General features: G+C 48.3%; 1 protein-coding gene across 1 annotated transcript; it reads left to right on the top strand.

Moving 5' to 3' along the window:
- The first annotated feature begins 55261 nt into the window (after positions 1-55261).
- On the top strand, positions 55262-122318 carry LOC146839230 (uncharacterized). The gene is made up of 4 exons (XM_085603255.1): positions 55262-55474; positions 110232-110295; positions 114632-114685; positions 116484-122318. Exon 4 carries the CDS (start codon positions 117700-117702, stop codon positions 119098-119100), a length of 1401 nt encoding a protein of 466 aa, XP_085459381.1. The 5' UTR covers positions 55262-55474; positions 110232-110295; positions 114632-114685; positions 116484-117699; the 3' UTR covers positions 119101-122318.
- Positions 122319-144179: the final 21861 nt, after the last annotated feature.

Raw genomic sequence — 144179 nt, 5'->3', positions numbered from 1 at the left:
TGCAAAAACCTGGTAGGAAGGATAAGGGGTGAATGGGGACAGCTAAAGAGTCAGGTGTAAGCTGAGGTACAGAACTGAAATGTTGTTCCCCTCTGTGCATTAGGTATCCTCCAATAATCTTCACCAGACCGAAGGGGGAGTCTAGGCCAGCACGAGTGTCTCTTCTCTGTCCCAATTCCCCTTTCCCCCCATCTAGAGCAGCTGCTCTCACGCAGTGTGTTCTGGAGGTTGGGCAAGGGAACTTAGCATCGTTCTGCCTCCTTGAAGAGGATTGGTGCAGCACGCTTGACACATTGTCACACAATGCATATTTTATCTGTGGGAATAAGGGGTACTATAATTTGCCTGTTGGTTGGTCTGGGACATGTTTTGTGTCCTATTTGTTACCACCTGTGTTTCTGGCAACTGCATCATATCATAAAGACTATAAGTTATTTAATGACATTTCCAAGAACAGATTTAAGAGGACAACAACTCATGATGAAGTGGATCAGACTGACACTGCACTGCAGCAATACATTGATTTCAATTTGGGGTTGTTCTTCTTTGTCGGTGCTGCCTTAAACAGCAGGAAAATAAGGCGACTGACACGTGTTGTAGAAGCTGTGACTAACCAGACAGCTATGGCACTTGGGAAAATCACTGAAGAGCTGCAAATTGTGAGGATTGTGGCCCTCCAAAATCGTATGGTTCTGGATGTCGTTCTGTCTGATCGTGGTGGTGCATGTCGCATCATCGCAAGTAGTTGTTGTGTCTTCATCCCTGATCATGCCCCTTCAGGTTTTGACGCAATATCTAAGCTACACAAAATAGCTGCTGAGATTCACCCTGATACTGGCACATGGACTTTAGCCGGTTGGCTATGGACACTGTTTAGCACCTGTGGCTGGAAGTTGGTAACGATATTATGTATATTGTTTGCGATTCTGATGACCTGCTGTTTTTGTATTCAATGTGGACTGATGCTTTGCTCCTATTGTAACACTGCTTGTACACCTGCCAGACGTGATGTTAAACAAATGAATGCCCAACATGAACTAGACAAAGAGGTTGATGAAATAATGAGAATAGATGTGCATGATGTATACCTAGACTCTTCCAGATTATAGATGTCTTCAGGAGGAAGAGGTGTGGCGCCGCGGCCAGGGCGACTGATGCCGGAATCTGGGGATCACGGTTCAATCCCCGGGGCCGGCGGCAGATTAGCCCAGCACCATGTGTCTCTGGGCAATAGCTTGCTTAACCTTCCCGACGGCCCCCAGCGCCGAGAGACCCTTACGGGTGATTGTTCGTGCTTTACAAATGTGGATTATAATGTTAAAAGGGTCGTCTGTTGTAAATTGACCGAGATCACTGTTAGCATGAGCTGAAGCCATATTGTTTCTTGGCAGCCATCTTGACTGACCATGTGCTCACCATGTGCTCCTTCCGTCTTCGCTGTTGCCTACCCTTGTGCTTTGCTAAAGAACTGGCTATACTTAGCCCCTGCTATACTGCACATGCTCAGCAGAAATCTGTAGCTGCCCATGGATCTGCTCTAGTCCGTAACTGTCAGGCTGTTTTAACTGATGTCAGCAACTCTTTACTTCTCCTTCTTTGTTGACTGTGCATTCTCTGTATGACCATCAATGTGTGTAACTCTTCCTATGTCTACTTGTACCGCCTCTTTATGAGCCCCTGTGTGGGTATAAAAGATCCACAGTTCTTCTTCTCCTTGTGCTACCTCATACACTGCCGAAGGGGTTTGTATGGATGTAGTTCCACCTCATGAGGTTTAATAAACTATTTCTTTGATAATCCAGCTTCTGTGCCAATCTCTAATTATTGGTCTGAGGACCAGTCCGCAGAAGGCCGCACCCCTAGCACCAGTAGGCCTTGCTGAGGTCTACTTCTACAGGCCCTCGCCCAACAGAGTGCTTTACTGACTCTGCACTGAGGTGGATGAGCTTAGATTGGTCATAAAGGGCATCATTGTTAGACGGACCGGGAGGGTCGGCCGAGGACAAGGGGAGAGGTCTACGGGGAGAGCCGTCTCCAGCGATCGTACAGACGAGTAACTTCCCCCCCACAGATGTACACCACACAAGGATAAGGTTTAACGTTCTTTATAAGCGATCTCTTAGGTACGATAGAACGGTACAAGGAGGTCTGGACTCAGGGGTCCCCTCGATTCTAGTCTCTTGGTTGGGAAAGGGGGTAGCGGGACAGTTCTGGTTACCAATCTGGTCGGTGCGATGATATGATGGGTAGCTCACAATCCTCGAGCTTGGCGTTCTAGCTGGACGGGCCGCGGCAGCGCCAGCAGGTCCCGGTGAAGGTGGTCGTTACACGGTCCGCGGCAGCGCCAGCAGGTCCCGATGAAGGTGGTAGTTACAATGGTCCGCGGCAGCGCCAGCAGGTCCCGACGAGGATGAAGGATGCAGAAGGCCGTGGCAGCGCCAGCAGGCAGGACGATAGTTCACAAGGCAGGGCTACGGCAGCGCCGGTAGTCCGTCAAGGATGAGTTCTTCTCGGTGTCTCTCGACTCCAGGATACAACTCCCTTCCTGCTCTGGAGCTGCCCCAGTTATAGGTCTGGCGCCCTTTGATGTCCGGACCCTCGCACTTGGAGGTCGGGCGGTCCGGGACGAGGGAGTCCAGACACCCAGCAGGGGGGTGGAGCCAGCGCCCGGGGGAGCTGGGGGGCGAGCGGCACCTGGCGGGGGAGAGCCATCGACACCTCTTTCTCCCATTGACCTGCCAAGTGGTCCGTTCACCTCCTGGGTGGATGGTGGTGCCGGGATGTCGGGGCTTGGCCAGGCCCAGGGTTAGGGTCGAGCTGAGGCCACGCGGCCTCGTGGTGTAGTGTCCAAGATGGCGGCCGTGCCGGGCGAGGGAGCCGGTAGTGGTTCGGCCCCATGATACAGAGATGTCCGGGGGCAGGAGTCCCGTCTTGAGACGGGGTGCGGGTTGCTTCTGTGGGTAACACCTGGGGGGCCGGGGCTCGGGCCCTGTCATGCGGGGAGGGAGCAAGCCCTTCATGTGGCCTGTCCAACAATCATGTATAGGACGCACTGGCCCTCGCCCACCAGAGTGTTGCGCTTCACCAACTCCTGAGGCGTATGAGCTTAGACTGGTCATAAAGGGCATCATGTATAGGACTTACTGGCCCACACCCACCAGAGTGCAGTGCTTCACTGACTCTGCATTAAGGTACATGTGCTTAGACGGGTCATAAAGGGCATCATGTGTAGGACGCACTGGCCCTCGCCCACCAGTGTGCCGTGCTTCACCGACTCTGCACTGAGGCGGAAGAGCTTCAACAGGTCATAAAGGGCATCATGTATATAATGCACTTGCCCTCGCCCACCAGAGTGCAGTGCTTAACTGACTCCGCACTGCGGACGATGAGCTTAGTCTGGTCATAAAGGGCCTCATGTAGAGGATGCACCGGCCCTCGCCCACCAGAGTGCCTGGCTTCGCTGACTCTGCACTGAGGCAGATGAGTTTCAATGGGTCATAAAGGGCATCATGTATATAATGCACCAGCCCTCGCCCACCAGAGTGCAATACTTAACCGACTGCACTGCGAAGGCTGAGCTTAGACTGGGCATAAAGGGCATTATGTATATAATGCACCGCCCCTTGCTCACCAGAGTGCTGTGATTCACTGACTCCGCGCTGATGCGGATGAGCTTAGACTGGTCATAAAGGGCATCATGTATAGGATTCACCAGCCCTCACCCAACGGGGTGCTGTGCTTCAGCAACTCCGAACTGCGGCAGATGAGCTTACGCTGGTCATAAGGGGCATCATGTATAGGATGCACCGGCCCTCATCCACCAGAGTGCCGTGCTTCACCAACTCTACACTGAGGTGGATGAGCTTAGACTGGTCATAAAAGGCATCATGTATAGGACGCACCAGCCCTCGCCCACCAGGGAGCCGTGCTTCACCGGGTCTGCACTGAGGCGGATGAGCTTAGACTGGTCACAAAGGGCATCATGTATAGGACGCACTGGCCCTCGCCCACCAGAGTGCTATGCTTCATCGACTCCTGAGGCAGATGAACTTAGACTGGTCATAAAGGGCTTCATGTATAGGACGCACTGGCCCTCACACACCAGAGTGCCATGCTTCACCGACTCTGCACTGAGGCTAATGAGCTTAGACTGGTCATAAAGGGCATCATGTATAGGACACACCAGCCCTCGCCCACCAGAGTGTCGTGCCTCACCGAATTCGCGCTGAGGCGGATGAACTTAGACTAGTCATAAAGGGCATCATGTATAGGATGCACCGGCCCTCGCCCACCAGAGTGCTGTGCTTCACCGACTCTGCACTCAGGTGGATGAGCTTCAACGGGTCATAAAGGGCATCATGTATATAATGCACCAGCCCTCGCCCACCAGAGTGCAGTACTTAACCGACTCTGCACTGCGAAGGCTGAGCTTAGACTGGCATAAAGGGCATTATTTATAGAATGCACCGTCCCTTGCTCACCAGAGTGCCGTGCTTCACTGACTCCGCGCTGATGCGGATGAGCCTAGACTGGTCATAAAGGGCATCATGTATAGGACGCACCGGCCTTCGCCCACCAGAATGCCATGCTTCACTGACTCTGCACTGAGCCAGATGAGCTTAGACTGATCATAAATGGCATCATGTAGAGGATGCACCCGCCTTCGCCCACCAGAGTGCGGTGTTTCACTGACTTCGCAGTGAGGCAGATGAGCTTAGACTGGTCACAAAGGGCAGCATGTATAGGATCCACTGGCTCTCGCCTACCAGAGTTCCGTGCTTCCCAACTCTGCACTTAGGCAGATGCTCTTAGTCTGGTCATAAATGGCATCATCTATGTGATGCACCGGCCCTCGCTCACCAGAGAGCCGTGCTTCACCGACTCTGCGCTGAGGCAGATGAGGTTAGACTGCTTCTAAAGGGCATCATCTATATGATGCACCGGCCCTTGCGCACCAGAGTGCCGTGCTTCACTGACTCCACACTGAGGCGGATGAGCTTAGACTGGTCATAAAGGGCATTATGTATAGGATGCTCTGGCCCTCGCCGACCAGTGTGCCGTGCTTCACCGACTCTGCACTGAGGCGGATGAGCTAAGACTGGTCATAAAGGGCATCATGCAGAGGATGCACTGGCCCTCGCCCACCGGAGTGCCATTGTTAGAAATGGGATCTCTGGTTGGCTAGGGCTTGCACCAAAGCGAGGCAGAAACCACTACTCTAAGTCAGGGCTGGGGAGTTACACGCCAAAGATAACCCCTGCTCACCCCCTTGGTAGCTTGGCACAAGCAGTCAGGCTTATCCCGGAGGCAATGTGTAAAGCGGTTGCGCGCGCACCCAGCAACAACACCCAAGGCCCACCACAAAGGAAACTCCACACAAGGTTATATATAAAAATAGCCTTTGTATTATACCAAAACACATTAGATAATATTCACACAATTTACACTGTGCCAACTGGCACTGGGCAGAATTTACAGGGGACTATTTACACAAGACAGGGCCAATGGACCCCTGTCAGAATCATCACAAATCACCAATTGTAACTGTAGAAATGTAGAACAAATAATAAATGTAGCGCACGACCAGTAACCACTGGTAAAAGGTAAGTACACCCTACGCAATCCTAAACACCTTAGGCATATATCACGCAGGGAACCATGAACTCACTAGCATAACCTATACTAGGAAAACAGTCTCCTATGCATAGACACAGTTAGGAACTAAAAATAGCATAAAGGCAATGCACATTGCGCAAACGTACACAGGTAAAAATAACCATGTACCCTAGGTGAGGGCACAACACAGGAAAACTGTCCCCAGGCCAACTTGGCCTCTTAGGGGCTCAAACGCCCTTTGTCCAAAATGTCAGGGCTGGGCTGCGCAGGCAGCGTAAGTAAAAGCGCACAGGGGCACAACGTAAACGTTGCAGCTGCCCACTAAGTGCTGGGCAGCTGGGAAAATGAGCGTGGGCACTAGCGTGCCTCCTGAGCCCCTCTCTGGGACTCTTAATGACAAATGCCCCCAAGTCCCACTCAGGGACTGCTAAATATCAAATGGCCCCCTCGTTGCAGCTGCCTGCGCTCTCGCTGGGCAGCTGGGGAACATGCACCAAGGAAGCCTGGCACTCCCGGTGCCTGTTGGGCCCCCACTGGGGATGAACTAGTTCTAAACGTTGGAGTCCCGCTCTGGGACTCGGAAAACAAATATGCCACCGTTGGAGCGGGCCGCAGTCTGGTGCGGGGCCGCTCAGTCAGCAAGAAGAGAAGCCCCTAATCACCGGGCTCCTTCGGCCGATTTAGCACGTCGCGGGTTGCTCTCCTCGTGGTTGCGGGGGCTTCTGGCCTGGAACCCGCACTGCTCCAACGTCGGTGTAGCTGCGTGGCTCTCTCTCCGGCACGGGAGCCCCACGCAGTCAGGTGCGGTCCCTTCTCCGCCTCGCCTCTTCACCCGGGCCCCCTCCTGGGACCCGGGACTTCCTCACTCGATCGAGGGGAGGTGGGGTAGGCTCCCGTCCTCCTCCGGACGTCCCAGCATGGGGTAGGCTCCCGCCCGGGTTGTTTACGAACTCCCACTCTCCTGGCCTCTTCCGCTTCCGTCCACCGGCCCCGCCCACATCCAGGCGGGCCATGGATCGTGGCGGCAGGGGGGTCTTTTCTTGGCAGCAACGAGGGGTAGGCTCCCTCAGATTAGATATACAAAAGCGGGGTGGGCACCCGCGTTTTCGCTAGGTATAAAGCCGGGTGGCACCCGCGTACCAAAGTAATTAGATAAGCGGGGTAGGCTCCCGCGTATGGCACAGCACAATCAGCGGGTTGGGCTCCCGCTCGGAAGGCACGAAGCGGGGGAATCCCTACGTCGGGATTCCCTCGGAATTTATCGCAGCTCAGCGCTGCTGCTCCCAACGATGGCGCTCTTCAGCAAATAAAAATAAAGCGCTTCTTGGCCCTGGAAGACAGAGCGCTCCTCCAAGGACGGCAAAGTTCAGGGAAAGACTTTCAGGAGGCAGGGGGGCAAGGGCTGGGCCCAGGGGCCAGCTCACAGGGCCCTCCAGGCAGGGAGGCAGTCCCCAGTGGCGGTCTCTCCTGGCGCCCAGCAGCAGCAGCAGACCCCCCCTCCAGTTAGGATCAGAAGAAGAACATTTTACTTGGGGTCACAGCCCCTTTTTATACACAGGTTTCCTTTGTCTCAGGCTGCCGGGTTAAGGAAAAACCAGATGCAACTGGTTTTGGAGCACTCTGTTGTGCTCAGCCCCTCTCCCCATTCACTGGACAGGCTAGGGACATCAGTCGCACTTCAGGGGGCGGAGCTAGCATTGTGTGGGGAAAGCCCAGCCCTATTCAGGTCCCAGGTGTACTCCCACCCATCAACATGCAGATCTCTCCACTCACCACTGGGGCAGACCCATCCTGACTCCTGGAGCCAGGCACACCAGCCAATCACAAGCCAGACAGTCACTTCACATTTATTGCACAGACATGCCAGCTTCTAGAAGTATTTATAAAAAACAAGAGCCACCCATATGTCCCTGTGAACTGGGTATTACTGTTAAGTAAGAAATTGTTCACAAGGAACTTATTCAAAATAGTACATTTGTAATATGGAGTAGAAATTATACTCACAGCATACAGGTTGCAAGTTACCGACTTGCGCGGCCGGATCGGATGCTTCACTCGTTCGTCTCCTGAAAAATAATATAATTAAATCGGGAACATCATACAAGGTCTATCGGTTTGACTTGGACAGCGATTCCCCAAGACTACGGATACGACGGTCCATTGCGGCTGTCCTACCCTTTATACAGACTATTTAGTCGTCTGCCTCTACCTACATGTATTGTTTGTGATCACAGACACAGCGGAGACACTAGATGCCCCAAGCTGCATCAGACACGATTATACGTTATCAACTACTCACCTCTAATTCGTGTTGTGAATACTATTAGTCCCCAGATAATTGTCCTGAAGAGACCCCTTACCCAGAGTGGGTTGAAACGTCGTCGACACCAACAAAGGGAGAGCAAAAAAGATTCGTTACACTATTACATGTCTCTCATTGTTTTTTAAGACCTCTTAAATATTATGTTCACACTGTAGGCTATGATCACCTCACTGGGTTCTATTATATCTTTTTTCACCTTTTCACCAATTTTCTTATGTGCCTGAAAAATATAAAATGTTTGTGATATAATTGTGATTTATGTAATAAATTATATTTACTTCGGCTGAAGTAAATAAGCTCTCCAGGCTAATTAAGTAATTGTTTTCTTTGGCAAAGTGAAATATTCCTTGGTATACTCTTTTGTCTTTTGATTAAATCAGCTGTGAGTATAATTTCTACTCCATATTACAAATGTACTATTTTGAATAAGTTCCTTGTGAACAATTTCTTACTTAACAGCTTCTAGAAGTGGCACTCCTACACTAGACACAGTAACGCCGGACACATCATCGCACAGCATTCAATCTCACGAGTTCGCAAATACCAAACTCGACCCTGCACTCCCCACGCATCAGGAACTACCATGGACACACACATTCCCCATGCATTCCTATGGGAGGGCAGGTCAGTCTCACTAAAGACATACACAGCGCGCACGCACCCTCCACTGGGACACAGTGTAAAAGCGCCTAGAGACCTAAAACCCCTTACACAACATAGAGACAAAGCTAGGATAATTGCAAAAAGTTTTGGGGGTGAACCTGCCAAAAGGGCCAAGTCCAACAGCCATGCTTCACCAACTCCGCACTGAGGCAGATGAGCTTAGACTGGTCACAAAGGGCATCTTGTATAGGATGCACTGGCCCTCACCCACCTGAGTGCCTTGCTTCACCAACTCTGCAATGAGGCAGATGCTCTTAGTCTGGTCATAAAGTGCATTATGTATGTGATGCATACATACCAGAGTGCCGTGCTTCATCAACTCTGCACTGAGGCAGATGAGCTTAGACTAGTCATAAAGAGCATCATGTAGACAATCCACTGGCCCTCGCCCACCAGAGTGCCATGCTTCACCAACAACGCACCGAGGCAGATGAGTTTAGGCTGCTCATAAAGGCAATCATGTATATGATGCACCGGCCCTCACCCACGAGAGTGCCGTGCTTCACCGACTCCTGAGGCAGATGAGCTTAGACTGGTCATAAAGGGCATCATGTATAGGATGCACTGGCCCTTGCACACCAGAGTGCCATGCTTCACTGACTCCATGCTGAGGTGGATGAGCTTAGACTGGTCATAAAAGGCATCATGTATAGGACGCGCAAACCCTCGCCCACCAGAGAGCCGTGTTTCACCGACTCCGCGCTGAGGCATATGACCTTAGACTGGTCATAAAGGTCATCATGTATAGGACGCACCGACCCTCGTCCACAAGAGTGCCGTGCTTCACCGACTCTGCACTGAGGCGAATGAGCTTAGACTGGTCATAAAGGGCATCAAGTATAGGATGCACCGGCCCTCGTCCACCAGAATGCCGTGCTTCACTGACTCTGCACTGAGGTAGAGGAGCTTAGACTGGTCATAAAGGCAATCATGTATAGGACGCACTGGCCCTCGCACACCAGAGTGCCATGCTTCACCGACTCTGCACTGAGGCGGATGAGCTTAGACTGGTCATAAAGGGCATCATATATAGGACGCACTGGCTCTCGCCCACCAGAATGCTGTGCTTCAATGACTCTGCAATGAGGCGGATGAGCTTAGACTGGTCATAAAGGGCATCATGTATAGGAGGAACCGGCCCTCGCCCACCAGAGTGCTGAGCTTCAATGACTCTGCACTGAGGTAGAGGAGCTTAGACTGGTAATAAAGACCACCATGTATATGATGCACTGGCCCTCACCCACCAGAGTACCGTGCTTCACCAACTCCGCACTGAGGTGGATGAGCTTAGACTGGTCATAAAGGCCATCATGTATAGGACGCACCAGCCCTCGCCCACCAGATTGCCGTGCCTCACCGAATTCGCACTGAGGCGGATGAACTGAGACTAGTCATAAAGGGTGTTAGAAATGGGATTTCTGGTTGGCTAGGGCTTGCGCCAAAGCCAGGCAGAAACCACCACTCTAGTCAGGGCCAGGAAGTTACACCCCAAAGATAACCCCTGCTCACCCCCTTGGTAGCTTGGCACGAGCAGTCAGGCTTATCCCGGAGGCAATGTGTAAAGCGTTTGCGCGCGCACCCAGCAACAACACCCAAGGCCCACCACAAAAGAAACTCCACACAAGGTGTTATATAAAAATAGCCTTTGTATTATACCAAAACACATTAGATAAAAACAAACACTTTACAATGTGCCAACAGGCACGGGCAGAGTTTACAAGGGATTATATGTACAGGGGACAGGGCCACATGGACCACTGTCAGGAATTAGCACTTTTGGAAATTAGCACTTAGAACATAGGAATAATACTGTAGTACAAAATAGCAGATGTAGCACACAACCAGTAATTACTGGTAACCGGTAAGTACCACCTACGCAACCCTAACCACCTTAGGAAAATGTCATGCAGGGAACCAGGACCTCACTAGCACCATCTGTACTAGGAGAAAACAACCACCTAAGTATCACAATACCGGTAGGGGTAAACGCACATTACACATGATGCATCGCATTCAGAGGTGTAGGGAAGGAAAACACATGATGCATAAAATACATTCAGCGGTGTAAAACAAGGCACATGACGCATAAAAACACATTCAGAGGTGCAGGGGAACACAATTGCGCAAGAACTCACATAAGCCACCACCTGTGGCAGTCCCTAGGCCAACTGGCCTGGTAGGGGGCTAGGACGCCCTGTGTCCAGCAGAGTCAGGGCGCGCCTGCGCAGGCTGCGCAAACCAGGGCGCACAAGGCACAACCTACACGTTGCAGCTGCCCACTAAGTGCTGGGCAGCTGGGAAAAATGAGCGTGGGCACCACTGTGCCTTTAAAACCAATCTGTCGCCCTTGGAGCCTCTCTGGGCTCTAAACAAATGAAATGCCCCCTAGAGCCTGTCAGGGCTCTAAACAGCTTTGTGGGGCAAGGGGGGAGCGGCCCGCTGCCATCGGGGGCCGCTCTACCACGGAAGAAATGCCCCCTGAGCCTCGCAGGCTCTAAACAATAATGCGCTCCTTGGTTGGAGCCTCTTGGGCTCTTCCACACTATGCCCCCCAACCGTTGGAGCGACCTCGCGCTCTTGGTAATTGAGAGCAATGTCCTAAGTTGGAGCGCCTCGCGCTCTAAAGACAATTGTTGCCCAAGTCGTTGGAGCCTCACGGGGCTCGTGGAACAATCGGGGGCACCGGTGGAGCAATCCGCTGCCAGGTGCGGGACCGCTCAGTCAGCTTGGGCACCCCAGGCCCGCAGGGCCACTACCACACCATCGGGGGGCAGGCTTGCCTGGGGGAGGTCGCTGCCGGTCAGAGTATCCCGCCCCAGCCCTCACTCACCAACTCGGGCGGCTCTTCTGGTCTCCTGTGTTTCGATGCGACGGCGCTTCTCGTGGAGCCTCCGAGGCTCCAGGCACGCAGGGCTCGTCGGGGTCAGGACGGCCGGCACTAGAGAGCTCCCGCTCCTCGGGGGCTCTCTCTCTCTTACCCAGCAGCCTCCTCTCTCCTTCAGGGTGCCGTCCAGTGCAGGGTGGGCTCCCGCCTGGACTTCCGTTTCAGGCCGAGGCCCCGCCCCCGTCCTACGAGAAATTGCCTGACTTCCTGTTTGAGCCCGGACCGGGCTGCAGCGGTGATTTCTCCTGCCGTAAGAGGGGTGGGCTCCCTCGAGATGATAAAAACAATATCCCGCGGGGTGGGCACCCGCTTACAGCCACAGCAATGTCCCTGGCAGGGTGGGCACCTGCCAGGGGACTTCGGAATCGGCAAGGATGGGGCAAACGCCGGGTGGGCACCGGCTTTGAGAAATAAAGCGCTCCTGAGCGCTAAAGGAAAATAAAAGCGCTTCCAGGCGCTTAGGGATGCCAGAAAGCACAAAGTCCAGCAAAGTTCTCCCCTGCATGCAGCAGGGCAGGGGTGGGAGGCAAGGCTGGACCCAGAGCCAGCTCACTGGGCCTCCAGGTAGGGAGGTAGTCCAAGTGGCGGTCCTCTGGTCCAGCAGCAGCAGCAGCCCCCCTCAGGTTAGGATCACCAAGAGAACAAATTGTAAGGGGACACAGCCCCTTCTTATACTGTAAAACCCTTAGTCTCAAGGTGCAGGGAAGGGGCGAACCAGTTACAACTGGTTCCTGAGCACTTTGTTTTGCTCAGCCCCTCTCCCTATTCACTGGCAGGGCTAGGGTCATCAGTCGCACCAGAGGGGGCGGAGCCAGCATTGTGTAGGGAAAACCCAGCCCTATTCAGGACCCAGGTGTACTCCTCCCACCCATCTAGCTGCTGATCTCCCCATTCACCACTGGGTGACTCATCCTGACTCGGGGGATTCCCTAGCCCGTCACATGACCTCAACCAGCCAATCGCCAGACAAGGCACACATTTCATACTGCACACAGAAGTGCCCACTTCTAGAAGTGGCACTTCCACACTAGGTACATGCACGCCGCACACATCATCGCGCAGCATTTCATCACACGAGTCCGCACATACCAAACTCGAGCCTGCATACCCCACGCATCAGGAACTACCAGGGACACATACATCCCCCATGCATCCCTATGGGAGGGCAGGCCAACCTCACTACACGCACGCACTTTACCCTGGGAAACAGTGGTAAAAGTGCGCAGAGGCCAAAAATCACTAACACAAGTCACAGTTAAAAAGCAAAAAGTTTCAGGGGTGAACCTGCCAGAAGGGCCAAGTCCAACAAAGGGCATCATGTATAGGATGCACCGGCCCTCGCCCACCAGTGTGCCGTGCTTCACCGACTCTGCACTCAGGTGGATGAGCTTCAACGGGTCATAAAGGGCATCATGTATATAATGCACCAGCCCTCGCCCACCAGAGTGCAGTGCTTAACCGACTCTGCACTGCGAAGACTGAGCTTAGACTGGTCATAAAGGGCATTATGTACAGAATGCACCGTCCCTTGCTCACCAGAGTGCCGTGCTTCACTGACTCCGCGTAGATGCAGATAAGCTTAGACTGGTCATAAAGGGCATCGTGTATAGGACGCACCGGCCCTCTCCCACCAGAGTGCTGTGCTTCACTGACTCTACACTGAGCCAGATGAGCTTAGACTGGTGTTCTGCTTGGGTTTTCGGATCGGGTGGAACCCGCTCTACAAAGCCCTTCTGACCCAAACCAGAACGTTACCCCCTCCCTAGGGCCTTTTTACACCTAAATAACCACATATATATGTACCACCTAAGGACAGGGAATTCCTATTATATATATATATATATATCAAGACCTCACAGCCTCGCGATCTCAGCAACCACAGTCTCGCGGTCTCGGGCAGACCCAGAATCTCCTACCAGACGGTAGCAACACACAGTCTCGCGGCCTCAGGCAGACCCAGAATCTCCTACCCAGACGGTAGCAACACACAGTCTCGCGGCCTCAGGCAGACCCAGAATCTCCTACCCAGACGGCAGCAACACACAGTCTCGCGGCCTCAGGCAGACCCAGAATCTCCTACCCAGACGGTAGCAACACACAGTCTCGCGGCCTCAGGCAGACCCAGAATCTCCTACCCAGACGGCAGCAACACACAGTCTCGCAGCCTCAGGCAGACCCAGAATCTCCTACCCAGACGGTAGCAACACACAGTCTCGCGGCCTCAGGCAGACCCAGAATCTCCTACCCAGACGGCAGCAACACACAGTCTCGCGGCCTCAGGCAGACCCAGAATCTCCTACCCAGACGGCAGCAACACACAGTCTCGCGGCCTCAGGCAGACCCAGAATCTCCTACCCAGACGGTAGCAACACACAGTCTCGCGGCCTCAGGCAGGCCCAGAATCTCCTACCCAGACGGCAGCAACACACATAGTCTCGCGGCCTCAGGCAGACCCAGAATCTCCTACCAGACGGCAGCCTTAGCACGAGCTCATCCTATTATTACCGTAGTACACGACAGGGGAATCGGGATTACTATATATCAGATCACACAAAGACTATTAGTTGAGCACAACCTGTTCTCTAGTTCGAGGGGCTCGTTTCCCCCTCATCCAGTTACCACTTACCTGACCAGGATTAATCTCTGTTCATGTCGAGTTAACTCTGACTAAAAGAATAGGCTATCCTCCTATACAAAGATACACAACACATGCTAACTCACGACAAGCTAAATACTTTATTTAAATGCCACATGCACATTCGCAGAATACATCATATATATACAACCTGCAAGGAAAGTAAAAGGTTAAGTTATACACTTCAAAGAAAAAGGGGTCGACATCACCTTAGTCGTATGTAGCCTGTGCTCAATGGTCATCTAGGTTCCCTTCTCGTCTGTGCCTCGGCTTCGCCTGGAAGTCACACCTCCGCAGTCGCGGGTCTACTCCCTTCTCCCTCTCCGAGTCACTGGAACCTCTTCCTCATCAGCTACTCTCTCCTCTTTAGATTTAAGTTTGTCATCTGTCTTCCCTGGAATAAGTAGTAGCTTTTCCGCTAACGGCCAGATGCCGCCTATGGTCTAGAAGCAAGTGCTCATATCTAACTCAGACTTTCACTAATATAGAGGTGCATTCTCTCATGGAAATTTCCAGCTCGAAACCTGCCGCCCACCAAATTCCTGTACCTCCCCGTGCCAAGGACACGTTCCCAGCCGGCCGGCCTGATGTGGTGTCTTCGGCAGGGGAAAAATACACTCCTTCGATAAGGGCCGGCCTGAACCGGTTCTCTCCGAGCGAATAACACCTCATAACTAAAATATCACCCTCCCTCTAGAAATGTCCCAAGCTGCCGGAGCAGAAAGAAAGATGGAGTCTCTCCTGTCTGAGGCCTACCAGGCCTGAATTCAGCACGACTCCATGAAATACCCTCACTATAGGGCAAGTTATCCTCAATGCTAACGAATCTTTCCCCTAGGCTATGTATGTAGGCCCTGATCTATGGGTAGGAGCACGGAATTGTGTCAAAGTGTCTAATAAAGAGGCCCTATTCACTACTCTAGTCCTTAGACTTGGATGGAAAGAGAGTGAAGTCATATTGATCGCTCTACAACACAAGAAGGCCGGGAAAATCGAGCAGTACATTTCACCCTTGACTTCAGTCTATTATACATCCATTAAACGGAACTAACATCGGTGGAAGAATAATATGAAACAAAACTAACCGATCTATGTCTAGTACCAGATGTGCAGAATTGAAGCAGTGAAGGGATACACTGAATAAAACAACAGATAGAAATCAAAACAGCAATAGCAATCAAAATGCCACCTAATGTGTGGCGTAGCATATGCATGTCCGGCAACCAATTAAAGAGCCAGTCAAACCAGCCCTGATCAATGTGTTTTCTAACTTCATCGGTTAAGTCATGCAATTTATCTATGTGTGCACGAATGGATTGTGTATGATCAGATAAGTTAAAACAGCAGAGGCCTTCAAAGTCCGAGCAACCATGTCCATGTTTAAGCAAAAGATAATCAATGGCTGCTCTATTTTGCAAAATGGCCCTACGTTCACCCTGGGCGTCTAATAGCAAGTCAGACAAGACTGTAGAAGTATGATTAATAGATTTCACCATCCAGCAAGCCATTTTCCCAATGGATTTGGCATTGTAAACCGCCAAAGCAGGAACACCAATAATTGAAACAGCTAGGCTAAGGTATTCAGACTTGGAATATAAATGCAAAGATGAGTCACAATCCTCCTGTAACATCACTGTATCTCGAAGCACACGAGAGTTGGCATTTGGATGTGAAGAAAACATAAGTAAACTCAATCTAGTAATGGCACACGGGCCTCCGGAAATGTTTGCAGGGACATATGGCCAGGAAGTATTACCACATGAGAAAAGCCATCCGGCAGGCAGCAACATCGCACGATAGTGACTGGGAGTAACTACCAAACTATTGCAAGTCATATTGTTCTGGACTGAGACACATGTGGTCGGTGTCCTCTGGAAACACAAAGTTCGTTCGTGAGTTGTGAAAGAAGTGGCGCCTCTTAACTTGAGGCGTAGGCATTCAGAAATTGCATTAGGATTACATGTAAGAAAGAAGCATAGGTCACCTTGTGTGATATTATACGTAATTATTTGGGACTGGATGGGAAGTTGGTCATTCGGCAGTTCAATACACAAAGGACAATATACATGGGTAGCAAAATCACCCAAGATAATATTCGGACGAGCCTTCGAAATGTTAAAGATACTGATTAAAGTCTCCAGTGAGGCGGGGACAGCAACTAGGCAAGTCGCAAGAATGTCGTGCACAGATCTCATCGGTGTCAAACAGAAGTGAGGGGCATCAGTCACTTTCTTGGCCAGTAATGTCCAAAAGTTCGATGACGAATCCCACGCATTGAAGGAACGCAACACTCGGGTTCCCAGTTCATCCCGGGTTGATGGGATCCCTTCTCTCTCTCCGAAGCAATCCGAAAGGAGTCCAATACCGACACATCCTGCAGCAACAATCCAAAGAATGATCTGAAAAAGAACCAAATACAGGCATTAATCATTCTCGTAAACAACATTTATCAGCTGGGACAGCTTCCCAGCTATCTTTCCCTGGCCTCATAACCAAAATGGTATTGTCCTGACCAGTAGCAATAACCTCTGCTTGTTCAGGGGGATTCTTAGGCGATTGCACCCAAACCTTGGCCCCAGGGTTATCCGTAGAGCCAAAGCCTTTCTGGCCACGTACAGTTAGCAAAGTTGGGGCAGTGCCTTTCATTATTTCACCACTGAAAACAGGCATAATGAGTAATTGAGCCACTCGGTCGGTGCGGTGTATCAGTAAGTCAATCTCACTGCTATTTAGCAGAAGTACCTTAATCTCTCCCTGATAGTCGCTGTCGATAACCCCTCCAAGTACCTGGATGCCTTTTACAGCCAGCCCCGATCTAGGGGTGATCAATCCAAAATTCCCAGGTGGTATATGAATACCAACACCGGTAGCAATGATGACCCGATTCTTACTTTCCAGAACGGTGTCATCCATGGCATGCAAGTCTAAACCTGCCGACCCTGGGGTCGCTCTGCATGGAGCCAGAGCTCCGGGAGTAATTTCCCAATACATCACAGTTTCATTGATTACATTAGGCATAGTCTCAACATTTGGGGGAAACAAACGCATAAGTGGAGATTCAGCATTTAAAAAAGGACGATTATTCAGGATCAATAGTGCTTGGGGTAAAAAGTCTCGCCAATTTTTATACTTGTCATCTGTTAACTTTCGTAATTGATCCTTTAGCAGGCCATTCAATCTCTCCACCAGGCCTGAGGCCTGCGGGTAGTAGGGTATATGAAATATCCATTCAATATTATTTTCCACACAGAATTCCTGTACCAATCTTCCACGAAAATGGGATGCATTATCAGATTGAATTTGGAATGGCACACCATAATACATCATAATCAATTCTAATGTTTTTATGGTATTCAATTGGGTGGCTTGCTTACATGGAAGAGCTACCAGCAAGCCACTATATGTATCGACAATTGTGCAAACATATTGACAATTTCTACTCATGGGAAGGGGTCCGATGTAATCAATCTGCCAAATTTGAGCGGGCAGTTTCCCGCGATGTAAATGGCCTCTAACAATTTGGGGTACCTTACGCTGTCTGATATGTTGACAGACGGGACAATGTAAAATAACATTTTTGATTAGATCCAGGGGAATATAAATTCCTCTATCAGCAGCCCACCTGCTAGTGGCCTTCTCTCCAAAGTGTCCTGCCTTCTGGTGTGCCCATTTCGCCAATCCCGCAATATCAGGATCTTGTCTGTCCACCACTGCCTCAGCAATTTTAGATTTTTCATCTGCAATGTTATGAAAAAATTTGTCAAGGGAGTCTATTGGGGTGTGAGCATCCACATGGAAGATGGTAACAGTACTCTGTGGGAGCATCTCCCAAATCTCTTGCCATAACTCTTTTCCCCACAATTCTTTGGAGTGTAACCTCCAATTATGGGAATGCCAGGTCGGCAACCAAACAGCCAGTCCATTGGCAGTGGACCAGGAATCGGTGAAAATATGACATGTACCAGGTAACTCTTGTTTCAAAACTTGGTAAACAGCGTAAAGCTCGGCAAATTGGCTACTCTTCCCTTCACCAGTTGTGCTCAACAGTTTCTGTGTGACCGGATTATAAGACACCGCCTTCCAGTGCCGTGTCGTTCCAATAAACTTCGCTGACCCATCTGTGAACCAAACATGGTTTCTGTCCTCAACGGACAAATCATCAAAAGGTCTACCCCACTTGACAGGAGACTCCTGTTCTAAAGGTACGGAACACTCACTCTCAGTCTCAGTCGATGGTGCTTGCGCCACTTGCTCATGTAAAAACGCAACTCCTTTCGGACCCACACGTGCCCTGTCTTGTATATACCATTTCCATTTAATCACACTCGCCTCCTGAGCATGCCCAATTCGATGAGTTTTTGGTGAACCCAAAACCCACTGCATAATAGGAATTTCAGGACGCAAAAATATGTCATGTCCCAAAGTCAATTGCTCGGTATCCACCAAAGCCCAATAACAAGCAAGTAGCTGTTTCTCAAAGGGTGTATAACGCTCACCAGCATCAGGTAGCTTTTTGGTCCAAAACCCTAACGGTACCTTACTCCTGCCTTGTTTCTGCCATAGACTCCAATTTGCATAAGGGCCTTGCACAGACACATTCAAATCCACATCACCATCACGTACAGGCCATAGATCCATAGCATGTTGAATTGCCTCTTTCGCCAGACTAAATGCATCTTGCTGTTGCTTACCCCATTCAAATGCATTCTTTTTACGTGTAATTCGGTACAAAGGGGCCAATATTTGACTCAAATGAGGAATATGCTGGCGCCAAAAACCAAATAAGCCAATGAAGCTCTGGGCTTCCTTCCTATTCCTCGGAACCGAAAAATCAAGAATCTTCTGTTTAACTTGAGGGATCACCTCGCGGTGTCCCTCGTGCCAATTAATACCTAAAAATTTTACAGCTTGAGACGGACCTTGTAATTTATCCGGATTGATCTCCCAACCTTTCCCACGCAGACACTCAATGACTCTATCTAATTGTGTCTGAACATCCTCTTGTGTTTCGCCTTGGATCAAAACATCATCAATATAATGACATATCTGAATTTTGGGATGAACTGGTACTTCAGCCAGATGTTCTGCCACCAGCCGGTGACAAATTGTAGGACTATGCACATAGCCCTGAGGAAGACTTCTGAACGTCATCTGACGCCCGTTCCACGTAAAACTGAACTGTTCCTGACACTCAGGGGCAATTGGAATAGAAAAGAAAGCATTAGCAATATCGATGGACGCATACCATGTACCTGGATGTGTTTGGATTCTTTCAATCAGGGTGATAACATCTGGTACTGCAACAGTCAAAGAGGGTGTGTGTTTGTTCAATTCTCGATAATCAACAGTCATGCGCCAAGAATTATCACTCTTACGCACCGGCCAAACAGGATTATTCCAAGCAGAAGTAACTGGAGTTATAACGCCTGCATCAACCAACTCCTGAATGGTGGTACTAATCTCTTCATGACCACCCGGAATACGATACTGCTTCTGACAAACCACTTTGGTCGCCTGGGGAACTTGTATAGGGGGCATCCTTAAACGACCAACCCGTATAGGTCTGGACGAGATATAATGCGTCGTTCCAAATTGGTAACACCCATCATCAAGATGCAACGTCATTCCCTTCAAAATATCAATTCCAATTATGAATTCTAAGAGTGGCACCACTAATACAGAATATTCCTTTCTAGGGATTCTACCTATTCTCATTTCAAGCAAAGTTTGAACTGCAGGGGTTTCTTTTCCTCCTAATCCGGTAATAGTAAAAGGCTGCCCTGTAAATTTCTTTGATTTTCCATGAATAAGAGTGGCCTCCGCTCCTGTATCAACTAATGCTCGGGCCCTTTGGATATTACGATGTCTCCAATAAATATCAATATCTACATAGGGTCTATTATCTCTGTGAGCCCATCTGTGTACCGGAGCTTGACCTATTTCCTAGTCATTCTTACTGCATTCTGTGTACCAGGACAAATCAGGATAAAGACTCTCACGTTTCTTAGGTATCGGTACCTCCTGTTCATATCCATTCCCCGTACGGAACGGATTCGAGTCTTCAGTATTGTACCGCGGGTTACGATCAACCAAGCTATGACGATCCTCTCTCCTCCTCAACTCAGGAGATTGGTCCCTATCATCTCTACGCCTGCTGTATGCATGATCATTTCTCCCCCTTTCCTTCTCCCCCTCTCTCTCCCTGTCCCGCTCTCGACGGGGGGACAGATCACGTACAGGACGCCGATCATCACGACGATCGGAGCGCCCACGGCGATCGTCATCACCGCTACCATCAGAACAACCACGATCACACTCAGTCGTTCGAACACGCCGGGCACCCTCCTTCCGATCCAAGCCCCGTTTGCGAAACAACTCCCACAAACGAGCAGTAGTCTCACCATCAATGTCCTCCCGACGTACACCATCAGCCAAAAGACCAGTAAAGATATCACGTCTAGTAAATTTATATTCACCAGGAGTACGAGTGTCAGGCCGGGACTGACGTTCAGGTTTAAACCACTCACCCAACTCACCGAGTTGGCGTACCGATTCCAACACCGTAGATAGTACATTACCAGTCTGGTTAATCAACAAAGTCATCATGACCTGCTTGTAGGCAACAGGAGAAGAGCGAATGATACGATTCCGCACAGAAGAAGTCAACATCCCATCAAGCAACCTGTCAGCAGTGCCCAGAAAAATAGCCGTTTTCATCACTTCCTCCTTAAGACGTTGCGCAGCATCACGCAAGGTATACCATGGCTTGTCATTGACAGGCCAGTCAGATTCAGTAGGATACTTCAAATTACAACCCTCAGTCGCCAATTGGAGCAAAGAAATTTGACCACCACCATTATAGTTACGAAAATGATCCTGCACAGTAGAATCCAAACTCAAAGAACAAAATTTCAAACAGTCGCCAGTATCCAACATAATACCAGCAGCGCCTAGTTCATATAGGCGCACCATCCATGTGAGCAAGGCCTCACCAGTCCGCTGCCGAAAGCGCTGCAAAATATCACTAATTTCTTGTTGGGTAAAATCTTCTAAACAGTCTAAAGAAACACCCTGCGGAGCATTGGGAGACTGCTGCAACTTCCGACGAAAAACCGGATGCGCAGAGACCACGGGGCGAGCATCACAAGGAGCCCGAGCAGTACTAGTAGAGGGACAATCAGTGTAAGAAGCATCAATCCCGCCCGAAGAACGAGCGCAATCACGGGGTGCACCATCAGAGGTGCGAGAAGCAGACTTACATTCATGACGGGAACGAGAAAACTCGTGCGTAGCAGACTCCTCACCCGAGGAACAAGACGTAGTCGAGTCCCAGATATTACCATCCCATTCATCAGGGTTCCAATCTAGTCCAGCTTTCGCCACGACCAAACGCACCTTACGCGTCGAAACTCGACCACGCCTGTTCTTGTACTTATAACGAGCAATCCGCACAGCCGCCCTTTCGGCAACCGTTTGGTAAGTGTCAAGTTTGTCAGAAAGCAGCTTATTTTGACACCGCAATAGAGTATTAGAATTCTGAATCTCAACAAAGTGTGCCTCCACATCCTTAAGAGAGATCTGTAATTTCAACAATCTCTCATGCAGAATCCGATACGCTGACAGAATAACCCAACCTCTGCGCCCCAAAGCGGGAACCTCCTCACCCTTCAATACAGGTGCCGTCTGCAAACAAGTAATCACGTCAGCCGGTTCCGCCGACTCCAAAGAAGAGTTCCAATTTTCACTCAGACCAGTAGAGTCAGCCCACTCACGGGCTAAGGCACCATAAGGCGTTGAATCCCATCCGGGAATATCAACGGACAATTTAAGAGTAGATTTAGATTTCTTAGAAAACATCGCGAAAAAAGAAAGAAAAAGAAACGTAGAGAAAAGACAGGAAGAGAGAAAGAGAGAGAGAAAAAACTATACACGCAAATACATAAAAAAGAATGCAAAGAAAACCACGCACACGCCGAAAGCAAACACAAGACAATCACAACGCACACAGGTTTCGTAAACAGTTCGTGACGCCAAATGTTCTGCTTGGGTTTTCGGATCGGGTGGAACCCGCTCTACAAAGCCCTTCTGACCCAAACCAGAACGTTACCCCCTCCCTAGGGCCTTTTTACACCTAAATAACCACATATATATGTACCACCTAAGGACAGGGAATTCCTATTATATATATATATATATATCAAGACCTCACAGCCTCGCGATCTCAGCAACCACAGTCTCGCGGTCTCGGGCAGACCCAGAATCTCCTTCCAGACGGTAGCAACACACAGTCTCGCGGCCTCAGGCAGACCCAGAATCTCCTACCCAGACGGTAGCAACACACAGTCTCGCGGCCTCAGGCAGACCCAGAATCTCCTACCCAGACGGCAGCAACACACAGTCTCGCGGCCTCAGGCAGACCCAGAATCTCCTACCCAGACGGTAGCAACACACAGTCTCGCGGCCTCAGGCAGACCCAGAATCTCCTACCCAGACGGCAGCAACACACAGTCTCGCGGCCTCAGGCAGACCCAGAATCTCCTACCCAGACGGTAGCAACACACAGTCTCGCGGCCTCAGGCAGACCCAGAATCTCCTACCCAGACGGCAGCAACACACAGTCTCGCGGCCTCAGGCAGACCCAGAATCTCCTACCCAGACGGCAGCAACACACAGTCTCGCGGCCTCAGGCAGACCCAGAATCTCCTACCCAGACGGCAGCAACACACAGTCTCGCGGCCTCAGGCAGACCCAGAATCTCCTACCCAGACGGTAGCAACACACAGTCTCGCGGCCTCAGGCAGGCCCAGAATCTCCTACCCAGACGGCAGCAACACACATAGTCTTGCGGCCTTAGGCAGACCCAGAATCTCCTACCAGACGGCAGCCTTAGCACGAGCTCATCCTATTATTACCGTAGTACACGACAGGGGAATCGGGATTACTATATATCAGATCACACAAAGACTATTAGTTGAGCACAACCTGTTCTCTAGTTCGAGGGGCTCGTTTCCCCCTCATCCAGTTACCACTTACCTGACCAGGATTAATCTCTGTTCATGTCGAGTTAACTCTGACTAAAAGAATAGGCTATCCTCCTATACAAAGATACACAACACATGCTAACTCACGACAAGCTAAATACTTTATTTAAATGCCACATGCACATTCGCAGAATACATCATATATATACAACCTGCAAGGAAAGAAAAAGGTTAAGTTATACACTTCAAAGAAAAAGGGGTCGACATCACCTTAGTCGTATGTAGCCTGTGCTCAATGGTCATCTAGGTTCCCTTCTCGTCTGTGCCTCGGCTTCGCCTGGAAGTCACACCTCCGCAGTCGCGGGTCTACTCCCTTCTCCCTCTCCGAGTCACTGGAACCTCTTCCTCATCAGCTACTCTCTCCTCTTTAGATTTAAGTTTGTCATCTGTCTTCCCTGGAATAAGTAGTAGCTTTTCCGCTAACGGCCAGATGCCGCCTATGGTCTAGAAGCAAGTGCTCATATCTAACTCAGACTTTCACTAATATAGAGGTGCATTCTCTCATGGAAATTTCCAGCTCGAAACCTGCCGCCCACCAAATTCCTGTACCTCCCCGTGCCAAGGACACGTTCCCAGCCGGCCGGCCTGATGTAGTGTCTTCGGCAGGGGAAAAATACACTCCTTCGATAAGGGCCGGCCTGAACCGGTTCTCTCCGAGCGAATAACACCTCATAACTAAAATATCACCCTCCCTCTAGAAATGTCCCAAGCTGCCGGAGCAGAAAGAAAGATGGAGTCTCTCCTGTCTGAGGCCTACCAGGCCTGAATTCAGCACGACTCCATGAAATACCCTCACTATAGGGCAAGTTATCCTCAATGCTAACGAATCTTTCCCCTAGGCTATGTATGTAGGCCCTGATCTATGGGTAGGAGCACGGAATTGTGTCAAAGTGTCTAATAAAGAGGCCCTATTCACTACTCTAGTCCTTAGACTTGGATGGAAAGAGACTGAAGTCATATTGATCGCTCTACAACACAAGAAGGCCGGGAAAATCGAGCAGTACAACTGGTCATAAAGGGCATCATGTAGAGGGTACACCGGCCCTCACCCACCAGAGTGCGGTGCTTCACCGACTCCGCAGTGAGGCAGATGAGCTTAGACTGGTCACAAAGGGCATCATCTATATGATGCACCGGCCCTTGCTCACCAGAGTGCTGGGCTTCAATGACTCTGCAATGAGGCAGATGAGCTTAGACTGGTCATAAAGGGCATCATGTATAGGAGGCACCGGCCCTCGCCCACCAGAGTGCTGAGCTTCAATGACTCTGCAATGAGGCGGATGAGCTTAGACTGGTCGTAAAGGGCATCATGTATTCGATGCACAGGCCCTCGCCCACCAGAGTGCCGTGCTTCACCAACTCAGCACTGAGGCGGATGAGCTTAGACTGTTCATAAAGGGCATCATGTATAGGACGCACCAGCCGTCGCCCACCAGAGTGCCGTGCCTCACCTAATTCACACTGAGGCGGATGAACTTAGACTAGTCATAAAGGGCATCATGTATAGGATGCACCAACCCTCGCCCACCAGTGTGCCGTGCTTCACCGACTCTGCACTCAGGTGGATGAGCTTCAACGGGTCATAAAGGGCATCATTTATATAATGCAGCGGCCCTTGCCCACCAGAGTGCAGTGCTTAGCCGACTCTACTGCGAAGACTGAGCTTAGACTGGTCATAAAGGGCATTATGTACAGAATGCACCGTCCCTTGCTCACCAGAGTGCCATGCTTCACTGACTCTACACTGAGCCACATGAGCCTAGACTGGTCATAAAGGGCATCATGTAGAGGGTGCACCGGCCCTCACCCACCAGAGTGCGGTGCTTCACCGACTCTGCAGTGAGGCAGATGAGCTTAGACTGGTCACAAAGGGCATCATGCATAGGATCCACTGGCTCTCGCCCACCAGAGTTCCGTGCTTCCCAACTCTGCACTGAGGCAGATGCTCTTAGTCTGGTCATAAATGGCATCATGTATGTGATGCACCGGCCCTCGCCCACCAGAGAGCCGTGCTTCACCGACTCTGCACTGAGGCAGATGAGCTTAGACTGGTCACAAAGGGCATCATGCATAGGATCCACTGGCTCTCGCCCACCAGAGTTCTGTGCTTCCCAACTCTGCGCTGAGGCAGATGAGCTTAGACTGGTCACAAAGGGCATCATGCATAGGATCCACTGCCTCTCGCCCACCAGAGAGCCGTGCTTCACCGACTCTGCGCTGAGGCAGATGAGCTTTGACTGCTCCTAAAGGGCATCATCTATATGATGCACCGGCCATTGCGCACCAGAGTGCTGTGCTTCAATGACTCTGCAATGAGGCGGATGAGCTTAGACTGGTCATAAAGGGCATCATGTATAGGAGGAACCGGCCCTCGCCCACCAGAGTGCTGTGCTTCAATGACTCTGCACTGAGGTAGAGGAGCTTCGTCTGGTAATAAAGACCACCATGTATATGATGCACTGGCCCTCGCCCACCAGAGTGCTGTGCTTCACCAACTCCGCACTGAGGTGGATGAGCTTAGACTGTTCATAAAGGCCATCATGTATATGATGAACTGGCCTTCGCACACCAGAGTGCCATGCTTCACCGACTCTGCACTGAGGCGGATGAGCTTAGACTGGTCATAAAGGGCATCATGTATAGGACGCACCAGCCCTCGCCCACCAGAGTGCCGTGCCTCACCGAATTCGCGCTGAAGCGGATGAACTTAGACTAGTCATAAAGGGCATCATGGAAAGGATGCACCGGCCCTCGCCCACCAGTGTGCCGTGCTTCACCGACTCTGCACTCAGGTGGATGAGCCTCAACGTGTCATAAAGGGCATCATGTATATAATGCAGCGGCCCTTGCCCACCAGAGTGCAGTGCTTAACCGACTCTGCACTGCGAAGACTGAGCTTAGACTGGTCATAAAGGGCATTATGTACAGAATGCACCGTCCCTTGCTCACCAGAGTGCCGTGCTTCACTGACTCCACGCTGATGCAGATAAGCTTAGACTGGTCATAAAGGGCATCATGTAGAGGGTGCACCGGCCCTCACCCACCAGAGTTCAGTGCTTCACCGACTCCGCAGTGAGGCAGATGAGCTTAGACTGATCACAAAGTGCATCATGTATAGGATCCACTGGCTCTCGCCCACCAGAGTTCCTGCTTCCCAACTCTGCAATGAGGCAGATGCTCTTAGTCTGGTCATAAATGGCATCATGTATGTGATGCACCGGCACTCGCCCACCAGAGTGCCGTGCTTCACCAACTCCGCACTGAGGTGGATGAGCTTAGACTGGTCATAAAGGCCATCATGTATATGATGCACCGGCCCTCGCCCATGAGAGTGCCGTAGTTCAACCGGGAATCATGTATAGGATGCATCAGCCTTCGTCCACCAGAGTGCCGTGCTTCACCAACTCAGAACTGACGCAGATGAGCTTAGACTGGTCATAAGGGGCATCATGTATTGGACGCACCGGCCCTCGCCCACCAGAATGCTGTCCTTCACTGACTCCACGCTGAGGCGGATGAGCTTAGACTGCTCATAAAGTGCATCATGTATAGGATGCACCGGCCCTCACCCATGAGAGTGCCGTAGTTCAACCGGGAATCATGTATAGGATGCATCAGCCTTCGTCCACCAGAGTGCCGTGCTTCACCAACTCAGAACTGAGGCAGATGAGCTTAGACTGGTCATATGGGCATCATGTATTGGATGCACCGGCCCTCGCCCACCAGCGTGCTGTCATTCACCGACTCAGAGCTGAGGTAGATGCGCTTAGACTGGTCATAAAGAGCATCATGTATACGATGCACCGGCCCTCACCCACCAGAGTGCCGTGCTTCACCGACTCCGCACTGAGGCGGATGAGCTTAGACTGGTCATAAAGGGCATCATGTATAGGAAGCACCGGCCCTCGCCCACCAGAGTGCCGTGTTTCATCGACTATGCACTGAGGCGGATGAGCTTAGACTGGTCATAAAGGGCATTATATATCGGGCGCACCGGCCCTCACCCACCAGAATGCCGTGCTTCACTGATTCCGCGCTGAGGCGGATGAACTGAGACTGGTCATAAAGGGCATCATGTATAGGACACACTGGCCCTCGCACACCAGAGTGCCATGCTTCACTGACTCCGCCCTGAGGCGGATGAGCTTAGACTAGTCATAAAGGACATCATGTATAGGACGCACCAGCCCTCGCCCAACAGATTGCCGTGCTTCCCTGACTTTGCGCTAAGGCAGATGACCTTAGACTGGTCATAAAGGGCATCATGTATAGGATGCACCGCCCCTCGCCCACCAGAGTGCCGTGCTTCAACCGGGTATCATGAATAGGAGGCACCGGCTCTCGTCCACTAGAGTGCTGTGCTTCACCAGCTCCGAACTGAGGCGGACGAGCTTAGACTGCTCATAAACGACATCCTGTTTAGAACGCACCGGCCCTCACCCACCAGAGTGCCGTGCTTCACTGTCTCTTCACTGATGCGGAGGAGCTTAGACTGGTCATAAAGGGCATTATGTATAGGAGGGACCGGCCCTCGCCGACCAGAGTGCCGTGCTTTACCGACTCTGCACTGAGGCGGATGACCTTAGACTGGTCATAAAGGACATGATGTATAGGAGGGACCGGCCCTCGCCAACCTGAGTGCTGTGCTTTACCGACTCTGCACTGAGGCGGATGACCTTAGACTGGTCATAAAGGACAAGATATATAGGATGCACCGGCCCTCGCCGACAAGATTGCCATGCTTAACCGACTCTGTAATGAGGTCGATGAGCTTTCACTAGTCATACAGAGCATAGTGTATAGGACTCACCGGCCCTCGCCCACCAGAGTGCCGTGCTTTACCGACACTGCACTGAGGCGGATGAGCTTAGACTGGTCATAAAGGGCAACATGCATAGGACGCACCTGCCCTCGCCCACCAGAATGCCGTGCTTCACTGACTCCGCGCTGAGGCGGATGACCTTAGACTGGTCATTAAGGGCATCATGTATAGCATGTACCGGCTCTCGCCCACCAGAGTGCTGTGCTTCAACTGGGCATCATGTGTAGGATGCACCGGCCCTCGTCCACCAGAGTGCCGTGCTTCACCAACTCTGAACTGAGGCAGATGAGCTGAGACTGGTCATAAGGGGTATCATCTATAGGATGTACCAGCCCTCGCCCAGCAGAGTGCCATGATTCACTGACTCAGAGCTGAGGCGGATGAGCTTAGACTGGTTATAAATGGCATAATGTATAGGACGCACCGGCCCTCGTCCTCCGGAGTGCCATGCTTTACCGACTCTGCACTGAGGCGGATGAGCTTAGACTGGTCATAAAGGGCATCATGTATAGGGCGCACTGGCCCTCGTCCACCAGAGTGCCGTGCTTTACCGACTCAGCACTGAGGCGGATGAGCTTAGACTGGTCATAAAGGGCATCAAGTATAGGATGCACTGGCCCTCGTCCACCAGAATGCCGTGCTTCACTGACTCCGCACTGAGACGGATGAGATTAGACTGGTCATAAATGGCATCATGTATATGACGCACCAGCCCTCGCCCACCAGAATGCCGTAGTTCACTGACTCTGCGCTGAGGCGGATGAGCTTAGACTGGTCATAAGGGGCATCATGTATAGGACGCACCAACCCTCGCCCACCAGAATGCCGTGCTTCACTGACTCCGTGCTGTGGCGGATCACCTTAGACTGGTCATAAAGGGCATCATGTATAGCATGTACTGGCCCTTGCCCACCAGGGTGCCGTGCTTCAACCGGGCATCTTGTATAGGATGCACCGGCCCTCGTCCACCAGAGTGCCGTGCTTCACCAACTGCGAACTGAGGCAGATGAGCTTAGACTGGTCATAAGTGGCATCATGTATAGGATGTACCAGCCCTCACCCACCAGAGTGCCGTGATTCACTGACTCAGATCTGAGGCGGATGAGCTTAGACGGGACATAAAGGGCATAATGTATAGGACGCACCGGGCCTGACCCACCAGGGTGCCATGCTTCACCGACTCTGCACTGAGGCGGATGAGCATAGACTAGTCATAAAGGGCATCATGCCCAGCAGCTCCTACCTCCCCCCTGAGGCTGCAGTGTGCAGGATCCCTCCTGCCCGGCAGCTCCTGCCTGCCCCTTGAGGTGGCAGTGTGTGGCATTCCTCCTGCACGTATGCTCCTGCCTCCTCCTGAGGCTGCAGTGTGCAGGATCCCTCCTGCCCGGCAGCTCCTACTTCCCACCTGAGGCTGCAGTGTGCGGGATCCCTCCTGCCTGGCAGCTCCTGCCTTCCCCCTGAGACTGCAATGTAAGGGATCCCTCCTGCCTGGCAGCTCCTGCATATGCATATGGGAACAAATTTCATTTTCGCAGGCACCCACCCAATTCGAGTATCACTTCACGAACAAAACACCCCGTGAACTACTACCCAAATTTTCATAAACTACAACTACCATTATAATCATATTTTCAAAAACGTCGAGTACGTCAGCACGTAAAACATCACATGCTCCGGAGCCCGGAGACGAGGTACAGATAACTTGAGTTTTTTCATGTTAACATTTTTCCTTACATTTTCAAATTTTATAATCATGAGTGCACACTGGTAGGAACACCACGTCTGCCAGCACCCAAGGAATCAAGTACCAAACCACGAGCACTCCGTACCTTTGAACTACCGTTCAAACCTTTCTGTAAACTACAATCCCCATCAAAGAATAGCGGCTCACGCCGCATACGTCAGGACGCTATACGTCATTTCCCCCTTAGCCCGGGGGCGGTGTCTCAACTAGCTCGAAATTTACCACGCTTACACCATACTTAAACGCAACACCAGCATCTCTGTTTGCTAAAGCCGAGGACCAGAACCAGAATAGGTAGCATGCTGGGTGACTGATCTTATTGTAGTAAGTGCTTAAAGTTGGCGCGTACGCGCAGCGTCCTCTCGCTTAAATATTTCTTCGTTTTTTTAATGATTTATGGACACACACGTGTGACCCTTGGCGCTCTTTTTGATCCCACTATGCGGGATCTCTCTAAGACATAATAGCAGATCAGTACTTTCCGCATTTTAAGCAGACACACTATCTCTTTTCAAAACCACCCCCAGGACCACCCTCATTGTTATTCTGGTCCTGTGTGAAACGGTCAGCCTCCCCGAATTGGGTAAAGTATGACTATAGAGTGTGTGTGGGTGTTTGTTATTTATGCCTGTCTTTATATTTATTTTTATATTTATTATTTTTATTCATACTCACGTTTATTTTCCCAATAAGACTTGATATCTATTTGATGTTTTTACCCTACATGGTGCAATTGCGATTGAATACACATGGTGCACGCTATTTTAGAGATCAGACTTTAACGCTGATAACGCTAGGATGCGATTAAATTCGCCACTACCACAGAATGCCTGTCATATACAAACCAATATTTTACAGTGATTTGGATCTGAGTGGCACATTGAGGGGGAAATCCTCTAAACAGAAGCATGCATATGAATTTAGGCATGTTCACTACAGGGGCAGTGAGCACAGCAGTAGTTCTGCCTGTGATATTTTACATGGTGTTTGTCCCTATTTCTCTTTTCAGATGGAGCCTGGCAGTTGACACACACCTTTCTTTAAACATTTCACGAGGAGCAGCTACTCTGTCCCCACCTTACTGACAGGATAGAGACTTCCCATTCCAGTAATCTCACTCACATAGGGGGGTCATTTTTGCCCTGAAGAAAGTCCTGGACCTTTACGGCCACTTCGGACTGAAACATGTCAGCACTAGGGTCTTAGGACCATAACACTCCAACAAAGACCCATTTTAAATATTTTAATCACCCTGACAGACCCAAGACTAAAGGGAAACCGGGGACCTGCCTGAGGTATTTTATTTAAAACCCCCTCTGCCTTTTGTATATTAAAAGAGCTCCCAATACTGTGGTTGAGCCCACCCTGACTTTTAGGGGTCGGGGTGACCCGATGATGAAGCATGACACCACTAGGGTGTGTGAGGGTAATTTAAAGAAAAACAGTTTTTTCCCACAATCATGGTTGGGTTAGGTACAACCTTTCACTAGAGTGTCTCCATAACTTCCTTTTCCCCTTATTTCCTTTGGCCCCCATTTACGGGTTCACTAGCACCACCAACCACTGAGTGGTCAATTGGAGTATTTTTTGTGAATATAGATCCTGCCTCCCCCTGAGGCTGCGGTGTGTGGGATCCCTCCTGCCCGACAGCTCGTGCCTCCCCTCTGAGGCTGCAGTGTGTGGGATCCCCCCTGTCCGGCAGCTCCTGCCTCAACCCTGAGGCTGCAGTGTGCAGGATCCCTCCTGCCCGGTAGCTCCTGTCTTCACTTTGAGGCTACCGTGTGCGGGATCCCTCCTGCCCGGCAGCTCCCGCCTCCCCCCTGAGGCTGCAGTGTGCGGCGTCCCTCCTGCCCGGTGTCGTACTTTAGAATTTGGGACCGCGTAGGAGGCAGGGCCCTACCCCTGTCTATCCCGGTATTAGCGAACCGCAAATGGTTAATGCGGTATGTACAAGTGCTTTGTGTAACGTTTTAGCTATGAATGCACTGTGTATACGCTATTATACATCACTACGTGGGTTCCATTTTGTATCGGTGGCCATCTTATGGTTGCCCTCACATAGGCTATATAACATGAAGCAAATATGGGCCTTTTAGAGCAAATGTGCCTCCCTTTGACTTCTCTGTGACCTGGGCAGCTTGGCTCCGCTGCCCCAGGTCAGTCCGGTCCCACGAGTTCCCCGTCCTTGGCCACCTGTGATTAGCATCAGGGCTTGACACACCATAAAGTCTTTTCATCCTACACAAGCCTCCAGCTAATCTCTTTCACACCTGACTGTTCCTGCTTTATGGCTTGTTTCCCAAAACAGGAGATGCTCATGTTTATTGGGGCCTATCGATATCTGATGTGGGATCTGAGCCTTGCTGGGTAAATAATTACGGGCTGGCTTAACTGGAATGTGGGATGGTCCTCATGACTCTGCCTTTTCGTTTGTAATGTATACATGTAATAGCCGTACCATAAACCTAGGAATGTATGCCTGAAGCAGGAAACTCTGTATTTAAGGAGAAGCCCGTTTCTGTGATTTTTAGCAGTCTCCTGAGAACATACACGCTGTTGTACTTCTAGGACGCCTGTAATTGGTCTGCAGCCAATAAACTGATCTTTGACTTCACCCAGAAGACTCTGTGTTTCTGTAGGTCTGAAACAGGAAGAACCCCGAAGTCATAGGGTGTGTTCCCCTGCACCGCTGGGCTTAAAATACCCAGTACTTCAGTTGGCGCCCAACTCGGCGCGATTTCAGTGGTACCGGTCCAAGCCAGAGGTTCGTGAGGAGCTTTGTGTAGAAATTCTGGAGGAAGGCCGCCACTTCATCGACCCCTGCATGTCGACGTGGTCCGAAAGTCTTTTCTATGAGGTTCTCCCCGTCCCGACTGCTGCCCTGATTAATCGCCCTGTTTTGGACCCTTGACGATTTTGGTAGAGCGAAACAATCGAGAGAGTCTTCTGGTGACGCCATCGATCATCAATATTCAGTTAAGTATAAGTGGAGCGTCTCCCAGTTTGAATTTGGTATCCTTCGGGATCATTTCGATTTGGTGCTTGCAAGTCCCAAAGCCAGAGGACTCGTGTATTCACGAGACTATCGTCTTCGATAATCCTTTGACGTTTGAAACTAGACTAGTGAGCGAAGATGCCTGGTTCTAGTGTTTTTTGTAGATTGTTTTGTTTGGGTTGTGGAAGGGATTTCCAGTTAGAGGATTCATGTCCGGTTCCTCCAATTGGAACTCCTACTTATGAGCTTTATGTAAAACATGGCGTGGGCCCCATTGCATATAATATGGATCCGATACACCAGAAAGGACAGTGTTTTAAAATGGCCCCAAAATGGTAGTTTCGATACAGATATCTTAGATAATTTGGAAGTAAAATTGTTTAAAAAGAAAGCCCGGCCGGCGATGTTTGATTCTTTCCGCCTATGGCGAAAGGAAGCCAAACAGAAGGAAATTAAGCTAGCGAAAAGAAATAAGAGAGAGAAAGGTATGTCCATGATGCAAGCAGCTGTGCAATTTAAAGATAATGAGGAGGAACAAATGAATGAGCAATTGCACAGACAGCGCAAACTAGGGATTGATAAATGTTACCCTGTTTTGTCACCCCTTGTGCAAGATGAGACAAAAGAGAATGAGAAAGATTCCCTAATGTCCCATTTGTTAAGTTCGCCACCCCCATATGCGCAAAATGCCACCGCACCTCCACAGCTTGTAAATGCGCAGCCTCCAGTAAATATGCCGCAAGCCTTCCCGCAGCCGCCAGCTCCTCCTCAGCCGGCTCCTATCCCTGCAGTGCAGCCCTCTCAAGGGCCGCCAGTTTTGTCACCTGTTACCCCCGCGCTTCCTGCGACTTTGCCTAGCACGCCAGCGGCCTCCTCTGGCGCTCCTTCTTACACTACCCAGGTACCTGTATCTGAATCTGTTTTTCTTCCCTCTGTCTATCCCCCCGTTGTCGCTTCAACTTCTCCTTCAGCAAGACAACGACTAGCTAATGTAGTGACTACTTTGATGTCGCCTCTCTTCGGACCATCTATTTCGACTCCTGGTTTACAGCGTAAGCAATTGCGTAGTCAGCTGCCTGGTCCCGACGAGAAAGAGGTGTTAGATCACCTGGCGCGTAGGTGGATTGGTTTCCCTTCACACTATGATGTGGAATCAGTTGTTAACGTTTTTCACCAATGGGATGCCCCAAAACAGAGGTATGTCTTCGAAAAAATGTGTGAAATCCTCTGTGAAGAATTGGATGATCAGGGTAGAGACCCAAACCCGCAGGAGTTGTGCCGAGTGAGATTCGATTTTGACAAAGGTACGATTGTGGGCCCCGATGTAAATAGAGCAGTTGCGATCTTATTATCCTTGAGGAATGATGATTGTCAACAGTCGTTGTTTGAACAAGATTTCCCTGTGTGGAGAAAGGGAAAAGCGCGACAATACCCTATGAGAGAAGTCCCTCCGGTATGGAAAGAAGCCGTTGCGGCTAATGCCGCTCAAGGTATTGCTGCTGCTCCAGCTCATTTTCAGAGTGTTTGGGTGCATGTCCCTTGGAAACGTTCTGAAGTGTTAGCGCTTAAACAGACATTGCCTGATCCTCGTAAAAACCCTGCAGGATATTATAAGGAGTTGTCACAAACTGCAGAATCGTGTGTAATGAATCTGGCTGACGTAGATATGCTGTTTGGGAATGTGGTTCCACAGCATTTATGGGGATCCATTCGTAATGTAGATCATGCTGCAGAATTGGGTGACACATGGGCTAATATCATTGCTGCAGACGCTGGACAAGTTGGTGGTGCAAAACCTGAGCCCCTCATAGCAGCGCTCCCTGGTAGAATTATTACCTACATGAAAACTATAATGCCTGCGATGCGCGTAAATTGGGATAAACTATCCGCATGTAAGCAGAAGAAAGATGAGACAGTGTCCGATTTCTTTACCAGGTTTGAAGAAACGTTTATCGACCACAGTGGTCAAGACATGAGCACTGAAGGTGGCCAACGGTTATTCGTTGATAAGTTTGTGCAGAATCTACTTCCCGAGTTGTGTAAGGAATTAAAAGACTCAGAAAGTTCCTGGGCTGTTTCCTCTTCAGCGCAAATACTGGCTACTGCACAGTATTATGAGAATAGAGACAAAGATGAGAAAGATAGAACAGATAAGAAAACGAAAGAACTTAAAACAAAGGTCCTCTTGCAGCAGGCTTATCCGCCACGTGGAGGACAGAATAATTATATTTTGGCAGTCTACAGCACCCCGCATACGTACCTGCTCCCTGCTGACGAGAGGCAATTACCTCGAAACACGTGTCCAGGGATGGCATTTTAAACTTTTTACTCGTGGCATAGGTGTACCCGCCGCTGTCACTACATTCTCCAGAATCCTATGGGGCTATTTGCTAGTATGACGAGCGGTGTGCGACCCACTTCGCATTTTGTATTTAAAGCTCCCTGAGCTATGGGTTGACGAGCCCGGATCCCGCACCCGCGCGCCGTGAGAGGTACTATACCTGATAATTTTTGGCAGTCTACAGCACCCCGCATACGTACCTGCTCCCTGCTGACGAGAGGCAATTACCTCGAAACACGTGTCCAGGGATGGCATTTTAAACTTTTTACTCGTGGCATAGGTGTACCCGCCGCTGTCACTACATTCTCCAGAATCCTATGGGGCTATTTGCTAGTATGACGAGCGGTGTGCGACCCACTTCGCATTTTGTATTTAAAGCTCCCTGAGCTATGGGTTGACGAGCCCGGATCCCGCACCCGCGCGCCGTGAGAGGTACTATACCTGATAATTTTTGGCAGTCTACAGCACCCCGCATACGTACCTGCTCCCTGCTGACGAGAGGCAATTACCTCGAAACACGTGTCCAGGGATGGCATTTTAAACTTTTTACTCGTGGCATAGGTGTACCCGCCGCTGTCACTACATTCTCCAGAATCCTATGGGGCTATTTGCTAGTATGACGAGCGGTGTGCGACCCACTTCGCATTTTGTATTTAAAGCTCCCTGAGCTATGGGTTGACGAGCCCGGATCCCGCACCCGCGCGCCGTGAGAGGTACTATACCTGATAATTTTTGGCAGTCTACAGCACCCCGCATACGTACCTGCTCCCTGCTGACGAGAGGCAATTACCTCGAAACACGTGTCCAGGGATGGCATTTTAAACTTTTTACTCGTGGCATAGGTGTACCCGCCGCTGTCACTACATTCTCCAGAATCCTATGGGGCTATTTGCTAGTATGACGAGCGGTGTGCGACCCACTTCGCATTTTGTATTTAAAGCTCCCTGAGCTATGGGTTGACGAGCCCGGATCCCGCACCCGCGCGCCGTGAGAGGTACTATACCTGATAATTTTTGGCAGTCTACAGCACCCCGCATACGTACCTGCTCCCTGCTGACGAGAGGCAATTACCTCGAAACACGTGTCCAGGGATGGCATTTTAAACTTTTTACTCGTGGCATAGGTGTACCCGCCGCTGTCACTACATTCTCCAGAATCCTATGGGGCTATTTGCTAGTATGACGAGCGGTGTGCGACCCACTTCGCATTTTGTATTTAAAGCTCCCTGAGCTATGGGTTGACGAGCCCGGATCCCGCACCCGCGCGCCGTGAGAGGTACTATACCTGATAATTTTTGGCAGTCTACAGCACCCCGCATACGTACCTGCTCCCTGCTGACGAGAGGCAATTACCTCGAAACACGTGTCCAGGGATGGCATTTTAAACTTTTTACTCGTGGCATAGGTGTACCCGCCGCTGTCACTACATTCTCCAGAATCCTATGGGGCTATTTGCTAGTATGACGAGCGGTGTGCGACCCACTTCGCATTTTGTATTTAAAGCTCCCTGAGCTATGGGTTGACGAGCCCGGATCCCGCACCCGCGCGCCGTGAGAGGTACTATACCTGATAATTTTTGGCAGTCTACAGCACCCCGCATACGTACCTGCTCCCTGCTGACGAGAGGCAATTACCTCGAAACACGTGTCCAGGGATGGCATTTTAAACTTTTTACTCGTGGCATAGGTGTACCCGCCGCTGTCACTACATTCTCCAGAATCCTATGGGGCTATTTGCTAGTATGACGAGCGGTGTGCGACCCACTTCGCATTTTGTATTTAAAGCTCCCTGAGCTATGGGTTGACGAGCCCGGATCCCGCACCCGCGCGCCGTGAGAGGTACTATACCTGATAATTTTTGGCAGTCTACAGCACCCCGCATACGTACCTGCTCCCTGCTGACGAGAGGCAATTACCTCGAAACACGTGTCCAGGGATGGCATTTTAAACTTTTTACTCGTGGCATAGGTGTACCCGCCGCTGTCACTACATTCTCCAGAATCCTATGGGGCTATTTGCTAGTATGACGAGCGGTGTGCGACCCACTTCGCATTTTGTATTTAAAGCTCCCTGAGCTATGGGTTGACGAGCCCGGATCCCGCACCCGCGCGCCGTGAGAGGTACTATACCTGATAATTTTTGGCAGTCTACAGCACCCCGCATACGTACCTGCTCCCTGCTGACGAGAGGCAATTACCTCGAAACACGTGTCCAGGGATGGCATTTTAAACTTTTTACTCGTGGCATAGGTGTACCCGCCGCTGTCACTACATTCTCCAGAATCCTATGGGGCTATTTGCTAGTATGACGAGCGGTGTGCGACCCACTTCGCATTTTGTATTTAAAGCTCCCTGAGCTATGGGTTGACGAGCCCGGATCCCGCACCCGCGCGCCGTGAGAGGTACTATACCTGATAATTTTTGGCAGTCTACAGCACCCCGCATACGTACCTGCTCCCTGCTGACGAGAGGCAATTACCTCGAAACACGTGTCCAGGGATGGCATTTTAAACTTTTTACTCGTGGCATAGGTGTACCCGCCGCTGTCACTACATTCTCCAGAATCCTATGGGGCTATTTGCTAGTATGACGAGCGGTGTGCGACCCACTTCGCATTTTGTATTTAAAGCTCCCTGAGCTATGGGTTGACGAGCCCGGATCCCGCACCCGCGCGCCGTGAGAGGTACTATACCTGATAATTTTTGGCAGTCTACAGCACCCCGCATACGTACCTGCTCCCTGCTGACGAGAGGCAATTACCTCGAAACACGTGTCCAGGGATGGCATTTTAAACTTTTTACTCGTGGCATAGGTGTACCCGCCGCTGTCACTACATTCTCCAGAATCCTATGGGGCTATTTGCTAGTATGACGAGCGGTGTGCGACCCACTTCGCATTTTGACAGAATAATTATAGGCAAACCCAAGGTATCTATCAGCAACCCCAACAATTTCAGAATAATCAGCAAATGAACGGGTATTATCAACCACGAATCCCTGTAGGTCCCAACCAATGTTCATATTGCAAAGAGGAAGGTCATTTTAAATATAGTTGCCCTAAATTAATGCAGCGTAACAGTAATGCGTATGGCGCAAGAGGTAGAGGTGGTCAGCAAGCTCCTAGAGGCAGAGGGCGTGGAAATGCTCCCCAGAACGCACGTCCTCTTCCGCCTCAAAATACCATAAACAGCTTTGATCAGCAAGCCAACGCGACTGGCAACACAGCTCAGTACTACAATAATGATTATTATGCAGAAAACGACAATGTAGAAGATAATGATTACTAGGACAGCCGTAGACAGAGAGAGGGAGTTGTTTCAGTGCCAGTGGATCAGAGTGGACCCTATGTTAAAGTAACTACAGCAAACGTAACGGAGCCCTTTCTGCTAGATACTGGTGCTGCAAAGAGTTCAATCATGCATTCAAAACTCCCTGGCGCGCCTTTGTCTGGCGAAATAAATGTCTCAGTAGGTTTTTCTGGCGCCCCAGTTAGGAACCCGATTTCTAGTCCTATGTCTCTTTCTGTTGGACCCTGCGAGCTAAAAGCACCCCTCATCCTAACGACAGGTTGTGGTGAAAATTTGCTAGGCTTGGATTTGCTAAAAAGATTGCATGCAACACTATATTGTTCTCCCTCAGGAGTACAACTTACTTTAGGCAAGAAAGTGATTTCCCCAATGTATTTGTCTAAAAATGCAATGCCGCCTGAATTATCATCCCTTCCGGATGTCCTTTGGGCTACTGGGCCCAATGATGTGGGTCTCTTGGAAATACCGCCATATGTGGTCACTTTAAAGGCCAATGTCAGATTGCCACGTATTCCCCAGTATAAGATCTCCAATGAAGGTCAGAAAGCGTTGTTAGAAATTGTCAGCGATTTGATTAAAAAGGGTGTAATTGAAGAGACAAGAGGCAACGTTTGCAATAGTCCTGTTTTACCTGTCTTAAAACGAACGGACCCTTCACAGCCACCTGTTTACAGATTTGTGATTGATCTTAGAGAGGTTAATAAGATTGTTGTGCCACAGTTTCCAGTTGTCCCTGATATAACTGCCTTGTTAACTATGATTCCAGCCTCCGCTGCATGGTTCTCAGTGATCGATTTAAAGAATGCTTTCTTTAGCATCCCAATTGCAGAGGAGAGCAGAGACATTTTTGGCTTCAGTTTGGGAGGTCGAAGCTTCCGCTTTAAACGCGCTCCCCAGGGCTACTGTGAAAGTCTATCAATATACAGACAAGCTTTGAAAGCGCAGCTTGATGCACTGGTTTTACCTAGTGGCGCTATCCTCATTCAGTACGTTGACGATTTACTGATCGCCGCGGATACTGAAAAGATTTGCAAAGAAGCTACATTGTCATTGTTGCGTCATTTGTCTGCCTTCCATCATAAAGTGTCTCTCTCAAAATTGCAATATTGTCGACAAGAAGTGACCTACTTAGGTCATCTCTTATCGAAGGAGGGAAGGAAACTGACACCGGAAAGAATTCAAGCCATTGCACAGTTGAGTGTGCCAAGAACACAGAGAGAAGTGCGTGCTTTTCTGGACATTACTTCATACTGTAGGCACTGGATATCTAATTTTTCCTTGTTGGCAAAACCTTTGTTAGCATTAACATGCAAAGACACACCGAATCCTATTCCATGGTCTGAAGAGTGTCAGAAAAGTTTTTGGGAATTGCGCAATGCATTGTGTTCAGCTCCTGTGTTGGGTACCCCTGACTACAGCAAGCCTTTTACATTCTATGTTCACGAGAAAGATGGTTGTGCATTATCAGTGTTAACACAGCCTTTTGGCGACAGACCGCGTCCATGCGCATACTTTTCATCAACCTTGGACCCGGTAGCGAGGGCATTGCCAAGCTGTCTGAGAGCGACAGCCGCTGCAGCTATGTCTATTCGACAGTCTGCTGGCCTAGTAATGGATAATACATTGATTGTTATGGTTCCACATGCTGTGGACACATTGTTAAACAGGACCAAGACACAACACTTAACTAGTGCGCGATTATCTGGTTATGAGCTGACACTGTTAGCAAATCATATACACATAAAGAGATGCAACACATTGAATCCAGCTACACTATTACCAATTCCAGCAGACCTAGATGAGATTGAGCAACATGATTGTCTGTTCAGAACAGAAGAAGAGACGAAAGGAAGAGTAGATCTTAAAGATACTCCCCTGACTGAGTGTGATGGTACTTTATGGGTGGATGGTTCGTGCTTTAAGCTTCCGAATGGTGATACGACTGATGCATATGCCATCACGACTTTGCACACGATTGTGGAAACTGCACGTGTGCCACAAAATTCGGCTCAAGCAGCAGAATTGATTGCCCTCTTGAGAGCATGCGTGTTGTCTGAAGGAATGAGAGTGAATATATACACAGACAGCCAGTACGCCTTTGGCGTGGCTCATAGTTTTGGGCGACTGTGGAAAGAACGTGGGTTCCTGACTTCGCATGGAGCTAAGATTCAGAATGGCAAGCTGGTGAATGATCTCCTTGAGTCACTGACCCTACCGTTACAAGTTGCGATCATGAAATGCAGTGCGCACAAGAAGATCACTGATGATGTTGGTCGTGGTAATGCGTTTGCTGATGAAGTCGCGAAAGAAACGGCAAAAGATGTAAAGACTCGAATGTATGTTGCAGGCCCTGCCAGATGGGTTGGTGATGTTGGAATGTGTGAAAACACAATAGAGAGTGTAAAGTCCCTTCAAGCTGAAGCTACAGAGAAAGAGTTAAGCAAGTGGAGAGAAAGTATGGGTAAGTTGGATGAGAATGGTTGTTGGGTTGATTTGTCAGAACATAGGCGATGGTTGTTACCTGATGCATATGTGCTTCCAGTAGTTACTATGGCACATGGAATGGCACATATCAGTACGAAAGGAATCTGTAAGTTGTTGGCTCCAGTATGGCAGAATGCTGGAATTCCTAAGTGTGCAGAGAATGTGGTCAAGAATTGTATGGTATGCTTGAAGTACAACCCTGGTAGGGGAACCCCAACTCCAGCTGGTCATTTTGCGCCTCCATCATATCCATTTGAAGTTTTGCAGCTAGATTTTATCCACATGGAAAGATGCAACAACCTGAAATATGTATTGGTGGTTGTTTGCGCTTTCTCAAAATGGATAGAGGCCTATCCTCTAAAAGATAACACTGCCCTGTCCACAGCCAAAGCCCTTGTGAAGGAATTTTTCCCTAGGTTTGGAATGCCAAGAATGGTGTGGAGTGATAATGGAAGTGAGTTTGTGGGTAAAGTGATGAAGAATGTGTGTGAGGGACTAGGTATAAAGCAGAAGTTCCACGCTGCAAATCACCCCCAATCAGCTGGATTAGTAGAGCGCTACAACTGCGCTCTAAAACTTAAATTGGCCAAAATCAGGCGAGCACCGGTCTTAAATGGCCTGATGCTCTGCCTTTAGCACTCCTATCCACAAGAATGACCGTACACTCACGAGTGGGACTTAGTCCTTACGAGGTCGTTTTTGGCAGCCCGGCTAATGTATGGGGTGTGCCAAGACCTACGAAATTCAGTGAAATCGAACACCCAGTACTGCTTGATTACTTGTATGATTTGACGGTTAAACTGCGTGTTTTACACCAACAGGTGCATAATACTCTTCCCCAAGCCTCTGAAGCTCCTGGACACCCTATCGACCCTGGCACGTGGGTCCTGGTCAAAAATTTTCAGCGCAAAAGCAACGACGAGCCTCGCTGGATCGGCCCTCACCTTGTACTTCTATCAACAAGATCAGCGGTTCGAGTAAAGGGGAAGAAGAACTGGATCCACGGCGCCCACGTGAAGAGGATCCCTTTGCCTCTGCCGTATGACCATTGGGTCCAGGAGGGTATCGCAGACTCTGAAACAGACACTGTACCTCGTTTTGTACCATTCAGTGATGCACGCATAAGAGACACAGCTTCAGGCCAAGAGAGTAACGATATTTTGCAAGAAGCTGTGCCACCGTCAATTCGATTGGACACCACAGAGCCTGAACTCTTGTTCCAAGATCAAACAGTACCTGGCCGTCTCCGCTATAATTTGAGACCAAGGCCTATGGACAAATAAATATTCTTTTTCCTTACCTTTTTGTTTTTTGATAACCAGAGCTCTCCCATCTGAAGGACTTTCTTGATTTTTGTTTTTCGAACCACCATCCGGGTTCAGCCGCAGGGTCGCGGTGTCAAGACTTTGGGGTACAGGCCGAAGACGTTAGGTCGACGGTTCTGGTTGGTCTATGGCGTTCCCTGGACTGACAGGCGTACTCCTTAGCAGAAGAAACTCACCCGCCGCGAGCGGCACGATTAGAGGATGGAGTTTTTCAAGATGGAGAGACCCGTTGAGGAAATGAACTTTAAAGCAAGAATATGTAAAATAATGAAAAGCAAACGTTTTGTGTTTTTATGCCTGTTTGTATTATGTAGTATGGTAGTGTTTACTGTAGGATTTGTATTCTTCTCCTCTCAAGAGCCCATTGCACCCACAGTACAGCCTATACCTATTTCTACTGTCTCCTCACACTCTTTTCACCCTCTGCCTGAACACGAACAAGCCAGACGATCAGAATTTGTAAACAACTCGTTTATTCAGCTCCTGCACCAGCACCAACTAGTCATGAATACAACCAATTGCTGGGTGTGTGGTTTAATGCCACATACCATTAATAAGGGTATTCCTTATCTAGTGCTGCCGTATAGCTACAATGGATCGTCATGGGCGTTCCAGACCATGTTTCTCTGTGCCCTAGATGCCTACTCCCCGCGACAACCGCGTTCCATCAGACCTGGTACCAATAATAAAGCTTTAATGAAAGGAGTTGCCGATATGAGCAGAGATATCGACGCATACTCATCTATCCCCAAAGAAGAATTGAGAGCTTATGTAGGGTGGAACGCAACGGGGTATAGTATTAGTCTGGGCGAAAGACAGCGGAAAATCTCATCCCCAATCTGGGTCGTACCCCACATAGGTCGGTTCTGTTTACAAGGTAATGGTCAGAATCCTAGAGCTCAACTGGGAAGAAGTGACTGTACTGAAACGTACACTTTTCCGTCACAGTTTTCCCCTGCGTTTTTGGCTGCCAAGGGTACATATTTTGTCTGCAACGACCGAGCATATACATGGTTGCCCCCTGATTTCTCGGGCACATGTTATATTGCAAATCTGCTACCGCCGACATTCACTGCTGCCTCTGACTATCACAAGACCAGAGTTGTGAGAGGCGTGATTAGTAAGGAGGATACTGCCGGTCAGGAAGCGGAAGACTTCTTTTTGGGTTTCCTGCCGTTTTGGGGACCTATGGTTAATAGTAGGAACCTGAGACAACTGACTCGTGTGGTTGAATCCACTGTTAATGTTACGGCTGGTGCCCTTGGTAATTTGACAGCTGAGCTCCAAGCGGATCGCCTCATGACTTTGCAGAACCGCATGGTTCTAGACGTTATACTTGCAGACCGCGGTGGGGTATGTAAGGTTATCCAATCCAGTTGTTGCATTTTCATACCAGATAACGCTCCAACAGTTTATCAAGCCATCTCCAAACTCCATAAAATATCTGAATCCATACACATGGATAAAGGAGATTGGTCACTGGTGGGGTGGTTCTGGGAACTGATATCTGCCTGGGGTTGGAAAGTTCTGATGGTCATTGGAATGATCTTAGCCATCCTTTTCCTGTTCTGTCTGTGCATACAGTGTGCTCCTGCGATATGTGGCCTCTGTGCTACATTATGTGTAAGGAAACCTGTATCGAGGGACGAGCTAAGTAATAGGATGATGCTACAGCAACATCTCCATGACTTCGTGAATATTGACCTAGACTCGGATTGAAATTAGTATAGTTATTGCCTATGTAAGGGCAAAAGGAGGGTCTGTCGTACTTTAGAATTTGGGACCGCGTAGGAGGCAGGGCCCTACCCCTGTCTATCCCGGTATTAGCGAACCGCAAATGGTTAATGCGGTATGTACAAGTGCTTTGTGTAACGTTTTAGCTATGAATGCACTGTGTATACGCTATTATACATCACTACGTGGGTTCCATTTTGTATCGGTGGCCATCTTATGGTTGCCCTCACATAGGCTATATAACATGAAGCAAATACGGGCCTTTTAGAGCACATGTGCCTCCCTTTGACTTCTCTGTGACCTGGGCAGCTTGGCTCCGCTGCCCCAGGTCAGTCCGGTCCCACGAGTTCCCCGTCCTTGGCCACCTGTGATTAGCATCAGGGCTTGACACACCATAAAGTCTTTTCATCCTACACAAGCCTCCAGCTAATCTCTTTCACACCTGACTGTTCCTGCTTTATGGCTTGTTTCCCAAAACAGGAGATGCTCATGTTTATTGGGGCCTATCGATATCTGATGTGGGATCTGAGCCTTACTGTGTAAATAATTGCGGGCTGGCTTAACTGGAATGTGGGATGGTCATCATGACTCTGCCTTTTCGTTTGTAATGTATACATGTAATAGCCGTACCATAAACCTAGGAATGTATGCCTGAAGCAGGAAACTCTGTATTTAAGGAGAAGCCCGTTTCTGTGATTTTTAGCAGTCTCCTGAGAACATACACGCTGTTGTACTTCTAGGACGCCTGTAATTGGTCTGCAGCCAATAAACTGATCTTTGACTTCACCCAGAAGACTCTGTGTTTCTGTAGGTCTGAAACAGGAAGAACCCCGAAGTCATAGGGTGTGTTCCCCTGCACCGCTGGGCTTAAAATACCCAGTACTTCACCGGCAGCCCCCACCTCCCCCTGAGGCTGTCGTGTGTGGGATCCCTACTGCCCGGCAGCTCCCACCTCCCCCCTGAGGCTGCAGTGTGCAGCGTCCCTCCTGCCCGACAGCCCCCAACTCCCCCCTGAGGTTGCAGTGTGCAGGATCCCTCCTGCCCGGCAGCTCCCACCTTCCCCCTGAGGCTGCAGTGTGCGGGATCCCTCCTGACTGGCGGATCCAGCCTCTCCCCTTAGGCTGCAGTGTGCAGGATCCCTCCTGCCCAGCAGCTCCTGCCTCCCCCCTGAGGCTGCAGTGTGCAGGATCCCTCCTGCCTGGCAGCTCCTGCCTTCCCCCTGAGGCTGCAGTGAGTGGGATCCCTCCTGCCCGGCAGCTCCTATCTCCCCCTGTGCTGCAGTGTGCAGGATCCCTCCTGCCCGGCAGCTCCTGCCTCCCCCCTGAGGCTTCAGTGGGCAGGAACCATCCTGCCCGGAAGCCCCCGCCTCCCCCCTGAGGCTGCAGTGTGCGGGATCCATCCTGCCCGACAGCCCCCGCTTCTCCCCGAGGTTGCAGTGTGCTCGGCAGCTCCTATCACCCCCCTGTGGCTGCAGTGTGTGGGATCCCTCCTGCCCGGCAGCTCCTGCCTCCCCCCTGAGGCTGCAGTGTGCAGGATCCCTCCTGCCCGGCAGCTCCTGTCTCCCCCTGAGGCTGCAGTGTGCAGGATCCCTCCTGCCCGGTAGTTCCCACCTTCCCCCTGAGGCTGCAGTGTGTGGTATCCCTCCTGCCTGGCAGCCCCCTCTTCCCCCCGAGGCTGCAGTGTGTGGGATCCCTCCTGCCTGGCAGCTCCTGCCTCCCCCCTGAGGCTGCAGTGTGCAGGATCCCTCCTGCCCGGCAGCTCCTGTCTCCCCTTGAGGCTGCAGTGTGCAGGACCCCTCCTGCCCGGCAGCTTCCGCCTCCCCCCTGAGGCCTCAGTGTGTGGGATCCCTCCTGCCCGGCAGCTCCTATCACCCCCTGTGGCTGCAGTGTGTGGTATCCCTCCTGCCTGGCAGCTCCTGCCTCCCCCCTGAGGCTGCAGTGTGCAGGATCCCTCCTGCCCGGCAGCTCCTGTCTCCCCCTGAGGCTGCAGTGTGCAGGATCCCTCCTGCCCGGCAGCTCCCGCCTCCCACCTGAGGCTGCAGTGTGAGAGATCCCTCCTGCCCGGCAGCTCCTGCCTCCCCCCTGAGGCTGCTGTGTGCGGGATCCCTCCTGCCCGGCAGCTCCTACCTCTACCCTGAGGCTGCCGTGTACCGGATCCCTCCTACTGGCAGCTCCCGCCTTCCCTTTGAGGCTGCAGTGTGCGGGATCCCTCCTGCCCAGCAGCTCCCGCCTACCCCCTGAGGCTGCAGTGTGCGGCGTCCTCCAACCCGGCAGTCCCCGCCTCCACCTGAGGCTGCAGTGTGCAGGATACCTCCTGCCCAGCAGCTTACACCTTCCTCCTCAGGCTGCAGTATGCAGGATCCCTCCTGCCCGACAGCTCCTGCCTCCCCCCTGAGGCTATAGTGTGTGGGATCCCTCCTGCCCGGCAGCTCCTATCTCCCCCGGAGGCTAAAGTGTGCGGGATCACTTCTGCCCGGCAGCTCCTGCCTCCACCCTGAGGCTGCAGTGTGCGGGATCCCTCCTGCCTGGCAGTTCCAGACTCTCTCCTGAGGCTGCAGTGTGCAGGATCCCTCCTGCCCTGTGTAGGAGAGTAGGATCTGCTTCACATGGGTACCCACACTTTTTGCTGGTGTTTCACTGTTTTTCTCTTAGTCTGGCTGTGGCCCTGCTAATCAGGACCACAGCCTAGCTGCTTCCTCTCTAAAATGGTTTGCATGTACATTAGGTACATATCTAATTGGATTCCGGAGTGTCTTATAAGCCCCTAGTATATGGTATAGTATGTACCTAGGGCATAGGTACCTCAGAGGCCTACCAGGGACTGAAGCATGTATTATGCCACCCCTGGGAAGCACTCCAAAATGGCACCACAGGTCTGTTACTGCAACCTGGGTTAGGGTGTGCTTGCACCCCTTACTGTGGTATAGGCTACCTATATCACTATCATTGCACACACATAAAACCTTTAAGTCACTACTATGGCAGGCATTAACAATCCTGAAGGCAGAGTGCTTGGTTTTTATGTGAGAGGGTGCCCTTGCATGAGCAGAACCCCTCTGCAGTGTTCGGAGTATCTCCTCTGATGCTGTTTTTGGTGCAGCCTGACCATATACTCTTAAGTGCATTATAACCTTGCGGTAAATACTAACTTTGGGATGGCTGCACGGAAACATGTCATGTTTGGTGTCAAACGCTTTGGAATACAACCCCCCCCCCCACCAGTTCTGGTGCCGGGGATAGCATTCCACCCTTCTGGAGGGAGAGACATGTTCACACAGGTATAACCCGGTAGGACTTTCTTGAGCCCTGGCATCACAAACTGGATGCCTCTGCCACAGACACGGGTCTGGCCTCCTGCTGCTGACCGAAACTCCGTCAGGGGAGGCCTGGACAATAGGTTTCCTGTCCCACTGAGGTGTAACCACCTCCCCAGACTGGCAGATGTGTATTGGGGCTGGGCGGGAGCACTCTCTGGTGCTTTGAAATCCTGCACTGGGGGCCCACTTGGTGTCCTTGTGCATAGTCCAGTTCAAACCGGTTGCAGGGGCTACCTACACCTGAAGAACCAGAACCTTATGAGCCTGGCGGCGCAGGGTACGCCTTAATCTCCTGGGTTCACCTGCTTTAACTAACAGAGACACGGGACACTCTGTCAGGCGTAAAAGATCAGATTTATTAGTTGCAGCTAGTACAGTTGTCCTAGAAGTACACACGGTATGTTCTCAGGAGACTGCCACTTCACTCCATGGCGCACAATCTTATATAGTTCATAGGTAGCATATATATTAACCAAGAACACACCTAAAACATACATGAAGAGCCAGTAAGAAAGGTTGAAAAATAGAACAGAGCCAATAGAAAGAGTTGGAAAACAAAAGTATCGAGTAACCCGGAGAAGTCTCTCCTCCAACTATGTTTGCCACCCCTCCCCACAGGTTAAGGTATTAACGTATTTGTAACTGACTTGCAGGTGGCGAGATACGTTTGTGTATTTTGGAGGATAGTTGTGAAATGAGAGAATACGAGCAAAGGACAGTGAAGGCCAGGAGACAAGTTAAAATCACGAGAGAATACTTTGAACCGACAGATAGTTGAGACAGGGATTAGGAAACCCAGACAGAGATTAGTGTACTCGACCAGACTCTAACACCAGCTTTGTAAAAAAAGGTAGAAGGCTATTTTGACACAATATTGCAGGAAAAGCAGAAAAGACTTTGTTCGCCGTGCTGCCTGAATGAGGGCAATATAAGATGGCGGCGGAGTACAAAATGGCGGGTCAATACGATCGTAATTGAAAATCGAATTTCCTCACACCTGCTCTGGCGTGAAACTGTACAAAGGAAATGGGTGTAACCACCCCTCTTTCCAAACCCTCTCATAGGTGGGTCCCTCGAGTATATTGAACCCCCAAACTTAGTATAAGTATGGGAACCCAGTCCTTGCGACTTTAGATTACCCTGGACGAAACTCTGCAACATATATCCTGGACCTTCAACGTTCTACTTTGCTTAGAAGATTGAAGAAATCTCCCTTGGGGTCAAGGAGTGACTCCCCTGCTTGGCAGGCACCAAAGAAGCAACTGACCGGTCTGCATCACTGAAGCTCCCGCCAGACGCCGAAGTCTTTGCATCACCAGAGGTGACCCCTGGACACCGTGGACTTTTGCAGCAACACTATCTTCCTGGTCGTCCTCGAAGTTGTGCTTTGGGCTATGAGTAGCCCAAGCCTTGAACACCTCCTGCACTGAAGATTGCTGGCCTCCAGTCCACGAGTGACCCGTGGGCCAGTTTCAAGTGCGACTGCTCGAGGCTCCTTCGCGATCACCAGCCCATTGGCTAGCAGGTCCCCACAAAGGCAACTCCTCTTCTGCTTGGGCTTTCTTGGTTGCTCTAGATGTGCCCTGACTTACCCGCGCTGGGTGAGTCCCTCAGACCTTGCTGGTCTGCACTGCAGTCCTTTCTCTGAATTCCAGTGACTTGCCGTTGACAAGGTTTGTAGGGTCCATTCTGATCGCCGACACCGCAGCACTCGACAGACTTTGTGGGACAGCTCGAATCCGGCTTGTGAACTTCGTTGACGCCTCCTGGACCTTGTGGCTGAAGAGTTAAGACACCCATCAACTCACCTGAAGCACCCGACATCTGTGGGCATTGGTCCATCCTCCTCTCGGTTACTGGCTAGTGACCCAGACTCTGTCCCCTCTGCTTTCAGGTTCCTTTCATCCTGGATCCAGGCTTGGATTTCTTCGGACACTTCTCCTCTTCACAGCAGCAACAGTTCTTTGCAGGCTCCCATTGCAATCAACGACGTGACCTGACACCAAAAGACACCTATGCACCCGGCTTCCCTGGGTGAGGTAACTTGAGTCCTCCAGTGCTCCCGTGAGTGCTAGCCCTAGAACTTCTTAAGTCCAAAAGGGTTTGGTACTGACTCGATTCTAAGTGTCCCTAATCTTTAAATTTCCAACCGCGACATTGCCCATAGAAGGTAACGGGAACCCGCGGTTGTCTTAAACACACTGCATACAGTCCCCGTGGGTCCCCTGTGTCACTACCTTGGGTGGTTCCTTGGGGTCCCGGCGATTCTACAGGCTCTAGGCCTTGTGTCTATTGCAGTCGCGGTTCTTCCTCCTGTATTTTTTCTAACCTGTTTTTGTTGGCTTTATGACTCTGGGTACTTTACCACTGCTGATCAGTGCTAAAGTGCATATGCTCTCCCTATGTAAATATGACATGTGAATTGGTATATTCATGATTGGCTTATTTGGTTTACCTGTTAGTCCCTAGTAGCGTGGCCTGTGTGTGCCCAGGGCTGGCAAACCAAATGCTGCTGGTGGGCCTGCAGCGCTGGTTTGCGCCACCCACAGAAGCAGCTTGTAAATTGTGTCTCAGACCTGCCACTGCAGAGTCTGTGTGCAGTCCAGAATCTTGGCTGTGAAGTGCACCCACCTCCCAGCCCCTGAACCTTCCCTTGGCATCATGTGAGTCACCCCTGTGGTAGGTTGCATTGTATGTGTGAGGTAGGACATGCCCTGATGTGTGTAGCATGTCCTGGTAGTGAATTACACCCAATTGTTTCACTACTGTAAGGCTACCTGTTCTTCATAGACCAGAATGGGAGGTTTGGCTATAACATTCTATAGTCCTAACTGACCCAAAGAACATGGTAGAAAAACGAATTTAGTATGCCTGAGCTCAGAATATTAAAATACATCTTTTAGTGAAGTTTATTTTGATATTCTGTGTTAGTAAATACCACTTTTAGAAAGTAGGTATTTTCTTGCCTAAGCCTTCCAGTGTGCTCTGCTGTTATGTGTATTGGCTGTCTGGTTTTGGAGGGACAGGGCAGGCTGAGTCAGACCTGGGTTGAATAGAGAGATCTGCATTGGAGTATGGGGAGGGGTAGCTCCTGGACCTGCACCTCCCACTGTGCGTCTGATGGCAGACCCCCTCTTTCTGAAAGGAAGGATGCAGCCTGGTAAACAAAGTGCTCCAGGGCTGGGCAGAACTGGTTCTGGCTGGGTTCAGTGACTTGTAGCATCTGAGAACAAAGGGGCATATTAACAAGGGCTTTATCTCCGCTATTTTGGCTTTAAAAGCCAAAGAAGCGGAGATAAAAATATCACCCTATCAACAACAGGGTGCTAACATGCAAAATCGCATGTTAGCACCCTTTTTCACTACGCTTCCCTTTGCATCTCTAATGAGATGCAAAGAGGGCGTTCCAGAGCAAAATAATAGGAGGAATGTCGCTAAGCGACATTTCTCCTATTATCAAGCTTCACGCTAACCCTGTTAGAGACAAAAAAAGCAACGCTAACCACGGTTAACGCTGCTTTTTTACGTCTGCTAATTTTCAGACTTAGCCATGTAATCCAATGAGAGGTGGATTACATGGCTAAGTCCACCAGGGGCTACCAACAAGGATATCCCTATCCGTGTAGTTTTATCGCTGCATTACCAGCGATAACCTCCCAAAATGCCGCTATCGCTGGATTTTTTATCACCTAGGCGGTTAGCGTTGTTAATAACACGATAACCAGGCGATATTATCCAGCGATAGCGGGCGTTAAAAAATTAACGCTAAGCGCCCTTATCGTTAATTTTCCCTGTTCCTTGTTAATATGCCCCAAAAACTTTTGGGGTGTAAATATCTGTGCTGAAACCCCTACAATTTGTATTGCCCCTGGATCTCAAGACCAACCTCTGTCCGTGGAACTGAAGGAAGCTGCAGGAGAGGACTGTCCTGGTGTTGTGTGCTGTTCCCTGGACTGGCCTGCAGTAGTTTTCATTGGACTGGAAATAGGAGGGAAAAGGAGCTGTAAGAGAACTTTTTAATCTTGAACCTGCAATCACCCAAAGGCTAGAGAGAGAACTAGCCTCCTGACTGAAGTCTCAGGACCAGTAGACTTCATTTTGTCGCTGAGGCCTGTTAGCGAGCCGCCGCAGCCGAGGAGCGTCAAGAAAATCATCGCACTGCTGCCGCCGAGGGCTCGCTGGCCTGATCATCGCCCCGCACGTTTGCGGGCCTCAAAATTATCGCTAACGCCTGTTAGCGAGCCGCCACAGTCGCGGAGCGTCAGGAAAATCGTCGCCCTGCTGCCGCTGAGGGCTCGCTGACCTGATCATCGCCCTGCACGTTTGCGGGCCTCAAAATTATCGCCACGAAGCGTCAAGAAATTCATCACGCCGCTGCCACTGAGGGCTCGCTGGCCTGATCATCGCCCGCACGTTTGCGGGCCTCAAAATCGTCGCTAACCCCCGTTAGCGAGTGGCTGCGAACAAAAGCGTGAGGAAAAACATCGCTATCCCGCCGTAGCTGCATTTTTGTGGATTATTGTCGACAACACCCCAGAACTGTGAGTAAATGGGTCGCCGAGACCATTGCCCTGAACTGAGCTTTTCATTCCCCATTTGAACTATTTTTGCAGCGTCCAGAGAGAATTATTTTTGCACAGTATTGTGGCTTTCTCGTTATTTGGTCTTGTGATAAGCCTCTATATAAAGATAACTATTTTTTTTTATACCTACCTGTGTTGTGTCCCTTTGTAGTGTTCCTCACTGTATTACTGTGTATGGTCGTAGACGCTTAACACACTGCCTCTGAGATTAGCCTATCTGCTCGTGCTACGTTACCACAGGGTGGAGCAGGGGTTGTCAAAGGGGTGCAGCCCTTCACTCTGACTTAGGAAGAAGGGTCCCTGCTTGGACAGTGGCCATCCACTGCCAACCAGAGACCCCCATTTCTAACAGGGTGAAATACCCCCTCCGTCCTCGGACCCCATCCACTGAGTGAGAGACCCCTGTGTGGGTGAAATACCCCCTCCGTCCTCAGACCCCATCCACTGAGTGAGAGACCCCTGTGTGGGTGAAATACCCCCTCCGTCCTCAGACCCCATCCACTGAGTGAGAGACCCCTGTGTGGGTGAAATACCCCCTCCGTCCTCAGACCCCATCCACTGAGTGAGAGACCCCCGTGTGGGTGAAATACCCCCTCCGTCCTCAGACCCCATCCACTGAGTGAGAGACCCCCGTGTGGGTGAAATACCCCCTCCGTCCTCAGACCCCATCCACTGAGTGAGAGACCCCCGTGTGGGTGAAATACCCCCTCCGTCCTCAGACCCCATCCACTGAGTGAGAGACCCCCGTGTGGGTGAAATACCCCCTCCGTCCTCAGACCCCATCCACTGAGTGAGAGACCCCTGTGTGGGTGAAATACCCCCTCCGTCCTCAGACCCCATCCACTGAGTGATAGACCCCTGTGTGGGTGAAATACCCCCTCCGTCCTCAGACCCCATCCACTGAGTGAGAGACCCCTGTGTGGGTGAAATACCCCCTCCGTCCTCAGACCCCATCCACTGAGTGAGAGACCCCCGTGTGGGTGAAATACCCCCTCCGTCCTCAGACCCCATCCACTGAGTGAGAGACCCCCGTGTGGGTGAAATACCCCCTCCGTCCTCAGACCCCATCCACTGAGTGAGAGACCCCTGTGTGGGTGAAATATCCCCTCCGTCCTCAGACCCCATCCACTGAGTGAGAGACCCCTGTGTGGGTGAAATACCCCCTCCGTCCTCAGACCCCATCCACTGAGTGAGAGACCCCTGTGTGGGTGAAATACCCCCTCCGTCCTCAGACCCCATCCACTGAGTGAGAGACCCCCGTGTGGGTGAAATCCCCCCTCCATCTTCAGACCCCATCCACTGAAAGAGAGACCCCTGTGTGGGTGAAATACCCCCTCCATCCTCAGACCCCATCCACTGAGTGAGAGACCCTGTGTGGGTGAAATATCCCCTCCGTCCTCAGACCCCATCCACTGAGTGAGAGACCCCTGTGTGGGTGAAAGACCCCCTCCGTCCTCAGACCCCATCCACTGAGTGAGAGACCCCTGTGTGGGTGAAATACCCCCTCTGTCCTCAGACCCCATTCACTGAGTGAGAGACCCCTGTGTGGGTGAAATACCCCCTCCGTCCTCAGACCCCCTCCACTGAGTGAGAGACCCCTGTGTGGGTAAAATACCCCCTCCATCCTCAGGCCCCATCCACTGAGTGAGAGACCCCTGTGTGGGTGAAATACCCCCTCCGTCCTCAGACCCCCTCCACTGAGAGAGAGACCCCTGTGTGGGTGAAATACCCCCTCCGTCCTCAGACCCCCTCCACTGAGAGAGAGACCCCTGTGTGGGTGAAATACCCCCTCCATCCTCAGGCCCCATCCACTGAGTGAGAGACCCCTGTGTGGGTGAAATACCCCCTCCGTCCTCAGACCCCTTCCACTGAGAGAGAGACCCCTGTGTGGGTGAAATACCCCCTCCATCCTCAGGCCCCATCCACTGAGTGAGACCTCTGTGTGAGTGAAATACCGCCTCCGTCCTCAGACCCCATTCACTGAGTGAGAGACCCCTGTGTGGGTGGAATACCCCCTCCCTCCTCAGACCCCATCCACTGAGTGAGAGACCCCTGTGTGGGTGAAATACCCCCTCCCTCCTCAGACCCCATCCACTGAGTGAGAGACCCCTGTGTGGGTGAAATACCCCCTCCCTCCTCAGACACCATCCACTGAGTGAGAGACCCCTGTGTGGGTGAAATACCCCCTCCCTCCTCAGACCCCATCCACTGAGTGAGAGACCACTGTGTGGGTGAAATACCCCCTCCGTCCTCAGACCCCCTCCACTGAGAGAGAGACCCCTGTGTGGGTGAAATACCCCCTCCGTCCTCAGACCCCATCCACTGAGTGAGAGACCCCTGTGTGGGTGAAATATCCCCTCCGTCCTCAGACCCCATTCACTGAGTGGGAGACCCCTGTGTGGGTGAAATACCCCCTCCGTCCTCAGACCCCATCCACTGAGTGAGAGACCCCTGTGTGGGTGAAATACCCCCTCCGTCCTCAGACCCCATTCACTGAGTGAGAGACCCCCGTGTGGGTGAAATACCCCCTCCGTCCTCAGACCCCGTCCACTGAGAGAGAGACCCCTGTGTGGGTCACACCTGATGGTCTGTCTCATGAATTTACTGTGACTACAACCTGCTTCTTTCCTTGCTTTGAGAGTGAACCCCTGAAGGGGAGGTGTAGAAGAAATCAGCAGAGAGGTGCAAACCCCGAATTGGTGCAAAGCAACTGGAGAGAGTTGCTTGAGGACTCACAGCCCTGTCAAATATAAAGAATCACCCACAGGAACAGGAACATTAGAAACGCTGCTCAGTCTCATTGCAGCAGCTGTGTCTACATTTCACACATTTAATGAAATACAAGTCGTCATTTAAATTCACTCCTGAATATCATGTCTGTTCCTTTGCAGAAGTTTAAAAAATGAACACATTGCTGGAATTTCACTGAGGGAAGGGGGCAGAGCTAGCATGAGGGGCTGAATCTGAGGCTCCTCAAGAACACACATGCAAGGGTGAGGCCTGTCATGGACTGTGTGTGTCTTAAAAACACCCATGTCTGGGTCTTTACAGGCACCAATGCTTGTTTCACTGCTGGAGCCTGGAGGCGGCGGTTCCGTCCGTGGCCACCAGAGGGCGCTCCTCGCCTGCTGATGAATCAACTGAGCTGCACATGGGATGAAAGGGAGAAGGGTTTCCTCTTCCGGGTCAGCGGCGGCAGAGACAGCTCAGCAGCGGCGGTGACATCACTTCCTGTTCGTTCCTGGTGTGTGCAGCCTGCTGCTGAGGAGGAAGGAACCTCGTCTATCTGTGCAGTTACCTTCATCTACAGACCCCCCCAGATCTGCTTCTCCTCCCCCACGCCTGCCCCTCCAGACCCCAGATCTGCACCAGCCCCCCCCATCAGACCCCAGATCTGCCCCTGCCCCCTCAGACCCCAGATCTGCACAGCCCCCTCACACCCCAGATCTGCACCCCAAGTCCCCAGATCTGCCCCTGCCCCCCCTCAGACCCCAGATCTGCCCCTGCCCCCCTCAGACCCCAGATCTGCCCCCCTCTCCGACCCCAGATCTGCCCCAGTCCCCCCTCAGACCCCAGATCTGCCCCCCCCCCAGCCCCAGATCTGCCCCCCCTCCCCCCAGGAGGAGGAGAGAGCCTGGACATGTCTGCACAGGTCTCTGCTCAGGTAGGAGATTGTCAGCACCTTCTGCTGTGTTTGTAGAAATAGACTGAATAATCCTGGAGGGAATCTCTGCCAGGAGCCGGCTGAGCTGAGCTCTTCTATCCGGGGGGCCTGGGGGGCTTTCCTTCTGGCCCTGGGGGTGTTTGTGGGCATCATGTGTGTTAAAGAGGGAATCTGTGCACTGCACTGCATCTTACTGCACTATGAGGAATCTGTGCACTGCACTGCATCTTACTGCACTATGAAGAATCTGCACTGTACTGCATCTTACTGCACTATGAGGGATCTGTGCACTGCACTGCATCTTACTGCACTATGAGGGATCTGTACACTGCACTGCATCTTACTGCACTGTTAGGGATCTGTGCGCACTATCTTAATTCACTATGAGGAATCTCTGCACTGCATCTTACTGCACTATGAGGGATCTGTGCACTGCATCTTACTGCACTATGAGGAATCGGCGCACTGCAGTGCATCTTACTGCACTGTGAGGGATCTGTGCACTGCACTGCATCTTACTGCACCATGAGGAATCTCTACACTGCATCTTACTGCACTATGAGGGATCTGTGCACTGCATCTTACTGCACTGTGAGGGATCTGTGCACTGCAGTGCATCTTACTGCACTATGAGGAATCTGTGCACTGCACTGCATCTTACTGCACTATGAGGGATCTGTGCACTGCACTGCATCTTACTGCACTATGAGGGATCTGTGCACTGCACTGCATCTTACTGCACTGTGAGGGATCTGTGCGCACTGTATCTTACTTCACTATGAGGAATCTCTGCACTGCATCTTACTGCACTATGAGGAATCGGCGCACTGCAGTGCATCTTACTGCACTATAAAGAATCTATGCACTGCACTGCATCTTACTGCACTATGAGGGATCTCTGCACTGCATCTTACTGCACTATGATGGATCTGTGCACTGCATCTTACTGCACTATGAGGAATCTGTGCACTGCACTGCATCTTACTGCAACATTAAAGAATCTGTGCACTGCACTGCATCTTACTGCACTATGAGGGATCTGTGCACTGCACTGCATCTTACTGCACTGTGAGGGATCTGTGCGCACTGTATCTTACTTCACTATGAGGAATCTCTGCACTGCATCTTACTGCACTATGAGGGATCTGTGCACTGCATCTTACTGCACTATGAGGAATCGGCGCACTGCAGTGCATCTTACTGCACTGTGAGGGATCTGCTCTGCACTGCATCTTGCTGCACTGTGAGGGATATGTGCACTGAATCTGACGGTATTGTGAGGGATCTGTGCACTGTATCTTATTGCACTGTGAGGAATCTGTGCACCATCTGAGTGTATTGTAAGGGATCTATGCACTGCATCTCAGGGCACTATGAGTCTGTGCATGCTGCACTTCATCTTACTTCACTATTAGGAATCAATGCACAGGAGCTGCCCGTGCAGGTAAGGGTGGTGGGCGGGGTGGGGAGGGAGTCAACAGCCGACGACGAGGGAAAATTACATTTTAAAAAAAGAGAACCTCTTACCTTGCGCTTGCTTATTTTTAATGGGTTTCCATTTTGAATATATTACCAGGAGGACAAAGTTCCTGCGGGCAGGTGCAAAAAGTCACCCGAGCCCTTAAAAATAAATAAGGAGTGAAAGAGTTCCTAGTTTGAAGAACCACACAGGTAAGTGGAGGACCACTCTATGTCCTCTGTTGTCCTCACACACCCCGAAAGGTGTCATGCTTCATCATCGGGCGGTTGCTCCTCGTAGGGCCGGCGCTGCAATTCCCTACGGGCCCCCGAAGGGTCACTTTTTCGGAGATCTTTTTTGGAACCGCCGGATGGTGCATGTGGGTATGTGGAAAGTGGGTTCTGTATGGAGGGTAAAAAAGGTGCGTGCAAGTGAGTGAAAAACATGGTGGGTCATTATGCAGCAACTTGTATAGATGTACCCTGAGCAGAATTAAACTGCTAAAAAATTGTGACCCTGAAGGCACAATCTGCCCATGTGTAGGAAGGTGGATATCTGACTATGGTTACCCCCAAATTTTTGCCTAGTGTCTAGCTGGTTTTTCGACTTAGTTGGCCTGAGATCCTGCCATTCAGGACCTCAGCCCATCTGCTCTCTCTTTAAAATGGACTCCATGTACCCTAGGTACATACCCAATTGGTTGGATCACCCTGTCAGCCCCTGTACCAGTGTACACTAGGTACCCAGGGCATTGGTGTACCCAAGGCCTGCCCGGGGCTGAAGCATGTATTATGCCACCCCAGGCTTGGCCTAACAAATCTGACACAACTGGCTGATCACTCAGCTGGGGTAAGTTGGTGTAACCACCTCTTACTTAGGTGTAGTATACCTATACCTAACCTTAAATGGGACACCTGGTAACCTATAAGTCACTCCTATGGCAGGCCTTAACAATCCTGAAGGCAGAGTGCTTGGTTCCATGTGAGATGGTGCTCTGGCATGAGCTGAGCCTGTCTGCAGTGGTCGGAACAACTTCCTTCTACTGTTTCCAGATATCGTCATACCATATACTCTTAAGTGCATTATGAACCTCGCGGTTAAATGCTAACTTTGGTTTGGCTTTATCAAAACATGTCGAGTAAGGTGTCATACGAATTGGAATACTAACCCCTCGCCAATTCTGGCGACGGGGTTAGCATTCCACCCTTCTAGAGGGACACGACATGTACAGTACCTGAAACCCGGGTAAAATCAGACATAGCCTCAGCTCCACAAAATGGATGCTGCCACCACAGACACAAGTCTGCCCTCCTGCTGCTGGGAGTCCTTCCAGCTTGGGAGGTGTGGACAAAGGGTTTCCTGCCAGGGGAGGTGCGTGCACCACCCCAGACAGGATTTTGTGTATTGGTCAGGTAGGGCTTGAAAGAAACCAGACATGCCTGTGGCTCACAAGGAGCCTCGGGGCATATGCCAGTTCAAACCGGTCCTGGGGCACACCAGTCCCGGGCCTGGGGCGAGCTGGACAAAGGATTGGGGGTGTAACCACCCCCCTTCCTGGTCCCACCCTTAGGGAGGGACCTAGCAGGTAGTCCGGCCCCTAGAATCCGCTTAAAGGTAGGAGCTGTGTCCTAAGACTTCAGACATCCTGGAATCAACTTAAAACTAAGAAGAAGACGGGAACTTCGACGCTCTGCCGCACAGAGGACTGAAGCCAATCTCCCCTGTGGTCAGGGAGTGACCACCTTGCTAACGCAAGCACCATCCAGCGAATCAACGTCTGCTTTGCCGCCGCCTCCCGCCGGAGCCCGAGCCCAGAGACTGACAAGACCTGGACCTCCAGACCTCTCACCGCCCGATCCACAGTCCCTGCAAAGAAGAGACCCGTGGAGGCACCGAGACACGTGGAGCCAGCCATCTTGAAACGACCGCGACAAGCTGACCAGTGCAACAACCGAGGCTCCCTCCAAGTTGTGCTTTGGGTCCTGAGAAGCCCAACCCTCGAGCAGCATCTGCACCAAAGGTGAGCCCTCCAGCATCTCCACGATCTGCGTGGGGCCCTTCTGCATTTTGCCACTCGACGCGCCTAACCGGTTGCTGGCCCGCTGGCTAGTGGCCATCTTGGCGACGAAATCTACGAAAAACACCGCTGGTCTGGTTGCTCCAGACTGGCCCTTGCTCCCCTCCAAAGGAGCAGTTCCTCTGACCTTGCTGGTCAGAACTATCAGCTTAAACTCCTTGCCTACAACATTTGCTTTTGCCAAGGCTTGTTTGCTTCGATCAAGTCGCCGACACCGCCGACAGCGAGAGCCTGCGTGGGACAGCTCGTGACTCGACTCCTGGACGTCGTCGACCTTCAGGGACCACGTGGCTGCGGAGACAAGCTACCCCTCATCACCTGTTTGCACCCGACATCGCCTGGTACCCACCTGGTGCCACGCTGGTCACTGGCTAGTGACTGTGAACACTGTCCCCTCTGCTTTCAGGTCTTCAACATCTCCGATCCACTCTGGGATCAACTGCATCTCTTCCCGACCGACCGCCTGCAGCACTTTTGTCTACAGGCCCCACGGAACAGATAGAAGAAACCCGACGCACTTCGAGGCCTATGCACCCGCTTCCTGTGGGTGAGGTAAAGCTGGCACACCTGTGCCCAAGTGTAGTATTACATCTCTAGTGCCTGTGTTCCAAGTCTTAAGTTCCTAGGTCATCCGGAAGATTCCTTTTGCAGTAACTTTGTACTTTTTACGCACCCATTGAAACCTATGGGAGCACGCGTGTGACTATTTGCTCTGCACACGCCACCCGTGGACCTCCTGGTCACTAACTGAAGTTAGCTCCTTGTAGGCCCAGCGATTCTAGAGGCCCTAGGCCTTTTCCCTTTTCTGTTCGTGGTACTTATACCACTATTTTAGTATATGGTTCGAGTGGCCACCCGGGCCTATCCATATAAAGTGCAACTTCTGTGTATTCTACTGTAATCTTGTTTGACGATTTGTGCTCCTGTGCTCATAAAGAGACTAGGGGTTACTTTGAGAAATAAATACATATATATTTTGAATATATATCTGTGTGGTGTCCTTTCATTGGTATAAAAGGGGGTTACTATTGGTAAAACAGCTTGCTTAACACGCATCACGAGTTTAGCCTCAAAGACTGCTTAGCCTACGCTACCACTAGGGCAGCTAGTCCAAAAAGGTTGACTTACAACCACACCATAAGGGTTGCTTGGCATGGTACAAGGTGGTCACTAGAACTAGTGAACAGCATATACCAGGCCAACTTCTCACATTGGTGAGCAGCGGTTGGATTTGAGCTTGCTGTGTTTTACCATTGTAATCTCTTGGTTACCAATTGAAAGATCACATAGGTACCTGTAGGTACATATAAAACAAGATTAGATATACTTAAGTTCTACTGAACTTAGTTGTTGTAGAGCAAAGGGAGTAGCACACCCTGACTACAACTACTAGATAGGTTTAGTAGGTAAACCCAAGTGTAGGTAGATTGCAACACATCCACCCACACTTAAGAGCAATGGCTGGGGCAGAGGGGTCCACTGTACCCATCTCTGTTGAGAGTGACCCCCCGAGGGCACCATCCATCTATGCTAGCCTTAATCAGAATGAGCTCAGGCATTTGGCAACTCTTAGAGGCCTTAAACAGCCCAAGAACCCAAACTCTGCTGAGCTCAGAGAGCTCTTACAGAATGATGAGAATCAGAGAGCACTCAAGAAAGCTTCCCAGTTAGCCCCCTTAGGGACAGGAACAGGAGGCCCCCTTTCTGAAGATGCCACTGAGACACCCCTTTCCAATAGTCACCCCTTAGATGGGATGCCTACCACAGAGGAAGAAAGTGAGGGGGACACAGAAAGTGGAGAGGATGAAGGGAGAACTAGCCCAGTGCCAAGTGTTATACTTGGCCCAGCTAAACCAAGGCTATTGGGGACTGACAGTGGGTTCAACCCATTGGATCTCCCCAGTGGACTTAACCCAGGGCTTGGGAGGAGAAGGAATCACTCAGGTGAATCCAATGCTTCCCATGGCTCTAGAGGCTCTCAAGGTCACTCCAGGAGAAGGATGACCACCCCTCAGAGGAGGGAACATGAGGCCAAGATGCAAGAAGCCCAGCTGAGGATCAGGAAGCAGGAGCTAGAGGTAGCCCTGATGGAAGAGAAACTGAGCAAGGCTAGGCAGCATAGAGAGAGTGGGTCTATACCCACTGGTGGCAGCAATGTCCCTAGGGACAAAGATAGGGTCTTTGACAATAGGAACCTGTCCAAGATTGTGCCCCCCTACAAAAGTGGGGATGACATCCACAAGTGGATAACTGCTCTTGAGAGAGCCTGCAAAGTACAGCAGGTTCCTGAGGACCAGTGGGCAGCAATCTTATGGCTCTCCTTTGAAGGTAGAGGCAGAGATAGACTCCTCACTGTTAGAGAGGAGGATGTCAGAAACTACAGAGTCCTGAAGAGTGTCCTAGTTGATGGGTTAGGCTTAACCACTGAACAGTACAGGTTAATGTTCAGAGACACCCAGAAGACACAGACCCAGGACTGGTCTGAATATGTGGAATGTGCCACTAAGGCTTTGGAGGGTTGGTTGCTGGGAAGTAAGGTGTCTGATTATACAGGATTGTACAATTTGATGATGAGAGAGCAGATTTTAAGTAATTGTCAAAACCAGCTTCTCCATCAACACCTGGTAGACTCAGATTTGACCTCTCCCCAAGAATTGGGAAAGAGGGCAGATAAATGGGTCAGGACCAGGATCAGGCCTAAAAACCAGGGTGGTGACCAAAAGAAAGATACCACCAAGCCTCAAGAGAAGGGTGGGGATAAAGAAAAAGAGAAACCTTCCCCAGGGCCCCAAAACTCCACACAGGGTGGTGGGTCCCAAGCTCCCTCCTCTACCACAGCTAAAAAGCCCTACTGCCATGAGTGTAAAACTCCTGGGCATTGGAAAACTGACAGCGGTTGCCCAAGGGCTAAAAACAAAACTGTTCCTCCAATTACTCCTGTCACACCACCTATTACTGTCAGCAGTAATCCCCCAGGTGGTGGGAGTGCCCCCAGAAATCTGGGTGGGTTTACTTGGGGAACACAGGGGGACCCTGGCTTAGCCAATTCCCCTACAGCAACTACTCTTGTCTGTGATGGTGGCATGGGGTTTGCCAACTTCACTGCCTGTCCCAACACTTTGGGTAGGTACAGACAGGAGCCCTACATCAATGGTACCAAAGCTGAGGCCTACAGAGACACTGGAGCTAGCATCACAATGGTGGCCCATTGGCTAGTTCCCTCTGAGCAGCTTTTGCCTGGTTTCTCCTACCAGGTGACTAACATTGATGGCAAACAGAACAGTCATCCCATGGCAGAGGTATGTCTCAGCTGGGGAGGGGTCACTGGCCCTAAAAGGGTAGCAGTGTCCCCAACCTTGCCTGTAGACTGCTTACTGGGGAATGACTTAGAACTCTCAGCTTGGGCTGGAGTTGAACAAGACACCCATTCTAAAATGGTAGGCCTGTCACAAAAGGGTAGGGGGGTTGTGCCATTCACAACCCCTGTCCAAATAGATTTCCTCCCTGAAAAGGTTGGAAGGGCAGTGGTAGCCACAGCCCAGGCACAGACAGACTTCCCTGTAGAGACTGGCAGAGCTGTGACAGTCACAGCTCAAACACAAACTGAGGGCCCCCCTGAAAAGGTTGGCAAGGCTGTAATGGTCTCAGCCTATACTCAGACTGACATAGGTGTAGTGAAGCCTGAAACAATGGATCACTCCACACAAACTGAGAGTAGTGGGGAGGAAGAAAAGTCTCCCTCTCCCCAGACATTAGGAAAAGGTCAGCCTCCTCAGGGATCTGACCTCACCCCTTGTGAAGGAACTGCCCCAGAGGTAGCCAGGCCTGGCCTGGCAGAGCCTCTGATGTCAGTGGCCCCTTCCAAGGTGGGACCCAGTCTGGTGCAGGTAGCCTGCCTCTCTCTACCCTGCCTCAGTCAGCCCAGGGCTGCAGAGGTCAGGGAGGCCAGTGGACCCCCAGAGGGCCCCTGTCCACAAGAACCCCCCCATCAAAAGAATGAGGATTGCCTGGCTAGTAGCCCTAGTCAGGTGATGGGTAAAAACATTCCTGAGGGATCTCCTTTACAGGTAGTTAGGGACCTCCCCCAGAGGGATTCTGTTGGGCACAGGCAAACCTGGGACCTTAGGGCCCCAAACCTGACCTGTCCCTCCAGTAAGCCCACAAAAGGGACCCAGCCTCCAGCTTTTGGTAGCCAGAGGCTGACCCTGAGAGCACAGTGCAACTCAGTTAAGGAAAGAAAGGCATCCATGGTGAAGGATGATTGGAGGAAGCTGAGGCCTCACTTTGAGGACACTCACTTCAGTACTCCATCTCAACACCAGCCTTTTACTTTGCCAAGACACGCCAAAGGTAGAGATTCCCTATGGTGGAGACCCTCTGATACCCTTAGGGTGAGGGATTGCTTAGTGGACCATGAGACAGGGGGTAACCATGCCAGTGCTGGTTCCTCCTTATATGGCCACTTGGGCAATATAGGCTTACCTGGTCAAGGTCAGCCTTATCTCCCTTCGTTTGGGGGGGGGTTGTGTAGGAAGGTGGATATCTGACTATGGTTACCCCCAAATTTTTGCCTAGTGTCTAGCTGGTTTTTCGACTTAGTTGGCCTGAGATCCTGCCATTCAGGACCTCAGCCCATCTGCTCTCTCTTTAAAATGGACTCCATGTACCCTAGGTACATACCCAATTGGTTGGATCACCCTGTCAGCCCCTGTACCAGTGTACACTAGGTACCCAGGGCATTGGTGTACCCAAGGCCTGCCCGGGGCTGAAGCATGTATTATGCCACCCCAGGCTTGGCCTAACAAATCTGACACAACTGGCTGATCACTCAGCTGGGGTAAGTTGGTGTAACCACCTCTTACTTAGGTGTAGTATACCTATACCTAACCTTAAATGGGACACCTGGTAACCTATAAGTCACTCCTATGGCAGGCCTTAACAATCCTGAAGGCAGAGTGCTTGGTTCCATGTGAGATGGTGCTCTGGCATGAGCTGAGCCTGTCTGCAGTGGTCGGAACAACTTCCTTCTACTGTTTCCAGATATCGTCATACCATATACTCTTAAGTGCATTATGAACCTCGCGGTTAAATGCTAACTTTGGTTTGGCTTTATCAAAACATGTCGAGTAAGGTGTCATACGAATTGGAATACTAACCCCTCGCCAATTCTGGCGACGGGGTTAGCATTCCACCCTTCTAGAGGGACACGACATGTACAGTACCTGAAACCCGGGTAAAATCAGACATAGCCTCAGCTCCACAAAATGGATGCTGCCACCACAGACACAAGTCTGCCCTCCTGCTGCTGGGAGTCCTTCCAGCTTGGGAGGTGTGGACAAAGGGTTTCCTGCCAGGGGAGGTGCGTGCACCACCCCAGACAGGATTTTGTGTATTGGTCAGGTAGGGCTTGAAAGAAACCAGACATGCCTGTGGCTCACAAGGAGCCTCGGGGCATATGCCAGTTCAAACCGGTCCTGGGGCACACCAGTCCCGGGCCTGGGGCGAGCTGGACAAAGGATTGGGGGTGTAACCACCCCCCTTCCTGGTCCCACCCTTAGGGAGGGACCTAGCAGGTAGTCCGGCCCCTAGAATCCGCTTAAAGGTAGGAGCTGTGTCCTAAGACTTCAGACATCCTGGAATCAACTTAAAACTAAGAAGAAGACGGGAACTTCGACGCTCTGCCGCACAGAGGACTGAAGCCAATCTCCCCTGTGGTCAGGGAGTGACCACCTTGCTAACGCAAGCACCATCCAGCGAATCAACGTCTGCTTTGCCGCCGCCTCCCGCCGGAGCCCGAGCCCAGAGACTGACAAGACCTGGACCTCCAGACCTCTCACCGCCCGATCCACAGTCCCTGCAAAGAAGAGACCCGTGGAGGCACCGAGACACGTGGAGCCAGCCATCTTGAAACGACCGCGACAAGCTGACCAGTGCAACAACCGAGGCTCCCTCCAAGTTGTGCTTTGGGTCCTGAGAAGCCCAACCCTCGAGCAGCATCTGCACCAAAGGTGAGCCCTCCAGCATCTCCACGATCTGCGTGGGGCCCTTCTGCATTTTGCCACTCGACGCGCCTAACCGGTTGCTGGCCCGCTGGCTAGTGGCCATCTTGGCGACGAAATCTACGAAAAACACCGCTGGTCTGGTTGCTCCAGACTGGCCCTTGCTCCCCTCCAAAGGAGCAGTTCCTCTGACCTTGCTGGTCAGAACTATCAGCTTAAACTCCTTGCCTACAACATTTGCTTTTGCCAAGGCTTGTTTGCTTCGATCAAGTCGCCGACACCGCCGACAGCGAGAGCCTGCGTGGGACAGCTCGTGACTCGACTCCTGGACGTCGTCGACCTTCAGGGACCACGTGGCTGCGGAGACAAGCTACCCCTCATCACCTGTTTGCACCCGACATCGCCTGGTACCCACCTGGTGCCACGCTGGTCACTGGCTAGTGACTGTGAACACTGTCCCCTCTGCTTTCAGGTCTTCAACATCTCCGATCCACTCTGGGATCAACTGCATCTCTTCCCGACCGACCGCCTGCAGCACTTTTGTCTACAGGCCCCACGGAACAGATAGAAGAAACCCGACGCACTTCGAGGCCTATGCACCCGCTTCCTGTGGGTGAGGTAAAGCTGGCACACCTGTGCCCAAGTGTAGTATTACATCTCTAGTGCCTGTGTTCCAAGTCTTAAGTTCCTAGGTCATCCGGAAGATTCCTTTTGCAGTAACTTTGTACTTTTTACGCACCCATTGAAACCTATGGGAGCACGCGTGTGACTATTTGCTCTGCACACGCCACCCGTGGACCTCCTGGTCACTAACTGAAGTTAGCTCCTTGTAGGCCCAGCGATTCTAGAGGCCCTAGGCCTTTTCCCTTTTCTGTTCGTGGTACTTATACCACTATTTTAGTATATGGTTCGAGTGGCCACCCGGGCCTATCCATATAAAGTGCAACTTCTGTGTATTCTACTGTAATCTTGTTTGACGATTTGTGCTCCTGTGCTCATAAAGAGACTAGGGGTTACTTTGAGAAATAAATACATATATATTTTGAATATATATCTGTGTGGTGTCCTTTCATTGGTATAAAAGGGGGTTACTATTGGTAAAACAGCTTGCTTAACACGCATCACGAGTTTAGCCTCAAAGACTGCTTAGCCTATGCTACCACTAGGGCAGCTAGTCCAAAAAGGTTGACTTACAACCACACCATAAGGGTTGCTTGGCATGGTACAAGGTGGTCACTAGAACTAGTGAACAGCATATACCAGGCCAACTTCTCACACCATGGATCAGGGATCAAAGGCCAACATGTTTCGCGCCTCTATCGCCTAAGAGGTCGGTGGCGCTTCGTCAGGACCAAATTCTTAACAATAAGTGCACGTGAAAAATAAGTAAATCGAGTTAAAATACCCTCAATATCGGTCTGGGCAAACGCCTGTACACCCTCAGTGTGGTAACAGGTCAGCGATGAAGAAATCGCTCCAGGTCAATATCTAGGAAAGGAGAAGAGAAGAAAAAGACCACAGGGATTTGTATCAGAAAAACTTAATACAACATAAGTGTGCCACAGTCGTGTGCACATCAACCCCAAGCCAACGCCAGGACACAAGGCCTGGATATATAGAAGGGCACCAGCACCAAACACGGCATCTAACAGAATTACCCACCCAACAGTGGTCGTATCATGGCATGTCAAAAATGTAAACCGGTCATCCATATGTGGGGCCAAGGAAACATAATCTCACCAAATATGACACATTCCTTATCCCAAAAGGGGAAAAGCTCGCCCCTCGTGACAGAAATAGAAGCTATATTGACAGGGTTAAGACCTTACCTAACTGGTTCATTACACAAAAACCAACAGCTAGGCGTGTGGAATTCCTGCAAATTATTGGGAATTCAGCTCGGGTCATTACACCGCTGTACCGCCTCCATCCATACGGCCGCCAGTAAAGAGGGGTACACAATCCCTCACAACCACAACCTTTATTTGGGTAATGCACGAGTTGTCCCTTGACAAGGGTTAGGCACTACTTGTTCTACTCACACCCTACTGTGTTTCATATGGCAGCAATCTTGTTGGGGTTGGTCCTCTAGGGGCATTCACAATGTTAACAAATCTCATTCCTTATTACTCGCCCCCCTTTCCATTGGTTAGAAGCTATAGTGCATTCTAACCTTTCATGTGGTGTGCTGGCTGTTAATCACCAATATACATTGTTAATATAAGGTACATGCACGGGGGCAATTTTGCAACATACCATCTTCAACCATGGTTGCACATGATATCTTCATTACGCTAATTTCTGACATTGCGTTTGAGTGACATATTTTAAATAACGATGGTATGCCCGTACCGGGGCACAGGGGATTAGTTTCCCTCTCACACGCACGCGCACTATCAAGAATGCTATACGCATGCGCAGCTGTGCTTTGTTGCAAGCCCGGGACCCGGATATAGAATTGACCCGGTGAAAGGAATCACCTTTTGACGAGTTCCCGTGACCTATTTAAGAGGCAAGTGCTGCCGTGGGCAGATCTTTACTGGCAGCCGCATGGATGGGGGCGGTACAGCGGTGTAATGACCCGAGCTGAATTCCCAATAATTTGCAGGAATTCCACACGCCTAGCTGTTGGTTTTTGTGTAATGAACCAGTTAGGTAAGGTCTTAACCCTGTCAATATAGCTTCTATTTCTGTCACGAGGGGCGAGCTTTTCCCCTTTTGGGATAAGGAATGTGTCATATTTGGTGAGATTATGTTTCCTTGGCCCCACATATGGATGACCGGTTTAAATTTTTGACATGCCATGATACGACCACTGTTGGGTGGGTAATTCTGTTAGATGCCGTGTTTGGTGCTGGTGCCCTTCTATATATCCAGGCCTTGTGTCCTGGCGTTGGCTTGGGGTCGGCAGCTGATAAATGCGGGCAGAATATTGCTTTAAATTTGTGTGTATATCGCCCTCAATTAGTATTTTTACTATCTGAATACTATCTGGAGGATTTACATGTCCATCGGAGTTTCAGACTGTATATATTCTTCGGTCTGATTCACCAACAGAAGTTCTTGAAGAGTCTGGCGCACCATTTACACTTCAGCTGGGCTGGGCTGTCCACCAGCACCGTCACCCAAGTCCTGTTCCGCAGAAGTATCCGTAGTTTGCAGGGCATTTTCTTTAGTTAATCATGTCCCTTTCTTTCTTTTTAAAGTGAGTAATGGATTCCAACCTTTCTCTTCCTTCTTTACACTAACCTCAGCGTCTTGTCCTGATTCGCCTTTCTGATCAGTACACTCACTTTTTCTGTGGTATTCGGTCCGTCCAGTCCACTTGGCCCAAAAAGAATGAGAAGTAATGCTATTAGAATACAGATGCCAGTCTGGCTTTTATATTTTTGTACGGTCCGTCAAATTGTAGCCACATTGGCTGGACTTCTGAGTTGATGGAAATCCAGTCCTTTTTTTTTTGTGTTACTGTCTTTTTCGTCTTTTTAAACCCTTTCTATTCTCTGGTGTAGATTTACCTCACCAGAACCATCAGTCTCATTTTTTGTTGTGAGGTGCGGTTTGATGGCTCGTGACCCCAAAGTGTCACGCCCACAGAAGTATATGTTTCAAAATCATTTTAGGTGGCTCCTGTTCACACTCTTGAACAGGGACTGCTGAGAGCCTCTGGTGCATAGCCAAAGCCGCTGCTTCTCGGCTCAGCATGATTGAGGAAACTGTTTTAAGATTTCCCATTCCTTTCATTCCTAGATCTAGGGCTGGTGGAGCCTTGTACTCATTTGTACTCGCCTTAGTACATCAGGTAGTACCGCCGATGAGGGCGTGCCATGGGTAGTACGGTTGATACTTCATCTCATTCCGAGATCTAGGGCTGGTGCAGCCTTGTACTCATTTGTACTTTCCTTAGTTCATCCGGTAGTACCGCCCAATGACAGCATGCCATGGGTAGTACGATTGATACTTCATCTCATTCCGAGATCTAGGGAGGGTGCAGCCTTGTACTCATTTGTTCTTGCCTTAGTACATCAGGTAGTACCTCCGATGAGGGTGTGCCATGGGTAGTACGGTTGATACTTCATCTCGTTCCTAAATCTAGGGCTGGTGCAGCCTTGTACTCATTTGTCCTTACCTTAGTACATCGTGTAGTACTGCCCATGACGGCGTGCCTTGGGTAGTATGGTTGATACTTCATCTCATTCCTAGATCTAGGGAGGGTGGAGCCGTGTGCTCATTTGTACTTTCCTTAGTTCATCAGGTAGTACCGCCAATGAGGGCGTGCCTTGCGTAGCAGTGTAGATACTTTCCGAGGTGTTGTACGCCTCTGAAGGTGGCACCATTCCAAGGTGACGTCTCATCGCCACAGTGCTGCTCCTCTGGTTGGTGTTGCAAGCGATCCAGAAGGCAGTTTTGTTGCTTTTTATGGGCACTTTGGCCATAGTGGCGCTTATTGTCCGTGGACTGATTGCCTGTATGGAACCCGGTGCCTGTGGTACAGGTCCTACTCGACCCGCTCTGCCTGCCGTGTTCTGCAGCACATACTGTCTGAGTCGTCTACACAGGATACTGTGTGTACCGAGCCAGTACGGGATCAGGTGCCCTCCGCTTTAGGGAACTCAGTCTGACACTCTTAGGTATGTGGGGGTAAGTGACCAACAAACAATCTTGTGAACTGGAAGGGTGAAAGGGTCCACCGGGTCGCGATATGCTTGGGGCTGAGTAGGAACGGCTGCATCTTTGTAGGAGTGGAAAGCAGAGTACCGGCATCTACAGGATCAAAGTTCACCCATGAATAAAGGCACACACTGCTTGTGCATGTACAACAAATGTTACTGCACCCCTGTTCTCAGGGTTGCCTCTGTCTTCACAATGTTGTGTAACTTCTGCCCTGTAATTGACTCCGATCAAACCAGGAGCTCCGTGTTTAAAGAACCATTTTAACTAACGAAAGATCCAATGTGCAAATACAACAGATTTGTTTGGATTAGTAGTTTTGTGCTGAAAAAATATCCTAATGGTCCGCTCTGAAAAAAAAATCTACCTGAAATGTTTGTTAACTTCTCACATTGACCCCATAAATGCTGGCCCTTCTCTCTCCCATCCCACACTTGCTGAGCATTTTCTTTTACGTATTTTGGGTAGTTTGTGCTTAGGGTACATAACTTTTTTCCACGAAAGGTACCCATGGCAAATTTGGCACCCTCATATTTCTATCATCCTGGGGATTGTAAAGGTACCCAGGGTTTTTGGAGGTGACCCAGAAAATAGGCAAAATATAGCAACATTTCACATTTTTTGAAAAAATAGGGAAAAAGTGCTCCAGAGAAAACTGTTTTTTTCCCCTATAAATGTCATCATCGAACATTTGCTGTTCTAAGGTCACCATCTTCCCAGCTTGTAGGGTCAAAACACATTTATTACCACAGTTTTACCCCATTTTGCCTATTTTTTGTGCTCTCAACTTTCTTCCAGTTTTTGGTGGAATCCACTGTGAAACCCAGGGGGGATCCAGGAAAGCTGCAGATTTCTGAAAGTAGACAAAACTCAGAATTCAGAAAGGGGTCATATGTGTAGCTCCCTCAAGATTTCCCAAAGATGCTGACTGTTCAAATAACAAAATATTGAAAATGAGCAGGACAAAAATGCCATATGTGACAACATTTTCATCTGTGAATTTCTGTCAGAATGGCCAATTTACAAAACTGTTATTTGTACATCTCTAAATTTGAGGGTGCCCATACTAGAATATGATTCAGAGGACGAGTCTGGCTGAGGTGTTCTGGTCGGTCTGGAGGTTTTGTTGATTCCGGCGTAGAGGGCGTTGCCTTCGTCCAGTCTGCTCGTTACGAGTGCGCGGGTGACGGTCTTTCTGCTTTCGGTGAGGATCCACTTGAAGGTCTTGCAGGGGATGTGGAGGGAGTTGAAGCAGGTGGAGGCGACGGCGAAGATCTGGCGGGTCAAGGTTTGCTGTCTATGACGATCCTGCGATTCTTGGCATGGGTGGTGAGGGTATCGTCCTATCTTTAGTAGCCACCAGGTGGAGTCCCACGCTGAAGTGCGTTTCCTGAAGATCACGGTTTAAGTCCGTCAGTGTTCAGTTTTAGACGGTTGATCTTCATCCAGTGGGCGATTCCAGTCACACAGGAATAAAACCTCATCCGGGTAGTGGGCGTCTTGACCATGAGAGACAGTTGTGTGTCAGTGCAGGAGAGGACGTTGATTTTATGAGAGTGGATGAAGGGTTTGAGGGGGTTTCTTCAGCAGTGGGAGGGCAGTGGTGTGTTTCTCAAGTCGGTACTTCTTCCAGGTCTGTACGAAGATCGAGAGATCCACCGCCCAGGCACCGCCAACTCTGAATGCTGTATTAGCGCAGAGTATTGGAGTGGCCAGGCAAGGGAAAAGGGTTTAGGGGATAGGAGCTGCGAGGAGCGAGATTTCCAGAGGAGAGCATACATAATATTCAGATGGAACCTAAGTTTTGAGTTCCCCATAAAACTTCCCCCGCTTTTGAAGGATTCGTTTTTTTTACCCTGTTTGGTGAACTTAGAACTCTCTCTCTCTATTCTGCTTTTTTGAGGGTTTCTGTTTCTATACTGGCTCTCTTAAAATTAGGCTGGAAGGTAAAGGGGATCAGGTGAAGTCACTTGTTCAACGCTAACCTGTTAACACCTTAGACACTGCCCGACGGATACATTCCGTAAAGAGTTTCATTAAACATTTCCCTCCCTCTTCTTCAATAGTTCACTGCCCCAGGTTAAGTCATCTGGCTGCGAGAGATAGTTTTAAGAACTGAACATTAATATTCAAGAATCATGTTCTTTACTCTGCAGTCAAACGGGGTTGTCTCTGTGGAGCTGCCTTCCCTGGAATTGTTTCAACTAATAATGGTCTTTAGTGGTAGCGCAAGAAATTAGGTTACATTTGGTCTCTTACTTCGAGTTAGAACCAAAACTATGACGCCAAGGAATTCAGCTCTCTCTGCCTCTCTCGGCCCTCACCAGGGGGCATCCGCTCTGTCCCAAGTGAAGGCTGGATTACTCACAGCGTGAGCGAACTCACCACCAAAGCGCTCAGCTGAAGAAACGTTGGCCAACAAACTCCATCAACAAAACTGAGAGATCCAGTTTAGCGCGGGAGCTCAGGAAAGAAGGGGTTACTCCGATCATTTCCTGGAATAGTAATCACGCGGTTCTGAACAGGCACCCTTTTATACACTAACAACACCCAGCATGGCCAGCAATCGCTGCTTTTGGGGATTGCAGTGCAGATGCGCGATCGTTCTCTGGAACTTAATAGTTGGCAATATTAGTCCCATATTAAATCACAGAATCATCACGGGCAATACTGATTGCATATTGCAGTACATGTAGAGCCCATTTCAGGCAGTGATTACCTAACACAGTGGAGTTTGCAACAGGACTGCCATTTGGTGGTCTTTGCAAGCTAGTGGGCTTTTCCACAAGATAGTTGTCCTTCGCCTGAGTACGGGTCCTAGAGTGCTCACAACCAGGATTCTGAAGGTTGCGGAAAAGGTGGAATGATTGTGAGCGCTGATGTGTTGTGGTGCTCTGGAGTATGCTTGCTCGGGGCAGGGGTCCGATGGGCCCCCTGAGAGGATGAGCGTCATGGTGGTGGCAGACCATTGGATTGGCATTGGTTCTGTGGATAAGATCGGGAAGTGTTTGACTGGCCTGACCGGTCCGGTAGCAGGTTAAAGCTGCTGTAAATGGCAGTAATCTTGTGGCTGAAGAATTGAGAGCGGTCCTGCGAGAGGGTGATCAAGTTGGAGGCGGCTGATGGTGAGGTGAAATCCTTCACAATTGTGAAGATTTCTTTACGTCTGTTGGTGCTGCCATCAATATAGTCTGCCAGAGTGGCCCGTTTTGTGGTCTGGATCATTTGGTGAGAGGGTCTCAGGTCGTATTTGAACATGCTCCTCTGTTTATTTTCCTGGCTAATTCTTCATTTACGCTCTAGTTGTTTGCAGTGACGTTTCATCCGTCTGGTTCCCCTGTGTACTAACTAGCTTGCAGTCTAGATCTTGTTATATTGCAGTTGTGGAGGGAGCAAGGGAGTTGGCGCAGGAGGTGATCCAATTGTTGAAATTCTTCATGGCTTTGGAGAGGCTGGTTGCTGTGTTCAGGCCAGAGGGTGTTGAGAGCTGTGTTCCAGTCCTTGTCAGTGAGGCTGTTCTTGTTTTTGCGGGCTGGTCTGGTTGTGGTGTGTGTGTTGGACCAGGATGCTGAACTTGATGAGGGCTTGGTCTGTCCAGGAGACTGGTGAGGGCTCCTCGAATCTGATGTTGTCAAAGGTGGTGAAAATAGGATTCAGGAGGTGTCCAGCGACTTGGTTTGGTCCCTTTACTCTTTGGGTTAGACCCATGTTTGCAAAGGTTTATTTTTAGTTGGAGTTGGTGTGGCCTTCCAGATAGAACGTCACGTCTCCGAGTTGGATGTAATTACTAGTGTCCAGGGCTACTGGTGTGATCATGTCCGGTATGGAGCCAGTGAAGTTTGTTTGCGGTCCTGGTGGTCTGCAGATGAAAATGCCGCTTAGGGTGAAGTTGGCTGTGATGTTGTGTCTTTGGAGGTGGTGCCGCTAGTGGAGATCTTGTTGATGATGGTGATTCCGCCTCTGAGCTTGTGAAGTCTGTCTTGCCTGGTGATCTTACCTGGTGGGGGGAGGTGGCTGTCGTGATGCCAGGTGCTGATGCAGGGTTCAGCCAGGTTTCCGTGAGGAAAAGTAGGCCAGGGTGTTGTTGTGCAGTACGTCCCAGATCTCTGTGGTTTGGTTGGTGAGTGAGCGGATGTTGATAATCATGCATTTGAGTGTGGAGTGTTGTGTGACTAGTTGCGAGACTGTGTGTGCGAGAGAGTGGGGTGTTGGGTGCTGCTGGTGCGGATGCGGTGAGGGTTAGTGCATGAAAACTTGCAGGAAGCACAAGAAAACGCTCCCTCGATGTTGTGTGGGGCAGTGAGGCACCAGCATGTGGAAGGGTGGCTGGGGTTGAGGGCACGGAGGGTCGCAGTAGGTAGTAGTGGGAGTGGAGAGGACCAGGGTTCCTGTCACTGGGCATCGTCCATGCATGGATGGGCACAGACTGGCTTGCCTTTGGCATGCCTTCAGGGCATATGGCCATGTCTGAACTGAAGTGGCGGAGTGAGCTAAAGAATGATGATGGATTAAACCCAGATCAGTTGACTGGGGGTAAATGCATGCAATGTTCAACACTTCGTCCTTCATCCCCCTTGGTTTTGCTTTGTTCACCCTTAGTTGGCAGGGTATGCCCAGACGTGGGTCCCTTGCTCACTTTGCCACTGGATTCAAGCTAGCCTGGCTTATGACGGCTGTTTAGCCAGAAACCGGTCCAAGGATGCTTGTTTCCGGTCCAGGGAAGACATGGCTTGGCAGTTGGGGCTGGACTGTTCCCATGAGTTGCAGGGTCAAGACTGATTTACATATGGCCATGTGTGCACTGGGGTGGAAGAGTGAGTTAAAGAATGATGATGGACGATGGGCAGATGGATAAGATCCCCTCCCCCTTTGAACTTATATTAGGGAAAGAAACCAGTGACTGTCTGTGGCATCAGTTGCATGACAGCTACTACAAGAACGTCTGGTTCAAGTCCCTTTTTAGTGTTTTGAAAGAATGGAGTGCCATACGGAGAGCATGTGGAATTGGTAGATTATCATTCCACACACCCTTAGATAATCATTTTACAGTCCCATAAGTATTTAGAGACACTTGTATGGGAAAATGGAAGAGAGCGGGAATAAATAGAATTGGCTGTTTCTTTTCCACCACTGGTCTTCGATCCTTCGAAGAACTGAAAGAAGATTTTACATTGAATTGGCGAGAGTTTTTAAGATTTCTTAAAATTAGAGATCTTCTTGAACGGAAAGGAGAGGGACAGGCTAAATTTGGGAAAGTTTAAATTATTGAAAGGATAACCCAAACTAAAGTAAGCAGCCCTCCCAGATGATATGGACAAATGCTCCAAAAAATGGCAGGTGAAGGTAGGAGTGTCAGCCGAGACATTTTTTTATGCTCATGAGTTATTGCAGTCGGTTTTGACATCTACTAGGCTACAGGCAGAGTTTTATAAAATGGGATTCTTTTTGTATTATACACCTGACAATATCTCGAAATGGGGTTGAGGGAAGGGAACATCTTGTCCTCGCTATGCACTCTGTAAGGCAGATAGTGTTCATATTTTTGCATCATGTCAGGTTTTGCAGAAATTTAATAAAGATATCACAAAGTTTTTATCAGAAGTGTTAAAAACTGAAATAACACTGTCTGAGGATGTAATCCTGCTTGGGACTTTTGAGACTAATCGGCTAAGGGCAGGGCATGAACTGATTTTTATTTCTATGGCGGTTTTACGAATGTGTATTGCGGCTGCCTGGATGGATCCTAATGCACCGACTTTTCAACAATGGCTTGGCAGGTAGATAGCAATGTCTAGAAACAGCCATATATAGGCAAAAAGGGAGTAATCAGTATTAAAAAGGTATGCAAATTTGGGACCCTCTACGTGTCTGGATTCAAACTCAAAGTGGAGAATGAAGATGAAGTACGAATTTGCACTTCATTGTATCTGCACAAATCACCTTAGGATAAATCTTTTTTACAGGATTATTTTTGTCTTTTGTAGTAAATGAAGTAAATTCTATTGTAATTCGAAATTTGAGATGGAAGCAGTTTATTGCCTTACATGAAATAATGTAAAGAACTTTGGGAAGTAGGTGATGTATTAACTCCTACTCCTGTCTGCGTGGGGGAGTGGTGGGGTGGGTGGGACATGGGTGGGGTGAAAAATGCAAAATGATTATAGATTATAGGTTCACCTTGTCAAGTGACGCTATTCCATACATTAAAGGGGCTGAAAGATGCAAAATGGATCAGGACATTTGCGTCATTTACCTTATTCTGAGGGATGAACACGTGCCTGGTGTGTAGCGCCTCGTGTCTGGTGTGTGGTATTAAAGCGCCTCGGTCTGAGCCACAGCCCTGCATCCGACGCCTCTGGGCAGGTCCAGGGGAGCAGTGTCCCTCTTCGGGGCCTGTGCATAGCGCCCCGAGGCTCAGGGCGGAGTCAGAGGCGCTGTATGGGGTGGAATGAACTCTGGGCTCCTCTGTCCTTAATGAGAATCCTTCACCGAGAGGTCCTGTGAGAAGCACCGAGAGGCCTGTCCAGGGGTGCCGAGGAGGAGAGGCCTGTCCAGGGGTGCAGAGGAGGAGAGGTCTGTCCAGGGGGCAGAGGAGGAGAGGCCTGTCCAGGGGAGCAAAGGAGGAGAGGCCTGTCCAGGGGTAGAAGAGGAGGTGAGGCCTGTCCAGGGGTAGGAGAGGAGGTGAGGCCTGTCCAGGGGTAGGAGAGGAGGTGAGGCCTGTCCAGGGGGCAGAGGAGGAGAGGCCTGTCCAGGGGTGCAGAGGAGGTGAGGCCTGTCCAGGGGTGCAGACGAGGTGAGGCATGTCCAGGGGTGCAGAGGAGGAGATGCCTGTCCAGGGGGTGCATGGGAGGTGAGGCCTGTCCAGGGGAGCAGTGTCTCTCTTCGGGGCCTGTGCATATCGCCCCGAGTCTGAGGCTGGAGTTAGAGGTGCTGTATGGGGTGGAATAAAGTCTGGGCTTGGTTTTTGTGTGAGGTTGTTGGGGATCTGTAGTGATGTCATGGATACATGCACAAGATGAGCGCAGCGCATGGAGCATTTACCGAGGCTCTTGCGTGCGATCATCTTGTGTGTCAACATGTTAGTAATTAAAATGTGTTCCACGCTCCGCGCCGTGCACTGCTTAGCGGTTCTTTAAGCAACTGTAGTTTTAAGCTTGAATCCGTGGCAGCGGGACGTCGTGGGTGAACCTTGTACAGGAATAAACCATCTTTATTCTATACCTGCTTCCTGGATATCTGATTTAACATCTTGGCGACGATTAGATATTTCACCCACCTACCACTTTCTTCAATTCATTGGATTTACTTTCCACCCCGCTTTTCTTCAAGAAATCCAAGGACGCGCGTCGGAGTCTGGCTTCTTCATGTGCCTCTTTGTGAAGGCTGGACGAGACGCATTTGTCCTTGCTTCAATTTGAATCGCATTGCGGACCCTCGATTTTTAGCCTTTGTTCGCATTGAACATGTTTTTAAACTAGAGGGTTCACCAAAGTCCATAGTTACTGACAATGGTACGCACTTTTCATCACAACGTATGTGTAGATTTCTAGAATGTCACGACATACAACATTTGAAGGTCGCACTTTATTCCCCATCTTCAAATGGCCTAGTTAAAAGAGGTAACAGACTAATCAAGGAAGGTATTCAAACTGCTATTGCATCAAATCTAGATGTTGATGAGTATTTGAAAGATAAGGTTTGATCCTACAACACCACTCCCCATTCCACCACTGGGGTTGCACCTTTCACACTGTTGAGAGGTAGAATGGTACATTCAAATGTATTTCCCACATAGTTGTCTAACAAATCAGAACAGAAAATGGATTCAGTAGATGTGATTAGAGACAGGGTGAAGAACATCCAAGAAAACATGAAAAGTCAATTTGACTCAAACAAACGTTTTAGTGGAGATTCCTTAAAACCCGGCGATTGGGTGTTAATTAAAAAGCCCAAGAAAGTGGTGAAAGGTTCTTCTAGATTTTCCTCTCCAGTTCAAGTTAGCAAAGTATCTAAGGGTTCAGCCTTTTTACTCAACAAAGGGTGGTGGAACAAAATACATTTTGTTTTAATTTCCAATTCTCAAGCTGACATTATTTCTAACCATCATGGGTTAAATGCAGGTTATTCACAATCCTACAAATGGTTACAAGACGTGGTTCCTACAAAAATTCAAAACGTAGAAACTTTAGCTACACCTGCTCCTTCTCCTAAGCGTCAAGCACACTCTTCAGTTAGCCCTACAACTACACATTTGAGTGACAAAGAGGAAGCAATGTGCGGGAAAAACGTTATTCGCACAAGAAGGTTACCAGAGAAATACAAAGATTATATTCTGGAATAATGTAGTGTTCTTGTTACTTCTTCTGATTATGTAAAAATTGCTTTGCATATTATAATCTTACTTCCACTTATGATAGATTGTTACTTTAATAGATATGTATTTCTTATTTTCAATTGTTAAGGGGAAAGATGTTGTAGTGATGTCATGGTTACATGCACGAGATGAGCGCAGCGCATGGAGCCTTTAACGAGGCTCTTGCGTGCGATCATCTTGTGTGTCAACATGTTAGTTATTAAAATGTGTTCCACGCTCCGCGCCGTTCACTGCTTAGCGGTTCTTCAAGCAACTGTAGTTTTGTGCTTGAATCCGTGGCAGCGGGACGTCGTGGTCGTGGGTGAACCTTGTACAGGAATAAACCATCTTTATTTTATACCTGCTTCCTGGATATTTGATTTAACAGGATCCACCCCCTGTACTTTCACTCCGAGGTTCAGCTATTTAAAAAACTCTTTTAATTATATTAAAAAAAAACAAATTACTCACACCTCTTGTTTGGGGCCGGGCCGGGACTGTTGTTGCTGTGATCATAACGACAAGCCTCTCGTGTTAGTGGTAGTGGTGCTAGGACATTTCATTTTCAACGGGCGGGCCCCATGTGCACAGTATTTGCCAGGCTGAGGAGCTCACAGCCCCAAAGACACAGCCTCGAGGACCAGTCTCCACCCCTGATGACGTGGGGGTGAAGTTCGCCGCGGGCGCTTCAGGCTGAAGCCCTCTAGTGCAGGGGCTCCACGTCAGTCAGGGAGTGGAGAGGATGGTCGCCCCTCCCGTTCCCAACTCGTCATAGGGGGTGTGTCCATCCCTGTGACGAGTTGTGAAAGGGTGAGGTAGAGGCTGCAGGCAAACAGAAAGCTGGGAACTTGAGTCTGCGCAGTTTGTGTTCCGGACTTTGAAGACACACTGCGCAGACTCGAGGCGTCGGCTTCCCGCGCTTCTAATGATGACTGGAGCGTGTGGGAGCAGGGTGCCATCATTCATTTGCAGCTCCGGTGCCTGTGTTTCACTGGCAGCCAGGAGGTGAGGAGCAGACACGGTGGTCGCACTGCAGCTGCATGTCCACATCACCTGCAAGCTGCCCTTCCTTGCCCTGGCCTGATCCGAAGGTGACTCCTGTACAAAGGATGCATCGTCTGCACCGGTTCTCCTCTGCTCCTCAGGATGATAGCAGCTGCTTGTAGGTTTATTCTTGTCTTCATTTAGAGGTGCAGTCCATCCTGCAGGGTACCCTGCTCTCTCTCTGCCTTCTCTGCAAAGCTTGGGGAATATTTAAAGTTAGAGGGGTCCTTTGTGCGAGGCCGCAGTGGTCTCTTCCATGCCTGTGTGTGTTCACATTCGCATAAACATGTTTGTAGGAAACTTATCAATGTAGTGAGTAGCGACCTTTTACTCATGACTGCTGACCGGTGCAAATGTTCACCGCTAATGTTAAATGAAAGCACGGCAGAGAGTCCTAAAGACGGAGCAGCAGGAGCCTTAGCGTCTAGATTATTGCTCTCTTTCGACACCTGCTGGGAAAATTCATATTTAACTCACAATCACATAGTGCTTTAAATTAGATAAATACACTTCCAGAACATGTAAGGGGCTACCAAGTTGTACATAGATATCATCACGCATTACACCAAAGTATTTTTTTTGGTCTCACGTACGCAGCGCGCATAGGAGGAAACCTTTAGTAATCGATTCCCTTTTTCTGCAAAAAACGTGCACGCTTTGCATAGCTTTCAATGGCAACGTGTGCACGTTTGGCGATTCCCTTGTGGGAGCGAGCTTTGAAACCATCTGTTTGTAATTAACAGATGGTTCCTGCTCGATCCCGCAAGGGAAACAGGTGCTGGCCCCCTCCTCTCTCCCCTCCCCCTGCTGCCTCCTCCTGTCCTCGTGATTTTCTTTTTTACTTTTAGTTTGAGGCGTGCGTGCTTGTTTTTAAATGCAGTAAAAACGGAAAATAGTTAACTTTTAATAGTTGATGTTCTACCCTTCCCTAAGGACACAAACTGAGTGAGCAAGTGTGTGAACCAAATTACCTTGTGTTCCCTATGGCATCTACAGCACACAGTGTGTGTTACCCAGGTTTGATGAACGTGAGGGCAGGCTAGTTGTGTGGGATGGAGGCTTAAGGATGGGTTGGGAGGGGTCTAGTAAGTTATTAGTTTCAATAAAAGTGGTAAGTTGTCTATTGACCAATCTCTCCAGGGCCTTGGACAAGTATGGTAATTGAGAGATTGGCCGGTAGTTTGGTGGAGCGTATATTTCAGATTCTTTATCCCACCCTTCTTGGCTAGTTGTGTGGGATGGAGGATTGAGGATGGGTTGGGAGGGTCTGGGCTTGCCACATGAGTCGTGTTTGAACTGGTTGTGGTGTCGTGGAGTTCCTAAATCCTGGCTGTGTTCTTGGAAGCTGTGGTGAGGGGGTTTGCCAGGCCTGTGATCCCAGGCCTGGCCCCCAGGGTGCTGGCCGAGTCGGTGTTAAAGGGGCTGCTGCTGTGAAAGTCTTGAAAGTGACCAGCTGTTTCAGTTCTCGCACATGGGATGGATGCATCCGGTTTTCTGCTGGCAGTTTTAGGCACCAGAATATGCCTTTCAGACTCACAAGACCTAATGGATCATCATTTCCTTGGATATAGCATGCTCTCGCCCTACAGCGGGTGAGCTGTAAATCCAGAATTGAGTAAGAAGACACAACGGTCGGGGCCTGCAGCAGTTATCATTATATCTCATCGTTCCATGCATATCATGGTAGAAATGCAAGTAAGGTGATGTGAAGGAACCGTCACCATGGCTCTGCCCGCGTGTTTACCCAGCAGGCTGTGGGCAGGGGAGTGCCAAGGCGCTCTTTTCGTGTGTGTGTAACGTGAACCCCTAAAGATATATGGGCAGATTTACAAGCCCCTTGCTGCAAGGGCCTTGTAAATAAGCCCCATAGGGCCAACACTAAAACATGGTGGTTATTGGCAAAACACAGAAACAATCGACATGGGGGGGTTAATGGTCCCTAGACTGGGCCAATGGATGCAATGTGGGCCCTGTGAATGTTTGTGTGTCCACGCAGCTGGTGGCAATAGTAACGGGTGAGGTGTCTATCCCGCTGTGCTATATCCAGGCCGCTGCTCACTGCCCCCTATGTCCACGCAGCTGGTGGCAATACTAACGGGTGAGGTGTCTATCCCGCTGTGCTATATCCAGGCCGCTGTGCACTGCCCCCTATGTCCACGCAGCTGGTGGCAATAGTAACGGGTGAGGTGTCTATCCCGCTGTGCTATATCCAGGCCGCTGCGCACTGCCCCCTATGTCCACGCAGCTGGCGGCAATAGTAATGGGTGAGGTGTCTATCCCGCTGTGATATATCCAGGCCGCTGCGCACTGCCCGCCAATGTCCACGCAGCTGGTGGCAATAGTAATGGGTGAGGTGTCTATCCCGCTGTGATATATCCAGGCTGCTGCGCACTGCCCCCTATGTCCACGCAGCTGGTGGCAATAGTAACGGGTGAGGTGTCTATCCCGCTGTGATATATCCAGGCTGCTGCGCACTGCCCCTATGTCCACGCAGCTGGTGGCAATGGTAACGGGTGAGGTGTCTATCCCGCTGTGCTATATCCAGGCCGCTGCGCACTGCCCCCTATGTCCACGCAGCTGGTGGCAATAGTAATGGGTGAGGTGTCTATCCCGCTGTGATATATCCAGGCCGCTGCGCACTGCCCCTATGTCCACGCAGCTGGTGGCAGTAGTAATGGGTGAGGTGTCTATCCCACTGTGATATATCCAGGCCGCTGCGCACTGCCCCCTATGTCCACGCAGCTGGTGCCAATAGTAACGGGTGAGTTGTCTGTCCCGCTGTGCTATATCCAGGCTGCTGCGCACTGCCCCCTATGTCCACGCAGCTGGTGGCAAGAGTAATGGGTGAGGTGTCTATCTCGCTGTGCTATATCCAGGCCGCTGCGCACTGCCCCTATGTCCACGCAGCTGGTGGCAATAGTAACGGGTGAGGTGTCTATCCCGCTGTGCTATATCCAGGCCGCTGCGCACTGCCCCCTATGTCCACGCACCTGGTGGCAATAGTAACGGGTGAGGTGTCTATCCCGCTGTGCTATATCCAGGCCGCTGCGCACTGCCCCCTATGTCCACGCAGCATGTCAGTTAGTGGGTCATACAGATCTTCAGAATACTTTGTCATCCAGCCCTTGGCCTCTCTGCAATTATAATTCTGTACAACTGTGTGTCAAGGAGGTACACAGTTGCCAAAATAGTGGGAAGGCAAAAGTAAATGAAAATACAGTGCGTACAAGTGAGTCAGTGCGTTGTGTGTTTGGGGGTTGTGAAGTGGAGGAGATGGAAAGTGAATTCAGGGGTTAGTGAAAGGAGACTTCAGAAGGCAATAAATGCAGATAGACGAGTTTGGAGAGAAAAGGGTGCAGAGGTCTAATGTGGAATAAGCGTAACAGGCATGATTGAGACACTATGAAAACCGCTCCTCCTTACCCAGGCCACAGCAATGTTTCATTCAGATACATTGCATTGTTATCTTAAAATTTGTTATGAAGTTCTCGGATTATACTGAATAAGCAGCTTGCTACGTCAATATCATATGAAATCTGTTTATTGATGTCATAGCTACAATTTCATAATGGATTTATTAACCTTCATGCATTCTCAAATTTCCTTGAAAATGCACCATTTGCCCACTCTTTTTTTCAAAATTTTCCTAGGGGGAGAAATCTCCCCAGCCCCTGAACTCCCTATGAAGGTCGGGATCGCTCGCAATGCTCACTCGCCACAGACCACTCAGCCGGAAGTTTTACGCCTCGCCACTTTCAAATATCACCATCCGCCACTGGAAGCAAGTTCGATGTTCTGGCTTGTTTCCTTGGTTTAATCGTGTAAGCTCCTCGCAGTGCGTTGGTGGGTGCAGCGAGACAGAATGAGAGAAGAAAACCAGTGGCGTAGCCAGGGCGTCTTGAGCCTCAGTGCAAGTAGCGGAAATGAATACCCTTCTTCATGTAAAGTCACCGAAACAAACAGCATGACAAGCTTTGCTCTGGACATTATTTTTTATAAATCTAAAATCATTTTAGACACGGTCCATATTTACGAATTACGCAATTCATTTTTTTAAATAAAACTGGCTTTACCCAATATTTCACTGGCTGAGATGGCCCACATATCCCTGGTTTAAAGTGCAATGCTGTTCGTTAGCATGTACTTTTAAGCACCAGTTTTTTCTGGGAACAATTTGTTTTATATTTGAGTAGCTAACATTCCACCCTGAAAGAATGATAAATGCACGAAATGGACCTAGAATTGCTTTATTAACCTACCTAATTTCTCAAATTTGCTTGAAAAAGTACCATTTGCCCACTCTTTTTTCAAAATCTTCTCAGGGGGAGAACCCCCCGTAGGTGGTTCAGGCTCGCCACAGTGCAGTACGGGAATTGTTTTACGCCTCACCACTTTCAAATGTCACCAGCCGCCAGTCTGTCCCTAATGAGAATCCTTCACCGAGAGTTCCTGTGTCAAGCTGCTGCAGCCCCCGAGAGGCCTGTCCAGGGGTGCAGAGGAGGTGAGGCCTTCCCAGGGGTGCAGAGGAGGTGCGGGGTGCAGAGGAGGTGAGGCCTGTCCAGGGGTGCAGAGAAGGTAAGGCCTATCCGGGGGTGCAGCGGAGCTGAGGCCTGTCCAGGGGTGCAGAGGAGGTGAGGTTTGTCCAACTGTACAGAGGAGGAGAGGCATGTCCAGGGGTGCAGAGGAGGTGAGGCCTTCCCAGGGGTGCAGAGGAGGTGAGGGGTGCAGAGGAGGTGAGGCCTGTCCAGGGGTGCAGAGAAGGTAAGGCCTATCCGGGGGGGCAGCGGAGCTGAGGCCTGTCCAGGGGTGCAGAGGAGGTGAGGTCTGACCAACTGTACGGAGGAGGAGAGGCATGTCCAGGGGTGCAGAGGAGGTGAGGCCTGTCCACAGGGGGTGCAGAGTGAGGCCTGTCCAGGGGATGCAGAGGAGGTGAGGCCTGTCCACAGGGGGTGCAGAGGAGGTGAGTCCTGTCCAGGGGATGCAGAGGAGGTGAGGCTTGTCAAAGGGGTGCAGAGGAGGTGAGGCCTGTCCAGGGGTGCAGAGGAGGTGAGGCCTGTCCGGGGGGGGGGCGAGTGCAGAGGAGGTGAGGCCTGTCCGGGGGTGCAGAGGAGGTCAGGCCTGTCCAGAGGGGGTGCAGAGGAGGTGAGGCCTGTCCACAGGGGGTGCAAAGGAGGTGAGGCCTGTCCAGGGGATGCAGAGAAGGTGAGGCTTGTCAAAGGGGGTGCAGAGGAGGTGAGGCCTGTCCAGGGGATGCAGAGGAGATGAGGGCTGTCCAGGGATGCAGAGGAGGTGAGGCCTGTCCAGGGGTGTAGAGAAGGTGAGGCCTGTCCAGGGAGAGCAGAGGAGGTGATGCCTGTCCAGGGGGGTGCAGGGGAGGTGAGGGGTGCAGAGGAGGTGAGGCCTGTCAAGGGGTGCAGAGGAGGTGAGCCCTGTCCAGGGGGTGAAGAGGAGGTGTGGCCTGTCCGGGGGGGGAGCGGGTGCAGAGGAGGTGAGGCCTGTCCGGGGGGTGCAGAGGAGGTGAGGCCTGTCCACAGGGGGTGCATGGGAGGTGAGGCCTGTCCAGGGGATGCAGAGAAGGTGAGGCTTGTCAAAGGGGTTGCAGAGGAGGTGAGGCCTGTCCAGGGGTGCAGAGGAGGTGAGGCCTGTCCAGGGGTTGCAGATGAAGTGAAGCCTGTCTAGGGTGTGGGTTGCCTGGGTGGGGGGTGCAGAGGAGGTGAAGTCTGTCCAAGGGTAGATAGATTATTTTATTGTTTGATTAGTAAAAATCAGTTCAATAATGACGTACAGATACTAAAGCATATATTCATTGATGGTTAAGATGTTTACACACAATAAAAAGAATAAAAAAGATTCACGTATTTCTGAATTCATGCTACATAGTTTCCTCACAATCTATAAAATCCCAAATACGGCCCTGGTACCAATAAAGGTGTGATGTGTGATTGCAGTTAGTAGAAACTTATGATATTCAACAAAAATATTTGCATAAAACCTATTCCAATCTCGTGGGCTCTCTAAGTTCATTCTACTTCACGTGGGCTGCGTCACAGGGTGAGTTCTGAACCAAAGACCACTTCAATTATTTATTTTTGATCAGTGGGAGCATCTCCTTATTGCATATAGTGTAGTCTATAGAATAAATGCGGCCATTTGTTCTTGTCCAGTTTGGAGGGTTGCCCAGGGGGAAACGACCATTCAAAGTTATATAGCCCAGAATGTTGAACTGTGGTACCACGTATTCACCAAGTTTACTGTATTTGTTGCTGGTAGGCTTTGTTTGTTCCATAATGGGAGGACTTATTGCTTCGTGCTCGTCTGGGGAGTCTCGAAAGAGGTTTGTGTTGTAATCACCACTCATCAGACTTTCATAGGTTACACATGATCCGGAGCAGGTGATCAAACTTGGGCCTTTTCTCCCTGGTGCTTGGTGAAATATACACGTTGATCAAGAGCATTTGTTTGGAAGATTTGGAGCTTCTGATTCTAATACCGGTAATCCAATCTGCTTCCAATTGTAGCTGGCCGATGTTCACGTTTAACTTTCCAGTGCCTGGTGCAGAGGAGGTGAGGCCTGTCCAGGGGTGCTGAGGAGGTGAGGCCTGTCCAGGGGTGCTTAGGGGGTGAGGCCTGTCCGGGGGTGCTGAGGAGGGGAGGCCTGTCCAGGGTTGCAGAGGAGGTGAGGCCTGTCCAGGGGTGCTGAGGAGGTGAGGCCTGTCCAGGGGGAGCAGAGGAGGTGAGGCCTGTCCAGGGGTGCAGAGGAGGTGAGGCCTGTCCAGGGGTGCTGAGGAGGGGAGGCCTGTCCAGGGTTGCAGAGGAGGTGAGGCCTGTCCAGGGGTGCTGAGGAGGTGAGGCCTGTCCAGGGGTGCTGAGGAGGTGAGGCCTGTCCAGGGGTGCAGAGGAGGAGAGGCCTGTCCAGGGTTGCAGAGGAGGTGAGGCCTGTCCAGGGGTGCAGAGGAGGTGAGGCCTGTCCTGTGTTTGGCGTGAGTTGGAGGTGAGGGCTGCCCTGTGCTTGGAGGGTGCAGAGGAGGTGAGGGCTGTCCAGAGGGGATGCCCAGGAGGTGAGGCCAGGACAGAGGGGGTGCAGAGGAAGGGAGGTCTGTCCACGGTGTGCAGAGGAGGTGAGGCCTGTTCTGTGTTTGGCGTGAGTTGGAGGTGAGGGCTGTCCTGTGCTTGGACAATGCAGAGGAGCTTAGGCCTATCCTGTGCTTGGGGGTGTAGAGGAGATGGGGCCTGTCCCGGGGGCTGCAGAAGAGGTGAGGCCTACCCAGCTGGTACATAGCAGAGGTGAGGCCTGTCCTGTGTTTGGTGTGAGTTGGAGGTGAGGGCTGTCCAGTGCTTGGAGGGTGCAGAGGAGATGAGGCCTTCCTGTGCTTGGGGGTGTAGAGGAGATAGGGCCTGTCCCGGGGGCTGTAGAAGAGCTGAGGCCTGTCCAGCTGGTACAGAGCAGAGGTGAGGCCTGTCCTGTGTTTGGCGTGAGTTAGAGGTGAGTGCTGTCCTGTGCTGGGGTGAAACCTGGCCTGTAGGGGTAGACAGTGAGGCCTGTCCTGACTCTGCATGATTTACTATATGGTAATACTTCCTTGAAATGTTGCTCATTTTGCCCCTCCTTCAGTCCATATGAAACCAGAGTGCCCCCCCCCCCCCCTGATGAATACAGGCCCCAGCTAGGCCCGCAGGATACAAGGGTTCGCTCTCCTGTTGTGGAAATGTGGATTTTCCTGATCAGTTATGTCCCCTATCTTGGACCCCAACGGTTCTATATGCATGTTACAAACACGTGTATGTTCCCTCCAGTTCCAGTTTCGAAGACGCAAACACATGTGCGTCCACCATCAACATGTTCTCTGTCAGATCCGCCATTAATGGGCTGGATATTCGATTCTTAAGTATGAAAGGCCACCGACTTTATATGGCTCAGTTACTCCATTTTTACAGTTCAGGCGAAGTAGGCCCGATTCTGTCCTCAAAGCCTTTCCCTGCTCTCTGTCTCTGACAAGCGTCAGCTTGAGCTCGCATCTGTATCCATGAACTTTGTCCTATTTCTTGTGCAGCTAACGGTGCCTGCCTCGGCCAGTTTTGCCTGCCTGCCAAGAAGCTGTATTTCACCTTCGAATTATCTACTTTGCTCTTCAGCCGATGCATTCCTGTCTAGTGATTTAGGTAAACATTTCCTTTAGCTCTCGAGCAAAGGGCTTTGCCTCCCTGTCCTCATGCAAGTAATTCATAGCCCAGTTGCCATGGAAAGTTTTCTGCCTCTCGCATCTCATATAGACACTTAGACGTTTGTGCACGCACACAGTCAGTATAGAATAGATTCTGTCCGAGAGTCCTTCCTTGTGGATAACATAGTTCTTTAAACATAGGATGTTAGATATGATTTGGGATTAGGTTGACTTGACCCCCCAGACTTTTCGTCTCCACATGTAGAGTTAAATGTCAAGTCCCCTTCACCCCCTAGTTGCACGTCAATTACACGTCATGCTGCTGCGCGCGCATCTATGCCAAGTATTATCTTATAGATCCACCTATGTATGATAATCCTAACCAATCCTGTTTCTTTTTATTCCTTATTACGCCTAGTTTCGATTACGTATTTACTATGTCATTTTTCTTATCAATTGTTACGCCTTCTACATTCGTTTCATTGTAATGCATGTTCTATAAAAGCAATTTCCTGTCAATAAAATATCGTACTTCACTTCCTGAACCTTCTTGGTGACGGAACCTGAAGGCCGCCACTCGAGTCGGCCATTTTGGAATAAAGCCCATTCAGAAACCTCTTATACCACGGATTCTGCCTCTTATTATTCTGAGCTATTTTGTTTAAAGATCCAGTATGAAATTCAGTCCGGTAAAGAATTTATTTACCACATAATGGCGCCCGAATAGGGACACTTTCTCATCTCACGCGCCGGCGGTGCGTTGCAGGCCCAGTCTCCTGCCACAGCTGGACGGACCATAACGCGTACCAGCAGGATTTCCTGTAGCTCCCTCCGGTCAAGCGGGGGCGACTGAGGCTGCGATCAACCCAGACGAGGCGGTGAGAAGCGCGAAGTATCCCGACCAGAGCCTAGCTGAGAGAGCAAGATCCGAGGTATACAGAGGCCCACCAGGTTTTCGAAGTCCCGATGTCCAGAGGGTCCGATGTCCGAAATCGAGTCCAGTCCATTCTCCGAGGCCTTTTCGTTGTGAGCTACTCGGTGAGTACCATCGCCGGGGAGGCGTGTTGACGCGCACATAGGTTGTGCCGGTCAAGACGGATTTGGGTACACAAATCCGGTCTGCACTGTTTAGCAGTGTATATGTACGGTTTAGCCGTATATCAAGTATTCCGAAGTATCTAGTTATTGTCAAGAATTCTGCTTGGTGATTAGTTATGCAGACTATCATCATTGTTGGTCAATTTTAAGGGGTAAAATGTTTAGTGTTTAATTTCTAACGTGTTAAAAAATGTCCTGCATATTGTGGTATGAATGATTGTCCATTGTGCATTGTTCATTATTGTGTTTTTTTTGTATTAATTGTATTCAAGAGTAAGTACCAGATTAGTTGTCAATATGCCGCTCTTTTCGAAGTTAAGACAGATCACTACTAGAAAAGGAGTGCTTGAAGAGGCAGTTCCTATTCCTCCTAGGGACACTCCAGGGCACTTCATGTATCACAAGCATGGCTTAGACGCCATATTATTCCTAGATCTATGGGTGGACTACACCAAAGAGTTACCAGAAAATCAGAGATGGCCCGTCGCTGGGACCTGGGACGCAGAATGTATCATGAAAGTAGAAGAAGAGTTGTGGAAGAGGAAAGCTAGACAGTCACAGAAAGACGCTGTTGAGTTATGGCGTAAAGAATCGCATAGGCGCACCGAAAAAGCGCTAAGACAGGAAGAGAGAAGTAAAGAAAGTGCAAATAAGGTTCGAGAGAAGCAGTTGATTGAAGAAGGTACACGAGTACAAGCAGAACAAACAGAGAGACAAAGAAATGCCCTTATAAAAGGAATGTATCCCCTCCTGGCCGAAGGATTGCCTAAAGCCACTGCGGCCATACCAAAAGACTTGCCACCCCCATTGTTCCCAATAAAGGTACATCCTAAAGGACATCCTAGAACCGCCGAAGATATTTTTCTTTCCTCATATTTAGATGATGCAGTTCCCGAATATGCTAACCCCGCACCGCATAGACCGTCTGCTGGGGGGGTTCAACGTCAAGATCAAGATTCTGTCTCTGTGCCACAGCAAGCTCCGACACAAGTCACGACACAAGCTTCGGCAAGCGCATCTGCTTCCGCGTCTGTCCCCGCAACTGATTCTACAGCCGTGTCTACACCTGTAGTGGCTGTAGCACGTTCAACGAATCCTTTCACGTCTGACACCTCAGAGGGGGCTACTGGAGGTGCTACTAGCCTTCATTTCACGCCACCCAGAGGGAGTAAATTTTCTTTCCAAGAATCAGTACATGCACGTACGCCCAAACTTATAAATACCCGTATGCTTAAGGATCTTATGATAGATTGTAGATATGATCCGGTGCCCGGTAAAGAGGACGAAATGGTCCTGGCATCATTACGTGTTAGACGAGCTGCATCGTTTTTAGGGAGGCTACCAGGAATGGCTATGCATTTAGATAGCATATATCATTTTGTCCAAACAGGAAAAGATCCTGAATGCATTAACAGAGCTATGGAATATCAGAAAGTAGAGATACAGGGAGAATTGTTACGTTTTTTTGTAAATTGTGTGATCAGAAATCAAGACCGACCGGGGGTAGACCCGGAAATAATGCAAACTCTTACTAAATGGAGTCAGAATATCTCAGATGGAAAACATGATAAACAGGGAAGTATAGTAGCCATGTGCCGAAAAATCAGGAAAGAAGTAGAACACATACATGCAGAGAGATTGGAAACAGACGAGTTCGAGCAGGATGAAGAGTCCGAATCAGGAGATTCAGGGAGACAGCCAGACACCATAGCCTATGTAGGCAGAGGAAGGTCCTGTAATAATACCAGATGTTTTTCTGATCCAATACATTCTGTATGTCCAAACAATAGCAGAACCTATCCGACACCTATAATAAATATGAAATCTCCCGAACGTTTGTTTCAAGCCGCAGATAAAATACTCCGGGAACGAAGGGGTTACCACCTCCTCGATTCTATGGACGAACAAGAATTAGCAAGGTCAGCTGTTCATTGGATGGACAGTCCCGGTAAATATGGTGATGTGACAGTCGCACACACGTTTTTGAACCTCAGTCCAGATGAACAACGTCTAGCTGGGATCTATATGATTCAGCAACTTCTTATATTATATAAGAGCCAACATGCTGATCCTGGTCCCTTACCTGATATATTAACTGAACTACTTGCGGATAGATGGAGAGGTTCTAGTAACAAGTTAATTAAAGAAATACTAATGTCACGTAAACAGTACGTTCTTTTTGTAAGTCCAGATCCTTTCTCGATCCCCAACAAAGAAGGAACACCGTACTACATGGATAGACAGAATCCCTTGCGAGAAGTGCACCCAATAAAGGGTGAAGACAATAATTTTCACCGTGTATTTGTATACACACCCATAACAAAAATCGAATTGTTAGAAATGAAGAAAGTAGTACCAAGTCATGACAAAGACCCAGCGGGTTTCCACCGAGAAATTAAAGACATGTTACTAATGGGAGAATACACCTACCCTGATATTATGACGATATTAAAGGTGCTAATGCCTGCTGGCATTTATGAGAAACTGAAAGAAAAAGAGTGGGAAGTGGGAGACCAAAAGATAGATTGGACAGCATTAGAAACAGAAGAGAAAGCCCGAACTGCAGGTTCAGGACTCGGGGATAAAGTTAAAGCATTACCAGGTTTACTAGTACAGGTACTGCCACGTTTATTAACTACGAAAAAGGAAGATTGGGGTGCAATCACAGCCTGCAAACAAAAGCATGATGAAGACACAAGTGATTATTATGCACGATTTGAAAAATGTTTTGGTATAAACAGTGGTATAAAAGCAAGTAGTGACTCATATCCACATTTATTTGTGACAAAACTAGTAGAAAATGCATTGCCTCCAGTGAAGAATAGAATATTGAAATTCGAGAGTACCTGGCAAAGTAACACTCCGTCACAAATGCTACAAATGTTACAGTATCATCACAATAGAATTAGGGATGAACAAGAACACGAGCATAGACGCATGAAGGATACTAAAATGAAAATGCTAGTTTCTCAGACAGTACCAGCGGATGGTCACAAAAAGGGTGTGACACATTCTGGAGATTCTGCAGTTCCTGTAAAAGGAACCTGCAATTACTGTAAACAACTAGGCCATTATGTACACGATTGTCAAGTCCTGAAACGTAATATAGCCACAGGTATTGCAAAGGAGAGACCACGATTAGTTAGACAGGATCAGAATGAACAAGGAGCTATGCAGCATGGACAGTCCATGCCAGTTCAGCAACAGTCCATGCCAGCTCAGCAACAGTCTATGCCAGCCTCACAGCAGCCCATACAGTTTGTGCCAGCTGCACCACCGTTGCCTACTGCTGCCACACAAATAACTTCACGACAATTGTACCAGACCGCACAGTATGAATACCCTGAGTACCAACGTTATGCATGAACCAGCCTAGAGAGGGAAGTTGACTTACCCCTTATTGAGATTCCAGTAGATCAAGAAGGACCTTATGTACATAGTGAATTATTAGGTCAAGACAGAAAATTTTTACTCGATACAGGGGCAAGTCGAACAACCATAAAACGTAGTGAAGTTCCAGGGGCACCCCTCTCAGGCTCTCAAAATGTTTCCCTTGGTTTTTCAGGAAAGCCTATTGTTAATGAAGTATCACAGCCACTTCCGCTTACGATTGGTCCCTTGACACGAACTACTGATTTATTGCTTACCAAATCATGTCCAGAAAACTTGTTAGGAATAAAGACATTGAAAGCCCTAGGGGCTATTATCTGTTGTTCTCCGGAAGGAGTAAGATTGTTTTTACGTGATTTTAAAGGTCATTATGTATCCAGAGACATGGATCCCCGACTACAGACTTTACCAGCGCATCTATGGGCACAAGGCCCTACTGATGTTGGTTGCATGAACATTACACCATATCGAGTCACATTAAAGGCAGGAGTGGTATTGCCACGAATGCGACAATACAAGTTACCACAAGATGCTGTAGCGGCTTTACTGAAAATCATTGACGAGCTAGTTGCCCAAGGAGTGGTTGTGGAAACCGACTCCAATATATGTAATTCACCGATAATGCCGATTCTTAAACGAACTGATCCTATGGCCCCGCCAGTATATCGATTAGTTATTGATTTGCGCGAATTAAACAAGTGCATTGTGCCACAATTTCCTGTGGTCCCCGATATCTCATCATTGTTGACAGCTATTGATTCTCAAGCCACATTCTTTACTGTAATTGATCTCAAGAATGCTTTTTTCAGCGTTCCAATAGATCCGGAAAGCCAATATCTATTCGGATTTAGTTTGAATGGACGAAGCTTTAAATTCACACGCGCTCCTCAAGGATTTACAGAAAGTCCCAGCATCTATAGCCAAGCACTGAAACGAGAACTTGACAGCATCCACATGCCAGTTAACACGGCACTGCTTCAATACGTCGATGATCTGCTGATCACCGCACGAAGCGAACCCGAATGTGAAAAAGCATCACTGACAGTTTTACATTTTCTAGCCGACAAGGGGCACAAGGTGTCTCCTTCTAAGCTGCAATTCTGTGTCCAGCGAGTTATCTATCTTGGTCACTCGTTGTCCAAGGAGGGAAGGCAGCTTACACCTGACCGTATCCAGTTAATTGCAAACATGCCAATACCCAAGACACAAAAGGAAGTACGGGCTTTCATAGGCCTCACTTCATACTGTAGGCAGTGGATCCCTCAATATGCATTTCTAGCGAAACCACTCATTCAGTTGACAACACAGGAGGCAGCCACGTCGACTGTCCTCCCTTGGACTCAGGAACACACACTAGCTTTTGAGAGCTTAAAGAAAGCTCTATGTCAAGCACCTGTTCTAGCGACACCATGTTACAGCAAACATTTTACACTCTTTGTTACAGAACGTGCAGGTACTGCCTTGTCAGTGCTCACTCAGGAACAAGCAGGATCATGTAAGCCATGTGCTTATTTCTCCAGTACATTAGATCCCGTAGCTCAGGCTTTGCCTGCGTGCCTGAAATCAGTAGCGGCAACAGCTTTAGCAATCAGACAAAGCGATGCCATAGTATTAGGACATCCATTGACAGTACAAGTACCACATGCAGTAGAGGTTCTTGTGAATCGAACGCAAACACAACATTTGACCATAGCAAGACTTACTGGTTATGAACTGACATTGTTTCAGCCACACATAGAAATCAGACGTTGTAATACATTGAATCCTGCTACACTTTTACCCGTAATTGGAACAGACCCACTAGCTCACGATTGTGTTGAAGTTATTGAGATAAAGACGAAACCCAGACAAGACTTAACAGACGTTCCATTGTTAGATCCAGACCTGACATTGTATGTAGATGGTTCGTGTATGAGAACAAGTACAGGAAATTTAGTTGCCGCGTATGCAGTCACAACAGACACTGAAGTTATTGAAACAAACTGCATAGATACTTTGTCAGCCCAAGCAGCGGAGCTTATTGCTCTAACACAAGCCTGTATTCAAGCCACAGACAAGAAAGTCAACATATATACTGATTCACGTTATGCATTCGGAGTCGTACATGACTTCGGGGTGCTTTGGCGAGAGAGGGGTTATTTAACTTCTCATGGAACCCATATTCAGCACGGGTCCCTCATTCATGCTCTGTTAGATGCAATTCATTTACCGACTGCAATATCGATTATGAAATGTAAAGCACACACGAAGGTTTCTGATATCATTTCTCAAGGCAATGATTTAGCTGACAGAACAGCTAAACAGACTGCTCAGACTCGTACATCCGACATGACAAAGCCAATAGTTCAGACACCAACACAGTGTATGACGATTAAGGATCCCACACTTGACGTAATTGACATACAGACACATGCCACAGCAGAAGAAATAAAGAAGTGGACTGAACTAGGAGGGATCCAGACAGATCAAGGATGGATGACGAAGGAGAAATCTGTGTGGTTTCTTCCTGATTCCATGGTCCAAGCAGTTATAGCTACAGTTCACAGTCCAGCACATTTAGGAGAGAAAGCTATGTTAGACAGCATTCAGCACATTTGGTTTAACAAACATTTACGAGCAGCAGCTAAACAAAAAGTTCGTACCTGTATGATATGTTGTCAGTTTAATCCAGGAAAGAGTGTTCCTGTAGAGCAGGGTGGATTTCAGCCTCCTGACCATCCTTTTGAAGTCCTCCAGATGGATTATATTCAGATGGAACGATGTCGAGGATTCAAATATGTTCTCGTAGTTGTCTGTGCTCTCTCCCGTTGGACAGAGGCGTACCCCGTATCAGATTACACTGCCCCGACTACTGCCAAGCAGCTAGTTCGAGAATTCTTCCCACAGTACGGTTTACCACGTGTTGTATATTCAGATAACGGTCAGCCTTTCTCATCCGAATTAATGAAACATGTTTCACTCTTGCTAGGATATCAGTGGAAATTCCATTGTGTCCGACACCCCGAGGCAGCAGGACTCGTGGAACGACATAATCAACTTTTGAAAATCAGATTGTCTAAAATATGTCAGGAAAAAGGTGTGGACTGGATAGTAGCCTTACCAGTTGCGCTATTTTACATGAGGATGGTAGCACACTCTCGAACAGGGCTATCCCCTTATGAGGTGATCTTTGGTAGACCACCGAATATGTGGGGGACGCCTATACCCCGTAAAATAACTGATGTTGACTGTAATATGCTGACAGATTACCTGGCTTCCTTGATGTCTGCACTACAATCTTGTCGTTCACAGGTAGTCGCAGCTTTTCCCGACAACACTGAGGTGAAACCCCATGACGTAATTCCCGGCGATTTCGTTCTCGTCAGGAATTTTGATCGGAAGACTCAACTGGAGCCCAGGTGGAAGATTCCTAAGTTGGTCCTGCTGACAACCAGAACAGCTGTGAAGATCGAAGGGAGAAAAGGCTGGGTCCACTCCAGTCATATCAAGAAATTTCATGGACTTCCTCCTGACATAAACAGTCCTCCCCGTGTGTCTTCCCCCATTGACTCAAAGCTACCTTTGGCTGAGGCCAGTAGCACCGAACTCTATAAACTGAAACTCAGGTCCAGACCCAAACCGTCGGACGATTTGATTGTTTAAGTCCTCTCCAAGGTGAAGCGGTTGAATCTGTCCCGACATGTATCCCTTAGGTCTGAATCATGTACAGTCCAGAACCATATTGAAACGACATGCATACTGTAAATTACTGCGTAGCCACTGTATTGTGACTTTATTAATTTTGTTTTTCTTGAGTTTTTTAATAGTTACTGCAAGTATATTGTTGCATATGTACTATCCTGTTTCTAAACGTGCTTTCAATATAACTGATGAACATTCTTTTAGTGACCTACCCCCACATGAGTTGTCCTATAGACTTGCGCTGCGTAATAACACTTTCATTAGTATGTTACATCATTCTCATCAGACTAGTAATGCCACTAATTGTTGGGTGTGTGGTCGACTCCCTCCCTATCAGAACAACAAAGGAGTTCTGCCTTTCTTTCCACATCCGTTCACATATAATGGCACCTGTGGAGCATGGTTTAGTTTATTGAATTCCATAGATTCAGACACAGCAGTTTATCAACACCATTGGATATGGGGAAATCTGAATATAGTGTTATACAAAGTCTGTCACCCTGACAAGGAGGGTCACCCTAGTAGAACAGGGACGGATCTAGAAAACGAAGTATACAGATTAGGTAATTTTACACCTAATCTCATGATTCTGAATGTCGAATCCGAAGTTGAGCTAATTTTACCCACCATGTCAGTATTTCCAGTTAAAGGTGAATTATGTATACGAAAAGCTGGTTCCATACATATGGGCCATAGCAAATGCACCATTACAGTAGAATTTAGTGATGAAGGCAAATCTTCATTTAGAGCTTCACGCCACTCCTACTTCATATGTGGTCAGACTGCCTATATGGGTCTACCACCAGACTGGGATAGTACCTGTTACATAGCATTCCTTCTGCCACCTGTTTTCCTAGCTCCTCCTGATTATTATCGAAATGCTCATTTAGTACACAATAGAGAGCGAAGAGATCTCCCAGTTGTCGATTATACTGAGACGGCATGGGACAAGTATGTAGATTTCAATAAAGGTATTTTTCCATATATAGGTACAATTTCCAATAGTAAGCTGATACGTAGACTAACTAAGACTCTTGAAGCCGTAGTGAATGAGACTATAGCCGCCCTAGGCAATCTGACAGAGGAACAATCAGTGATGAGGATTGTTGTCCTTCAAAATCGGCTTGTCCTTGACGTCATCTTGGCCGATAGGGGCGGAGCTTGTAGGGTCATCGGATCCAGCTGCTGCGTATTCATACCAGAAAATTCGCCATCTGTATATAAAGCTATAACCCGCCTTCATAAGATTGTGAGCCAGATACACGAGAATCCAGGCACTTGGACTTGGTCCGGGTGGTTTTGGAGTGTGATATCAGCCTGGGGATGGAGAGTTCTATCCTTCCTAGGTATTGGCCTTCTTATACTCTTCAGTTGCTGTTTATGCCTGCAATGTGGACCAGCGATTTGTGGTTTGTGTGCCACATCGTGTATTCCACATCAAGGTTTCCGTTCAAAATCCCGGAAGAAGAAAGAAGAAGAAATGATGCTCCATGAGCAAATCGATGGATTAATGAAGATTGATGTTTCTTGACGGGCAAGTAGGGGACAAGGAGGGAATGTGGAAATGTGGATTTTCCTGATCAGTTATGTCCCCTATCTTGGACCCCAACGGTTCTATATGCATGTTACAAACACGTGTATGTTCCCTCCAGTTCCAGTTTCGAAGACGCAAACACATGTGCGTCCACCATCAACATGTTCTCTGTCAGATCCGCCATTAATGGGCTGGATATTCGATTCTTAAGTATGAAAGGCCACCGACTTTATATGGCTCAGTTACTCCATTTTTACAGTTCAGGCGAAGTAGGCCCGATTCTGTCCTCAAAGCCTTTCCCTGCTCTCTGTCTCTGACAAGCGTCAGCTTGAGCTCGCATCTGTATCCATGAACTTTGTCCTATTTCTTGTGCAGCTAACGGTGCCTGCCTCGGCCAGTTTTGCCTGCCTGCCAAGAAGCTGTATTTCACCTTCGAATTATCTACTTTGCTCTTCAGCCGATGCATTCCTGTCTAGTGATTTAGGTAAACATTTCCTTTAGCTCTCGAGCAAAGGGCTTTGCCTCCCTGTCCTCATGCAAGTAATTCATAGCCCAGTTGCCATGGAAAGTTTTCTGCCTCTCGCATCTCATATAGACACTTAGACGTTTGTGCACGCACACAGTCAGTATAGAATAGATTCTGTCCGAGAGTCCTTCCTTGTGGATAACATAGTTCTTTAAACATAGGATGTTAGATATGATTTGGGATTAGGTTGACTTGACCCCCCAGACTTTTCGTCTCCACATGTAGAGTTAAATGTCAAGTCCCCTTCACCCCCTAGTTGCACGTCAATTACACGTCATGCTGCTGCGCGCGCATCTATGCCAAGTATTATCTTATAGATCCACCTATGTATGATAATCCTAACCAATCATGTTTCTTTTTATTCCTTATTACGCCTAGTTTCGATTACGTATTTACTATGTCATTTTTCTTATCAATTGTTACGCCTTCTACATTCGTTTCATTGTAATGCATGTTCTATAAAAGCAATTTCCTGTCAATAAAATATCGTACTTCACTTCCTGAACCTTCTTGGTGACGGAACCTGAAGGCCGCCACTCGAGTCGGCCATTTTGGAATAAAGCCCATTCAGAAACCTCTTATACCACGGATTCTGCCTCTTATTATTCTGAGCTATTTTGTTTAAAGATCCAGTATGAAATTCAGTCCGGTAAAGAATTTATTTACCACACTGTAATGGAAGCTACAAGGAAGTTGGCACGGAAACTGCAAAGTACAAAGACAAAGTTTATTAACCCTTAAGGGTGGTCCTACAACCTATACAACACTCTTCAGTATTGCATAGAGTAGCACAAAGAACTTGCGTACACGGTCCCCTTTTATACACAACAGAGGGGCTCATAAGTGGGTGGATACAACATGAAGCAACATTCATTACCTTTTATGGTCATTTTCGATACAGAATCAATATTTGGGCGGAGTTAACACACCCCTTGAGCCCGCGAAAACATGGTCAAGCAAGGACTAACTGATAACAGATGTGGTCAAGTCTGGGCATGCGCCAGACGGACAAAGGAGCTATTTATAGACTGTTACTAGGCAGATAACGAGAGCAACTGACACGAAGATAGGACTCTTCTCGTGCTGAACACGTGGAGACATGACAACACAAAATGGAGTCCAAACATTAGTCAACATAAGGGAAGAAACTCGGTCCTAAAGGGGAATTCATGTCTTTAGTGAATGCTTAATCACATCGCTGTTTCAATTTTCAACAGACGACCCTTTCAGCATTTACTGAAGACATCCGGTTTATTAGAATAATCATCATATATGTCAATTTTCATCATTTCTTCTATTTCTCTAGTTAAATGTTTCTGATAGGTGACATTGGCAATAGCTTTCTTATTAGGAATACAGAATGACACACATAGGGAACAGAGTAAAGGACCACATTGGATACAAATACAACAAGAGAACAGAATTGCTACGATAATACAGAGACCAGTTAAAACCTTCCATCCCCATGCAGTGATCAATGCCCAAAACCATCCAGAAAAGGTCCAAGTGCCATTTTCTGTATGGATTTCAGCTGCAATTTTATGTAGTTTGTTGATAGCATTATAAACAGATGGCGAGTGGTCAGGAATAAACACACAACAACTACTTCCGATAATTTTACATGCTCCACCTCGGTCAGCTAATATAACATCTAACACCATACGATTCTGTAATGCAACAATCCTAGTAATTTGTAATTCTTCCGTAAGATTCCCAAGAGCAGCAGCGGTTTGATTTGTCACAGCCTCTACAACTCTTGTTAATCTTCGAACTTTCCTACTGTTTAGGGCAGCTCCGACAAAGAAAAACAATCCTAGGTTAAAATCAATATACTGTTGCAAACTAGTATCAGTTTGGTCAACATCATCAATAGATAGAGTACGTTTATACCTATTCACAGTCACATTATTCAACAACTTCAAATCTTTATGATAAGATGCAGGTGCCAAAAATACAGGAGGTAATAGGAATGCTACATAACATACTCCGGACCAGCCGGCTGGCAAACGATAATAACCCTTATTCCCACATACAAAATATGTATTATGGGATGCTAAAAAGGTACTATTATTCAACCCGTCAATGTTCAAGATAGTGATACAGTCACTAACACCAACAGGAATATAACCTACACTCTGAAGACACAGGTCCGCTTGAGCTTGTGCCACTTGAATCACAAATCGGTCTCTCCCCACAGTGTCTCTAGTGTTCGTGAAAATGTAGGGGATCGATTCATTGTCTGGTCGATACTCTTCCCATTCCCATATTGTCCCATTCGCTTGTGGATAACCATCTTTATCTTGGTGACATTCCCTATTAAGTCTAAAGAGTAATCGTCCCACTGTAGGTTTCCGTGTAGCAAAAAGCAAAGTGTACCATGCTCTACAGGAGCCATTATGAGAAAAAGGAAGAGGTATGAATGGCGTCCCTCCTTTCTTCTGATGAGCTGGCATCATACCACATATCCAACAGTTCGTAGCATTTGTAGCAACATGGGTATGATGCAACATCTGGATGAAAGTGTTATTCAAATAAGACTGACAATGCTTCAATTCTTGATACGGAAGGATATAAAAGTAGTGCTCCTCAGGCACTGGGGTGGTCAAAACAAGCAACTCACGGGCAGGAGTCACATCCTCAACAAACCATGTGGTTATCCCAACAATAGCTACTGTAATAATAAAACCTGTTGCGCAAAGAATCTTCCTCTTCTCCATTTTAGAATGAAAAGTCAATACCTTCCTGAAACTAAAAGGTTGTCAGAACTCTTCCCCTTAGGCAGCGGTTGATTTCTTCACCAGCGGGCCAAGACGGGTGTCGCTACACTAATGCAGGGCTGATCCCCCCCCCTTGCCACATTGGCTCTCCGTTTCACTAACCTAAGGGCCGTTCTGACAACTTTGGATACAGCAGTCACTTCCTCGGTCTGAGGTGATATCTTCTTCCTCCAGGAATCGCTTGGTCCGGAAAGAGCTCCTCAGTGTTGTTCGCTTCCACAGCACGGCCTTTCTCTGCAGTCAGAATTTCTCGATGGTCGGTCAATACAGCAGGCTCCACCAATCCGGGCGGCACTTTACGACAGTGCAGGGAGTGGATCCAGTTCTTTCGATTGGAAACCCGCACAGCCGTCCTCGTTGCAAGTAAGACTTGCTCAGGACCAACCCATCTCGGCTCCAAGCTGTTTGTCCTTTCAAAAATCTTCAGCATAACATAGTCTCCAGGCCGGAGATTATGACCTTCACCTGTGGACCGATCAGGGAGCGCCTCTCGGACCTGTTGATGAATAGAAACCAAATTATCCGTTAACTGCGCCAGATAATCATTCATCATTACACAAGGTACATCATACACAAACTTAGGTTTTGGTGGACCCCAAATATTCATTGGGCGACAAAGACGATCTCATAAGGTGTGAGACCGGTTCAAGAATGCGGTATCGATCTAATTGACAATAATGCCAGCGGTAAAGCATCTGGCCAAGTCAAAGAAGTCGAAGCTTGGATCTTAGCGATCTTGAGCTTCAGCGTACCATTATAATTCTCAACCAGTCCTGCAGACTGAGGGTGAAATACTGCATGGAACTTCTGGGTAATGCCTAGACCCTTCAGGACATACTTTATAACGTCCGCTATAAAGTGAGGACCGTTATCACTCCACAACAATCTGCAAACCCCGTATCAAGGGAAGAACTCCTTCAATAACATCTTGGCTGTAGTCATTGCAGTATTGTCTTTCGTAGGGTATGCCTCAACCCATTTACTGAAGGCACAAACCACCACTAGAACATACTTCAGGTTGTTACAGCGTTCAAGCTGGATGTAATCCATCTGCAAAACCTCAAAGGGTGCAGTAGGTGTCGCAAATCCTCCTGCTGGAGTTCGGGTACCCTTTCCTGGGTTATACCTCAGGCAAATCATGCAGGTCTGCACTACCCTCTTTGCCGTGCTAGCAATCTCTGGATGCTCCCAGACTTGAGTAAGCAATTTTACAATTGCGGAAGCTCCAACATGTGCTAGCCCATGTGCCATCTGAACCATAGGTTGTACAAAAGCTGTGGGTAACTTCCATCTATCCATCTGCTTATTTCTCCAACAACCTTCATCATCCAATTCTCCATCATTAGACCATTGTTCCCGTTCCTTATCGGAAGCGGTCCTCTGTATTTCCAGCACTTCTCTCCTTGCATCGTGCCATCTTTCTACCTGCGACTTCACAACGTACATTGCAGTAGCACCAGGCTGCATCGCAGTCTCTCGTGCCACCCGGTCTGCCAAAGCATTCCCTTCTCCAACTTTATCAACCACTTTCTTATGGGCACTGCATTTAATTATAGCAATCTTCTTTGGATATGTTAACGCAGTCAAAAGGTTGTGAACTAACTCGCCATGCATTATCTGTGCTCCATGTGACGTTAGAAACCCTCTCTCCTTCCAGAGTAGGCCGAAGTCATGCGCTACTCCGAAGGCATAGCGGCTATCTGTATAGACATTCACACACAATCCTGCACTGAGCTCACATGCTCGTGTTAATGCTATCAGTTCCGCTGCTTGAGCTGATTTCTGCGGTATGCTTGCTGTCTCCACTATTGTTCGCAGTGTGGTAATTGCATACGCTGCTGAAGTCGTACCATCTGGTAGCTTCAGGCATGATCCGTCCACCCACAGTTCTCCATCCACATCTGAAAAGGGCGTATCCTGGAGATCAATACGACCCTTTGTCTGTTCCTCAGTCACAAGAATACAATTGTGTGCTTTTTGTGCTTCAGACTGAGTTTCCGGGAACGGCAACAATGTGGCCGGATTTAACGTTACACACCTCTTTAACGTAATATGAGGAGCCAAAAGTGTCAACTCATATCCCGTTAAACGGGCACTGGTCAAATGCTGCGTCTTTGTCTGATTAAGCAGGGCATCAACAGCATGGGGGACTAATACCAACAGCTTGTGAGATAACACAATTCCCTCACTTTGACGTATTGACACAGCTGTCGCCGCAACCGAGCGAAAACAACCAGGCAATGCTCGGGCAACAGGATCAAGTACAGCCGAAAAATATGCACAAGGGCGCTGCTTGTCGCAGTGCATCTGCACTAAAACTGATAATGCACATCCATCTTTCTCATGCACATACAGGGAAAAGGGCTTCGTATAATCAGGGGTACCTAACACTGGTGCTGAACAAAGGGCCTGTCGCAATTGCTGAAAGGCAATTTCACACTCATTTGACCAGGGAAGAGGAATCGGTGTGTCCTTTGTCAAAAGGGCTAACAATGGTTTAGCTATGTGTGAAAATCCCAATATCCATTGCCTACAAAAAGAAACAAGACCCAAAAATGCACGCACGTCCTTCTGTGTGGAAGGCACTGGCGTGTCCAAAATTGCTTGAATACGATCTGGTGTGAGTGCACGCCCCTCCTTAGACAAAAGGTGACCCAAATAAGTCACCCTTGGTCTACAGAATTGCAATTTCTTCCTCGACACTTTGTGATTGTGAGATGCCAAAAAGGAAAGCAAGGATAACGTACTCATCTCACACAGCTCAGGAGTGTCAGCCGCCAACAAGATATCATCGACATATTGTATAAGGGCGACACCCTCGGGCAGAACAAAGGAATCCAATTGCCTTTTCAATGCTTGACTGTAAATGCTAGGGCTTTCTGTGTAGCCCTGAGGAACTCTACAAAATCGATAAGACCTATTATTCAAAGTAAAACCAAAAAGGTATCGGCTATCAGGATGAATAGGGATTGAAAAGAAGGCATTTTTCAAATCAATAACTGAAAACGTGGTCGCCGTTGGCGGGACCAGAGTAAGTAACGTCGTGATATCAGAAACCACCGGATACTGAGGTATCACGATCTTGTTCACTTCCCTTAAATCAATGATAAACCGATAAACTTTGGCATCCGCATCTTTCTTCAAGATGGGTAAGATGGGACTGTTGCAAACATTATAGGGAACTTCTTCCACTACTCCCACCTTAATCAAATCCTGGACAATCAGTATAAGTGCCTCCTCCCCCTCCTGGGAAATACGATACTGAGGGAGGCGCGGTAACACCGCACCCTCCTGGACACTAATGTGGACAGGCGGAATCACCATCTGTCCCACATCAGTATCCGAAGTAGCCCACAAAGTACGAGGGAGGGAAGCCAAGACAGCATCCTCTGCAACCACACACATACGTTCAGGCATAGGGTGATTATCGTTCAAGATCACACGCACTCCAGCAGGGGAGCAGCGGATCGTAGCCCTGAAGTGCTTGAGCATATCAAGACCCATAATGTTGTCAGGCGTATTCGGGGCAAGCAGAAACGGACAGGGTGCAGAAAAGGGATCAACATGGAATGCAAGGGGTCGGGAAAGAGGGCTTTGAGAGAGTGTACCATCAAACCCTACCGATGTAACCATTAAGCCAGATGGGGGAGCCCTCGGAACCAATTGTTTAGACAGCGCACTGCGAGTGGCTCCTGTATCAACTAGGAACCGATCAGTAGAACCCAAAACCTTTGATGAAACATAAGGACCCTTCTGATCAACCGGCACTTCAACGGATTCCAACCCCCATCCAACGCAATCCTACGCATGCTGCGAATCATGGTACCCAGAGCGGTCAGTCCCAGACATCTGATACTGGTGTTGCCGATCAAATACGTTAGGTCTATCTCGTTGCTGTGCGTTAGGGTCAAAACGAGCACGATCATTAGAATTTCCTCTGAAATTCGAAAAACCCCCTCTACTTCTCGGTGGTCCCTGACCTCGTCCCTGGCGAGATGCATACAACGCCGGACAATCTCTGGCCCAATGACCCGACTGTTTACAATACGCACATTGATTTCGATTAACATCTGACCGACCCGAAGGGGGACCATAGAATCCTCCCCTACCTCTATCAACACCCCGACGAGGCGGACCATACACTTGCGCTAACATCCCCTTTGTTTTTAAATCTTTCGATTTCTTCTCCTCCTGCCCCTTCGCTTCTTGCTCCTGACGCTCATAATACTGAGCTATAGTCAGGAGGGATGTCGGAGACGAGGTGGACCAAGAACTTTCACTCGCTTTTAAACGAGCTGCTATTTCCGGTAATAAATTTGCCACATATTTATCAACAAAAAGGTGTCGACCCGTATCATCCGTAAGTGACTGACCACTAAAATCATGAAATGTCTCCTCAAAGCACGTAAAGAAATCTGCAACTGATTCATCAACCTTCTCTTTACACGAGGCTAACATATTCCAGTCAATCTTTTTAGGGGGAATAATTGTTTTCAACTTGGTCAAAATAGCAGCGGGGAGATCTAAGATAATCTGAGGCGGTTTTTTGCGCGGGTTTCCTCTCCCTATCCTCATCCTCAATCTCAGACCACTTAGCCTTAAAAACGGCTTGATCATCTACCTTCCGCACAGATCGCCACATATCCGGTGGTAAGATAAGCCCAAAGAACAGATCTATATCTGCTAAGGTCATAGTACAAGAATTCAAGGCCCCTTCGACTTCTTCGTAAAAGGCCGCTGGATTCTTGCGGGGGTCAGGCAATGCATTCTTTAATGCCATAACATCAGCCCTATGCCAGGGAGTATAAACCCAATTATACACAAAATATCCCTTAGCATCGGCGGAAGTAATATCCGAACTAGTTCCCGCTCCTTTAGGAGGAACATACAAAGGTGCCGCCTCTCGCATTGGTTTAGCATGCACTAGTTCGTTCTTATCTGAATGAGAGGTAGATGAGTGGTCATCGCCGATACGTGAATCTGACTGCTTTTCCTCCTCTGCTTTTAGGCGCGCTCTCTCTTTAAGGTCACTCGCCGCGTCCCGTAATGCAAACAGCCGTCGAGCCGCATCAGGCGCCTTAGAGGGAGAAAAAACACCGTTACGTAATGCTTTAGCATCTAATACCACATCATCAGGCTCAAAAACATCTGAATATTTCCGAAAAACAGTAATCACTTCCTCAGAAAAGTGTCCCAAAAAATACAACTTCTCTCTATCCTGCCACTTTTCCCAAGAGTCCAACAATTCAGTGAGGGATAATCTGCCCTTAAGTGCACGAAAAGAAACTTTCCGAAGCTCACCCATTCGGTCAACCGATAACATGGACCGCGTGTCTACCTTATCCGAAGCCGATCCAGAATCCTGTGACCTCGGGGCAGACGCACCAACATAAGGGGGCGGAGAGCGATCTAATAAATTAAAATCATCTTCAAGATTAGTAAGGACAGGATAAAGTGGCTGACGAACAGCATATTGACCCGAGACTTGCAACCTACGCTCTTTCTCTTGTCTCTCCGTCAGTTCTCTTTCCTCCCGACGCTTCGCTTCCTGTGCTCGCACATGATCATTCTTCCGTTGCTCTTTTTCAAACAGCGCTTTCTCACGCTTTTCTCGCTCACGCACTTCCTTCACCCATAACCGCACACACTCAAACATATCTTGACGAGCACGCCGTTTACACATACACTGTTCCACATACTCAATCTTACGCATATCAAATGATCCATACAAAGGCCAGCGCAACTCAGGATCCTTTTTGGTGTATTTCCTCCATACTGTGCTGTACATTATAGAAGAAAGACCATGTTTCACATACATATCCCTATTAGGAGTCCCCTCTGGGGGAGCCGGAGCAGATTCCTCGAGGTTTAACCGGTTTCCAAAGCAGCAGCACCACTTACGGAGTGCGCTAAAAGCAGGCATGCTCAAAAATAATGCAAAATATGCAGTATTATCAAAAAAATGGCACTTAAACTTTGCGCCGTTCAAATTTACACAGCTCCGGAGAAATATCTCCACATTACCTGCCTATATGTGTTGCAACGCATATATTCTCACAGTAATCAATACAAGATATGACCGGTCATCACAAATCAAACTCAAATGGCCAACCCAGGCGTCAAAAACTCGGAGCAAGTACCGTACAACGGTTCTTACCAATCAAGAGTGTCCAGATTCCAACTGCCAAGCTCCAAAATTCGCCCAAACTGCTGTCACGGCAAAACCGACAGAAGAGGTCTCAGTCGAGGACCGGCGCCACCCAGATGGTCAGTTCGGAAGGGAAGGAAGAAAACCTCGGGATGCCAGGACTAAAATGCCTCTGGCAGTGATCACATCCCCGGCCAAATTCCTCACCTTCGTCACGACCAGTCCTTCGAGCATCCGAGTCGCCGATGAGCCCCACGTGACGGGCACCAATTGATGAATACAGGCCCCAGCTAGGCCCGCAGGATACAAGGGTTCGCTCTCCTGTAATGGAAGCTACAAGGAAGTTGGCACGGAAACTGCAAAGTACAAAGACAAAGTTTATTAACCCTTAAGGGTGGTCCTACAACCTATACAACACTCTTCAGTATTGCATAGAGTAGCACAAAGAACTTGCGTACACGGTCCCCTTTTATACACAACAGAGGGGCTCATAAGTGGGTGGATACAACATGAAGCAACATTCATTACCTTTTATGGTCATTTTCGATACAGAATCAATATATGGGCGGAGTTAACACACCCCTTGAGCCCGCGAAAACATGGTCAAGCAAGGACTAACTGATAACAGATGTGGTCAAGTCTGGGCATGCGCCAGACGGACAAAGGAGCTATTTATAGACTGTTACTAGGCAGATAACGAGAGCAACTGACACGAAGATAGGACTCTTCTCGTGCTGAACACGTGGAGACATGACAACACAAAATGCAGTCCAAACATTAGTCAACATAAGGGAAGAAACTCGGTCCTAAAGGGGAATTCATGTCTTTAGTGAATGCTTGATCACATCGCTGTTTCAATTTTCAACACCCCCCCACCCTCTTGACCAGAGAGTTCCCCGGATCCAGTTATTACATGCTCACCTGTCAAGAGAACTGACAGACAGAATAGGACCTTTCCTGCTGGTGGACACTGAACGCTTCCCGTCAGTCTCTCCATCGAGTGCAGTCCCATCGGTGCTGCGGCTGCACAGAAGCAAAGCACTCAGGTACATTCTATGACTTCACCTGTCAGAATGCCAGGAGTGCCCCAATATCTTATCCCACATGGCTGCCCTAGAGTGCTCTAATCGGCCCCAAATCAGTGAGATCGCCCTCCACACAAACATCTCTCCATCAAAAATATGTTCCATCTCAAAAGATTTCACCAGGTTCATCTAATGGATGAGCCGTGAGCAGTGCACATTCGAACAACCTCCTCGTATCCGTCAGGACGCACCAGAGCTGCTCCAATCTATGAAAAAGTTGAAGATGCATCTCGTTAAAGAACCCTACATCACTAGTGCATTAACCGTCCACCAACCAGATACGTCTCCTATCAAGCCTTAACTTTATGCTTGTCTTTGACCATATACAGTGCTCCATTGCCTCTCGGCTGGGTTTGTGCTATAGTAATACCATATACATACATACATACATTCATCCATATTGGCATGACTGGTGAACCCAAGTACAGCTTCCGTGTCTGCTCATATACCTGTGTTAAATTTTTTGAGGTTATTAATTTTTTTTAAGTAAATTTTGTGTTTTAGTTCCGTAGCGGGTTGTGGATTTATAGGGGAATAGGGTAGGAAGTAATCTAATTATAATAAATTTGATAATAATTTTTAGAAGTTTATAATTTATTTTTAAGTACATTTTGCGTTTTTTCCCATAGCGGGTTGTAGGTTTATAGGGGAATAGGGTGGGAAGTAATTTAATTATAATTAATTAATAAATAATTTTGATCAATTAATATTTACGTATTTAATATTTTATATTGTTAATTGTGGTACTTAATTCATTATTAATGAGTTATTAATTGGTTGTTAAATAATAATTATTTGCTAAATATCTTTATTGTGTTCTTTGTTTAGGAGCCGGTTGTGGGTTTATAGGGGAATAGAGTGGGAAGTACTTTAATTGTAAGTAATTAAACAAATGTTTTAATTAATTAATATCTATGTATTTAACATTTTATATTGTTAATTATTAATTAGTTATTAATTGGTTGTTAATAATTGGTAAATATCATAATTGTGTTATTTCTTTAGGAGCGGGTTGTGGGTTTATAGGGGAATAGGGTGGGAAGTAATTTAATTATAATTAATTAATAAATAATTTTGATCAGGTAATATTTATGTATTTAATATTTTATATTGTTAATTATTCATTAGTTATTAATTGGTTGTTAATTATTAATAATTATTTATTAAATATCTTAATTGTGTTCTTTTTTTAGGAGCGGATTGTGGGTTTATAGGGGAATAGGATGGGAAGTACTTTAGTTAAAATTAATTAATTACATTTTTTAATTAATTAAAATCTATGTATTTAATATTTTATATTGTTAATTGTACTAATTAATTTATTATTAATTAGTTATTTATTGGTTGTTAATTATTCATAGTTAATTGGTAAATATCTTATTTGTGTTCTTTTTTTCGGAGTGGGTTGTGGGTTCATAGGGGAGTAGGGTGGGAAGTAATTTAATATATATCAATTAATTTATAGTTTTAATTATTTGATATTTATGTATTTAAAATGTTATACTGTTAATTATGATAAATGATGTATTGTTAATTATTTATTAATTGGTCCATAAACATTATTAATTAATTATTCATTATGTTATTTGTGTCACTGTTTTAAGAGTGGGTTGTGGGTTGATAAGGGAGTAGGCTGGGAAGTAATTTAATTTTAATATATTATTTTTTATAATATTTATTTTAAGTTGTTTTATAGTGTGAATTAATGCATTGATTGTTTTTAAATTGCTTGTTCATTTTAATTAATTAATTATAAATTAATTATGTTAATAGTGTTATGTTTTACAATATTGGTGGTGTCATTTATAGGCCAATATGGTGGGAGGTAATTTTTTTTTAATTAATTAATTGTTTTTTAATTAATTTGAAATATTTAGCTTGATTGGGAATAGTAAATTATTCTCCTATGCAATCCAACACTTTCCCTACTGTTGCACTCGCTGGAGTGGAAATAGTAATTGTATTCCCTCCGCTATCCAACATTTTCCCTACTGTTGCTGCTATTGTAGTGTCAAATGTTATTGTAAAATATTAAAAATATTTAATATTTTAAATTAATATATATATATTTTATTTTTATTTTATTGGTGTGTCTATATATATATATATGTATATATGTATGTATATATATGTATTTATTATTTGTATTATGTTTCTAACATGTTATAATTTATTATAATAATTATTTATAAATATTAAGTACATTTATATATTATATTTTGTATATTTGTATGTTTACGTTTTTTTAACATATTTATTGTTCATAATTTTAAACATTTTCTAATCATTGTAACTTTTTTTATTATATATAGTATTTACTCTACTTTACATTATTTTCACACATTTAAAAAAAAACGATATTTTTAACAACAATATTTTCCCCCCGCTATTTTTGTACTTACCGTTATGTAGATAGGACTCCAATATTTTGGGCAATTATATTTTTGTCACGATATCTTTGTACTTTGATATTTTCTTTGTCGATATTCTGTCAGTGATCCATTGTAGTGCAAGGTTTGGATTTGGAGGGTGTTGAGTCTTGTGGGTTTGGTCGTAGATACCAGACGAATAAAAAGGTTTTGAAAAACATACTATTATACACCGACCGAAGGTGCTTTACAATGGTTTTGTAGAGAACAAGAGTTTGTTTTCCTTTGTCAGTTAAGGCAGTTGTTTTGGAAGATGAGATGGAGTGTGATTCATGTTTGATTCATTAAGCTCTTGGGTGAAGAGTCTCTTTTCTTCCTTTCAAGGTATTCTGGGACCGGCCAGGTGGTGCGCTGCCTCCCTCAGAGGAATAAACAAGATAACCATTAGGTAACGTTTCCTAGTGCCTTCTGTTTCCTTTTCTTTTATTTCTTCTCAAGTCTCTCTCTGAGTCTCTCTCTGTGTCTCTGTTTTTTATCTCTCTTCAGCTTCAAGAATTTGACTCCCTCTCCAGACCATTCTCAAGCTATATAGCTTATGATCTTAAAAAAAAAATGACATGGCTTTTACGTAGTCCTCTTCCTTATTTGTTTTTATGCTAGCTGTTTTAAGCGTGTTTCCTTACAAATGTTGGTATACTCCAGGGTCAGGCTAATTATCTCCAGTTTCATAAATTGTGTGATGTTTTTGTTATAATTAACCTATTTGGTGCAACCCTCCTTTCCCCCTTTGTCCTGCCATGTTTGGAATGATCTATTATCTGTTGGCCTGAAGGTATGGATGCTCAATCGATCAGTCAGTCAGGGGCTTGTAAAGCATGCTACTCACCTGTGACGGTCTCAAGGAGCGGGAGGGGGCAGCCTCGGGTCAGCCGAAAAGCATGGTCTTGAGGCTCTTCCTGAAGGTGTGGAGGGTAGGGGAGCATGTGATGTTGACTGGGAGCTCGTTCCAGGCCTTGGCTGTGATGTAGGAGAAGACTCTTCCACCTGCTCTGGTTCTGAGGACGCGCAGGGTCTCTGCTAGGGCGAGGTCAGCGGAGAAGAGGTTTCTTTTGGGTACATGGAAAGAAATTCTTTTGGTGAGGAATTTGGGTCCGATATTCTGGAGGGATTTGTAGGTGTGGGTGTGTAGCTTGAAGGTAACTCTCTTCTCGACCGGGAGCCAGTGGAGGTCTTGCAGGTGTTGGGTGGTGCCGAGGATGAGTCTGGCTGCGGTGTCCTGGATGGTCTGGAGTTTGTGTAGCAGGGATTTGTTGATTCCAGCTTAGAGGACATTTATGTAGTCCAGTCTGCTCGTTATGAGTGCGTTGGTGACGATCTTTCTGGCTTTGTGGGGGATCTATTTGAAGGTCTTGAAGGATGCGGAGGGAGTTGAAACAGGTGGAGGCGACAGCGTTGATCTGGCGAGTCATAGTGAGGGAGGAGTCTAGAATGATGCTTAGGTTTCGGGCGTGGTCCGTCGGGGTGGGTGGGTTTTCGAGGGCAGAGGGCCACCAGGTGTTGTCCCAAGTGGAGGGGGATTGTCCAAGGATGAGTACCTCAGTCTTCTCCGAGTTGAGCTTTAGGCAGCTGTTGCTCATCCAGGCTGCGACGTCTTTCATTACTTCCTGGAAGCTGAGTCTGATGTCTTCGGGGATCTCCATGAGGGAGAGGATGAGCTGGGTGTCGTCAGCGTAGGTTACTATGCTGAGTCCGTGCTGTCTGATGATGGTGGCAAGGGGGGACATGTAGATGTTGAAGAGCGTGGGGCTGAGCGATGATCCTTGAAGTACCTCGCAGTTGATCTCTGTGGGTTCGGAGAGGAAGGGGTTGGAGTCTGATCCTTTGGGTTTTGCCTGCAAGAAAGGAGTGGATCCAGTCGAGGGCGGTTCCCCGTATGCCGGCGTCATGGAGTCTGGCTGCAAGAGTGCAGTGGGAGACGGCTGCTGGGAGGTCTAGCAGGATGAGGGCCGCGGTGTTGCCCTGGTCGAGCAGCCTGCGGATTTCGTCGGTGGCGGCGAGGAGGGGTCTAGGTGCTGTGGTTGCTGTGGAATCTGGACTGGGAGGAGTCTAGGATGGCGTTCTCGTTGATGAAGGAGGTCAGCTAGGCGTTGACGAATTTCTCTGTGACTTTGGCTGCGAAGGGAAGGAGAGAGATGGGCCGGTAGTTTTTTCAGGTCAGTCTGGTCCACCGAGGGTTTCTTGAGGAGGGGCATGACCTCAGCCCGCTTCCAGCCATTGGGGAAGATGCCGAATTCGAAAGTGGCGTTTGATTGTGCGGCGTAGTTCAGGTGCAATGGCGGTGGCAACTCTGTGGGAGGTATGCGGCGGGCAGTGGTCCTTGGGGGCTCCTGAATGGGTGCTCTTCATGGTCTTTGTGGTGTCTTCGGTGGTGAACGGTGTCCAGGCAGTGATGGTGGGCTCGATGTCGTTGCTGGAGGGGAGGGTGGTTTCTGGAGTCCATTCGCTGAAATTGTCATAGAGGGTCTTAATTTTCAGGTGAAAGTAAGAGCTGAGCTTGTTCCAGAGGCCCTGGGACAGTGTGATGTCTGTGGCTTCGTTGGGGGGTTTGGTGAACTGCTGGATGATGTTGAAGAGTTCCTTTGGGTTGCTGGCATTGGTGAGGATATTGTTCCGCATGAAGGTCCTCTTGGTGGCTCTCATGAATTGGTGGTATTCTGTCATGGCTTGCTTGTCGGTGGTCAGGCCTTCGGTGTTTTTGCTGTTTCTCCAACGTTTCTCGAGACGTCTGCAGGCACGTCTGGCTTCTTGGAGGTTGGTGGTGAACCAGGCAGCCTTCAGGGGGCGTTGTCTGTCGGTATGGCGGCGGGGTGCGAGTTTGTCTGCGCAGCTGGTGATCCAATGGTGTAGTTCCGTGGCTGCAGAGTTGGCGTCTGTCGTGGCGGCAGGGGGGGTTGAGGATGAGTGTGGAGTTGAGGTGCTCCTCTGTGATCTTGCTCCAGTTCTTTCGAGCTGGGCGCGGGGCGGGCTTGTGTGCAGTGGTGGTGCTGAAAGAGAAGTGTATGCTGTGGTGATCTGTCCAGAGAGGGTGCAAGGTGTGGCTGAAGTGGAAGTTGGTCCCTCCTGTGAAGATGGGGTCAAGGGTGTGTCCAGCCTTTTGGGTGGGGGTGGTGATGAGCTGCTTCAGTCCGAAGTTGGCGAGGTTGTCCAGGAGGGCGGTGGAGTCGGGGTCGCTGCGGTTGTCGAGGTGGAAGTTCAGTTCATGGCGTGGGGTGCCATAAGGTCAGCAATGGCGGTGGTGAAAGGAGCGCGAGGCCCAGGGGGTCTGTAAGCGAGGGTGCCACGTAGCGTAGTACTGGGGCTGGTCAGGATCTGGAATCGGAGGTGTTTGGTGTTGGAGAAGGAGTCGTTCGTCCTTGAGGTGGAGAGTCGGAGGGAGCTCTTCTGTGCAAGGGCAAGTTCTCCTCCAGGGCGGTGGGGGCGGTCCTTCCTCTGGATCGTGTAGCGTTTGGGAATGGCGGTGGAGATGTCAGGGCAGAGGTGGTGTTTGTCCAGGTTTCTGTGAAGAAGACAACATCTGGCGAGAGGGTGTTGAGGAGGTCCCAGATCTCTACGGCGTGTCTGTGCAGGGCGCGTCCGTTGAGGAGGATGCACTTCAGGGCTTTGGTGGAGCGGGCGTCCGGCGTGGGTGCGGCGGCCGTGAGTGTGATGTGGATGGTGAAGGAATGTCGGCAGTGTCAGCAGGAGAATTGGCTGTGGGTGGTGTTCGGTGGCGACAGCTGGCAGCTGTTGTTCCTTCTGGGATTGAGTGCGAGGAGGGCATCTGGCTCATAGCGGTGGAATGTGGGAGATTCAGGGTCCCTGGCGCTGGTCGCGGTAGGGACGCAGACGGGTGCAGATGGGCTTGCCTTTGGCACACCAGCAGCACGCCCGCTGTGCGCAACAGCCATTAAACAGGGGAACGGATGGAGCGAAGTGCAGCTGGGAGGCGGGAGCGGGAAAAGAGGCAGGGGGGCTGCGGGGGCAGCAGCGGGGAAGAACGGGCGTGAACAGGAACGGAGGCGGGGAAGATCAGGGGCCAGAAAGCGTAGAGGCAGCAGAAGGCTATGAGCAAGAAATAAGGAAACTCGAAATGAAGCAGAATAAGAAGTAAGGCAAAAAAGGGGAGTAGAAGCTAATAAAAGAACTGTTGAACTCTGCCAGTGTATTCTCTTCATAACAGTTTTCTTCTTTCTGCCTCTTACTTTAGGGCTCTTATAAATACTAAGGTTTATGTGGCAAAGTGTGCCGCCACATATGGTCGTTGTAGCAGTGGCCAGCCACCCCATGTTCCCGCAAACCTCCCTCATCAATTTTTGAGATCCCACTAACCCTGGCACCCACCTGATGTAGCCACATTCCTCAAGGAATACGAATGTGGTGGAATCCTACCGCAGGTCTAGTCCCTTCTTGGGTTGGGAGGCACTGGGCCATGAGTACGCTTCAGTCCCGTGTTCGCCAGCAGTCCCTTGACTGTCTACATAGTTGTTTCCTCTATACCATGTGATTCTATCCTCCCCTCAGTCTGTTCATTCTTCGTCCTTCCTCTCTGGATCTGACTTCCACCTCTTTGCTTCCTCCCAGCCTGCCCTGTCCTGTTTGTCACCTCCAGGGCCACACTGGGTCTCTTTAAAGAAGGGTGGAAGATAGCCTATTTTTCCTTATTCCTCTGGTTTCTATAGTATTTGTCTTTTCTTATCCCATTTTAGTTTCCTTTCCCGTTATGCTGCTTTTTTTTCCTATTTCAGGTGTGGCAGTGTCTGGGTCCAGTCAAAGGAGTGTGACAAGTTCCGGGCCACCAGGTAAGTCCTTATCTTCCACATAATTTGAAATGGTAAATTCCACTGAGCTAAGTGGACACAGCCTCAGTCTACGGTGGTGATCCAGGGGAACAGGTGTAATCGGTGTAGAATCGGTTGTAGATTTATCAGAACCAGGACAAAAGATGGACCCAGTAGAAAGCTAGAGCACAGCGTGCAATAGTCGGAGTCATACATTCTTCAGCTGAAAGGTTTGACCTGCTCAATTTCACCAGCCCGTAAAGTGCGGAGGTAATCAGGAGATCTCAGTTCAGGGAAAAATCAGAGTTCAGACCGACAGCATGTCAGGCCCAGGATTTGCAAGGGAAAATAGCAGCGTGCCGTCCTTTTCCCACAGGGCAATTATACCTCCAAACGTTTTCAGTTCTTGCCAACAAAATAACTTGTACCCAGTTTGCATGATTTCCATTGGTCAAAATCCATGGTGCAACCGTGGTGTGATCGTTCTCTAACCCAATTCGTCCGGAACCCATACGCAATACCTTTGTTCAGTGTTCACTGTTCTTAACCCCTTCTGTGCTCATGACGGCCGGAGGCCGTCATGAGTAACGGCGGGCGTGTGCGCACGACGGCCAGGGGCCGTCGTAGCCACGTCCGCGATTGGAATGTCCAGCACTGCGGCGGAATTCGTGCCGCAGCCAAGGTGTTAAGAATGTGCAATATCACTTCCCTTCGGAAATAGGAAATACATTTGCAACTCAACGTGTCCACTCCACACGCTCTCTTCTGAGCTTGCAACAAAGTCAATACAATTTTATTCTAACAGAAAGGACGTCCATTTTTCAAACTGTAGGACAGAAACTTCAGCGATAATACTCGTAGCTACAGTGCAATCAGGACAACATTTTTAGTCTATTCGAAGGAAATGATGAAAGACAAAATACGTTTTAGAGGCCTACATGGAAAACCACTAAATCACTATTTTCTAAAGGAAAAACGTGCTAATATTGAAAACAGTAAAGAAATAGAGATGCATAAGAAATAATATGAAAACACCATTTCATTATACTTCTAAGCATAGCCTAATTACGTTTCATTAACAAACAAGCAATCACTTCCTCTCGGATTTAAATCTCAAAGAAAACATAAGCAGGACTCATTTTACTTGAGCATTTTCATAATCACATCTTGTTTTGAAACTACAGACGGCATTATTTCCTTCTACATTATTCCCATAGCACATTAGTAGGCTTCTCTCTCTGTCAGGAATGACTTAATCTCAAACCAGTTTGTGACCCTTCTGCATGCTTTTACGATGCAGTTTAAAACTCTCACGTGTTTCACGAGGCACACTGTTAGTCATGTTTCTTAAGTATGTATTATGTATTAGTATCACACCCAATGAGTAGGAATTGATTGAGCAAAACACTCTTAATAAAATAATCACGCTCCACCAGTGGCTCTTGAAGCAGTGATTACAACAAGGCAGATTCCTTTGTTCAATGAAATGTCCCTTCATGGATCCCTGAAATAAGGAATAGAAGAGTCCTTTAAATGGGCGGGTGAGTACACAACATCTGATAATTCATTAAAGGAGGTACAAATACCTTACTGTGATGCCAGTCGTCATCACAGAAAGAGTAAATTGTTGGTGTTGGATGCTTCTGAGAATCTGTGTCATGATGCATGTGTAACTTGTGTCTCTCTACAGTATTCACTACTTTTGTTCTCACGACATTGAGTTTCAGTGGTCCCATGTTCCCTGTCTATGCAGTATCCATGAACTGTTTCACCCCCTTGGAGTGCAACTCATTTATAATTTCTAACTCTATTTTTACAGGTCACTGAAGCAACAAAAGAAAAAGAAATGTTGCAATGTTGGAAACATTTTTAAAAAGGGTTATTTTGAGGGAAGTAGTAACATTCTAGATCTCTAAAGAAGAAACCAGTTCTGTGCGCCAGGAGTGGTGAGGAATTTGGTGCGGAAGAAACTGCTGAATGTGAAAGTGATTTATCGACTTTCTTGCAATCATTATTTGTTGTCAAACCCTCGAAGTACAATGACCAGGAACTTTTACCAAGTGTCAGTTATTGGGATTGAATAACCTCTGAAATAATAACTGTGCCCGCAAGTAAATTGAAAATCTACTGCAACTACTAATTATAAGAATATTTTCACTAAAAGGAAACATTTCACGATTGGTCGAGCAAAGAACATTGGCAACAACTGATCCTCACACAGAGCACTTGGGAATAATCAGTGTTGGATGGTTTATGAGAAATGCCCTGGAGACCTAAGCCTCTCCCAGCAAATCAGTCTCCGTAGACGTGACGTGATGTGACAGAACTGCCAGGAAGGCTAATAACCTCGTTTACAAGAGCGAGCTTTTGTCTCCGTCGCCTGTGATTCAGAGAGAAAGCATTGTATTTAAAAAATAACTGAAAATGTTCTTCTCAGATGTCATTACATCAAACACACTGGATTAATATCTACAATATAGAAAGCTTTCCCCCCCCAACTCTGTCTCTTGGGTTGATCTTTGTTGTTTCCAAGTGTGCCGGACCTCCAAAGTTAATGGTGTACCTTTTTGGGCCTCACCGGAATAGGAAGCTTAAAAAGGGCCAGTGTTACACTATTGATAATTCGGAAACTACCCGAGCATGTTTTAATCCCTGTTCATTACTTGTATAAAAAATTTACCTCACTTGTAAGTACTAATCCCCAAAGACCCTATCAGTGCTTTTAAAACTCCTAAATTAAATGCTATAAACTGCAGTCAGAATGAGCTTAATTCTACTTGAGAGAATCCTTGTGGGCATAACTTGGAGAAAATGAATCTATGAGGGCATCTTAATAGAAACAAGGGGCCCCTTAGTGAAAGTTTGTAAGACAAGTTAGATAGGGTGGCTTCAAAGGTAAGAACATTGATCTCCAAATAAAAGCTATAATTAGTTAAATTCAAATGTGAAGAAGAGCTTTGGCAGCGTAGTTTAGAAGTTAATGCTGAGTTTTAACATAAACAAGTACAGACTCCGGAATCAGATTCAGTCTTAAGATGGCCTGTGTCCAGGAACAAACCCAACTTGGAGATACAAACAACTTGAATAAGAGCAATGAATGTGAGAACAGCTTTAGTTATCAATCCCACCTCACTGGACATGAGAAAACTAGCGCTGGACGAAATCCTGAATGCCAGAAAGGCTTCAGTCGGAAAAGCGATCTCATTCAACATGTGAGAATCCACACTGGGCGCAAACCTTATCAGTGCAATGAATGCCAAAGAAGCTTTAGTTTTTTAAGCAGTCTCACTCAACACAAGAGAATCCACACCGGGCAAAAACCTTATCAGTGCACTAAGTGCCTGAAGTGCTTTCGTCAGAAAGACCATCTCATTCAACACGAGAGAACTCATACTGGGCTCAAACCGTATCAGTGTTCTGAATGCTGGAAAAGCTTCAGTCAGAAATCTACTCTCTCACAACATGCGGTAACTCATACTGGGCAAAAACCTTATCAGTGCTCTGAATGCTGTAAAAGCTTCAGTCGGAAATTCAGTATTACTTTACATGAAAGGACCCACACAGGGCAAAAACCTTTTCAGTGCTCTGAATGCAGGGAAAGCTTCAGTCAGAAATCTGGTCTCGCTCGTCATGAGAGAACTCACACTGGACTAAAACCGTATCAGTGCTCTGAATGCTGCAAAAGCTTCAGTCAGAAATCTGGCCTCGCTCGTCATGAAAGAACTCACACTGGACTAAAACCGTATCAGTGCTCTGAATGCTGGAAAAAGTTCAGTCAGAAATGTGATCTCGCTCGCCATGAGAAAACTCACACTGGACTAAAACCGTACCAGTGCTCTGAATGCTTGAAAAGCTTCAGTCAGAAATCTGGTCTCACTCAACATGAGAAAACTCACACTGGACTAAAAACATATGAGTGCTCAGAGTGCCAACAAAGCTTCAGTTGTAAGGCCAGTCTCATTCAACACGAGCGCATACACACTGGGCAAAAACCTTATCAGTGCTCTGAATGCTGGAAAAGCTTCAGTCATAAATATGGTCTCACTCAACATGAAAGAACTCACACTGGACTAAAACCGTATCAGTGCTCTGAATGCTGGAAAAGCTTCAGTCACAAACATGGTCTCATTCAACATGAAAGAACTCACACTGGACTAAAACCGTATAAGTGCTCTGAATGCCAGAAAAGCTTCAGACAGAAAATAGCTCTCACTCTCCATGAGAGAACTCACACAGGGCACAGACCTTATCAGTGCTTTGAATGCTGGAAAAGCTTCAGTCAGAAATCTGGTCTCGCTCTTCATGAGATAACTCACACTGGACTAAAACCGTATCAATGCTCTAAATGCCAGAAAAGGTTCAACTTGAAAAAAAGTCTCACTAGACATGAAAGAACTCACACTGGGCAAAGACCTTATCAGTGCTCTGGATGCTAGAAAAGCTTCAGTCAGAAGTCTGGTCTCACACAACATGAGAAAACTCACACTGGGCAAAACCTTGTCATTGGTCTAAGTGCCAGTGAAGCATGTGCGGGAGACTGTTTGATTCAACATGAGAAAATCCACAGGGAAAAAAATTATCAGTGCTCTCAGTGTGACAAAAATTTCAGTTATAAAAGCAACCTCTCTACATGACAGAGACAATGTGGGAGAGTAAAGGGTGCTCTGAGGAGGAGTTTTCAGCATTGCAAAACCTTCACATGAAGCAGTCACAAAGACATCAATCAATTTATCGTCCAACAAACTGTTTACTGAGAAAAGCGCACAGCTAGGGATTGAAATTTGTGAATTAACCTCATTCCTTAGTGACTATTTGTGGCCTCATTCCATTCAGTGTATTTTGCTCCCTAAGTGTTAATAAACCATGGCTCTGACCCACCAAGTCCATTTGATCCTGAACTTTGAGGCCACGCCTCCAAGGATCTGGAATCCAAGTAACCTCAAACTGCAGCCTTCATGAACCTCACCAGGGAGCTAATCTTTAATATGTTCAACTAGGGTGGAGCGCCCCCTGTATAAAAATATATGGAATATTTCGAATGTTTTTTAAACTTAAAAAAAGAAATCTTTTTAAGTTAAATATTATTGTAAATTAATTGTATGTACTTTAAATGTAGAACAAAATGCTTCAACACTATTAACTTGTATTTTAATTAAATATTTAATTGATTTTAAATGTGTTAAAAATGTTTTTTAAAGATTTGTTTAAAAAATCCCACTAAAAGTAAAATCACTGTATTTTCTTACTATGTACTAAATTGCCTTACGTACCTCTGTTCAGATGGGACACAGCCTTACAAAAAGTTTTGTATAGAATTAATTGTTTTTTTTTTAAAAAGACAAAGGGCCATATGTAGGTAGCTAAATACCGGTCGGTAACGGCCGAAATTCGGTAAATATCCCGTTACCGACCGGTATTTAGGCATGTGAGATGTAGGAGGCATGAATTAAGGATTCGGTAATTTACCGAATCGGTAATGGATCAGTAAAATACTTTCAAAAAGCTATATTTGGCTGATTTAAAAGTGCCATGTGGCAGACATACATGCCCACATGTGCACACATGCACGAATCAGGGGTGCAACAGGGTGTCAATGTGACACCCTGCCACCCAAGGATATGCTTCCCCTATTACCGATTCGTTATTTACCGAATCGGTAATAGTAAATGGCTTCCCATTCATTCCTCCAGGCCCATAGGAATGAATGGGAAGGGATGCATTATTACCGATTCGGTAAATACCTATTCATAAATACCGATATTTACCGAATCGGTAATAATTACCGATTGTTTACCTACATACTATTTACCGATTCATAAATACCGAATCGGTAAAATTCGGTATTTATGAATCGGTAAATAGCATGTTACCTACATATGGCCCAAAATAATTTAAAATAATGCATCTTTATTCCTTATGAGGTTCTATTTTTAGGTCTCGGCTAGACAGTGCTTGCGCTGTCTCAAAGAGACATGTTTATTTCCTTTATGGGCTTCAGACCACCCACAGACTTACCATTTGCTGGCTCCACCATCGACCTGATATAACTTATCCCCAATTCTCCATGGCATGCATTCGTCATGTCTCTACCTGCGTTTAGCCCTCCCCGAGAGCATGGACCAATTACTACTATCCATACCCAGCTGCCATTTTAGCATTTGTTATCAGTGCTACTTTTTCCTTTAATTTAGAGCACTTGAGACGAGCGCTCATGTTTATGGAGCACCGCTGTAAACAGGGATGAAAATCTTGTTCTTATCTCATAACGTTTGCTGTCCATTCAAACACCGAGATCAAATGTTAGACGCTGTCTCATCTGCTGACTGCTCTCATATACAATGGCTCTGCCCTGTGTTCTGCCTCTGTGCCTCTCGTCCCTTACATTGTTTTCTGCACCCCCCACCCCATACAGTTCATTTGCGCCTCACAATGCGCATGAAAGATGAACACCGAGATCAAATGTCAGACGCTGTCTCATCTGCTGACTGCTCTCATACACAATGGCTCTACCCTGTGTTCCGCCCGTCTGTTTCGCCCCATTCACGTTACCTGCACCCCAACACCACCACCACCATACAGCACGTTTGTGCCTCACAATGTGCATGAAAACTGAAGACCGAAATCAAATGTCAGACGCCGTCTCATCTGCTGACTGCTCTCATATACAATGGCGTCGCCCTGTGTTCTGCCTCTCTCGTCCCTTACACCGTTTTATGTGCCACCCCCCCCCACACCATACAGTGCATTTTCTTCACAATATGCATGAAAATTGAAGACTGAGATCAATTGTCAGATGCTGTCTCATCTGCTGACTGCTTTACCCTAAAAGAAGTGCAGCACGAGGCCGCTTAAAAAAAGGAAAACAAAGGAACAAATCTTGCGCAGCTCTCCCCAGCACAGCAAGAGAGCCCCTGCTACTGTATTTACTGCTTTCTCAGAAAATCACCCCATAATACCTTCGGGGCCTTGCTGTTTAAACACTTTTTGGCCCATTTCTCTGCTTGTGGTTGTCCCAGGATGACGGGACCACCACCAAAAAGTCAACACAACGCATCCTTTCTATTAAAGGTACTGTCATAGTCCTCACCCTAAGTTGGGGGACTCCAAAATGATCACCTCCCCTGGATTTCCGTGTCTTTTTGAGCTCTCCCATGGCTGTAGCTTTTACTCTACAGCCGGTAGTGTTTCAACCTCTGGGGGCCACATGCATGGTAATTTAATGGCATTTAATTAGACCTGGAAGGCCTGGAAATCCACAAATGTGATGTTGATCTTATACCCTCAAGGGCCTGACTATATGGTTGCAATGCAATGCTTTTTCAATGTGATGCCCTCTATGGGTTGTTTTTACCATTGCAGCTTTGATATCAAACCCATGAAAGAATACACAAAGACAAGGTTCATTACTGATTCATTCTTAATGGGGTTACCATGATAATTGCAAATGTTTTATTGATTACCACAGTAACTAACGATTTTTGCAAAAGGTATGTGTTTATTGCAAAACAATTGATATAACTAACTAGAGATGTTTGGGTGACCCCTCTAAGGGGTCCCCAGTGAGTCCGCAAGGCATCTATGGTATGTTCCATCTTCCAATGTACATATTTGTAAATTATTGTGCAGTATTTAGTAGTGTGTGTAATAAATGTACTTCTCATTTTTCTAAAGAAAATGTACTGACTGGACAATCCGTTATTGGGTGTTATAATTGCGTGACAGTGATTGGTGATTACTAGCCCACACCACCTCCCTTGAGTAGGCCTTGGACTGCTCTGCCAGCTAACCTGTGAGAGTCAAGCACTACAATAGCGTGTTTGGTTCCCAGTGAAGACAATTGTGGACAAATCTTTATGTAAGCCTGACTGCTCAGTGCCAAACTACCAGAAGTTGAGCACAGGTTTTGCAGCGTGATTCTTTCTGTATTCACTATGCTGTGCATTATTCCACCATCTAGTGGTTGGGTCCGGAATTGTAGTCTTTTTTCTCGCTTTTTTTTTTTTCTCTCTCTCCTTGGCACAGGTGGGTGTCGACGACCCACCATTTGGTGTCCTTTGTGACGTCGGCGCGCTTTCTGCGGTAAGCTCCCACCATTGAAAAAGGAGATATTCAACGAAAAATCAAGTTTTTCAACTACACCGGACCACAGGTCAGGTACCCGGAGCAACGAGGGAGAAGTTTTATTAACAAAATCTCGATGTTCGATGGAGAATGCGTTTGCAGGGGGCTCAGTGAGCGCGGGTATGGACAAAACACCGTTCAACTTTTGCACCAATTGCCACCACAAGTACGCACAGAAGGACCAGCATCCAGTCTGCAACCTTTGCCTGCCGCTCGACCACAGAAGCGAAGACTGCAACGCCTGCTCGGCGTTTACACCCAAGACCCTCAGGATAAGAGAGAGGCAGAGAAGAGCGAACCACAACATGCTGGGGCAGGGGCCACCTCCATCGCTACGAGACCTGGGCCTCTCCAGTGGAGAAGAGGACAACATTGCCGAAGGACCCGACGACTGCGCGGTCGTCGTGGTCCATAAAACGTCAAAGGAGGTATGGGAGTCGTCGATCTCTAAACACCCAAGCGACGCTCGAAAGAGTGAAGCAAAAGCCCTGAGCGACACTCGTAAGGGTGAAGCAAAATCCTCGAAAGGAGCTCTGCCGTCGAAACATTCGACGAAAGCAACAGCCTCCAGAGAAAGTCAGCCAAGCGGATCCTTCGAAAAGGACTCCCAATTGGCAAAAAACATAGAAAAGATGTCGAAGGTTGCCCTCGAGAAGGACACCTCGGCACCGAGGAAAGAGGGACCGACGTCGACGTCCTCGAAGAGAAGCGCTCCAACTCTCGACGCGGAACATGCCGCTGAGATGGAGAAGAAGAAGAGGACGCTCGAGGCCGAAATGGTGAGCATCCTACAACGGAAGAAGGACTTCGACCAGAAGATGAGCCAATACACCATCCTGCCGAAACCCGCGGTCAAGGTCGAAAGGTACGACGAAGACGCGGAACCGCCGAAAACACTCAAACCAGTCGAGGAACTGGGGCAGGAGGACTACTATTTCGAGGGAAAGGGCGACGAAGATCTGCAATCCTACCGGGACTCGACGTCCTCAGAGACACAAGACGTGGATTGGCAAGATCTCGACACCAAATCGCCGGAACGCCCTGCTCAACAGGCACACATACCAACACTGGGATGAAGTGGGGCAGCTCCTAAAGCACCTACCAGATCACCACCAACAGAGAGCTGCTCACCTGGTAGAGGAAGGAAAGAACTTGGCGAACACATGCCTAAAATCGACGCTGGATGCTGCAGAAACATCAAGCAGACTAATGATGATAGGGGTGACTTGGAGAAGACACGCATGGCTGAGAATTTCAGGATTCAAGCCTGAGGTACAAAGCAACATCTTAAATACACCCCTTAATTGAGAATAGCTGTTCGGCACACCAGTGGACGACAAGTTGACAGCTCAAAATGGACAACGAAACAGCAAGATCCATGGGAGCGCTGCATTTCAGGAGGACGAGAAGAGGCACACCCGCAAGGAGACCGGGTGGTAGAAGTGGAGGCAACGTGCCGACCACATCGCACTAAACGTTCCAGCAAGGCTACCAAGGGAACAACCAAGGCCAGCAGCAGCAGGGTCAGCAGCAGCAGAACTGGCAATACCATCTCCGGGGACAGTCCTTTCGAGGGCGCGGAAACGGACGAGGTCAGACACGGAGGGGAGGACAACAGCCCTCAACCAAGTGACTCCGCCATGCATCAGGCCCCCACCCCAGTAACACCTCAGGGTGGCGGGAGAAACAAAAGGAGAAGATGCAACAAAACGTTCAGCAACAAGCAGTTCCTCAAACACTCAACACCGGTACGGGGACGAATAAGAGACTTCATCCAGGAATGGAGGAAGTTCACATCAGACAAATGGATCCTAAACATCATACAATACGGATACTGTATAGAGTTAGAAAGACAACCTCCAAATAGAAAACCAAGAAGAAAGGCACACTCAGCAAAGGAGCTCTCGCTCTTGTGGGAGGCACAGGAATTGCTCAGCAAGGAGGCAATAGAAGTGGTACTGCAAAACCAAAGGAACAATGGAGTTTACTCAACTTACTTCCTGGTACCAAAGGTAGACGAAACACTAAGACCTATCCTAGATCTGAGGTTCCTCAACAATTTCATAAGGACACAAAAATTCAAGATGACCGCCCTACAAGAGGTAATACCACAAATACAGCAAGGAGACTTCATGGCTACTATAGACTTGAAGGACGCATACCTTCACATTCCCATCAACCACAAACACAAACGCCTGCTAAGGTTTGTGATCAACCAAAGCCACTACCAGTTCACAGTACTGGCATTAGGACTAAAATCCGCACCAAAGGTGTTTACAAAATGCCTAGCAGCCGTCGCAGCACACATTCGAAGGCAGAGGATACATGTATACCACTATCTCGATGACAGGCTCGTAAAGGCAAGTTCATACGATCAATGTAAACTACACATCCAGCAGGTCACACTGACAGAACTGGGTTTCTCGATTCATTGGGAGAAATCGTCAACAGAGCCAGAGCAAGTCAAGATATTCTTAGGGGCAGAGATCGACACCATACAGGCCTAAGTGTTCCCCAGCAGAAAGAGAACTTTGGCGGTACTGAAGGAAACACGTCACTATCGCAGGGGGCAAGTTCTGACAGTGAGGAAGGTGAGCAAGCTGATGGGAATGATGGCGTCTTGCATTCACCTAGTCCAAGATATTCGGCTACACATGAGACCATTCCAGGAATGGATACAGCAGCAATTGTCAAAGGCAACCGGGAGTTGGGAAGATCTAGTGGTTGTCACACATGCAGTGCATCAGGAAATAGCATGGTGGAACAAACAAAACATATCACAGGGGAAACCATTCACTCAACCAACTCCAACAGTGACCATCACAACGGACGCCTCCCAGCTGGGGTGGGGTGCGCACACGAACAGACTGAAGGTGAGGGGGCTATGGTCGCAGCAGGATGCGGTCAAGCACATCAACTACCTGGAACTAATGTTACTAGCCCTGAAAGCCTTTCAGAAGCAGCTGTACGGAAACAGGGTGTTGATCCAAACAGACAACACCACGACCATGTTCTACATCGACAAGCAGGGTGGGACACAGTCAGTAGCGCTATCAAGCCTGGCACAGGAGATATGGTCCTGGGCCATCCCACTAAGGATAGACCTACTAGCAATACATCTCCCAGGGAAGGACAAAGTGGAGGCAGACAGACACAGCAGGCAGACGTCAGCATCACACGAATGGTAGATCAACCAACAGGAATAACGGAAGGTATTCCGAAAGTGGGGTACAACGCAAATAGACCTATTTGCAACACACCAGAATGCAAAATGCCAACACTTCACATCCAGACGACCAGGCCATCGGTCACATGGGAATGTGCTATGGATAAGTTGGTCAAAGACATTTGCATACGCTTTCCCCCCCGATCCCACTGATACACAGGGTACTCAGCAAATGCAGGATCAGCAACATGACGCTAATACTGATTGCACCTCAGTGGGCCAGACACTCATGGTTCTCGCAAGTTGTGGGGATGGCGCAGGCGCCAGCGCACAAATTCCCAAACAGAAGGGACCTGTTAACATTGCAGAACTGGAGGGTGCTACACCCAGAGCCAGAAAGCCTCAGCCTGGCAGCTTGGCTCCTGAAGACTGAGAGTTTGCACACCTCAAGCTACCAGCGAGCACAATGGCAGTGCTCATGGAAGAAAGAAGGCCTACCACAAGGAAATGCTATGTAGCAAAGTGGAAGAGAATCTCAGAATGGTGCATTAGGGAGAATTTGCAAAGAGAAATCACAAGGGAATCAACAGTGCTAAAATACTTAACACATCTGCTGCAAAGCAAACTAAGCTACACATCCCTAAGGATACACTTAGCTGTGATTGTGGCTTATACTAGAGTAGAAACGGGGAAGAGCTTCTTCACCTCCCAAGTCGTAAAGAGATTTCTGGAAGGGGCGAAGAGGATCGCACCTCCAAACAGAATGCCAGCACCAGCCTGGAACCTCAACGTAGTACTGACACAATTGATGAAGGCACCATTCGAGCCCATGCACAAGGTTACACTGCACATGCTCACACTAAAGACGGCCTCATTAGTAGCTATCACATCACTACGGAGAGTAAGTGAGTTGCAGGCGCTAACACCTCAAGAACCATACCTGCAGATACACAATGATAGGATTGTAATGAGAACAGACCCACACTTCATGCCAAAGGTGGTGTCCCGGTTCCACATCAGCCAAACAATCCAAATACCTAATTTTTTCCAAAAACCAACCACAAGCACAGAGAGAGCGCTGCATTCACTGGACGCCAGAAGGGCAGTGATGCACTACATAGAAAGAACAAAGGAGCGTAGAAAGACAAAGCAGCTCTTTGTTTCCTTCGCAAACAGTTTCTTGGGACGGCCTGTTACCAAGAATATCATTGCACGATGGATTGCGCAAACCATACAACTATGCCACAAACAAGCTGGGCAACAGTTAGAAGGAGCAGCTCATGCTCACTCATCGAGGAAGAAAGGAGCAACAATTGCATTTCTAGCTAACACACCAATTCAAGACATTTGCCAAGCTGCAACATGGTCTTCAGTGCACACGTTTATGAAGCACTACTGTGTGGATATTCAAATGAAAAAGGAAGCGCAAGTGGGACAGAAGGTCATACAGCACATTTTTAGTAACCAGTGCTCATCTTCCACCCAGCCACCACAATAAGGACAAACCGCTACAAAGTCTATGCACAGCATAGTGAATCCAGAAAGATTCACGCTGCAAAACATATACTTTCTTACCTGTCGGTGTAGTTTTGCAGCTTGAAGACTTTCTGGATTCTCTAGCGAACCCACCCTCCTCCACCAGAAAGATGAGAAAGGAGGAAGGGGGTTGAAAATGGACAAAAAATTAAGAAATTAGAGAAAAAACAATAATAAAACAAGAAAAGAAAAAAAAATCTGAAGATGGCTACCAAAGGTGGGAGCTTCCGCAGGATGCGCCAACGTCACGAAGGACACCAAATGGTGGGGCATTGACGCCCACCTGGCCCATGAAAAATAAAGAGAGAAAAAGACTACAATTCCGGACCCAACCCCTAGATGGTGGAATAATGCACAACATAGTGAATCCAGAAAGTCATCAAGCTGCAAAACTACACCGACAGGTAAGAAACTATACGTTATCTTTTAGTGTGTATCTAGCTTACCCTGTAGAGAGCAGTGGTTCCTGCCTGGGTGCATACCTCAGACAAACAGGAATCCCATTTCTAACATTCTATCAACCATCTTAAATCAGCTATTTAGGGTCAACGAGCCTCCTACAGCTCATTTCATATAACATGAATATCAACATTTCAGAGCAGGTTGAAGCCACACCAGCAGATCTTTCAGCAACATCATAGCAAGTGAACATTACACGGTCTTTGAGTCAGTGACCTCACATAACCTTTGACCAAGTGACATTGCAGGAATTCACATCATATGGTGTTTCTTATACATTTCAGTCCCTTATTGCATGTGGTCTGTAATTGGTGAGCTATTTATAGCACCAAATAAAATACAACTCTACTGAGTCAGAAGGTGTAAAGTGTGATAAATACCACCCAGTGCACAGATTTGTTCATACCGTGTTTGTTACACACATTTTCAAACCAGGAGCCAGTGAAGAATCCTGAGCCAAAAGATACTCACATTGAAACGCCTGTAGCTGTCGAATTGCAGAGACCTATTGGATTTGTCAATGCTTGTTAGGTCTCTGCCTCCATTATTTTCTAAGGGAGGGCGTAGCATTACCAGTGGTTGGCCATGCGTGGTGCTGCATTTTCTATTGCTCCACTTTGGCTGCAGTAAGGTACATTTGTACATTTGACTCCACCTCTTTTTAAGCGTGTGCAGACGTGCAAGTCCACACTTTTGAGTAACTTTATACTCGTAATGGTGAATAGTGAATAGCTAAATGTAGCAAAGTCACTCTAAGGGCATCCTTGTACAAATAGATTACTCATAGATGTAAGGTACCATTGTGAATAGCCCTCGAGGGGTCCAACTCGAGTGTTTCATTTTTGTGGTAACGCTAAAGTGGGCGCAGGCACTTGAGCTGTTATTAGAGTGAATGGGATGATCCTCTGCGAACACCAGAGCACTCGTCCAATGTGTCTGTTTGGCTGAGGAGCGGCAACGAATATCTTGAAGTAATTTCCTGGACCTGCTACGTTATTGAACCTCCTGAGGGACTCTTGTTGCAGCTATTTGATATTACCGTAGTAGGATCAGGTAATTTTTCCATGTTTTTAACCATGTTATCATGATTTGGTTTAAATTTTCCATTCTCCTCTTCCTTTTACCTGATTAAACTGTGTTTACCACCACATTGGCGCTGAAATATCCTTTCCAGTTAACTGGTTCTGAGGCACTCTGATCCTTTTTTATGTGATAAACAGTTTTTACCCTCGCTGTATTGCTACATCATAAGCACCGAGAGCCCAAAACCTGAGATTCCCGCTCCTTGATTTGCCTTTATTGGTATTCTACCTTTCCACTTGGATACCTCAAATCTGGGTCACTGGTTGTCCCTTGCACCTACTGTGTTGCAATTTGACTGTTACAAGTTTCATGTTTGAGCCGCCAGCGTGAGCTCCAGTACACTGCTTGTCTCACACCGCGTTCCATGCTTTGGCTTGTATCATCGACCTTGGACCATCTCCATAACCTGAAAGCTCTGAATACTTCGCAGCTGTTGTAACGGTCTGAAGTTTCACACATTTCGATGGCCATAGATTCTGGTTTGACTTGATGACCCAGTTCTACTTAAAGGGCATTTTGTACTTCAAGCCACTTCTGTGCAGCTCGGCACCTTCTGTGATTGGTTCAGCCCAAGCCCTTGCATCAAATTCCAGTGTTAATCATTACCGGAGACTAGACTTACCTTTCTCCCTTCAGCATGGCTAGCGAGGACAACCACTATTTTGTATGTGGCTTCAACATTGCATCAGTGGATTGCCATTTAAATTTTAATTTTATTAGCATTTGTTTTTGGTTTAGAATACATGACTAATAGTATCCTTTATTTCCTTTAGGACAGTTGTTTTTGCTAATTAATAATCCCTAACTCACAATTATCCCTTTAATTTTGCTTCTGAATAATTATTACACCCGCGGCCCCATACAAAGACAGCACAATCGCCAATAGGCCGCAATACACTGACATGCATACCCCCTCCCAGGACGTCCCTGTCCAAGCCACCCCCACCCACCTTGATAAACATGGAGCATCGTCTCGCCCTTCTTGAAAGCCACTTAGAAACGATCACCCTGGGCCTGAGGGAAATCTTAACCAACCTCGACAGGGCACGACAGCCAAGGCTAACTCCTCCCCAGACTTCCACTCTGACCAGCTCCACCCAACTAAGACTTGACAACATGCCACGTCCAAGTGAGTTCCCTACCACCCCGTGACCCTGACACAGAGACCCATAGAAAGCGATACGGAGAACCGAGCTCAAAGACCCAGAAGAACTAAAGTCACTATGTTCGCAAACGAAGCGGCGAACCTATCTTTAACATACAACTCTCCTCCCACAGCCTCTCCTAAATCCAAGATCCAAGTGATCACCAGTTTCGGAAGGGATCTCCGCCCCCTGAATTCCCCAAGACCATCGGCCCTCCTCACTACCTTACCGAGGGCCCCCCTCGTAAAGAAACACAACAACGTGGGGTCCTCTACCAACTGCATGCTCATCAATTGCAGATCAGCCTCCAAATATGCAACAGAATTAGCAGAAACCATCCTCTCCCATGACATTGAGATCGCGTTCATCACTGAGACTTGGCTTAATGAGCTCACCGCTCCAATCCTAGATGTGTTGGTGCCCCGGGCTACACTATCATCAGCAAGGACAGAAAAGATCAAAGGAGTGGAGGTATAGCAATCATACATAAGAACAACATTGCCATTATGGAAGTGAACAACTTCAATTACAGCACCATTGAACAGACCCCCCAGGATATAGCGGCATGGATTCGCAAATTTAGCGGCACAAATATGGAAATTTAGCGGCACAATTATGGAAATTTAGCGGCATTTTTGCGGCACTTTATTTTACTCATAATCATTCATTTTCAGCCGTAAGTCAATGGAAACTCTTTTAGCAGAGTATTCCACTTTGAATAGGGAACCTGGAATATGGAACAGATGAAGCAGCCCACAGGTGAAGGCTGTTATCCTTTGGAAATGCAATTCTCCATTTGCTTTAGTATAGGTTGGTAGCAGTTATCACACCTTTTGACACATTGCGGGACCGGTGTTTGGCACATCCCTAACCCTTTTCTCGCCTGAAAGTCTGAGGGCGGCTGGACACATGCTAGACCTAAATAAATATGGCACTTAAAAGTCACCCACAGGTCTGCACCACACAGAGTTGCTCTTTGCCCTTGTGCTTTACATGCCTTCAAGGCCGCTTGGATCAGGTCCTTTACTTATATTGGATCAGGATCCTGCAGAGTAGAAAACGCTCCCGGTTTGCTGGGCCATCAGATGTCTTGAGTATATCAGATGCTGCCTCCACCTCACAGAAGTGTATGGACAGCAGGTGGTCTGATTGAGGGGAGAAGAGTTTAATGGGGAGTTGTTTTCGATACCCCTGTGGGCAGGTGCGCAACACCCATTGGACGCAAAGGGCTTCAGCCCCCCCCGTCATGTGCGGCAGCCCAGACAGCTTCCCGGACACACACACAGCCGCACCCGAGCACTTCACAGGTCTTTTAAAGACCATTTGCATGTTAATGCGGCCTCACTGCTGTTTCACCCCTTCTAAGAGCCCCTGCAGCTCCACTCTGCATTTGTCAGTGCGTTTCTGTTTGTGCACCTCTGTCTGTGCGTCTCTGTCTGTACCTCAGTGTCTGTACGTCTCTGTCTGTACGTCTCCAACTGGGCATCTGTTTCTGTGTGTGTCTCTGTGTGTTCATTTCTGTCTCTGCATCTCTGTATGTACGACTTAGTGTGTGGGTCTTTGGTTGGATGTGTTTCTTGGTCTGTGTGTGTTTCTGTCTCATTGTGTGCACTCTGTCTTAATGTATGCGCTCTGTCTCCGTATGTGCCTTTGTGTGTTGTATGTGTGTCTGTGTGTATTTCATTGGTATCTCTGTCTATGTGTGTGTCTCTGTATGTGCGTCTTTGTATGTCTGTCTCTGTGTGTGTGTCTCTGTCTTTGGGTGTCTCTCTTCGTGTGTGTTCCTGTCTATGTCTATCTATCATTGTGTGTCTGTTTTAGTGTGTCCCTGTATCTCTTTCTCTGTGTGTGGGTCTGTTTGTGTTTGCCTATGTGTGGCTCTTGTGTGTTTGTGACTCTATCTATGTGTGTCTATCTGTGCCTGTGTGTGTGTCTCTGTGTTTGTGCGCCTCTGTTTGTCTGTGTGTCTGTCTCAGTGTGTAGTGTAACGGCCGCGGTGGAAAAGGACGTAGAAGAAGACTTCAGTGGCAAGACAGAAAAGGAAGCTTACTAAATTGCCCTTTAATAGTCAACTGTGAAAACACTTCCAGCTGACTTTTAAAGGACCGTTTAGGAAGCGTTTTCACTCTGCCATGGGTGAGTTTGCCGAGGCCAGCAGTAAACAGAGAAGATGGCTGCAGAAGCATTCATAGTGAATACATTTTAATACGTCTTCACTATGTATGCTGCAGCAGTCATTTTCTGTGTTGGCTGTTGGCCTCACTGTGCTGTCGTTACCGTTACAAGTTACAAAAATACACTGTAGGGGTCCACGGAACATTGCATGTTTGTAAAATACTCCTCACACAACAAATGTTAATTTACGTCATACTTCATTATTGGGGTCTTGCTGTTATTGCTACCTGACAGGGGTTGTACATTGCCGATTTCGCAGGCACTTTTGTAAAAATTGCGGCATTTTTACAAAAGTGCCGATTTCGCGGGCACTTTTGTAAAAATCGCGGCATTTTTACAAAAGTGCCGATTTCGCGGCAAGCCGCGAAATCGCGAAATCCTGGAGGGTCTGATTGAATGTCTTCCCGCCAACATCAAGACAAATGACAATAGAGCAATACTCTGCCATCTTCCATACCAACCCCCAGGCAACACATCCGCATTCACGGAACACCTCTACGACCTGATTGCTCACTGCTCACTCAGTGATTCAAACAACCTTCGGTGGAATGATGCTAACAACCTGCTAATTCAAACCCTAATCAATCTCTTCCAGGACAATAATCTTTCCCAACTCTCTTCAGTAGAAACGCACAATAAAGGAGCAACCTTAGATGCCATTATCGCTCATCATGACGCAGTTACGATCGACCACATCCTCCCCGTGGACTGGTCCGACCACCACAACATCCTATTCCACATCTCCCAAAAGGTTCTTTTCCAGCCCCCCCTCGCAAGACCCCCCCAAATGGTCTGGAAATCTAACCCAGATTCCCCTAGCCGGCCTAGAGGAAAGGATATGCCCGATCCTCCCCATCGCCTCTGATCTCCTCACCACAACTGAACTCACCTCGCACGACAACTCGAATATGATGTCCATTCTTGATCAAATAGCCCCCCGGACATTTTTACAAAAAACAGGAATATCCCATCAAGATCATGGTTTAACACTGACAACAACTCAGAAAGGAGAGAACTAAGAGCCACAGAGAGACTCTGGAAAAACAACCCTTCCGCTATCCTCCGGGAGCAACTCAAAGCAGCCCGCAGGAAGTATAACAAACACATCCAGAACGAAATAACCTCGTTTTTCTGCACCGCGCTAGACAACGCAAAAAACAGGCCCAGGGAGCTCTTTAACATCATCAGACAGCAACCCTCCAAGCCCACTACCTCCTCAATGCAGGCTTCCAAAGAGCTCTGCCACAACTTTGCCAACTTCTTTGAGAACAAGATTGAGCTCTCAATGAACGTCACCATCACCTCCTCCCGCAAGAGCATCTCGCCTGGGACAATTGACAACGCATCCAAGCCCCCTACAAAGCCCTGGAAAACTTTCACCCTGATACATGAAGCAGAGATAGTCAAACTAATCACCACATCCAATCCCTCCTCCCACGCTGTAGATGCTCTACCCTCACAACTGACCAAAAAGCTGAAATTCTCCCTCGCTCCACAGTAGATAGTTATAGTTAGGACCGTGTTTCCATAGGAAATCCGCAACATTCTATTTGGAATAACTTTGGCGCCGATTGACGAATCAAATAGGTGGGGCGCTCCGCTCCTACCCTGAAAGTCTCGGGGGGATTCGTCAAGCGGGGGCTGAGAAAAAAGGGGGGTCCCAAAACGCGTTTTCCCCATGCATTTTTCCATAGGGACCTTTAGTCCAAGGTACAGCCCGAACGGCTGAACAGAATTACTTGAAATTTGGCAGAGAGGTAGTACTCAGCTCAGGGAAGTGCCTTTTGCAGGTCTGGTGTCAATCTGTTCAGTAGTTCCTGAGAAAATCAAAAGTAAAATCATATATATATGTGGGCGGAGCCTAACCACACATCTCATCCTGAGATCTGATTGGCTGTCAGCAATTCATCCAAGAAGTGTTGGCAGCCATCTTGGGACCAATATACATGATAGCACCTCATTAAAAAGCATTGCAGTTAATAGAAGGTTTTAAGACTTTAGTTCATTATAAATCATTTGTTGATGGTACCATACTCATTTTAGGAATTGTGGTATGTTCTAAGGTGATTTCACCAGGTGAAAAAGCCTTCTGCTGGGATATCATGATTGAGAGAAAAATATTTTCTCATGCTTTTCCCACAGAGGTTTGGAAGGTGATCTATAAGCTAAACTGAGAGCTTATTTTCTGTAAATTCACATTATCTTTCTCAGTCATGTGAGAATGAAGTCTGACATTCTCAGTAAAACATGTACATCCAACAAGGGCAGAGACTGTCAGTTGATTCCTTTGTGTTCTACTGCAGCTTCCCAGAGTGTTCCAAAGAACAACTAGAGCGCTAACAGTCCTACTTATGATAAACGTATGGCACACCTGAAGCCATCTTGCTTGGATTAAAGTGGTAACTCTTAAAACATTTAATTTAAAAAGGAACAAAATGAGGGGGTTCATTTTTCCATAAAAAGTATGATTAGTGCTGCAGAAAGAAAAATTAGGGCACATTTTGAGTGACTTCTCAAATCCTCTTCTGTTTCAAAAATTCTGACATGCAGACTGAAACATGCACTTTCAATACCAGCAACAGTTTTCCCTGGTGAGCAGTAGCTTTACAGTAGCTTTACTACAGTGATCTAATGAGCAAAAAGAGTGCTAACATTCTGAATTTATGGCAAATGTGTGACACATCTGAATGCCTTCTTGATGGAATCAAAGTAAAAAACTGAAAGTATTTCCTACTGAGGAGACTGCAGTAAATGAAGAAATTAGGAAACTTCATAACAAATAAGTCTCCCAAGATGGCCACCGGAGACAAAAGAGCCCAAATGTAGCCCAAAATCACCCAGATGTAGCCCAAATATAGCCCAATAACAGAAGTGTGCAAAACACTTATTATTTTGTGTTTTTGCAGTGTTATATAGTGCAGACTTGTCAGGTATTGGAGTGCTTTACATGAGCATTGGTTACATCACACAAGAACAAATTCATTTTGGTTGTAGACATGGGGAGACTAAGTGATTTGACCAGAATCACAGAATGTCGAGCTGAAGCAGAAACTCCAACCTGGTTCCCCAGTTGCAAAGTATGCAGTTCTGGAAGTAACACCACATCCTCTCCCCTAAGTGCAGCATTTAATCAAGTGGTCAACTGGATAAAAAAACATAAAGATAACAAATAATTTAAAAGTGCTTTGTCGCTATTTGAAAACTCAGAAAATATGTCCTTATTTTAGTCTTTTAGAGCACTAACCATAATTTTGATGCCAATAAGACCCTCTCATATATGTAATTTCTAAAGGAAATGCTCTAGGTATTACAGTTTTGATTACATCAAGATGACGTCAGGCATTCCACACTTTTGTAATAAATATAGAATGTTAGCAATCTAGTTGTTCATTAGGATACTGTTGAGAGACAGAGGCCAGGGGCACGGACTCTGAAAATTGAAGGCAGGTAGGAGGGTGCAAATGCAACAATTTAACCACACTGAGCAGGCAGGAAGGGCCGTGGCAGCACAACAGACTATGGAGGGCAGTGGAAAGGGGGGCAGGGGCAACAAACCAACAATACAGGACTTGCAAGAGAGGCTGTGGCAATGTAATAGACCATTGTGGGCAGAAGGAAGAGGCAATGGTAGTACAACCATACATGCCAACAGACCCGATTCAGCCAGGAAACGTCCAATGTTTTTAAGCTCAAATGGGCTTTATTTAATCTGTCTCCTGTCTACAATCTCCTCTTTTTCAATGTAACTCAAAGGGGAAAATCAATACCCCAGTTTTTTTTCAAAATCTCCCTCTTACCAAGTTCAAAATGTTCGCAAGTATGGTACATTGTTGGACCCGGCCTCGTGGCGTGGTCCTGACTTCCCTGGGGTTGGGCCCGTTCCCCGCCCTGGCTTCCACGGGCTACCCGTTCGAGCCGCACGAGGTCACATACACCTCGGGGCTCCACCATTTTGTTGCCTGCCTGCATCTCTCCTGGGCCGGGCGCCTCTCCTGCTGGGCGTCTGGCCGCTCCCAACCCGGCCTCTCTGCCCCCCGGGCGCAAGGGTCCGGACATCAAAGGGCTCCAGGTCTATATCTGGGGCGACCCCGCAACAGACCAGCAGTTGTATCCCGGAGTCGAGAGCCCTGCTGATCGAATCGCGGCCGACCCTACGGAGAAGAACTCTTGCTTGAAACCACCACGAGCCCTGCAGACTGCGTCGCGGCTCCTTCTTGCTGAAACCTTGAAGCCCCCCCCCCCCCGGAACATCGGGGCCCTGCTGACGCTGTCGCGGCCCAACCTCGCTGAAACCTCCCTCGGAGCCCTGCGGACGACGTCGCGGCTCGAGCTGAGCAGAAACCATCTTGAGAGCCCCGCTGACCTGGTCGCGGCTCCCCACGAACTGAACGCCAGAGCCCTGCTGACGCCGTCACGGCTCGACCCCTCCGAGATCCAGAGGTCCTCCAGCTTGAGGATAAGAACTGGGCCCCAGGTACCCTCTTACCAAGCTCCTGCCAAAGACTGTCCCGCTACCCCTTCCCTTCTAAAAGAGACACTGAGACTTTTTGTGGATCCCTTGATCCCTTTTGTGTAAATATTGAACCCGTAACCTTTAAGTGCTGATAAAAAATTGCTCGTCTTGAGACAACCTCCTTGAGTCCGGTGTGGTGGTGTTACTGTGCTAGTACAGGATAGGAGAAGGACCTCCCCGGAGGCTTCTCAGCAGCGCTCGGCTACTTCGTACAGTGTGGGGGCCCCTCTGGGTGGTCTCGCCGACTCCCCGAGGTCCGCCTTCCAACATACATTGGATCATGGAAGGAAATGGGGTAGGGACATGGACTTGGATAACAGAGGACAGGAGGGACATGGAGAGGTGCACCAAACTGACCCTGTAGGGCAGGCATCAGGGTTTGCAGCAGCACAATACACCACACAGGGCATGCGGGACGGGAGTGCAGCACAACAATCCATAGAAAGCAAGAGGGAGGGGACAGGACCATGTACATGGACAACAGAGAACAGAGGGGCAAGAGGCAATGGTAGCTAGCTGACCATAATGGACAGACAGGAGAGAAAGCTGCAGCATAACAGACCATAAAGGGCAGGAGGGACGGATCAGGGGCATTACAATGGAACAGACAAGCCAGGAGGGAGGGAGTAGGGGTCTGCACATGTAAACAGAGGGCTGGGGGCAAGGGGGCAGGGCAGGAGCAGCAAGATAGCCATGGAGGTCAGGCAGGATGGGCACTAGAAGCAAGACACACCATGAAGAGCAACAGTGAGATTGTGATGGCATACACACAGACCATGGAAGGAAGGTGGGAGGGGGTCAGGGGCAGCTAACTGACCACACAGGGAAGGTGGGAGGGGCCATGGCAGCACAGAAGACCATGCATGGCAAGTGGGAGGGTTAGTGGCAGCACAATGGCTATGATGGGCAAGAAGGAGGGTGCAGGGGCATGCGCAAAGGACGATGGAGGATAGAAGGGAGGGTTAGGACCTGTGCACAGACAAGAAAGTTCAGGGGAAGGGGCCTCACAACAGACCGCATGGGGCAGGCAGGAAGAGCAGTTGCAGCACAACAGACCAGGGAGGGCAGAAGGGTGTGGCAGTACAATGGACCATGTAGGACAGGAGGAAGAGGATAGGGGCATGGCTTGTGGACAGGCAGGGTGGAGGTGGCAGGGACACGTTACAGTCATCTGACAATGCTAGGCAGGTGGGAGGGGAGTGGCAGCTCAACAGAACACTCAGAGTAGATAGGAGTGGCAGGTCCATGGAACATGGTGGGCAAAAAGGATGGAGCAGGGGCATGCACAAAGACATCGGAGGGAAGGGGGAAGGAGAATAGGGGCAGCAAGCTAAGCACAGAGTTTAAGCAGGAGGTCAATGATGGGGCATAGAATTGGGCAATGGAGGGCAGGAGGAGTGGACTGGTACATCATACTAAATTGAGGGCAGTGGCAGCACATCAGACCATGTATGGCAGGAGGGAGGAGGCTAGTCCATGGATTCACACAACAGAGGATAGGGAGGAGGGGGATGGGGCAGCAAGCTAACTATTCAGAGAAGGCGGGTATTAGGAACTTTATTGTTTTTAAAACGTGTGTCTGTGCGAACTACTTAAAATATGAACAAGTATGCAGCATAATCTCACTTTTATTCAGGAAGAAGAGGACGTTTGTGACTGTGACTCCGGGCTCACTTGGCAGAAACACCCCCTGACCCTCCACCCCCTATCGCAAAATGTAATGCCTGTGAAAAGGGTAGGTGAACACAGTGTTATATAGAACATAGTCCTGAGAGCACGATTGAAAATGAAAACTAGATATAGTGTATGGTATAAACTATGCACCAAAAAGTGTGATATAAGATGAACCGGGCGTGAAATATAATATGCAATACATTGTGCGCAATGACAGATTCATTGGAGAGCGCGAGATAGCACAGGCACTAGCGCGTGCTATGCGATATGCGCCTTGGAGTGTAATATGCACAGGGCAGTGTTGTGTAACCTAACTAGTCTCTAAAGTTGTAATATAAAATATGTGCTGGGGAGTGTAATGTTGCATATGCACTGTGACAAAGATATGGATCCCAGATTGTAATATGTATGGCATAGCACTGTGCGTTATAACATAGGCATCGAGGAAGGCACGTTAGATGGGGCAATATAACCCGTGCGAAGACAAGTGTGGCATGACATATTCACGGGGTGGTGTTACAGTGCACATGGGCTAGAGAGTGTCATAGCATACGCACTAGCTAGTGGAATACAACACAGAGGTGTGTGGCACTCAGCAGGCAATGGTGGGTGTAACACAGCATTGGGCTCTGCCAGGAGCGCGCTGTGACTCTCAAGTGATGTTCGTCCCCTTTCCAGAGAGTAAAATAAAAAGTATTACACATCCGGCAGTGGATGTGTGTTTTATTAACCGTGAGGGGGGTTTCTTGCATAGTTTTGGTCGTGTTAGACCCGGCCTCGTGGCATGGCCATCCCTGTCCCCGCACCACATATCCTGACCCATGCACCTCATGCAGCCCCCGAGCACACGGCCTAGCCGATCCTTCCCACCAGAACACACACACACCCGACCTGGACTTCCCCGTCCGTGGCCTTCCTCCTTTCGGCCACACCGGGCCCGCGCGCCCACTTCATGCACCAAGATGGCCGCCCGGCCCCCAGCGCGACCCTGGCCTAGAGGCGCCACTCCGGCTGGAAGACATCGCGCTCCCATTGGGATGAGAGAGGGAGGAGCAGTTTCCATCGCACCTCTGAGCTCCCCTGGGAAGGTGGGTTTCGATCGGCCCTCCGGCCTCCCCGAGGGCTGGCTCCACGCCTGCTGGGTGTCTGGGACTCCTCCCAACCCGGCCCTGAAAGGATCAAAAGACACTGGCAGGAAACCCCGACAAGCGACCCCCAGGTGACAAGACCCCTGCCTGCACAGACTCCGGACATCAAAGAGGGGTCGACCTATAACAAGGTGTGCTCTGGGACTATCCGGCAGATTCGCCTTTGGAAACACCTGAGCCCTGCTGAGTGACTCGCGGCTCCCTGAAGATCGTAAGATCTCCGAACTTGTGCTTGAGCCCTGCTGAGTGACCCGCGGCTCCCTGAAGATCGTAAGACCTCCGAACTTGTGCTTGAGCCCTGCTGAGTGACTCGCGGCTCCCTGAAGATCGTAAGACCTCCGAACTTGTGCTTGAGCCCTGCTGAACGACTCGCGGCTCCCACAGACTCTCCTGGGCCCGCCGGACCCCGACGACGACAAGCGTATCCCCCAGCTCGAGGATTGTGAGCTGTGCGCCGGCTACGCCCCTGCATTTGATCCATATCCCCAAAGACTGTCCCGCTACCTCCTACCCTCCCCGAGACTCTGTGAGCCCGTGCTCCACTTGTATATATTTGCCTTGCTGATCATAAAGATCCTACGACTCCGATTTGATAAAGATTTGTTCTTAAGAACTCACGGTGTGGCGTCTCTTTGTCGTGTGGTGCCGAGTGTACGATCCTAGATACGAGATTCCTCCCCTGAGGAGTCTCCCGCCAGTGCCCGGCTACGATACCTCGAGGGTTGGTCTCAGGATAGTCAGGGCCCCCCTCCGGGCTCCTCTGAGGTCGCATTCTAACAGGTCGAATTTTAGTCGAATCCCCTTTGAATGGCTTGGTGTGCATGTGTATTAAATGTGCCCGTCAATAGCTACCCATGTTTGTATAAATAAACGACAAGGGTGTCTACCGGGATTAGGCACGGTAGGGCATCAGACATATCAGAGCTTCACTAGTGGTGTAAATACATTCCACGTGGATTCATTGTATGCATAGTCGCCTTTTAATGAATATCACGCAAATCGTCATGGTGATAGGTATGTACGGTTTGTCCAGCATGTCCTAGGTGTGTCTATAAATATATATTTTTTTAAAAACAGTGGCCGGCCCTGGGGATTGGGGTCAAAAAAATATAATTAGGAGACAGGCCCTGGGGGACGGGGTCATCAGGGCCAATAAATTAGAATAAGAAGGGGAACCACACAGCCCCCCTTCTTAAAAAATTAAAATAAATAAAAGACTGGCATCGTGCCGGAGGCCACGACCCCTCCTTGCAGCACTCTGCAAACGCGCCCCCTGGCGAGTTGTAAGTTGGGAAATTAATTCCTCTTCAATACTGAGGGTCCCTGAGGGCCAACTAGCCCAACAGGCATCTCCAGTATGTGCCAGGGAGCTGCGCTGCAGACAGGTATTCTGAGGCCAAGCCCCTTTTTACACCTCTCTGCAACGCAGCTCTGTGGCGCTTACTGGAGGTACCTAGTGGTCTAGTTTGACCCTAGGGACCCTTAGGATTCAAGGGGACTTAATCTCTCAACTTAGAACAGCCACAGGGCGCGTTTACACAGTGATGAAGGGAGGGGACGGGGCCTGAGGTAACGTGTGCAAACACGCACTATGGCACGTTTTAAATTGGGGATATAATTTCCCTTCAATACTGAGGGCCCCTGGGGGCTAACTAGCCCACCAAGTGCTTCCAGTAAGCGCCACTGAGCTGCATTGCAGAGAGGTGGTCCAGGCCGTGCCACTTTTTACACCTCTCTGCAACGCAGCTCAGTGGCACTTACTGGAGGTACCTAGTGGGCTAGTTGGACCCTAGGAACCCTCAGGATTCAAATGAAATTAATCTCCCAACTAAAAACGGACACGGGGCGTGTTTACACAGTGGTGAAGGGAGGGGACGGGGCCTGAGTTAACGTGTGCAAAAACGCCCTGTGGCCTGTTGTAAGAGGTAGTTTTAATCCCCCTGCCCTATTATATACTAGGGGCTTACAGAGGAGGTCATGCTAATCACAGGGGGACCCCAACGCATAGTGTGCCCTAGTGTATGTAGGTGTTTTCACTGTATTCTAAGTGTCTTTTAACATAGCACTGGCTCTAGGACTGGTTAGTCAGACTCAGTTACCACCAGTATCCGTCTGAAAAAGTTGAGGGTACAGGATGATTTTGCAACAAGGATTCTTTCTGCTCTTCTTTTTGTTCTTTCTGAACGTTATCCTTCTTCCTGCACTTTGAGGACTTCTGTTGCTTCTTTCTGCACTTCTTTTTTTTCTTTCTGTGCATTTTTTCTTCTTTCTTCACATGTCCTATCTCTGCAGGCATAGTTAGAAATTAGCATTTAAAAAACCTTTGAAATTCACAGAAAAAACCATAGGTTTCAGGCACGTTATAGTTAGGAATTAGCATTTAAAAAACCTCAGAAATTCACTGAAAAAAACATAGGTTTCAGGGGTGTTATAGTTAGCTGGACTTTTCACTTGTACAAAACCATTGAAATTCCCCCGTTATAGTTAGTTCAGCTAACTATAACTCGCGCGCCCGCAATGCACTGCTGATGACGTCACATATTACATCACTCATGACATGGTCAGTGACATCACTCATGACATCACTGATGACATCTCAAATGACATCACTGATGACATCATCCAGTGAATGTGTGTTTTTCTGAAAATTAAATATGTTTTATATATGTATATCTCAAGGTCGATGGAAGAATAAATGGGTATATAAGTGTCTAAATGGATGATTTGTTTTTGAAAAATTAATTGTGTAACTGACTGATTAAGTGTATCATAGTGAATACATGGCTTAGTGAGTAATGTTTAAATATGTAAATATCTGTATCAGTCTCTCACTTTGTGTATAAGTGGCTGCATGGGTTTGTGAGTAGCTACATGGGTGTCTATATAGGTTATTAGTTGGTTTTTTGAGTATCAGTCTGAGTGTCTGCATGGTTCGGTGGGGGGTATTACGTAGTGCATAGGTGCATGAATGAGTGACTCACTGTTTGTATGTGTTGAAGACAGCATGTGTGCAGGACTGTATGGGTGGATGAGTGTGTGTATGGGTGTGTTAGTGAGTGAATGACTGTCTCAATAGTGTCTTTATGAGTAACTACATATGTTTTAAACTAGTATATGTGACTATTGGTGTATATAAGTGAGTATATGTGAGAGTGAGAGATTGAAAGAGTTCCTGTATGAATAAGTATGTGTTTCTATAAGTGATTGTTTAAAAGACTAAGTATGTGTAAGTTTCCGTAGAAGTAAGTGTGGTGGTGTGTGTATAACTGTATATGCAAGTAAATGTATGTTTGATTCTTTATTAGCATGAGTGACTATGTGTGTGAGTAACTCTATGGATGAGTGGCATTGTGTAACATGATGTATAGGTGTATGAGTACATATGATGAGTGAGTACATGTATGAGTGACTGTATAGGACCGTTGGTGAATGAGTGGATGTGTATGTGGATCTTAGAATTACTGAAGAGGTTGTTGTAACTGGTATTGGTATGTCCATTGTTTTGAAAATTTTAGTCTCTATTTTTGAATGTGTGTATCAAAGTTTATATTAGGGTGAGAGGAGGTCTGCCACTCTATCACAAGGATGATGTCATCAGTGATGTCATCAGTGATGTCTTGAGTGATGTCACTGACCATGTCATGAGTGATGTAATATGTGACGTCATCAGCAGTGCATTGCGGGCGCGCGAGTTATAGTTAGCTGAACTAACTATAACGGGGGAATTTCAATGGTTTTGTACAAGTGAAAAATCCAGCTAACTATACCACCCCTGAAACCTATGGTTTTTTCAGTGAATTTCTGAGGTTTTTTAAATGCTAATTCCTAACTATAACGTGCCTGAAACCTATGGTTTTTTCAGTGAATTTCAAAGGTTTTTTATTTTTTTATTTTTTTTTGTATTTTTAATTTTTTATTCAATTCAGTGAGGCAAGAATGTTACACAGAATTCATAATGTACAGAAAAACAGCCTTAAATTAAGTACGTATACAAACATACAATCAAATACAACAAAAATAATCCTTGACTTTACAGACAAACCCGAAGCTGATCATCAAAGATATATTCCTATAGCCAATTTGCGATCGGCTCCCATATTGCTACCCCGAGCTTCTTTCTTGCCCTACCTTTTAATTTATACAGGGCCATTTCCAAATTATACAATGATATAAGCTTAGCCCTCCAATTATCAAAAGAGGGGGGTTCTGAGTCTAACCACTGAGATGTTATACATAGCCTCAACACCGACATACATATGAACTTAAATCCTCTGTATAAAACCGTTTTACTCCCCGCCTCCGTACCATGTTCTATTCCAAACAGAACCAAATGTGCAGTCAAAGTGATCGAGATACCCAAAGATCCTGAAATAAAACGTTCAATATCCAATAAAAGTTGGGAGAGCGATGGACAGGAAAAGAACATATGTATTGAGTCTGCAGCATATAACCCACATCTAGCACAGCTCGTCCCCCTACCCACCTTCCACTTTGT

The sequence above is a fragment of the Triturus cristatus genome, chromosome 4_2, assembly GCF_964204655.1.
Source record: "Triturus cristatus chromosome 4_2, aTriCri1.1, whole genome shotgun sequence".
Lineage (NCBI taxonomy): Eukaryota > Metazoa > Chordata > Amphibia > Caudata > Salamandridae > Triturus > Triturus cristatus.
This window is presented reverse-complemented; position numbering and strand designations above follow the sequence as displayed.

Excerpts from the sequence above, each read along its gene's own strand:
- LOC146839230 (XM_085603255.1), top strand. The coding sequence starts at position 117,700 with ATGGCCTGTGTCCAGGAACAAACCCAACTTGGAGATACAAACAACTTG.